Raw genomic sequence first — 144,179 nt, 5'->3', positions numbered from 1 at the left:
GAGAAATCTACATAATTTTTTCAAGACACTTTATCTACACATGCATAGTGTTAGGCAAGCCATGCATCACATCATATAACAATGAAATTGAAGAAAAAAAACAAATAAACATATATTTTCCAATTTGTATTGTATATGTGAAAACCCAAATCATGAAAGTGAAACATTCTTTTTCACAAAAAGCTAACCCCACTTAGCATGCTTGCAGGATGACGAGGAGGATCCAGTAGAGAGGCAAAGACGTACGTGAATCAGCTTTAGAAGAAGAGTGAATGAGAGAGACTGGAAAAGATGAGAGAGAGGATAAAATCTATGGCATGTGGTCAGGCAAGAGGAAAGTAGAAGAGCAGAAACCTCGCCTTCAGTGACCAGAGTAAACTGGTTTAATGCAAAACGAGGAAAAAGAGTTCTGTTTGAGTGAGGGTGCAGAGTCAAAGAAAGGATAAGAGCAGGAAGAAAAATAATTAATTTCATCAATTTGTTAAAAAAAAATCAAATGGTAAAAAATCTCCTAAAAACAAGGCCAGACTCCCCACAAACGGATGAAAATGAAGCAAAAAGCTATGAATTTTCACCCGAAGTTTGCTGGCTTTTTCACACCCACTCTCTCACACTCTCTGTGTGTCACAGCTTTGCTCCCATATCTTCTTGTTCTTCACCATGTTGTTCTTCTCTTTTGTCTCTTAATCCGCATCTTCGTGGACATAACCTCTGATTGGAGGGTTAGGGTAGAGAACTGTAGTGGGTCTCCGTATCCTGGCTGGATATGCTTGTTTAAGTCAGCTTCCCCTGCCAACCACCGACTAAGCCTCTCGCTGGTTCCCAGTCTGTATTGGCCACTGAAGTTGATACAGCTACCCCCAAGAATATTAGTGTCGCATCTGCTACACTTGAAGGACTCACCGCAGAAGTTATTCTGCCCGGGGAACCACTGAGGAGAGAGGGGCCCTCAACAGTAATAATCCAGTACTTAGATGATCCCAACAGTGAGGAGGCCTCTGTGAAGGTAGAATTTAGGTATGCACTAAGTACTTTGCAAGGTGAAACAGCAATATGCGGTATACCAGCGGATCAGAAAAGAAGGGGTTAATTCCAGAAGAATGGTCAGGGCAGCCAGGTCGGTAACGAAGCAGGTAGTCAGACAAGCCGAGGTTCAAAACACGAGGAGGTAGTCAGACAAGCCGGGTCAACCACCACCCATATGACAGTATTGCCCTCCGATGGAGGGAGATCCACGATAAAATCCATAGCTAAATGTGTCTTGTGTCGGAGAGGAACAGGTAAGGGTTGAGGCAAACCAGCGGGCCTCATATGAGATCCCTTGGCGATAGCACAGATAATATAGGAGGCGACAAAATCGGTGCAATCAGCCCTAAGCTCAGGCCGCCAAAATTGTCTACTTATGATCTTGATGATACGTCGAACACTAGGATGAGCTGCGGACTGGGACGAGTGTGACCAAGACAGAACGTGGTTTCTGTCGGAAGTAGGGACAAACAAAGTACCCACGGGCCATTTACTATGAACTGGGGTCTTGGTCTGATATTTGAGGATACGGAAAACCAAGGGAGAGAATAAGCGAGTAGAGACTGCAGCAATAATCTGGGAAGAGGGAATAATGGGTTCAGGGTTAGTAGCAAAGGACATTTTAAGGTGAGCAAAGGCCTGAAGAGCTTCTTCGGACCAATTCTTACAATCAGACCCCTTTTTAGTCATATCAGTAAGGGGAGCCACGATTTTAGAGAAATTATGAATACATTTTCTATAGTAATTCGCAAATCCCAAAAACGTTTGAAGAGGCCGTAATGCGAGAGATTGAAGCCATTCTGAAAAGTTTCATAGGATCCATCTCGAATCCAGAGGCAGAAATGATGAAACCCAAAAAGGAAACACGGGGAACCTCGAACAGGCATTTCTCGAGTTTAGCATATAGACGATTCTGACGGAGGCGCTGCAAAACAATACGGACATGATTACGATGTGACAGGAGATAAGGCGAATGGATCAGGATATCATCTAGGTAGACTATGAAGAACTGAAAGAAGATATCTTGAAAAGGAGATTCCTGAAATTTTGAATAGTCCCTGATTTTCTTTTGAACCAAATGGGCAGGAAACAAAATTCCAAAACGAATGGACCAAAAACGAACTGAAAAATGTGTGTGTACTTTTGGTCATATAATGTACGTGTGGATTGCACACAAAGCCCAAAGAGATGGCGTTATCCTCACGATGGTCCAGCCTTGCTGCCTGTCTCCCACTTATCAGAATGAGTGAGTAGTCCCAGTACATATGGCCTGGGGACGCTTCAGTTGGGGAACTGGTAATGGATAAAAGGAGGTGGCGCTCATGTCTGAACTCTCCCAGCTGATGTTTTATTAGAAAATGATTCAGCTTACCTGAAAAGCACTATTGTAAGGGATGCTATTCTCCTATGGATTCAGAGTATCAAGCTAATTAAGCAACCTTCTCTGTGAGTTCTGCATGGCTTTTGCACCTGCATTTAGCTTGGACAAACAAATTAATCTTGAGCTGGGGCGAATCTTAGTGACATCTCTAAGTGAGGAGTTACAAGCAAAGAAGGAGAGTGTTTGTATTGCAAGGGGGAGCACTGTGTTTGTTTGTGTGGTGTTCAGTGCAAATTTTTGTTTAAAAAAAAAAGCATGTTGTATAATGCATGTTGGATAATGCCAGTGCATGTCTTGCAAAATGTATGCGCTCTTGGTGCAAGTTCCCCATGGGCCATACCGCTGTTGCAAGTGTGAGCAGGTTGCTACTTTGGAATGTACTATACTAGATCTAAAGAGGCAACCCTAAGGGATATAGACAACATGGAGAGGCGCTTACTGCTTACGGAGCAGGCATTGGCTGGAATTAGTGTAGAGGGGGCTGGACATGGGGAAGAGCAGTGGCGTCGCCAGGGGGGGGGCAGAGGGGGCATGGCCCCCCCTACATTATGCTGTGCCCCCCAGTGTGCCCCCCCAATTGAAACGCTATACCATTGACCCGGTGTGCCGGAACACTAAGCTCCAATTGCAGCCGATGCAGCTGACAGTTTCAAAGCGGCTGTAAAACCGCCTCCACTGGCTGCTTAATGGATTGCTGGCATGCCGATCACTGACTGAGGCTCTTCGTCCCGCCTCTTTGAAGGGGACGGGCTCTTACGGAACAGTTGCTTGTCACTGCCTGACAGGGAGAAGAGCATGAGGGAGAAGAGCAGTCTGCTGTGTTACAGTGGAAGAATGAAGGCCAGCAAAAAAAGTATTTTATTTTAAATAAATAGTGGATGTGACGGAAGGAGAGACATTAACAAAGGGGGGCTGCATTAGTAAAATTAAATAATACAAAAAGATGGTGGCTGGGGACATAATTACACATCAGGGTGGTTAGAAGGATGTCACATATATCAATACACAAACGGGGGGGGGGGTTAATACACATGGGTATGAGGGCCATTATATTAACCAGTACAAGGGGTTGGTGCATCAATACACAAGGGAGGGGGGCTGGCTGGGGGCATCAAATAAATCAATACACAAGGGAGGGGGGGCTGGCTGGGGGCATCACATAAATCAATACACAAGGGTGTATTGCAAAAATGCACAAAGGGGGGTGGCTGGGGGGGCACAAATACACAAGGGTCAATATACACAAACAGCAAAGCAATGTGGAAGGTATTTTATATGGTTATCCCATCCTGATGTGGGGGTCCATGTGGCAGCAGAGCCTGTCCTGGGGTATGTATTTGGGTGTCAGTGTGGGAGACCCTGTCCTGATATGAGTTTGGTCATCTGTTTCCTGGCACTTTACTTGCTGTAGAGGGTTAATTGCAAAAATGCACAAAGGGGGGTGGCTGGGGGGGCACAAATACACAAGGGTCAATATACACAAACAGCAAAGCAATGTGGAAGGTATTTTATATGGTTATCCCATCCTGATGTGGGGGTCCATGTGGCAGCAGAGCCTGTCCTGGGGTATGTATTTGGGTGTCAGTGTGGGAGACCCTGTCCTGATATGAGTTTGGTCATCTGTTTCCTGGCACTTTACTTGCTGTAGAGGGTTAAATAGAACTTTGTAATTTTTATTTATCCAGATTTTGTGGTCACTTCAGAAGACAAAACTTTCTAGGCCTAGAAATCAGAGGAAAAGTAAAGGTTTTGTGTTATTTACTCTTATTTCAATCTGAATATATTATTAAATGTTAGATGTTGGTTCAGAGTTTGTGAAACTCAATTCTTGATTTCATTATACAGGACACTATTCCCTTTTGGTTTCACAGGCCTTCACAGACCAAGTGGTACTCAGCTTAGTTATATGCAGCTGTATGCATTGTGTTATCTGTGATGAGGTGTTCATTTGGTGACGCAGCGCTAAGATGGTTGTGATGCATTAATGGCTAAAAGTTTTGTTGAAGTTTCAATTATGTCTAATCTCGTTAATTTATTTGGGCCTTTTAACTTTTTTGATTTCTGGGATTTTAATAATGTGATAAAAAAGAATGATTTATAGTTGTTTGGATGTCAAATAGTGTGTCAAATTCTGTTGATCTGTATCTGCTATGTTTCCATACATTATTTATGTATACCTGCAAATACAGGTTTTTTTTTTATCTCATTCAGTTGCGTGTGCTGTTTCCATTTGTTGTTTATTTGATCTATACCTGAACTACAGGGTGTAAGTAAAAGAGCGGTATGGTTTAGTGAATGAGGGGACAAGGGCACTCTGGGGATGATTACAGGGGAGAGGACCTCTCAATGTCACGGTGCAGTCAGAAGGAGGGAACACTGCACTGACTCTCACTGTCTTCCCCTGATCTGCAGTCAGTGTGGCAAATATATTGGCAGCAGGGTCTAATATTAATATATATTGGCTGCAGGGGCTAATATTAATATATATCGGAAGCTGGGACTAATATTTCTATATATATATATCAGCAGCAGGGGCTAATATTAATATATATTGGCTGCAGGGCCTATTATCAATAAATATTGGCTGCAGGGGCTAATATTTATATATATTGGCTGCAGGGACTAATAATACATATCGGCAGTAGGGGCTAATATTAATATATGTTGGCAGCAGGGTATAATTTCTATGTATAGCGGCAGCAGGGTATAATATAAGTATGTATCCGCAGCAGGGGCTAATATTAATATATATCCGCAGCAGGGGCTAATATTAATATATATCCGCAGCAGGGGTTAATATTAATACCGTATTGACTCGAATATAGGCCGCACTTTTTTCCCCCACTTTAAGACTTTAAAGTGGGGGTGCGGCCTATATTCGGGGTCTAGCGCCCGACGCCCGGGACATGCAGTCCCGGGCGCCGGGCAGGCAGCGGGGTTAGGATACAGATCCCCCGCAGCGGTGCAGGGGACCTGCATCCTACTCCCCGATACGCTCAGACAGCCTCCCCTGCCAGCACTTCCGGCACCGGAAGTTGTATTGCGTAGATGTCCCCCGCCGGCCCCGCAAGAAACCCGGGAGTCTGCTCCGGTAAGTTGGGGAGGGGGGGCAGAGGAGGACAGTGGCAGCGTATGTCGGGGAGGGAGGACAGTGGCAGCGTATGTCGGGGAGGGAGGACAGTGGCAGCGTATGTCGGGGAGGGAGGACAGTGGCAGCGTATGTCGGGGAGGGAGGACAGTGGCAGCATATCTCGGGGAGGGAGGACAGTGGTAGCATATCTCGGGGGGGGACAGAGTGGCAGCATGTTTTTTTCTTTTTCTTTAAAAAAGCACCAAACTTTTAGGGTGCGGCCTATATACGGGGGCGGCCTATATCCGAGCCAATACGGTATATATCGGAAGCAGGGTGTAATATTTCTATATATCTGCAGCAGGGTCTAGTATTTATATATATTGTCAGCAGGGGCTAATATTAAAGAATGAAAAATAACTGTCACTTTAGCTGTTATTTTGAAATCATATTTTAATCACAGTCTTTACTTCAAAGAGATAAATACATATTATGTAGTTAAAAATGCACGTCTAACGTGTGTATGTATATGTATGTGTATAAATATATATATATATATATATATAGTGTATATGTACCGTTTTATAATTGGCCCCCCACTTTGGTCCCTGGCCCCCCCTAAATATGAAAGCTGGAGACGCCACTGGGGAAGAGGTCTTGAGGGCAGAGAGCTGGGTAAGTTATGTAAGGGGGAGCAGGGGCCGGAGAGCTAGGGAGGCTTGTTCTGGCGAAGATGCTGGGGAGACCAGCTCAGAGGAAGGATTTCTGGGACAGGCTGACTCTCCTAGCAGTACTAAGCAAAAAAAACCCAAAAGTCACTTGCTTGGAAGCGTGTGTAAAAAATAATAATATTATAATACTTCCCAGAAGACTGCAGCAACCCAAAGAACACTCTTCCTCAAGGTGTAAATATACCAATATGTAGATGATTGGGGCGCAAATGCATACAGGGAAGAAAAATAGACAATAATAGTGCAACATGGACAACAGTGGATAGTGCTGTATGTGGTGTGGTATTCACTCACAAACAATCTTGATGCATCAGACCCATCAGCGAATGCAGTGTAAAATTCCTTTTAATAACTTCAATAAGAATCTATAAAAAAAGCAGACTACAATGGTGCAGTATCTTTGGAGAGACAGATGTAAGGAATCAAATTGCACTTACAATCTGTATAGGCACATCATAAGTGGATGTGCATAAACGCTCGTGTCTCCAAAGTTCGCAGTATTTCAGCTTGAAGAGTCCGATTTTTGTTCTTTACGCATTTCACCGGCTCAGCTTCCTTAGAAGAAGTGAAGGATTCACTTGTAAGTGGTTCCATCGTGTGCAGTCGTCTTTATGTATGTTCTGTATTTCCGGATCCTTACGGCATCGCATTGAACGTGGGGAGGAGTTTGGGCAATCTTTCCGTTCAACATATAAAGTTTTGTCCGTATGCCGGACGTGGTTGAAAGTAATTAGCAGAGGAAAGTCCTTAATTCCTAAGACACTGACCGGTACATGAACTCAGCACCGGTGGGGAAAGGAACATATGCTAGATACAAGTAAACATGGATCTACAAAATGTATTTATCATTCATTTGTGTACATAACTCATAAAAATATACCCTAAAAACTAAAAATACAATAGATGTGCGTGTATATAAAATAGAAAAATATATAATGTAAAGGTTAAAATTTATATGTGACCTATTTTGTATATGGTTTCCAAAAGTAGTTACCGGCACTCATGGGACTTGTTTTAAATAATTCCACGAAACTCTGTTTTTCTGGTCAACGTTTCAGTCTTTTTATTTATAGATTTTCATCAGGACATGACAGAGGAAAAGTGTGTATAACATTTAATTTATACTATGTACCATTAAAGAAGATAAATAGCAGAACTTACCACACCTGTAGTGCTCGAGATAACCGAACTCGGCGTGTGCAGCAACACTGTGCGCATGTGCGTGACATCACCAATGCGCCCGATACTCAGACGTATAGTCGGAGTGCTGGGTAGTCATGGCAACGTTTGTAAACAATCTTAAGTTAAACTATATACCGTATTTGCTCGATTATAACACGAGGTTTTTTTCAGAGCAAATGCTCTGAAAAATACCCCTCGTCTTCTAATCAGGGTCGTCTTCTAATCAGACCTCTAATCAGACCCTGCTGGGCTACCCAATCCTCCTGTGAACTTCCAGGTCACGTCAGCAGTGACGTGACCTGGAAAGGAAAGCCTGATAGAGCATTTCTATCTGTAACAGCTTTTCCGGGCAAACGACAGCCTGGTCTCCCGTGCAGCGGCAGGGATGTGTCCCTGACGCTGCACGAAGGGGTAGACGTACCGGTACGTCCATAGGGGTTTCTTAGTGGGCGTTTTTTGGACGTCCCGGTATGTCTATAGGGGATTGAAGGGGTTAAAAAAAGTTTTGAATGTATTTCATCCCCACAGGTGTATAATGAAAGATCTAAAAAATGAATTTCTTTTTTGTGGATACATAAGGTAAATTGGAGGTTATGTTTATTTTGATTGACATAAGATATAAATGAGTTTAAACTGTTCATGGACCCCTTCCAAATAATTAAAATATAATCTATGTAGCAACGCAAGAAGACCAGATTTGCGCCAAACGGGTTATTGGACCAGATGGATTCCGCTTCCCAATCTGCCACATTCACGTAACTTGGCGCAAATCTGGTCCCCATGGCAGTGCCACATAGCTGAAGATAAAAATTGTGTTGAAACCAAAAATAATTGTGTGTGAGAATAAATTCTATACAATCTAAAATAAATTGTTGTTAAAGGGGTTCCATTTTTCCTCTCCCGCATAGTGGGGAGCCAGAAGGCTAGACAGGTGCTGGTGGTAGGGGATTCAATTATAAGGAAGGATGATAGGGTAATCTGTCGCCAGGACCCCTAATGCCGAACAGTATGCCGTCTCCCAGGTGCTCAGGTTTGAAAAATCAGAATAAAAAAACAGGATAAAAGTCAGGATAAAAATGAAAATGGAGGTCCAAAAATAAGAATAATCCAAAGCTTTATGAAATAATAAAAGCAAAAGTGGATAAAACACAATGTGTTTCGCAAAAAAAATGGCTTTTTCAAAGTGTAATAGGCATTCTAAAGACCTCCATATAAAAAATGTGGGAAGCTTTTAAATTTGGCACCTAAATGACATCATATTCACATGGTTACACACACTAATTGAAAGAAGGTTAAAAAATAGACAATACACATATATATCAAATCTGTGTACATAGGAAAATATAATTAAAATAATGAATATAAAAAATTAGCATTTTTTGACCTTAAGATAAGAGAACTTTGAACATGTGATCTCAGGGGATTTTAAAAATAGAGATAGTAATCTTCAAAACATTTAGTTATTTGAAAAGGATTTAGGAAGGTTTTATTTCCTATTATTATTTTTTTTATTTTATCACACTTTTTTTCCGTTCATATTTTAATTTATTGGTTAAATATTTACCTACACGGTTATTACTATAATACCACCTTTGTTTCATTTTTTAAGAGTCCCCTATCTACTCTCTCTTGTAGTTTTACATTAATTTCTGATCTGATTTTGGTAAATTCTGCTGTATTTATTATATTAGGATTTTCCTTATTTAACCTTTCCTTTTTTGCTAAGTCAATGTATAGGTCGGCTAAGCTCTGCCCCAATTTCTTTTGGATATTATAGGAGATTTTTATTAAACATCCCCTCATAAAACATTTAAATGCATTCCACAATATCAATTTGACCTATATTTGAATTTATTATTAATCTCAAATTTGACCTATATTTGAATTTATTATTAATCTCAAATTATCTAGTTCCGTTAAAATGAAATCAATTCTGGAGTAAGACGTGTGTGAATGCGAAAAAAAAGGTGAAATCTAATTCATTAGGGTGTAGAACTCTCCAAATATCGTAAAATAAATTATTTTCTATAAAGGAGTTCATTTTCTCTGCTTCTAATTTTATGTATGAGTCCAGGCCCGGACTGGGACAAAAAATAGGCCCGGGCATTTAAGCCTGAGCAGCCCATATTTATTTATTTATTTATTGTTAAAGCCCACCCTTCATGTACCATCTTTGCATTTAATCATTCAGACAAATCATTAACACATTCATTAATGCAGTCTCACAAATCATTCAAGCAATTCATCCTCACGTGAATTCATTAATTGTCATACGCATTCACACTACCCCCTCTCTTCATCTTATCTGCCCCTTCTCAATATGTACCGCCTCTATCTATCCCCTCTCCCCCTTTCTCACTATCTAACCCCCCTCTGCCCCTTCTCACTGCACCCCCCTCCCTCACCCTACTTACCTTGTTGCCGGAGCAAGCAGCAACTGCGACCGGGCCCGCGGCAGGGCAGGATTGACTTAGGGGCTGATGGAGCTGCAGCTCCAGGCCCCCACCTTAAAATAGGCCCAGTCAGGACCGGACTGACTGGTACTATATGGCCGCATTAACGCAGAGCCCCTTAAGCCCGCCGCAACTACCCCCTCCTAACTATCTACCCTCTCCCTCTTTGAAGTTCACTTACCTTTCAGGAGTCCTGCGGTGGGGGTGCAAGTCCTCTGCCTCCCAGCTCTGCCACTGTATGGAACAGTATAGAGTGATGGGAGTTATGATGTACTTTTAGAGCATAATTAGATCATGAAAAAGACATTGGAAATGGTACAGCATAACACCCATCACTCTCACACACTTACCAATGCACACATACTAATCCACACGCATATACCAATCCACACACACACCAATCCACACGCATACCAATCCACACACATACACCAATCCACACATATATACCAATCCACACACATACACCAATCCACACATATATACCAATCCACACATATATACCAATCCACACACATACACCAATCCACACACATACACCAATCCACACACATACACCAATCCACACACATACACCAATCCACACGTATACACCAATCCACACGTATACACCAATCCACACGTATACACCAATCCACACACATACACCAATCCACACACATACACCAATCCACACATATATACCAATCCACACATATATACCAATCCACACACATACACCAATCCACACGTATACACCAATCCACACGTATACACCAATCCACACGTATACACCAATCCACACACATACACCAATCCACACACATACACCAATCCACACATATATACCAATCCACACATATACACCAATCCACACACATACACCAATCCACACACATACACCAATCCACACACATATACCAATCCACACACATATACCAATCCACACATATATACCAATCCACACATACACACCAATCCACACATACACACCAATCCACACATACACACCAATCCACACATATACCGATCCACACATATATACTGATCCACACATATATACTGATCCACACACATACCAACCACTCTCACTTAATGCTATCCTACCTTTCCTTTCTTCTTTCAGCTTCTTTTCCTCTTCTTCAGTTCTTCTGTCTTCTCTGTCTTCTTCCGGGTCAGAGGGCACGGACAGCGGTGGGCGCGGCTTCAGTGTTGTGCGCCGGGATCTGAAAACAAACCCCGGCGCACAGCAGCTGTTGCCGCGCGGATCACAAGGGAGCGGTATCGGAGGTCTTTAACAGACCTCCCGCTCCCTTGAGTGATTTTAAGCCGGGTTGAACCCGGCTTAAAATCACTCAAGGGAACCGGAGGTCTGTTAAAGACCTCCGATACCGCTCCCTTGCGAGCCTGCTCCTCCAGCGGCGGACATTACTGTCCGTCTCTGGAGGGGTGCCGGGTGCCGCAAGTTGGCACCGCCTGATGAGCGGCACCCGGTGCGGACCGCCCCCCGCCGCCGCCCCCTGGAGTGTGGCGCCCTGTGCGGTCGCACACCCCAAAGGTCGGCCCTGCCCTAAGGGGCCGGGAAGCCCCCACCAGGGCCGTCCTTAGGGGTCTGCGGCCGCACAGGGTTTAAATTAAAACATCGGGTTTTTTTTTTTTTCAACTTTATTTAACATCCTCCATGTTAAATAAAGTTAAAAAAAAACCCCGATGTTTTAATTTAAGCCCTGTGCGGGCGCAGACCCGTAAGGCCGGCCTTGGTGGGGACTTCCCGGCCCCTTAGAGTGGCGGACCCGGTCGCAGTTGCGGCGGGCTTAAGGGGCAGGTGCCCCTTATGCCCTGCGTTAATGCGGCCGTAGGTAGGGTAGGGGCCTGGAGCTGCAGCTCCATCAGCCCCTAAGTCAATGCGGCCCTGCCGTGTCCCGGCCCACCGGGCAAATGCCCGGTGTGCCCGATGGCCAGTCCGGGCCTGTATGAGTCTATTGTTGCCGCTGTGGATATTCTTTTATCTTTTTTTGGATCGATAACACAGTTGAAATCTCCACCCGTATATAATATCCCTTTATTTGCAAAGATTAAGTGCATATGCTGTGATCACATGATCGCGACTATAGCACCAAAAATAAATAAATAACTGCTTATTACCAGTTGAATGAAGTAATACAAACTGGAGTATTAGGAAATATCAAAGCAATAACAGAGAATTATTAGAAAAAAAGCAATTGATGTGTAAATAATGTGGTGGACAAGACCATAAAAGCTGTTAAAAATAGAACAAAAACTGCAGACAATAATCAATACAACAATGACACAACAATAGGCAAAAAATCGACCACACATAGCAGCTAAACAAGACCTAAGTAAATACATTACTTTGAAATATACACCACTATTAAATAACAAGATAATATTTTTTTGTTTTAATGAAAGAATCTATCTATAAAAAAATTAAAAGGACAACATTTGCATTTAATCCCTTAGGGGTCCGAGATTTCAGATAAAAGACCCATTCCATTTCTTTTATCCCCAAAATATTAGTGATATTTCCTCCTCTCCAGGGGATAGTACTGTAATGGGTTCACCAAGAGAGGTGTAGTAACTCCCAGAGATCACCCAGATATATCCTCCTGTTGACTCTGAAATCACTTCCAGCACCAGTCAGCATGCACACCTGTGTACCCAATAAGTAGACACAACTACCTTGAATTGAGTATAGCAGGAATGAACAGTTTATTGTTGTAAAACAGACTCGTATATCCACAGAACCGCATTAACATAAATTGACAGATACATATATTCAACCCAACCTTTAATTCCCCTGGCAGCAATCCTATTGATGGGATTAATTAAACAATGGAGTTTCTACCTGTGCTATCTTTGTTTGACAGCCAGGCTGGAGCCATCTCTGAGTACCTTGGGGTCCTGCATGACAGGTCATTCTGTCACAAGTACATTTATCTATCCCACAGAAACTTAAAAATTTTGGGTCTTTGCTATGGATTAAAAAGTGTTTTGACACTGTATGGTTTAAAAAAACCTCTAGATATATTTGGTCCGCTATTCTAGTTTTAAGACATCTAGTGGTCATTCCTACATATTGGAAGCCACAGGGGCACTCCAATAAATAGATTTTAAAAAAATGTATTAAATATTTCATTACAATTTCTTATATAAAAAATAAAAAAATAAATACATACAGATAAGATGTCCAATATATATATAGCGACCCAAAAGAGTTTTATAATAAAGTTAACAATTATACAATGATTAAGAACCTTGTACATTGTATTAAACAGTTCTACCAAGTGAGTAAATGGGTAGATAAACATAATATTTTACCCTCCTTAATATATATATATATATAAGCTGGTTATACAAGGAAATATCTCTTTTTAGGCCGAAAAATAAGTATGTATATATCATTCATACTAACAGTCATACATCCTACAGGGCGGACACATTGAACGGCGGTAGAGGGAAGCCCAAAAATTATCCAACGATTGCGTAAAGAAATGTATACATCGATTTTTAAACAGAGTCGCTAAAACACTAATCCCATTGGGGTATCGTTAGAGTAAAAAATCTATATCATGGTAACGCATATTATATATGAGAAAATAGCTAAAGAATTAAATTCCAACATTGGAGTGTGTAACTTGAATATAATCAAACCATAAGGACCAGATCGCATTATATTTAGGCGGTTTGTATCTCGATATCTTGTTTAATGTTAATGTGTGTTTTGCTGGATATATCCAGCCCTGTGTGTCTAAAAAAAATCAGTCTTCGTTTTGGTTATACCCTACACTGAGTCTCGGCTAGTGATTGGGAAACCGGGAATGAGTGTGTGTCCCAGGCTAAGGGAGCACAAGTCAGCTGAGGTAGTCGGTTGGACTATCCAGCTCCGTGAAAAGTTGATTTAAATGTTTCTGCTTTATTAGTAGTTTTGACAGTGGTTTTGCATGCAATGCAACTTTTACATTTATAAAACCCAGTTTTGTTAAGAAACTTTTGTATAGGAGCATCTCGATTTCTAGTATAATTTTTGGTGAGGAAAGTTTTAAGGTTTGGGGCTCCTCTTGAGACAACATTTGGTTCAGAGCCAGCCTTAAGTGTTCTGGCGCCCTGTGCCGACTACTCTGGCGCCCCCCATCCCCCCAAAAAAGTAAGGAAAAAAATCTTGTAACAAACAACTAGCTTTCATTAAAGATAGTTTATGTGCAAGTGCAAACAAGTACAGTAATATTTAACTGGAAACAATAATATACATTACATACAAGGAAAAAACAGCTAATAAAATATTAAAAAAATTGGACCCCTGAAAGCATTTCCTTGGGCCCTACTCCACGCTCCCTAGCATGCAATCACTCCCTCTGCTGCCACACTGACTGCAGATTAGGAGAAGACTGATAGTCAGTGCAGTATTCCCCCTCTTCTCACCCTGACCACGACTTTGAGAGATCCTCTCCCCTGAAATCATTCCCAGTCCCTTTGTCTCTCGTTCATTAAGCCATAACTCTCCTTTCCTTCCTCCCTGTGAACTATAGATCAAACGCATATAAACAGCACTTGCATTTATAGATCACATACAAACCCTATATTTGCAGGTATGCATAAATGATGTATGCGGGGAAAAAACAACCCAAATTCCACGTGTAGAAGTGAGAAAAAAGTAAAAATATATAATAACAATAAATACTCCCCAAGAAAGCAGCTTCCAATAACACTCTTCCTCAGGATGTATAGCAACACAATATGACAACCATGGAGTGCATATACATGGGGAGAGAAAAAACAACAATAGTGTAGTATTTACACACAAATGAAAAATAAGAAGGGTTGTAAGATCCACTCACAAACGCATTGGATAAAATAGGCTCATCAAGGTTTAGTAGAATATTTGCAGAATTTAATGGCTTCTAAAATCTATAAAAACAAGGAGACCAAAAATGGTGCAATATCATCACAGCACAGGAAAAAGGGAGGTCTGGATACACTTACAGTTGGAAGAGGCACAACTATACATAAATAGTGTGCAAAAACGCAATGTAAACCAAAGTCCCAAATCCGCTGTTGAAGTGATAAGGAAAACTCTCACAGGATAGCTCTCTCTATGCGTTTCGCCAGTAGTACGCTGGCTTCTTCAGGAGAAAAAGTCAAAATATATTGATATGTGCAATCAGTAAACATAAAAGTAAAGTGCTTCGTGTCCGTGCCTTGATTAAATACTCTTATTTCCGGGTTTCGAGCGTCTTGCGTCATCGCGCATCCAATCCGGCTGCTGATCTGCCCAAATGTGATTGGCGTCGTGTACGCGATTACATAGTCGCGTGCATCGTTTTATCCAGCTGCAGGTTCGTCTGTTCTCTACTCGCGTCGGGTGCGTGATTACGTGGTCGCATTTGAGGAATCCACAAGGCAGCGATCCTGTTGTTATTCAGCTAGTTGGGGACAGGGCATGCAAGTGGCAGATGAGGTTCAACATGCAAAGAACATTATGGTAAAATTACTTGACAATAGTGTGCAATGCCAGCAAGCAGCCGTGAGGGCCAATAAGGTTTTTTGGCATGCATAAAACAAGGTATTGATTCACAGGAAGAGGATATCATCTTGCCTCTTTACAGGTCAATGGTAAGACCTCATCTTGAATATGCAGTACAATTCCGGGCACCGGTTCTTAAAAAGGATATTATGGAACTAGAAAAACTGCAAAGGAGGGCTACAAAATTAATAAGGGAATTGGGAGATACTAGTTATGAAGAGAGAAAAGTTAAAATTATATACACTGGAAAAACGGCATCTTAGAGCTGATGTGATAATATTGTAGAAATATATGCAGGGCCAATATAAAGAGCTCTTCGGTGACCTGTTTATTAACAGAAATGTACAAAGAACAAGAGGTCACCCTCTGAGACTGGAAGAGTGGACATTTCATAGACAACAAAGGAAGGTATTCTTTACAGTAAGGACAATAAAGGTATAGAATTCACTGCCAAGGGAGGTGGTGCTATCAAATACATTAGATGCCTTCAAAAGGGGTCTGGATATTTTAGAAAGGCATGACATACAGGGCTATAAATAAAATTAATATTTTAGAGCTTCTTGATCCAAGGAGAAATCTGATTGCCTTTTGGAGTCGAGAAGGAATTTTTTCCCATGATGGCAGAATTCAAAGTAGCTTAATTAGGGATTTTTTGCCTTCTTTTGGACCAAGAGTAGGAAGGTTAGGTAGAAGGGTTGAACTTGATGGACTTAGGTCTTTTTTCAACCTTATGTACTATGTAACTACCTTATGTGCTCGATTATAAGAAGAAAAAGCCTGAATATAAGATGACCCTATAGGAAAAAAGGTTTACTAGTAAATGTTAATTCATGTAAACTATGTAAACTATTTTTTTAATAAAAGCTATGATTGAGAAAAATATTTGAGAACTTCCCATTTACCACCACTCTGTGTTTTGTCTTTCAGCCAATTCTCTATCTACAGACAAAAAATTTCAGTCAATTTGTACAGTAACCTTTTGTGTGGGACAGTATCAAGTGCCTTAGCAAAGTCTAAATACCGTATTTGCTTGATTATAAGACGAGGTTTTTTCAGAGCAAATGCTCTGAAAAATACCCCACGTCTTCTAATCAGACCTCAAATAGAGGTCTGATTATGAGACTAAGATCCAGATCCCCCACACCGCTGCAGGGGACCAGGATATTCCTGTCCCCCCCCATTTAACACCCCCCCCACACACACTTACCGGTGCTTCCTGCTGTATTTCCGGGGCAGCGGGTTGACGTCCGCTGCAGCCGGAAGGAGGTGTGGCTAGCAGCGGGGGTTGTTTGCGTCCGTCGCGCATACCTTCCCCGACTGTCAGAGATCAGAGTTCCCCGCACCGGTGCGGGGAACTCTGATCTCTGACAGCCGGGGAAGGTATGCGCGACGGACGCAGACAAACCCCCGCTGCCAACTCCACCTCCTTCTGGCTGCAGCGGAAGGAGACGTCAACCCGCTGCCCCGGCAATACAGCAGGAAATTGGAAGCACCGGTAAGTGTGTGTGTGCGTGTGTGGGGGTGTTAAATGGGGGCATAGGGCATTTCTGGAATGCCTTATACCCGTATATGCCACTCTGGCACTTAGGGGGTTAAAAGGCATATTATGGGGCAGAGTGGCATATAGGGAGGTATAAGGCATTTCAGGAGGCAGAGTGGCGTTAAGGGGGCATTTAATAGAGCAATGCCTTATACCTCTCTATATGCCACTCTGCCCCATAATATGCCTTTTAACCCCCTAAATGTCAGAGTGGCATAAAGGGGTATAAGGCATTTCTGGAGGCAGAGTGCTCTATACAATGCCTTTTAACTCCCTTAATGCCACTCTGCCTCCTGGAATGCCTTATACCTCCCTATATGCCACTCTGCCCCATAATATGCATTTTAACCCCCTAAATGCCAGAATGAGATATAGGGGTATAAGGCATTTCTGGAGGCAGAGTGGCACATAGGGGGTCAAAAGGCATACCATGGGGCACATTGGCATATAGAGGGTTAAAAGGCATATCATGGGCCACAGTGCCATATTGATGTGGCAAGCCTGGGGGCAGATGTGGCTAACTGGGGGACAGGTTGAAAAATACAAGGAAATAAAAACAAAAAAAATATTTTTCTCAATCATAGCTTTTATTAAAAAAAATAGTTTACATGAATTAACATTTACTGGTAAAACTTTTTTCCTTTAGGGTCGTCTTATATTCAGGCTTTTTCTTTTTTTTCCTAAGTTAATATTCAGATTTTGGGGGGTCGTCTTATAATCAGGGTCGTCTTATAATCGAGCAAATACGGTATATCACACCCACTGCAGCACCCATGGCTATATTTCAACTCGCTTCTTCATAGAATTCAATTAAGTTAGTTTCACAAGATCTGTCTTTCACAAAGCCATGTTGGCTCCTGCTGATGAAATTCCTGTTCAAGATCCTTTAGTAACCCTTCAAACAATTTCCCCACCACAGATGTCAAACTTACAGGTCTGTAATTCCCTTTTTAAATATGGGCACCACCTCGGGTTTACGCCAATCTATGGGCACCACGCCTGAAATAAAAGAATCCCTGATAATCAAAAACAGCGGTCTGGCCAGGGCCCGTGGGTGTATATCCATGGGCTTTAGGTGTTCAGGCGCCCTGTGCGGACTACTTCTCTTGTAAGAAACAACTAGTTTTAATTAGAGATTATTTATGTGCAAGTGCAAACAAGTACAATAATATATAACTGGAAACACTGGTAACAATAATGTATCTTAAATACATTAAATATAGGAAAAAAACTGCTAACTTTGTAACAAAAACATTTTTCCTTTAAATATTGAAAGATTTGACCCTAGACAATTATTTCCTTTGCACCCCCTCCATACACCCTAGCATGCAATCACTCCTGCAGATGAGAGACAGTACAGTCTTCCCTCCTTCTGACTCTATCGTGACTTTGAAAGGTCCTCCCCCCTTAATCATCCCAGAGTCCCTTTGCGTTGCAGGTATAGATCATGTAAACCCAACACTGAAGGTATAGATAAAAAAAAAAAAAAAAATTACAGGTATAGATCACAGGTTGCACACCCCAAAGCCAGCCCTGGTGTCCACGTAGAACTTGACCAGCACTCAGATTACACACATAAATTACAGCCCAGCCACAGCCATCTTTGTCCCCAAATGTCAGGGTTTCGGCCTACCTGCACTGGCTTTCCTCCTCATGGCTCTCTGTTTGTTAGGCCGCGCCCCCTTCCTCTTCCAACTTTATGTCCAAGTTAACCCCTCCTCTTCCTGCAGACTGTGACTATATTAACCAGCTAGTTCAGTTGCTGGTTGCCCTTTCGTGGTTCCAGACCTGTGAGTGCGTGCTTCCTTCCAGTGTTTGATTCTTGTGTATGACCCGGCCTGTCTGACTCCCATTCTGGTGCTGACTCCTGCCTGCTTTTGGACTACGTGCATTTCTGGACTCCTGACCTTGGCTCGTATGACTACCCGTTCTGGCTCCTGACCTTGGCTTGTTCTACGACCACCCGCTTGTCTTATGTTTTGGATCCTTGTTATTATTTTATTTTAATAAACATTTTGACCAGTACCTTTTTGCCTCCGTCCTGATTCACTGGTACCCTGACACCAAACAGCCCAGCTTAAGATATCTTTGTCCCCAAACAGCCCAGCATAAGACATCTTTGTCCCCAAACAGCCCGGCCTGTGTCATCATTCATCCATACACCAATTAATTCATTCTCTCACTCATTCACACAATTTATCCACACATTAATTCATTTTCTCACCCATTCACTCAATTTGTCCATACATTACTTCATTCATTATCTCACTCATTCTCACTCTTTCTTTCAAGATTCTTACTACCCCCTTTCTCATGATCTCTTCCCCTTCTTACTATCTACCCCCTCTACTCCCTTTCTCACAATCTACCCCCTCTCCTCCCCTACTCACTCTCTACCCCTCTACTACCCTGCTCACTATCTACTTCCTCTCCCCCTCTCCTCCCCCTACTCACTATCAACTAGACTTGTGCATTCGTCTTTGGGCGAACATGAAAAACAAGAATCTTCGTGTTCGTCTTTGTCTACTAGTCTCCCTGGTCCCTTCTCCATCTAACCTACCTATAAATCTACTCACCCTCCTCCTTGTTCCAGCATCAGGAGAACACCACAACATGTCTCCTCTTCCCCCCTGATCTCTGACACGAGCAGGAGCTCTGTGCAGACACGCCCCCTCCAATGCCGGCAAAGACTAGCAGGGAGGGGGAGACGCTCACAGGTTACCATGGAGACGCATCTTCTCCCAGGCAGAGAGAGAGAAACGTGTATAAGCATTGCTATGGCAACACGTCTGTCACCATGACGTCATTTTGGCGCCAAATCCAAATATATAAGCCCTGTTCTCCCAGATACCTTTGCTCAGATATCAGTTGGACTTTGTCTCTATACCCAAGCATTTATTTCTTCTGCCTACTCGTGTACTGGATCCCCCGTTGTGTATTTTGACTAGTGTTCCCTACAGGGGTCAGGGGTTAAGTTGGCCGGCAGAGACCACTGGTCTCCCTGCTATAACAGTTAAAGGTTTGTACAAGCGACAAAATACTTGCTTAGGCCCTGACCAGCACAAAATGTTAATAAATTACAGGGTTTGGGGAAATTTGTTATTTTTTTAATTCTCTGCAGCTCTAATATCACACAACAATCTAATATCAATATATTCCTTGTTATTTATCTACTTTTCTCAATATAACCTCTGTAAAGGTGATAAAACTTAACTGCCTGATATAGATGCTGTGCTGCAAATGTATCTACCGCATATCAAGGATGTATGGTAGTGTTGGTGAATTAATCTGTGCTATAACTTGGCATAGCTAAATTATGCTAGTTGTGTGGGTAGGGCAGAGTGCGCAGAACTCTGGGCAGTGGGTGTGGTATATTTCAAGCTGTGCTGCAAAGTGTATAAGTATAAGATGGAACACTACATATGTTATCGTCCAAGGTACACAGGGACAGATTAGGAGGATGTGCCACATTAATTCCTTAAAAAAATATTTTCACCAAAATGAAGAAGCTCTGGCAATCTGCACCCCAGACATAGCTGAAGCAGCTGATCAAGCTACTAGGGCAGCCAGGGAACCCAGTCAATTTCAGTTAGGGAACTGGTTCATTTTTGGCTTTAATAGCTCTTTAAAACTAAATTAACACCAAAATGCCCATTAATGCTATTAATAAAGAAAACGTGCAGTAAATAAGAATAATATTACAGCTAAACATGAGCACAGCAAAAAATGTTAAAACAGTCATTGTCACGAAGGGTATAAAAAATAAATGACTTGCTCACAGCTATCCCTCAACACCTAGGAGAAAGGGATCCAAGGAGAATGGCCCCTGATGCCGACCTCTGTGTTGCTTAATGCCTTGACATTGACGCATTACAGCAACACTGTTTGGGTGAAGAAAGTGACCATAGAACACTTTCTACACCCGTTTAAAGTCATGACGGTTCTGGAACATCAATTGTCAATTGACTGTTTTTGCGTGATTTGCCTAGACTGTCAATTGTCTTCAAGGGGAAAACCTGTCCTACATGAGCAATTTTAGCACAATTGCCTAATTTAAAAATACCCTTGGGTTCTACTTAACAGCCCGTAGAAGAAATATTTGAAAGAGTGAGAGAAGCACTCAGAGTAGATATTCAAGAAGGGAAATTTCCTCAGTGACAATCTAATCTTGGTAAATTCCTTGCCTCGTTCTTCTCTCAACTTTTTTTAATACATGCTGCAAACAAGATACAAGAATTGGGTAGAAATATAATTGGTAATATTTTAGTCATAGTGGAAATGTGCATCCTGTTCTTTTTGCCCTTGTAGAACGTGTTCCCTCTGGAAATTGTTTTATTTGATACCTGGAATGAAAAACTATAAAAAAATATTGGAATTACTTCTGCATTATACTCATGCGTTTAGGTTCTTATAAACTGCAAATTTAACTAATTTAACCAAATGGCCAGAAAATGTAACTACATTGCCCGAAAACAAATGGGCAATCATTTTTGGCCCATTTGCTTGTCTATTCTGACATTATTTTTCTTAAGCATCATTCCAAAAGCTTTTTGACAAAGACATACCAATTGATTCCTTATTGTTTACAAGATTGGAAGTCTATATTTTTACTGTTTTCATGACTATCAATAATCCATAAATGCTTGTACATAACAAACGTTTTATTTCTGTTAGTAGTGGCACAATTCACATGTATGTAGGTAGTGTGTACTCCTACACCTCCCTCCTCGTCCAAACAAAATTGACAGCTACCTTTCGCTGTCCCACCACCAATGCTAACCACCAGCCGTCCACAAGCTCGGTGGGCACGTCCAATAAAACACCAGAGGTTAGGGGAGGATTGAGCCTTCCATTACACCAGCATCCAAACTCCATCACTTACCAAAACCAGACCGGCAAGGAAACACAAACCGCCAGCTGTGACAAAAAGAAAGAAAGTTAGTACACATAAAATAGGGAGGGAGGGTGGGAAGCAGGTAAGTCTGTTGGCCGTGTCTGTAAAAGGACAGTTACCGGGGTCACCCATAGGGCACCTTATATCACCTAGGCCCCTCAATTAACATACCCCAATCAAAACACGGACATGCCCCAATCATGCACTCACCCACACACATACATGCTCCCTGTCCATTTAGCTACGCTGATTCCCAGGGGCCTTGTATGTAGGTAGTGTGTACCGTGCATTGCAAACACGTTACCACTTAACATACCAAGTAACGGCACGGAGACTGAAATTGGATAAAGCAGGCCACAGCACAGTTTTATTACAAAACCATAAAAACACTGTGTTGGCCTAAAACACCATAAACCAATAAACAAGAATATACAATAAAACCGATAAATAATAAATACAAATATACATAACACATTACCATAACATATTCAAACATAACCAACACAGGAATCGAATTAACCCCGTCTTTGCAGGCCTCTCACACTGCACAATCCAGACCACAGGTACTCACCTCCCCCCTCGTCCAAACAAAATTGACAGCTACCTTTCGCTTTTGACACCGGGTATATGCACTGCCTTACAGGTCACATTCAGACCCAAACACCCCAACACCAGCCGACGCAAAAGGCGAACCACCGGAGGGGATGAAGCCGTCAAAGTATTGATAGCCTGAACAACCCCCAGGTTGTCACAATGAAACTGTAACTGCGGGGTACTTATCTTCCGTCTGCCTGAACCGCCGTTCTTCTGAAACCCCTCGACGCCAATAGCCGCTTGCAGGCTTCCTGAACACAGACTGCATGGACTCTGGCTCTGTGTACACACGCGCCACCGTGTGGCCTCTTATAGGCACTACCCTTGTGCGTTCCAAGCCTCCGTTTCATGCAGGGCGGGAAATGCATTAGTATGTCTATTTAAACCTGGCTGTTGCACTAGCTCATTGCCTGTGATAGTGCCTTGTGCATGTTGGCTGTGCTTATTAAATACCTTGTGATTTTGGCTTCTGACCTTGGCTTGTTTTTGATGTCCCTGTCTTTCTCCTGTGCTTGACCCGGCTTGTTTTTGATTATCCTGTCCTCGCCAGGGGCGGGCTGGGCCGGGGGGCAGGGGGGCAATTGCCCCCCAGGCCGCCCTGAATCCGGGCCGGCGGGCTGGCCAGGCGGCCGGCAGACGAACATTCATGGCAGCCGCAAAGTTAAAAACAGGACACAGAACAGGAAGAAGAAGAGGAACAATGAAGGGGAGGAGGAAAATTGACAGTGCCAGAGGAAAGGTAGGAAAATATTAGTAAGTGTGTGAGAGTGATGGGTGTTGTGCTGTAGTTTATGATGAATGTTTGTGAATGAGGGTTTCAGATTGCATGGAAGTGTGGGGGGATAGCATGGGATAGGGAGGCTGTCTAGGCGTGATAGGAGTGTGATTGCTGTTATCAATTTTTTATTTTTTTCGTCCAATAATTCAATAACAGTATTAATAGATATATATATGGTTGCAAACAGCAATCACACGCCTATCATGCTAAGTCAGCCAGTACATGCTAGAACTTGGGCATGATAGGATTGCGATTGCTGTTAATTATATGTGTATATATATATATATATATATATATATATATATATATATATTAATATTGTTGATTTTTTTTTGTCTAATTTTGGTGTGTTACTTTTAATAAAGTATTTTAAACTTTTTTTTTTTTCGGTTTTGGCCAAATGAATGCTGAATTTTCAGTTTCGGTCCAGAATTTTCATTTCGGTGCATCCCTACTATATACTAAGCCAGTCACTGAAGTGTTAGGCCTACACCACATCAATGTTTGGCTTAGTATATAGTGATAGGGGTTGTACTGCAGTATTGTCAGGGTCTGGCTCAAAGTATAGGCACACATTGACGGTGGTACAGCGTAATCCTAATCCTAATCCTAAATATATAATGATAACAGTTATGCTGTACCACCGTCAATGTGTGCCTCAGTATATAATGATAACAATTTTGCTGTACCCCTGTCAATGTTTGCCTAACCATAGAAACTATGCAGTTTTAAAGTGTGTGTGGGGGGGTGCCACATACAGGATCTGCCACAGGTGCCAAATACTCTAGGTACGCCCCTGCATCATGCAGCAGTCAGACCCAATGGCCATTCCTCAGCTCTTCCTCCCACGTCTTAAAAGGGGTGGGATAAAGAGCTGAGGCACGGCTATTGGGCGGCGCGGTGCGTGCACGCCGGCCGCTTTAACTTCATTAGGCGCCAGTGGAGTGACTGCTATCAATGTCGATCGCAGCCGCTTTGGTGGTGCAATGGGCCACTTGACTAGACTTGCCCCCCAGGCCTTAGGCTGCCAGCCCTCCCCTGGTCCTCGCCTACTCCTGACTTCGGCTCCGTGTAACGACTACTCTTTTGCCTGCTGGAACCAGTATACTGCTCTGCTCCTGTACCGGTGGATGGTACCAAGTTCCTGCACTGCTGGTCCTCTAGCCGTGACAGATTATCACAGGCCATACCATGGACCCTGAAGACTTGGTTCGTGTGTCCTCTCATCTAGACCACCAAGATCCACTGCTGGCTTCGCATGCTTCCCACCTGCAGTCGCTGGAACCAAAGATGGACTCTATTACGGAGTTACTCCGATCTTTAACCGCCTCTGGTCCATTGTCCTCCTCTGCGGCCTCGACGACACTCCATGCAGCTTCTATTTCTTCAGAGATCGTCAGCCTACGGGGCGGAAAACCTCCTAAGATGCCTGTTCCTGACAAGTATGCTGGGGATCCTCGTGAATGCAGGGGGTTTTTGAATCAATGCCAGCTCCATTTCAGAACTCGACCTCACGGGGTGAGGCCCTTGCTTGGGCTTCTCCCCTCATGGAACATAATTCACCCCTGTTGGACGATGCGGATGCCTTTCTCGCTGCTTTTCGTGCCGTGTTTGATGCTCCTGGACGTGTTGAATCTGCTGAGGCAAACATTATGGAACTTCAACAGGGCAAACGATCCGTGGCCCAGTATGCGATTGAGTTCCGTACTTTCGCTTATGAGACTGAATGGAACACTAAAGCATTGAAAGCAGTATTCCGCAGGGGGTTAAATGACTCAATCAAAGACACCCTTACCTATCGAGAGCACGGGGCCAGGAGAGACGTCTTGAGAATGAAAGAAGATATCGCCCGTCTCCACGCCCTCATTCCGTACCCATCACGATAGAATCTACTACCCCGTTTCCAGAACCCATGGAGATTGGTCCCCTTCTCCGTCTATCTGATTCTGAGAAACAGCGGAGACGTATGCTGGGACTCTGTTTGTATTGTGGGCAAAAGGGTCATATGGCTTTGAACTGTCCCAGGAAGTCAGGAAAGCACCCAAGCTTAATGGACAACCGAGGCATTCCACTGAACAATGTTAAAGCCTCGACTTCTCCATCTGATACCCGATTTCTCGTACCCATCACGCTGCAGTGGCAAGGTCACCAAGTGGCCACACAAGCTTTTATTGACTCTGGTGCCGCAGGGAACTTCACTGACCAGACCTGGGCTCTGCTCCAGGGTATTCCACTGGTTTCCAAATCTCACAGCAGTACCGTGGCAGCAGTAGATGGGACACCTCTCGGTCCCGGCATCATATCCTATGAGACTCCTAGTCTTCGTCTGGTTGTGGGTCTCCTTCATAATGAACAAATTTGCTTAGACGTTCTCTCCAGTCCGCACCTTACGGTTATTTTGGGATTACCGTGGCTGAGGAGAAATAACCCTACGATTAACTGGAGCGAGGGACAAATTACGGCTTGGGGTTCCAGCTGTTTTCAAACTTGCTGTCTACGCCCAATAAAGGTGAACTCTATTCTTGAAAGCTCCTCACTTGATCCTAAAGGCATAGTTCCTATTCAATATTGGGACTATCTGGACGTGTTCTCAAAACAGAAGGCGGATACTTTACCCCCTCATCGCACTCATGATTGTGCCATCGAACTCTTTCCAGGAACATCTCCCCCTTCAGGTCGCACATATCCACTGTCTGGACCTGAGAACCAGGCCTTATCGATATATATTAAGGACTGTCTGGAAAAGGGGTTCATACGCCCTTCCTCCTCCCCGGCAGGGGCAGGGTTCTTCTTTTTAAAAAGAAAGATGGATCCCTTAGACCTTGCATAGACTATGGGGGGCTGAATAAAGTAACCGTGAAGAATAAATACCCATTGCCCCTCATCACAGAATTTTATGACCTCCTAAAGGACGCTAAGATCTTCACTAAACTAGATCTTCGGGGTGCATACAATTTAATCGGGATCAGAGAGGGACATGAGTGGAAAACCGCTTTTAACACCCGATTCGGTCATTATGAGTATCTGGTGATGCCTTTTGGACTTTGTAATGCTCCCGCGGTATTCCAAAATTTCATCAACGACATTTTTCGGGATATGCTTCTGTCTCATGTCATGATTTATTTAGACGATATCCTGATTTTCTCGGCCACCCTAGAAGACCATAGGAGACATATTCCGCAGGTGTTGCAACGTTTAAGAGACAATTTCCTGTATGCCAAAGCTGAGAAATGTGAGTTTGAACGCAGTCATATCAAGTTTCTAGGATATATAATATCCGACACCGGATTAGAGACGGATCCGGAGAAGGTCACAGCCATCAAGGAGTGGAGGAGGCCCACTGATCTCAAAGGAATTCAACATTTTTTAGGTTTTGCCAATTATTATCGCCGCTTCATTCGTAATTTCTCTCGCATAGTGTCCCCCATTACGGCTTTAACCCGTAAGGGGGCCACTCCCAACAATTGGCCTACCGAGGCTGTTGTGGCTTTTGAAAAACTAAAGAGGGTCTTCCTATCTGCTCCAGTTTTTCACAGACCTGACACTTCCTTGCCCTTTATTCTCGAAGTGGATGCGTCGGAGACAGGTGCCGGTGCTATTCTGTCTCAAAGAGACTGCAAGACCAACAGAATACATCCTTGTTCGTTTTTTTCTAAAAAATTCTCTGATGCAGAGACTAATTATGATGTGGGAAATAGGGAATTGTTGGCCATCAAGATGGCTCTAGAAGAGTGGAGACATCTCCTGGAAGGGACGGAGACACCGATCACTATAATTACTGACCATAAAAGTTTACTTTATTTGGAAAAGGCTAAAAGACTCAACCCTCGCCAAGCACGCTGGGCCTTATTCTTTACTTGCTTTAATTTTATAATTACCTATCGCCCTGGATCAAAGGATATCAAGGCTGATGCTTTATCTAGACAATTTGAGGGTCCTAATACTGTTGTAAAAGATGAGACCATCATTCCGTCCCATCGTATTGTTGCCAACATCTCGACTGCCGTTCTCCAAAGCATCTCTCGCTCTCAATGCTACCGACCCAAAGATCTGGCAGTTCCTCCTGGTCGTCTGTACGTACCCCCTATACATCGTAGCAAAGTCTTGTCATGGGCCCACAATTCCCCTATAGCTGGGCATCGCGGAATCCGTAATGTGCGTTTTCTCCTACAACCACGTTTTTGGTGGCCCTCTATGCTCACTGACATTGAGGAATTCGTACAGTCCTGTGACGTTTGTGCAAGATACAAAGTACCCAGAAAGAGGCCCGGTGGCCTTCTCCAACCATTGCCAACCCCCACTCGGCCTTGGACACAACTAGCTATGGACTTCGTTACTGATTTACCACCTTCCGAAGGAAAGACTACGATCCAAGTAGTTGTTGATCTGTTCTCTAAGCAAGCCCATTTTATCGCGCTAGCCAAGTTACCCACTGCTGCGGAACTAGCAACAATAATTTTAAAAGAGATCTTTCGACTTCATGGGATTCCTCAAAGCATCACCTTTGACAGAGGTTCGCAATTTATCTCCAGATTTTGGAGGGCTGTGTGTTCCCACCTGGGCATTCGTCTACAATTTTCATCTGCCTATCATCCTGAAACTAATGGGCAAGCCGAACGGACTAATCAAGTGTTAAAACAATACCTTCATGTCTACGTCACTAAGGATCAGTCCAATTGGGCATCATTACTTCACGTGGCTGAACTGTCTTACAATTCCTCATACCATGACCTCTCCCTTCTGTGCGGCCATGGGATTTGAACCTAACTTATGGCCACCCAACAGTCTCTAAAACCAAGCTACTTCAAAAACGGGCTGCGGATAAACGTCGTTCCGTAGGACCACCAATGTCACCTGGGGACTCGGTCTGGCTTTCTACACAGCATTTACATCTCAAACAGAACACAAAGACCTTAGATCCCAAGTACGTTGGTCCTTTCAAAGTCCTGGCTAAAATAAATGACGTCTCTTACGCCCTGGAACTTCCATCCAACATGCAAATACACAACGTCTTCCATGTATCGCTATTGAAACCTGTTGTCCGTAATCGATTCTCTCGACGTCACTCGAGACGTCCTCTTCGGGCGGGCAGCGGAAACGCTTCTGGAAGGCTCCACCGACCGTCCAGCCGCGGAACAGCCGCGACGAAGTGCCGCATCCCGCGGCGCTGGGGCCTCTGTCGGCGGCACCTGCAAGGAAGTGGCAGGTCTTGCGAGCCGTGAGGCAGCCTCGCGATCCCTACTTATCGATTGTAACTATAGATCTCTCATGGAGAAAACAAGGATACAGCTCTCTAGATGGAATAATCTTGAAATCACAAGGCTTGGATGTATAAACGTTATAAATAGTTATTTACTACCAGAAATTGTATCCCACTAAGAGTCTACACCTATATCTTAAAACAATTTTAACAAATAAGTCATCAATTTGTTTGGCTTTGAAAGAAAAAGAAGAATAGCCCATAACATATTGATTAAAAAAACCTCAAACATTAAATTTCCCAAACATCAATAACCTCCTTGAAGCAACAATGCTGACTCATTTTTTAAATGGGGTAAAACTATCTAATAACCTACTGAGGAGGCTACAAATTGAGCAATCTGGGATAAGAAAAAGTGATTTATATTTTGGGTTGTTTATCTCTGTTTTAAAAAATAACCAATTTAAATCCTTTAATATATGACACAGTTAAGACAGTAGATAAACTTGAACAGAAAATAAAAAGATAAATAAATCTCTTTTAGTTTCTACCCCTTTGGATGCTATACACCATGCAATCAAAGACATAGTTTTAACCAAGTGGCAAGACTGTGGTATAATCTTTTTAGAAAATGTATTAATCCACGATACTTTTATGACATTTTCTGAGATTAGAGAACGATATCTCTTTCCAATCTCAGAGATATATACCTTTTTAAGGATTAACCCCTTAATGACAAAGACCGTACATGTAACCCAAACAAATTTCAATGGGTTTAGGGACCGCCCATTGTCCTTAAGGGGTTAAGAACTATGTTAACAGAGAAAAATTAGATAACAATCCTGCGATAGAATACTGGCTGAACTTACAAAAAACACAAAAACAAATTTTGAGATCTATTAAACTGTTCCATACTACTGATAAAGAGGAGAAAGATCTACCGTTACTGAGGTGAGAAAGAGTCTTGGGCTACAGATTGGAACACTGGCGGTACATCAATGGAATTTAGTACCAACTAGAATCAGCCGCACAAACTCGGACATTTGTTGGAGATGTTGCTCATTTGTCAGAACATTCGTTCATACATGGTGGGAGTGTTCTCAACTAGATAATCATAATAATAATAAAAAAAAAAAAACTCTGAATACTTCAAATTCACATTTTCAAGTGTGAAACATAGTCTATTTTTTCTTATATGCAAGAGTACTCTCTTGAGTACTCTCGACGAGAAGACAGATTGGCAGAGTGGATGAGAATGTCAGCTAAGTAAACATTGACAAATTGTAGAAGATAGTCGCAAAAGCAGTTGTTCACAAACTCTTGAAAGACAACAGGAGCATTGCAAAGTCCAAAGGGCGTGACTGTATATTTATAGTGTCCAGATCATGTGTTGAATTAAGTCTTCCATTCATTGCCCTCTCAGATACGAATGAGGTTGCATGTCGCTTGCAGGTCTAGTTTAGTGAATATATGTGCTGGGGTGGCAGCACGTCAGGAGGGACAGGAACCAGTGCAGAAACATGAGCTAGGGGCTGGGTTTAGTCAGTTGTGTTGAGCTTAGGTGAACTGATCCATCCGATGGTCCAGACTAAATCTTGGCCTCACGAGGAGACATCTTCTGGCCTATGTTTGTATCCTTGCAGAGTCCGTGTACTGTAACGTACATGGAAGATAGGTGGACCCCAAATCCAAATACAGAGGCAGATAGACAGGTGCTGGAAAGACAGGAAACTTGAGAAGAGCAGCAGCCAATCCTGATTCATTAAGGTCACACAGGAAGATGTAGAAGCCAAATCCAAATCAAAATGCACAAGCTGAGTCAAAATCAAATCCAAAATTGTCACGCCAAATCAGAGAAGCAGGTGTCATGGTCTCGGCTCCCGGCACCAGCGAGCAGACTGCCGCCCACAGATGCCGGGTACCCGATGTCAGAAGCCTTACCTGTTCTTCCGGTGTCTGCAGCAGGAGCAAGGGAGCTTGAATCGGGGTAATGATGGACGGCTGGAGGCTCGGGCATGACATCGAGTAACGCGGGGCTGGCGCCGGATTTAAAAAGCCAGAAATCCTTCTCTCAAGCACCCTCTTATTCCTGTTCTTGGTTGTCATTGAGCCTTTGCCTGCCTGACTACTCTCTGGATTGTGATTCTGTATTTCTGCCTGGATTGCTGTGTACCAGTTCGGCTTGTCTGATTTACCGCTTTGTGTCTCGGCCCTCTGGCTTGTACGACTACGTGTCCCGTGTACCGAATTGGCTATTCTGACCTTCCGTTCATGTTAACCCCTTCAGTTCTGGCCTGCCTGTGGGTTTTGTCCGGAGCTTCCTTCACTCAGTACCTATTTCTACCTGCCCGAAATTGGCCTCCTTGCTGTTGGGATCCTCTAAGTCCTGGTTGTCTGCTACTAAGGGTTCCTCTCTTGGTATCGGTAGACTGGGCAGAAGAACTTCCAAGGTGAGTGCCGTTGTGCCGGTGGTCGTGACAGCAGGGGCCAAGGTCAAAAACAAGCTAGGTCAGAAATTCAATAACAAATAAAAAAATGGAACAACGCACTAACAAAGGGCAAAACCAAAATGAAGTCCTTACATCTGTAGTGGGGTCTTACATCTGTAGTGGGGCTCTTACATCTGTAGTGGGGCTCTTACATCTGTAGTGGGGAAATTAATGGAAACAATGTTAAAGGAAAGGATTGTTGAACATCTGAAGTCACATGGGTTTCAAGATCAAAAACAACATGGGTTTTCCTCAGGAAGATCATGCCAAACGAATCTTATTGATTTTTTTTGATCGGGTGACTAAAGTAATTGATCAAGGTGGTGCAGTAGACATTGCGTATCTGGATTTCAGTAAGGCCTTTGACACTGTGCCACATAGAAGACTTATAAATAAACTGCAATCTCTGAGTTTAGATCCCAATGTTGTTGAATGGATTAAGGAGTGGCTGAGTGACCGACAACAGAGGGTTGTAATCAATGGCGTATATTCAGAACAAGGTCTTGTTAGCAGTGGGATACCTCAGGGATCTGTACTTGGACCCATTCTCTTTAATATTTTTTATTCGTAATATTGCAGATGGTCTTGATGGAAAGGTATGTCTATTTGCTGACGACACAAAAATGTGCAACAGGGTTGATGTTCCTGGAGGAAGAAGCCAAATGGCAAATGATTTAGGTAAACTGGACAAAATGGTCAGAGCTGTGGCAACTGGCATTTAATGTGAATAAATGCAAAGTAATGCACCTGGGGCATAAATACCCAAGGGCAGAGTATAGAATATTTGATACTGTCCTAACCTCAACGTGTGAGGAAAGGGATTTAGGGGTAATTATTTCTGAGGATTTAAAGGTAGGCAGACAATGCAATAGAGCAGCAGGTAATGCTAGCAGAATGCTTGGTTGTATAGCGAGAGGTATTAGCGGTACTTGCAGTATTGTGTACAGTACTGGAGACCGTATCTCCAGAAGGATATAGAAATGTTGGAGAAAGTTCAGAGAAGGGCTACTAAAATGATTTATGGATTACAGGATAAACCTTACCAGAACAGGTGAAAGGATCTTAACCTATATAGCCTGGAAGAAAGACGTGACAGGGGGGATATGATAGAAACATTTAAATACTTAAAGGGAATTAACAAGATAAAGGAAGAGAGTTTATTTAAAAGGAGAAATACTACCACAACAAGATGACACAGTCATAAGCTATAATTTTAATGGTAACATCAGAAAATATTACTTTACGGAAAGGGTAGTGGACACATGGAATAGCCTTCCAGCAGAAATGGTAGATGTTAATACAGTAAAGGCATTTAAGCAAGCATGGGATAGGCATAAGGCCAAGCTAGATAAGGGCGGGTACTAAGGAAAGTACTCAGAGGTTGGGCAGACTGGATGGGCCTACTGGTTCTTATCTGCCATCACTTTCTATGTTTCTATGTATTAATATTGGTTGTATACAAAAAACAAAGATATCCTAGGACATAGAAGGATCACATGACGTCATACATGTGTCTGGCTGACAAGTGAGTAGGCGCATGATCGTGCATTGTAGGGTAGGACATGATGCAGACTACCTCGAAGTTGGCAATACAGAGGAGGTAGAGTGTGAGAGAGCAGCCTGGAGTCAGCTGACAAAGTCCTCACATCCAGTGGCGGAACTACCGGGGTCGCAGGGGTCGCGACTGCGACCGGGCCCTGGAGTTCTGCCAGTCAGGGGGGCCCAAGGGGTGCCGAACGGTTGCTGAAAACGACCGGTCGGCAACTCTTGGCCTCCCCTGACTGACAGAAATCCAGGATGCCTCTGCTCCCTGCTGATGCCGCCGCCGCCGCCACCGCTGCCTGCCTCCGCCGCCGCCTGCCTCAGTGCTGCCCAGAGTGCAGTGTTGGGAGCGTGAGGCGTTTGTCTCGGGTGCCGGCGCTCTGCAGTGAAGCCCCGGCACCCGAGACAAACGCCTCACGCTCCCAACACAGGAGTTGAAAGTAAGTGACCTACAAAGGGAGAGGGTAGATTGTGAGAAGGGGGGGTAGGGAGGGAGAGGATAGATTGTGAGAAGGGGGGTAGGGAGGGAGAGGGTAGATCGTGAGAGGGGGGGTTAGGGAGGGAGAGGGGAGATTGTGAGAAGGGGAGTAGGGAGGGAGAGGGTAGATCATGAGAAGCGGGGTTAGCGAGGGAGAGAGTAGATCATGAGAAGGGGGGTTAGGGAGGGAGAGAGTAGATCATGAGAAGGGGGTAGGGAGGGAGAGGGTAGATAGTGAGAAAGGGATAGATGGGTTGGGGGGTGGGGGGCCCCTTAACAGATTCTCGCACCGGGGCCCTGAGGTTTCTAGTTACGCCCCTGCTCACATCTGAGAAATGGGAACACATGTGTGTTCATAATTGAACTACAATAATAACCTGTGCAGATCGACCAAAACACTTTGGATTACATTTTCGCCCAACAAATGTTGTTTCTCGCCCCTTCATTTCAGACGGAGTTTGGGGGACTTTCTTCATTCAGAAATGAAATTCGTTGTCAATCATCCATACTCACACTCTTTCAATGTCTTCCCATCTTCTTCGTATCAGCTCCATTAACCAAGCCTTCAGGAGCACATCTGAAAAAGGTTGGAAATCCGTGCACACCCTCTCCCCCGAGAGGAATGGAAGGAAGCTGTCCAATGTAATGAATTACCAAAATGGGCCAATTACCGTATTTGTTCAATTATAAGACGACCCCCCAAATCTGAATATTAATTTAGGAAAAAAAGAAAAAGCCTGAAAATAAGACGACCCTATAGGAAAAAAGTTTTACCAGTAAATGTTAATTCATGTAAAAAAATTTTTTTTAATAAAAGCTATGACTGAGAAAATTTCCTTCTATTTTCCAACCTGCCCCCCCAGTTATGCACATCTGCCCCAGAAATGCCTTATACCCCCTATATGCCACTGTGCCCCATGATATGCCTTTTAACCCTGTATGCCACTGTGCCCCATGATATGCCTTTTGACCCCCTATGTGCCACTCTGCCTCCAGAAATGCCTTATACCCCTATATGTCACTCTGGCATTAAGGGGGTTAAAAGGCATATTATGGGGCAGAGTGGAATATAGGGAGGTTTAAGGCATTTCAGGAGGCAGAGTGGCGTATAGAGAGTTAAAAAGGCAGTTCTGGAGACAGAGTGGCATTAAGGGGTTAAAAGGCCTTTCCCTAGAACACTCTGCCTCCACAAAATGCCTTATGCCCCCATTTACCCCCCCCAAACTTACCGGTGCTTCTGACTCTCCTGTCATGCAGCCGGGGCAGTGTGTAGATGTCTACAACTGTCTAGATGTCTAGACAACTTATGCTGCAGCCAGAAGGAGATGTGGCTAGCAGCGGGGGTTGTCTGCGTCCATCGCGCAGACCTTCCCCGACTGTCAGAGAGAATTCCCCGCACCGGTGCGGGGAACTCTGATCTTTGACAGCCGGGGAAGGTCTGCGCGGCGGGGGGGGAGGAGACAGGAAGATCCAGGTCCCCTGCAGCTGCGGGGGATCTGGATCTTAGTTGTCTCATAGTCAGACTTATTTGAAGTCTGATTATAAGACGACCCCGATTATAAGACGAGGGGTATTTTTCAGAGCATTTGCTCTGAAAAAAACCTCGTCTTATAATCGAGCAAATACGGTATATTAAAATAAAAATTCATATTAATCCAAATGCACAAGTCTACTACTAAAATAGAGGAGAGGGTGTCACAAGCTTATGCTAGAATACTGCATTATATATAAAGATTTAGTGTACTCATACTTGTAGTTATAAGCATACTAATGTATATTATATTAAAGTATGCTACAGCCGTATAAGTACATAGTTAACTAAATGTGTGCTTTGTTGCTTTTTACATACTAAAATATACAGTACAATATTATATTTGAGGTCTTGCAGGTGTCTTTTCCATAAACAAGATTCATAATAAACAACATGACATGACAACAACAAGTTGCATGTCAAGACAAAAGCGAGTTAGGGGGGTAGCACTGCAATTACTGAGAGACTGTATCCCATGGGTGATATATATATATATATATATATATATATATATACACGATGCAGTATGCAGCGACACATTTTTTATTGGACTAACGTAATATTTAAAAGACAACCTTTCGAGAGTTATCCTCTTTTTCATGTCTGAAGAAATACTAACCAACATGACAGAGGTTACCACTTGAAACAAGTGATGGTGTTAGAGAAGGGTGGGTTGAGTGGGGTGTCATAAATGATGGGCCAACTATCTGCTAATACTGATATGGACTGCATTATAGTAGCCTACACAAAAGGATAACTCTTGAAAGCTTGTCCTTTAAATATTACCTTAGCCCAAAAAAAAGGTATCATTGCATACTGCAATACTCTCTTTTCTCGACATCCTGTTTACTGGACTAATATGGCTAAACCCATTTACATATATAGATAGACATACACAGTATATTCAATACACAATTACACAAAATACAATTTGGTTTACAAATTGTGTAATACAAAATGTGCTAATTATAGTAGTCTACCGAGACAAAATGTCATCAGCCACTACTATCTATATTTTAAAATTACTTTATGCTACAGGGAATTACTATGAGCTCCTTAGGCTGTTCATTAAATAAATTATTTTTCATATGATCAGCCTTTTGTGGCATCAGCACGCGCAATACAGTAACATCTACAGAACGTCAAATGTCTAAATCTACTCAGGACAGAAATCTCCCTTCATTAAAAAGATAAAGCTTTGTTAAGCCCCTTTCTCAGACACTCTAGGGTTGGCCACTTGCCTCTGATGCAACAGTCACGTAAGAGTCTATATAAGAATAGATGCATATATTTAACATCTCCTCATTCTATTAAGAGCAAGGTCATTCAAATATTCTGTTAAAGGAAGAAGACAGAAGAAAGCACAAAGAAGTTATAAGAAAGCATAACAACATCTTAACCATGGGGAACAGTAAGAGTGGAGCTCTTTCCAAAGAAATACTTGATGACCTAAAAATGAGCACACGTTATTCAGAAGAAGAACTCTGTAAGTGGTATGAGAGTTTTAAAAAGCAATGTCCAGATGGCAAGATTACACGCACAGACTTTGAAAAGATCTATGCCAATTTTTTTCCAAACTCTGACCCCAAGACATATGCCAGACATGTTTTCCGTAGTTTTGATACCAACAATGACGGCACATTGGACTTCCGGGAGTATATCATCGCACTTCATCTTACCTCTTCTGGAAAAACCAATCTCAAACTAGAGTGGGCATTTTCCTTGTTTGATGTTGATAGGAATGGTGAAATCAGCAAAGTTGAAGTTCTTGAAATTATTACAGTAAGTAACCCTTGGCATTTCAAATTCCTATTTCATTTATGTAGCTCATACAGTTTGTACAGACAAACTAAAATGACAGAGGAAATTGTCTGACAGTAATGTTATCAAAAATATTATAGGCAATTAAGGATCACAAACCGGCTATGATAGGTTACTCTATGGGTCTCTGCTAGAAAAGGATGTGGCTGTGGCTATTTTTTTTACCATTTTTCAAAAGAGACTAATCTACACCTCTAAATCTAAATCTAAATGTGTCTCAACCGTCTGTCCACCTTTTTTGTCTGGTAAGACTAATGCGAAGTACAAAGGCTTATGCGAAAACACTAAGTACATTATATCATCAATTAATGACAGCTGCTTACTGTACTAAATTCCATACACTTTTAGGTTCAATGCTTTCTTACAGGCAAAAGTACACATGAAAAAGTAATAATAATAGAATTATTGATGATAAACCAGGTCCAATACTCCCTTTGTATACAAAAAATAATGTATCTGCAAATATATTCATTAGCTTTACCTAGTTAGCTTTACCTAGTTATGAATTGATGCTCCATATTAATCCCTATATTAATCCCTAATATTAATCATTAAAACCCCACTTTATTCTGACTTGTATTTAATTTTTTTTACTCATCTATTAAAGCTGATAAGAGAAAATGCGAAATAGATTCTAATATTTAGTTCAGAAATACCCAATGATGAATGTTTTTTTGCAATTGATAGGACAATAAATACATGTAGCCTATTGCTATTTTAAAATATATTTTTTTCCATTTATCATTTTCATCTCTGAGTCACCCTCCAGATGTACATAGCCTTCAAAAGTAGATCAACCCATTCAACTTGTGGTATTTTAATGCAAACATTTTACCATCAATCTTTGTGTAAGTTTGACAAGAAGTAACATTTTCGGTATTTTTTTTCACACAGATTGCAATTCAGGTATACATGTACTAAGAATATAGAGGATTACTTGCATACATAATGTAACAAATACATATTCAGCAACATCTCCAGAATACAGTGATAACACCCATGCATAGGTTTGTCGGATTGTTTGGGGACAAAAAGACCAAATTTTTAAACGTGTATTTCAGGTTTTTTTTAACATGGACTTTTGTCATCTTGTGCCCATGTCCTATTTGGGACATCTTTAAAGCCGGCCTATTCAATTAACCCCATCAAACCATTTTTTTTTTAAACTGGACACCTCAGGGTATTTCAAATGCTGGTATTTAAACATTTTACATGCACTAATTATATCACCAGCCTTGGTCAGGTATAAATTTACAGCTCCTGGTACACATCACTGCCAAATAAATGTGTTCAGTAATATAACCTGGGAACAGTGATACCAGCCATTCATAGGTTTGTTGGGTTGTTTGGGGGGCTATAAGGCCACATTTGGGAGGTGCTCATTTCTCAATATGGAACTGGTTATCCTGTGCCCATGTCCTATTTGAGACATCTTTAACCCCTTCATGACAAAGGCTGATTCTATTTTTTGTACCCTTCGTGACAATGGCTGTTTTATCGTTTCTGCGGTGTTTGTGTTTAGCTGTAATTTTCTTTTAACCCATTTACTGAACCCACACAAGTTACATATAGTGTATATTTCAGGACAAGAAGGGCTTTCTTCAGACACCATTATTTTTTCATATCATGTAATTTCCTATAATAAAAATAATAAAATATGATGAAAAATTTAAAAAAAAAACAAATTTTCTCACTTTTATTTGAAAAATCTTTTATTCATCATAAAAAACTACTGAAAAAACCTAAATAGAATTCTACTATTTGTCCCGAGTTTAGAAATACCCAATGTTTTGATGTTTTTTTGCTTTCTTCTGCACGTTATGGGGTAATAAGTACAAGTAGCGTTTTGCAAATTCAAAACCATTTTTCTCTGAATCTGGTAATTCTGTCTCCATGTGGTATTTGGGTCATCTTTGAAGCCGGCAAATAAAATTTACCCCACCAAACCATATATTTTTGAAAACTATATTCCCCCTGGGTATTTCAGATGCTGATAGTTTAACCGTTTCCATGCACTAATCCTACCACCAGCCCTTGTCAAAGTTTGTGATAGTAACTGTTTTTGGGCCACATTTGGAACATGAGCAATTCAGTTTTTCAACTTGGAAGTTTTACATCTGGGTAAAGAAAAAATGCTTGTACCCAACTATCAGTAGGGACAGGTTACAAGAAAGCCTGCCCTATCTCTAAGAAGGGATCTAGCACCGTTAAGCGATCCCAGTGCAAATAAAAACGCTTAAAAAATGGTGGAGCAAATAAAATCTAAAAAACAGTAACTGTAACAATTTTTTTTTAAAAAAATACAAAAGTGGAGCAGGAACAAAAACAATAAAAAATTAAAAATGGGACACTGTGTGATACAACTTGAAGCAGTTACCGACAAAGAGTGCAGGTTTTCCAGGGCAATCTGGACAGTGAAATGTGGTGTCCTTTCTTTGCCCCTGCTGTAGCACACTCTGCATCTCTTTTGGGGATTCTACTTCTTTGCTGTAGGGGGGATTTTAAAAATAAAATGGGTAGCCCCAATTCTGCTGGCTCCCATCACCACTTGGGGAGCAGGTGCATCACGGAAGAAGATACCTGAAATTACTTGGAGCTGAAACTGCAAAAAAAGACAGTTTCAGCCCAGTGTGCAACAAAAAAGCGTTATAGGTTGCAATTTGCATGAGATATATTGCAACCTTCTTGTACCAGGCCTTCGTCTTCCTCATAATGAGGTAGGGCTGTAGGAGTTGATCTGACAGATCAACTCCACCCATGTTCTTATTATAGGCCCTGATGCACACTATCTAGTGGCCCCAGCTCTGCCACGGACAGAAACCTCCACAGTTCTCTCATTGTGGATGCGGTGCTCAGCATGCACACTTCTTTTCTGTCCCTGAACTTCAATGCCAAGAGCTCCTCTTGACGTAGAGCTGAGGTCTCCCCCTTTCCTAGCCGGGTTCGTGCCAGATGTTGTGGGAAACCCAAGCGGTCCTTTTTTATAGTACCACAAGCTTCCTTTATATTTCATCAGGGATTCATCCACGCAGATATCCCTTCCAGGTGTATAAACCTCTGGAAACCTGGCAGCGAGATGGGTAATCAGGGGGTGGATTTTATAGAGCCTATCAAACTGGGGGTGCTCCTTAGGGGGGCACAGGCTGTTGTTAAAATGCATGAAATGAAGAATCATTTCATACCTTTGCCTAGCTATAGTCTGGGCATAAATGGGGGTACTATAGATGGGGATGGTGCTCCAATAGGAGCGGATGGAGGGCTTTTTTATAATGCCCATTAACATTGTGAGTGCCCAGAATTTAAGAAATTCTGGCACGTCAATGGGAGTCCATGGCTGTTCTTGCCTCGGTACTGAGGCATCTTAGCAACACTAGCTAAGCGAAGGAAGCGACTCGCAATCGCTTCCAAAACCCGTTTTTCGGCGGCAGGTGCCACCATAATTGAAAGACGTGCAGTCTTTCAAATAAGCTATTTTAGTCGCTCCTAGGAGCGATCGTACGGGGCCCAGAATTTTTTTGTGTGTTGCTCAATGCCTCGATGTGAAGAAATGAAGAAAGTGAAGAAATCGATCACAGATCGATTTTTTCACCCATTTTAACAAATGACGGTCCTGGCACGTCAATTATCGTAAACGACTTGTTTTTTTCGTGACGTGCCCGGACTGGCAATTGTCATCAGGGGTTAAAGCTGACTAATTCAATTTACCCCATCAAGCCATATATTTTTCTCACACAAAACAATTATCTCCACAAACTTTGACAAAGCCAGGTGGTAGAATAAGTGCACGGAGGGTTTACAGATCTTTGTTCTCTTAGAGTAGATCTCTCCACCTAACACTGAGCCTGACCTTAGTGATATTTAGTGGCATGTTATGTCATGCTGTGGTGGTGCATAGCTTAAGGAAGCACTGATAACGCTCTTCCTTATAGCAAAAGGGAAGAGAAGTGGCCTCCAGCACATTTTTTAATCTAACCTAAGAGCAGAAGTGACAAAATTAGAAAAGGATAGGTCAAGTAAGAAGTAAAGTAAAAAAAATAGTAAAGATAACAATAAATAATAAGGTCAAGCAATGTAAAAAGAGAAGAAAAGTATGGGAGAATGAAAAATTTGTGAGGTTAAATAGAGAATTAATACAATTGAAAGCATAAGGGCTAAACAATGCTTTAAGAAAAAAAATCTGCAGATATTAGGAGAGAGTGTTCATAACTGAGCATTATCAAGTTTAACTCCTTCTTTACATGATTTTCCTTTTTAATTTTTTGCACACCCACACAAATTAATTTTATTTTTTCAAGGACAGATAGATGCATTTGTAGATGCACATTCCAACATTTAGTATGAATAATACATTAGCATAATGATTAAACATGATCAAGGAAACATGGAAACACTTTACTACAGTGACATACTAAATCAAGTCTCCATTTATAAATCCAGCACGGTCTCCTTCTTTGTTTGCTCCTGTACCAATAGTATAAGACTCACTCCCTGTAAGAAATTATGGAAGTCTCTACTCCTGACCCTGCTATGTCATTTTTCCTCTCCACATTAGGGAGATTAAAATCCCATATAATGATAACTTCACTTTTCATTGACATCTTGGTCATCATTTTTTAACTAAACAGGAGGGATCTTATTAACTAAATATTAACTAAATAGGAGGAATCCACACTCACATCTTAATATTTAACATAGTAAATCCATTCTTACAGGAACAGGTGGATACAGGTCAATTAAAGCTTGGTTAACTAAATATTGCATACAGGACATGTGCGTAATAACATTAAATATAAATATAAATATGAGATTAACACAACTGCTGATCATTATCTGTAAGAAGATATGCTTATAGGAATTTATTTTTTAATTTAAATCAAAATGCATAAAAATAATTTTGTAAATACATATATACAGTGTCTCACAAAAGTGAGTACACCCCTCACATTTTTGTAAATATTTTATTATATCTTTTCATGTGACAACACTAAAGAAATTACACTCTGCTACAATATAGAGTAGTGAGTGTTCAGCCTGGATAACAGTATAAATTTGCTGTCCCTTCAAAGTAACTCAACACAAAAGTGATTACACCCCTAAGTGGAAATGTCCAAATTGGGCTCAATTAGCCATTTTCCCTCCCCTGTTGTCATGTGACTCGTTAGTGTTACAAGTTCTCAGGTGTGAATGGGGAGCAGGTGTGTTAAATTTGGTGTTATCGCTCTCACACTCTCTCATACTGGTCACTGGAAATTCAACATGGAACCTCATGGCAAAGAACTCTCTGAGGATCTGAAAAAAGAATTGTTGCTTTACAAAAAGATGGCCTAGGCCATAAGAAGATTGTCAAGACCCTGAAACTGAGCTGCAGCACGGTGGACAAGACCATACAGCGGTTTCACAGGACAGGTTCCTCACAGGACAGGTTCCATGGTCGACCAAAGAAGTTGAGTGCACATGCTCAGCGTCATATCCAGAGGTTGTCTTTGGGAAATAGACGTATGAGTGCTGCCAGCATTCCTGCAGAGGTTGAAGGGATGGGGGGGTCAGCCTGTCAGTGCTCAGACCATACGCCGCACACTGCATCAAATTGGTCTGCATGGCTGTCGTCCCAGAAGTAAGCCTCTTCTAAAGATGATGCACAATGCAAAAAAAAAAAAAAATACTCTGAATACTTCAAATTCACATTTTCAAGTTTGAAATATAGTCTATGTTTTCTCATATGCAAGAGTACTCGGTAATAAAACAGATTGGAGTCGATGAGAATGTCAGCTACATGAACATTCACAAATTGTAGAAGATAGTCGAAAAAGCAGTTGTTCACAAACTCTAGAAAGACAACAGGAGCATTGCAAAGTCCAAAGGGCATGACTGTATATTTATAGTGTCCAGATCGTGTGTTGAGTTAAGTCTTCCATTCATTGCCCTCTCAGATACAAATGAGGTTGCATGTCCCTCTCAAGTCTAGTTTAGTGAATATACATGTTGGGATGGCAGCAGGTCAGGAGGGACAGGAACCGGTGCAGAAACATGAACTTGGGGCTGGGTTTAGTCAGTTCTGGTGAGCTTAGGTGAACTGATCCATCCGATGGTCTAGACTAAATTCTGGCCGCATGAGGAGACACCTTCTGGCCTATGTTTGTATCCTTGCAGAGTCCATGTACTGTAATGTACATGGAAGATAGGTGAACCCCAAATCCAAATACAGAGGCATGTAGACAGGAAACTTGAGAAGAGCAGCAGCCAATCCTGATTCTTTAGGGTCACACAGGAAGATGTGGAAGCGAAATCCAAATCATAATGCAGAAGGGAAAGCCATGTCGCAAGCCAAGTAAAAATCAAAAACAAAATTGTCACTCCAAATCAGAGAAGCAGGGGCCAAGGTCAAAAACAAGCTAGGTCAGAAATTCAATAACAAATTTTAAAAAATTAAACAACACACTAACAAAGTCCTGGTATTAATATAGGTTGACCAGCCAGAAAACAAAGAAATCCTATTACACAGAAAGATCACATGACGTCATACATGTGTCTGGCTGACAAGCGAGCAGACGCGTTATCATGTGATCGTGCATTGTAGGGAAGGAACTGATGCAGACTACCTCGAAGTTGGCAATACAGAAGAGTGTGAGTGAGCAGCCTGGAGTCGGCTGACAAAGTCCCCACATCTGAGAAATGGGAACACATGTGTGTTCATAATTGAACTACAAAATCAATGACCTGTGCAGATCGACCAAAAACACTTCAGATTACATTTTTGTCCAACAAATGTTGTTTCTCGCCCCTTTACATTTACATTACATTTATGCGGCAGATTCCGCAGTGCTGTTACAGTCAGAAGAACAATTTAGAAACACATACAATAACAAACTGGTGCAAAGGAGAAGAGGGCCCTGCTCTTGCGAGCTTACAATCTAGTCGATGGTTGAGGGGGAAGTGAGACAATAGGAGAGGACTGCTTGGATGGGGATGAGTTGATCTGGTTCCGATGTGTTGAAGCTGTTGATTATTCAGATAGCTTGATTATGATGATGGTTGGGAGTACTGGGAAGGAATGTTGTACACTTCCCTGAACAGTTGGGTTTTCAGAGTGGTTTTGAAAGTTGTGTACGAGCCAGAAAGTCTGAGGGAATGGGGAAGGGAACTTTTCAGATGGAGTTTGAGGGACTTTTTCCATTCAGAAATGAAATTCATTGTCACTCATCCTTACTCACACTCTCGCAATGTCTTCCTACTTTCTCCATCAACACTTCTGTGTACCTATCTCTTACATCTTCTTTTTACATCCAGTATCAGCTACATTAACCAAGCCTTCAGGAAATCTGTGCACATCCTTTCCTCTGTATATTTGGCAATTTATATTAAAATAAAAATTCATATGAATCCAAATGCACAAGTCTACTACTAAAATAGAGGAGAGGGTATCACAAGCTTATGCTAGTATACTGATTGATGCAATATATATAAAGATTTTGTGTACTCATGCTTTTATTTATAATATTATAAGCATACTAATGTATATTACATTAAAGTAAGCTACAGCCATTTAAGTACAATAGTTAACTAAATTTGTGGTTTGTTGTTTTTTTTACATACTAAAATATCTTAGTCTTAGAAAATGTCTTTTCCATAAACAAGATTCATAATAAACAACATGACATGATCAAGTTGCATGTCAAGACAATAGCGAGTTGGAGGGGGTAGCACTGCAATTACCGAGAGACTGTATCCCATGGGTGATTATATATATATATTTAAAAGACAAGCTTTCGAGAGTTATCCTCTTCTTCAGGTCTGAAGAAATACTAACCAACATGACAGAGGTTACCACTTAAAACAAGTGATGGTGTTAGAGAAGGGGGATTGAGTGGGGTGTCATAAATGATGGGCCAACTATCTGCTAATATAATGGACTGTATTGTAGTAGCCTACACAAATGATAACGCTCGAAAGCTTGTCTTTTAAATATTACCTTAGTCCAATAAAAAAAAGTATCACTGCATATTGCAATACTCTGTTTTTTCGACATTGTGTTTACTGGACTAATATGGCTAAACCATTTACATATATAGATAGACATAAACAGTATATTCAATACAAAATTACACAACATACAATTTTGTTTACAAATTGTGTAATACAAAATGTGCTAATACAGATATGGACTGCATTATAGTAGCCTACCAAGATAAAATGTAATCAGCCACTATATCTATATTTTAAAATGACTTTATGCTACAGGGAATTACTATGAGCTCCTTAGGCTGTTCATTAAATAAATTATTTTTCATATGATCAGTCTTTTGTGGCATCAGCACACGCAATACAGTAACATCTACAGAACGTCAAATGTCTAAATCTACTCAGGACAGAAATCTCCCTTCATTGAAAAGATAAAGCATTGTTAAGCCCCTTTCTAGGGTTGGCCATCTGCCTCTGATGCAACAGTCACGTAAGAATCTATATAAGAATAGATGCAAATATTTAACATCTCCTCATTCTATTAAGAGCAAGGTCATTCAAATATTCTGTTAAAGGAAGAAGACAGAAGAAAGCACAAAGAAGTTATAAGAAAGCATAACAACAACTTAACCATGGGGAACAGCTCTCTCCAAAGAAATACTTGATGACCTAAAAATGAGCACACATTATTCAAAAGAAGAACTATGCAAGTGGAATGGGAGTTTTAAAACGCAGTGTCCAGATGGCAAGATTACACGCACAGACTAGAAAAGATCTATGCCAATTTTTTTCCAAACTCTGACCCCAAGACATATACCAGACATGTTTTCCGTAGTTTTGATACCAACAATGACGGCACATTGGACTTCCGGGAGTATATCATCGCACTTCATCTTACCTCTTCTGGAAAAACCAATCTCAGACTAGAGTGGGCATTTTCCTTGTTTGATGTTGATAGGAATGGTAAAATCAGCAAAGTTGAAGTTCTTGAAATTATTACAGTAACCAACCCTTGGCATTTCAAATTCCTATTTAATTTATGTAGCTCACACAGATTCTACAGACAAACTAAAATGTTTGACAGTAATGTTTTAAAAAATATTACATGAAATTAAGGCTCACAAACATGGTGAGTTAAAAAATATGCTCATTAATTCGACTAATTCCACACATTTTACTTTACTGACCATGATCAGTTACTCTATGGGGTCTCTGCTAGAAAGGGATGGAAAACAATGTGGCTTTTACCATTTTTCAAAAGTGACTAGACTACACCTCTTTTGAAATCTAAATGTGGCTCAACCATCTGTCTGCCTTTTTTGTCTGGTAAGACAAATGCTAAGTACAAAGGCTTATGCAAAAACACTAAGCACATTATATCATCAATTGATGACAGCTGCTTACTGTACTAAATTCCATACACTTTAAGGTTCAATGCTTTCTCACAGGCAAAAGTACACATGAAGGAATAATGATAGAATTATTGATGATAAACCAGGTCCAATACAGAGTTTCCAATACTCCCTTTGTATACCAAAAAAATGTATCTGCAAATATATTCATTAGCTTTACCTAGTTAGTTGTATACTGGATTTTTTTTTCTTTTCTTCCATTTTTTGTACTCTTCATGACCAAGGCTATTTAGCACTTCTGTGGTGTTTGTTTGTGTAATTTACTGCACCCAAACATATTATTTTTCTTTTGGGATACCTGAAAATTGTAAAAAAAAAACAAAACAAAACACTTTATTAACCCCTTAAGGACAATAGGGGTTTTTACTCGTAGTATATTGTGGGACAATGGCTCTTTTAACATTTTTCAGTGTTACTGTTTAGCTGTGATTTTCTTCTCTCTCATTTCATGCTCCCACACATATTATATATTGTTTTTTTCAGGACAAACAGGGCTTTCTTTAGATACCATTTAGATACATGTTATCATATCATCTAATTTACTATAAAAAAATGATAAAATATGGGGATTTTTTGTAAAAAAATTACTTTTTCTCACTTTTTAAACAGAAAACTTTTACTCATCTGCAAAAACTAATGAAAAAACCTACTAAATAGATTCTACTATTTGTCCTGAGTTTAGAAATACCCAATGTTTTTATGTTTTTTTGCTTTTTTCTGCACGTTATGGGGCAATAAGTACAGGTAGAGTTTTGCTATTTCAAAACCTTTTTTTCCAAATCTGGTAATTCTTCCCCCCATGTGCCATTTCGGGTATCTTTGAAGCCGGCCGATGCAATTTACCCCATCAAATCATATATTTTTAAAAACTAGACACCCCAAGGTATTTGAAATGCTGGTATTTTAACCCTTTCAATGCACTAATTTTACCACTACCCTTTGTGAAACTTTATGGTAGTAATTCTTTTTGCATTTTTTTCACACATGTTGTACTTCAGGTATAAATTTATCGCTCCTGGTATATGTCCGTGTCACACAACACCCCAATATGTGTTCAGTAACATCTCCTGAGCGCAGCAATACCCCCCATGCATGGGTTTGTAGGGTTATTTGGGAGGTAAAAGGCCGCCTTTGTGAGGTGTGTATTTTTTTGCCATTTAGACATCTGCCCCATGTCCCATATTTGGGACATCTTTGAAGCTGGCCAATTCAATTTACCCCATCAAATCATATATTTTTTAATACTAGACACCCTATGGGCATTTGTAATGCCAATATTTTAACTCTTTCCATAATGGAATTTTTGTAAAGATAAAAAATTTTAGGACTTGCTTATTAAAAACTTTTTTTTTTATTTTTTTTGGTGACAGTGGGGATTTTTGACATGTTACCATATTTTTGAAATTTTTTTGAAACATTTTTTTTTTTTTTTTTTTTTTTACTAGTCACTCTCATTAGTGAGCTGGGCTCCATTGACCTTGCATGGTTGGATGCAGTACCTGCATTCAACCTGCAGGAGGAGCTCGAGAGTTCTCAAGAGGGTCTGGATAGACCCTCTGTGAACTCAAATCTCTTGTTAATGCCATCCTGTGAATGACGGCAACGTCATTCACAGGATGGCACTTGTGGTTGCTCCTCGGAGCAATCACAAGGCGATCAGGGGTCGGGGGGTAGTGTTGCTGACATGCCTCGATACTGAGGCATGTCAGCAACACAGTTTATGCTTAGGAAGCGATTCCGATCGCTTCCTAAGCAGTTTTAGCCGGGCGCCATTTTTCTTCCGGGGAGGGCTGCCGAGGGCTGCCCTCCCCGGATCCACGGTCAGCCTCACTTGTGAGGCTTCCGTGGATGCTGCAAAGCCGCCGATCGCGGCGAAAACGCCGCGATCGCGGGGATGCAGCTATTTAACGGCAGCCCATACATGTACGGGCATTGTCGTTAACCCGTTGCACGGCAACCCCGTACATGTACGGGGATTGTCGTTAAGGGGTTAAGACTTTTATGTGATATTTTTACTCATCTATTAAAGCTGATAAAAAAGTTAAATAGATTCTAATATTTAATTTAGAAATACCCAATGATGAATGTTTTTTGCAAGTTATAGGGCAATAAGTACAAGTAGCCTATTGCTATTTCAAAATATAATTTTTTAAATTTAGTTTCAAAATCCTGAGAACAGTGATACCAGCCATTCATAGGTTTGTCGGGTTGTTTGGGGGCTATAAGGCCACATTTGGGAGGTGAACATTTCTCAATATGGAACTGGTCATCCTGTGCCCATGTCCTATTTGAGACATCTTTAAAGCTGATCAATTCAATGTACCCCATCAAGCCATATATTTTTGTCAACATGTGTGGTAGTAATTTAATCACACAAAACAAATATCACCCCAACATTTGACAATGCCAGGTGGTAGAAAAGTGCATGGAGGGTTTACAGATCTTTGTTCTCTTACAGTAGATCTCCCCACCTAACACTGAGCCTGACCTTACTGATATTTAGTGGCATGTTATGTCATGCTGTGGTGGTGCATAGTTTAAGGAAGCACTGATAACGCTCTTCCTTATAGCAAAAGGGAAGAGAAGTGGCCTCAACCTGCGGCACATGTGTTACTAGCGGGAGGAGGGTTGTATCATATGGCCAGGGCTATTCAGGTTTTGGTGGCCAGATCTGATCCGGGTACTGGGAGTTCTACGTCTGCATCAACCTCTTCCTCTCCTGTTGCGGTTTCCTCTCCGGCTGCTGACTCTGGGGCTTCCTCCGTTTCTTTAACAGTGAAACTTCCTGCTCCCACTTGCTACCATGGGGAACGGGATTCCTGTCGTGGTTTTCTCAATCAGTGCTCCATTCAATTTGAACTCCCCTCTCATCTGTTTGCTTCAGAAAGAGCCAAAGTGGGATACCTGATTTCCTTGTTATCTGGCAAGGCCTTAGCCTGGGCCTCACCTTTGTGGGAGAAGGATTCACCCATAGTGTATAATTGCGCTGCCTTAATTTCAGCCTTTCGGAAGACCTTTGATGTCCCGGGTAAAGCTGCTTCTGCTTCCTTGTCTCTGCTACATACCAACCAGGGTTCCCCCTCGGTCGTTGATTACGCTATTGAGTTTAAGACCCTAGCAGCTGAGGTTAATTTAGAAATACCCAATGATGAATGTTTTTTGCAAGTTATAGGGCAATAAGTACAAGTAGCCTATAGCTATTTCAAAATATAATTTTTTAAATTTAGTTTCAAAATCCTGAGAACAGTGATACCAGCCATTCATAGGTTTGTCGGGTTGTTTGGGGGGCTATAAGGCCACATTTGGGAGGTGAACATTTCTCAATATGGAACTGGTTATCCTGTGCCCATGTCCTATTTGACACATCTTTAAAGCTGACCAATTCAATGTACCCCATCAAGCCATATATTTTTGTCAACATGTGTGGTAGTAATTTAATCACACAAAACAAATATCACCCCAACATTTGACAATGCCAGGTGGTAGAAAAGTGCATGGAGGGTTTACAGATCTTTGTTCTCTTACAGTAGATCTCCCCACCTAACACTGAGCCTGACCTTACTGATATTTAGTGGCATGTTATGTCATGCTGTGGTGGTGCATAGTTTAAGGAAGCACTGATAACGCTCTTCCTTATAGCAAAAGGGAAGAGAAGTGGCCTCCACCTGCGGCACATGTGTTACTAGCGGGAGGAGGGTTGGATCATATGGCCAGGGCTATTCAGGTTTTGGTGGCCAGATCTGATCCGGGGCTTCCTCTGGGGCTTCCTCCGTTTCTTTAACAGTGAAACTTCCTGCTCCCACTTGCTACCATGGGGAACGGGATTCCTGTCATGGTTTTCTCAATCAGTGCTCCATTCAATTTGAACTCCCCTCTCATCTGTTTGCTTCAGAAAGAGCCAAAGTGGGATACCTGATTTCCTTGTTATCTGGCAAGGCCTTAGCCTGGGCCTCACCTTTGTCGGAGAAGGATTCACCCATAGTGTATAATTGCGCTGCCTTAATTTCGGCCTTTTGGAAGACCTTTGATGTCCCGGGTAAAGCTGCTTCTGCTTCCTTGTCTCTGCTACATACCAACCAGGGTTCCCCCTCGGTCGTTGATTACGCTATTGAGTTTAAGACCCTAGCAGCTGAGGTTAATTGGTGTGATGAAGCCCTTATCGCGGCCTTCTACGACAGTTTATCAGAACGGTTTAAGGATGAATTGTCTACCCGGGATCACCCGGCTGTTGGATGAATTTGTCTCCTTGACACTCAAACTTGATAATCGGATCCGAAAAAGGCTAAAAAACATGAACGCAGTTTCAGTCATCAAGTACGCTCCCTCTCACCTTCTGGACCCTCAACATCCTCGGAACCCCCTGAAGAACCCATGCAGTTAGGAGCTACCTGTCAGGAAACTGGGTCCATACAGGCAACTGTAATGACCCAGCATACCCAAAGATGGAGTTCAGGAGTTCAGTATGCAGTAGCAGAGTCTCAGGACAGGGCCTGGTGCAGGGCGACTGCTCTCACCCGGTTGGTGAACATCTAGGGTTGTGCAGACACATACCAGCGCCCAGATATAGCAGCGGATGTAGTCCTGCAGGCACCCTGGAACAGGCATGAGACATATCACAAGACTCATGTGCGGGATGCTGCAGGCTGGGAGTGTGGAAGCTAAGCAGAGTTTATAGCAGAAACATAAGGGAGACAAGGGATAGGGAGACCAGGCAAGAAACATAACAGACAAGATATACATGATACAGGGCACAAAACAAGGAGTAAACATAACCAGACAAGATATGCATAATACAGGGCACTACATGGAACCAGACAAGGAATACGCAAGATCAGACATGAACAAGACCGGACACCCCTTTATCGGGGATACAAGACAGGATACCCCTCTACCGGGGATACAAGACAGAACAGGACAGAGCATAAGGAAATCCAGGAATGGATCGAAGCAAAAAAGAGTGAGATATGCAGCTCCACAGTCTGGGTAGGACGTGACACTACCAGACTATCCACAGTGGAAAGATCCCGCCACAGGTCTGAAGGACTTTGTTTTTACTGTGGTCAAAAAGGCCATTTTGTTTGTACATGTCCCAGTAAACCGGGAAACGCTCGCACCCGGACCAAGTAAAGGGGCCTTGTCTGGGTGAGCATTGTATGGCTCCTACATTTAGCAACAATTTGCTTGTTCCAACTACGTTGGAATGGAATGGAAGGAAAGTTTTGGTCTCTGGTATGGTGGACTCTGGGGCCGCTAGGTCGTTTATTGATAAATTCTTTGCTCTCCTAAAGAAGATATCCTTCGTACAAGTATATCCTCCTATAGCCGTCGCAGCCATTGACGGACGACCCTTACAACCCTCCTTCATTACGCATCAGACGTCTACATTGCTACTGTCTGTTTGGCTATTTCATCGAGAGAGTGTATCCTTCCATGTCATTTCCTGCCCCTCCTGCCCCATTGTTCTAGGTCTTCCTTGGCTCCGCGTCCATAACCCATCCATTAAGTGGTCCACTGGAGACATCCTAGGTTGGGGTCCTGACTGTTCTCAGCGATGTTTTTCAGCCACCACTCCCATTCGATCCGTGTCCGCCTTGACGGTACCTTGGGCGTATTTGGAGTAGAAGGTTTTACCTCCCCACAGACCTTATGACTGTCCTATCGAACTTTTGCCCGGTACACTTCCACCTCGCGGACGTACTTATCCATTGTCGTTGCCCGAGTCTCAGGCTCTTGAAGAATACATTAAAGATAATTTAGAAAGAGGATTCATCCGCAGATCCACCTCTCCTGCCGGTGCTGGGTTTTTTTGGTTGAAAAGAAGGATGGTGGCTTAAGACCTTGTATTGACTACCGGGGCTTGAATCGTATCGCAGTCAAAAACAAATACCTGTTGCCCCTCATTCCAGAATTGTTCGATCTGTTGAGGGGTTCCACTGTTTTCACGAAACTGGATCTCAGGCGGGGCGTACAATTTGATTCAGATACGTAAAGGCGATGAATGGAAGACGGCTTTTAATACCCGAATGGGTCACTATGAATATACTGTCATGCCCTTTGGACTATGCAATGCTCCTGCGGTGTTCCAGGAGTTTGTTAATGACATATTTTGCGATGTCTCCCTTCAGTTTGTCATCGTGTATTTGGACAATATACTGATTCATTCCTCCGCATCGCCATCATGTCCGTATTGTTCTACAACGCCTGCGCCAGCATCGCCTATACCCCAAACTTGAGAAGTGCCAGTTTGAGGTTCCGCGAGTCTCCTTCCTGGGTTTCATCATTTCTGCCTCTGGCTTTGAAATGGATCCTGCGAAACTTTCGGCAATTTCGGATTGGCCTCAACCTCAGGCATTACATCCTCTTCAGCGGTTTTTAGGCTTTGCAAATTATTACAGGAAATTCATTCGGAATTTTTCTAAAATCGTAGTTCCTCTCACCAACATGACTAAGAAAGGTTCTGACTGCAAGAATTGGTCGAGGGAGGCTATCCAGGACTTCTCCCACCTTAAGAAGGCCTTTGCTTCTGCCCCGATATTAAGACACCCAGATGCCTCTAAGCCTTTTATCATTGAGGTTGATGCCTCAGAAGTCGGAGTTGGAGCGGTTCTCTCTCAGAGGAAGGACTTCCATGACAAACCTCATCCCCGTGCGCCTTTTTCTCAAGGAAATTTTCTCTTGCTGAAATGAATTATGATGTTGATAACCGCAAACTTTTGGGTATTGCTATGGCTCTTCAGGAGTGGAGACATCTTCTGGAAGGGGCAAGAAACTGACCACAAGAATCTGGAATACCTTAGTCATGCTAAAAGACTGAACCCTAGACAAGCCAGGTGGTCGTTGTTCCTCTCCAGATTTCAGTTCGTCATTTCCTACCGGCCTGGATCTAAAAATGTCAAGGCGGATGCGTTATCCAGGCAGTTTGTCTCCGACCGGGACACTAAGTCTGAGCCTGTGCCAATCATTTCTCCATTCCAAATTATTGCCTCGGTCTCCACTCACCTATTTTCTCCCTTGGTTTCCCGTATCCTCTCGGCCCAGTCCAAAGCTCCAGTCCACAGTAAATGGCCCATGGATACCCTGTTTGTGCCAGCGCAGGACAGGGAGGGAATTATGTCCTGGGCTCATTTGTCCCTAGCCACTGGACATCCTAATGCTCAGCGTACCATTCGGTTCCTTCGTAGACAGTTTTGGTGGCCTACCACGCAAACTGTGTTGATTTTGTCGCCGCTAGTACTCTGTGTGCTGCTGCTAAAGGATCTCATGCGAAGCCTTCAGGTTTACTTCAACCCTTGCCCGTGCCCTCCCACCCATGGTCACATTTTATTGTTGATCTCCCCCCTTCGCAGGGCTCTACCATAATATGGGTGGTAGTCAACCGATTTTCCAAAATGGCTCATTTTGTTCCCCTCCCTAAGTTACCCTTGGCTTCTGAGTTGGTCCCGATGTTTGTTAACCATGTTGTTCGTCTGCATGGTATCCCACTTCAGATTGTGTCAGATCGGGGTGTGCAATTTACGGCTCTGTTTTGGAAGACCTTCTGTGCCTCTCTGGGTATTTCCCTAGCTTTTCCTCTGCTTATCACCCCCAAACTAACGGTATCTCGGAAAGAACCAATCAGACTCTTGAGCAATTTTTACGTCTTTTTATTAATGATCACCAGGATAATTGGGCACTACTTCTGTCTTGGGCGGAATTTGCTAGGAATAATACGGTTCACGAGTCCTCCAAAATCAGTCCTTTTTTTCTGTAATTATGGTTTTCACACTTCTTCTTTGCCTTCTTCCTTCGCTGATTCTCAAGTTCCTGCCGTGAATCTGTATATGAGACAGTTACCGTTAGTTTGGGTCGGGGTGCGCCACTCTTTGGTTAATGCTGCCCATAAATCTAAGTGTCACGCTGATCGGTGTCGCCGTTTGGGTCCCTCTTTTATGAATGGTTTAGGGTATGGCTTTCTACCTTTAAGAACCTTAAGCTTAAAATCCCTTCTATGAAACTTGCCCCTCGCTACATTGGCCCGTTTTGGCGCGAGATCAACCCAGTCTCTTATGAATTGGTTCTCCCCTCCTCCCTTAAGATTCCCACGGTTTTCCACGTTTACTCGCTCAAGCCGCTCACCTATAACCGTTTCACCCAGTTGGCTCCCTGTCCTCGTCCTGTTATCGTGGATTCCCAGGTCGAATATGAGTCCATTTTGGACTCCAAGAAAGTTGGGAATACAGTTTCTTGGAAGGGGTACGGTCCTGAAGAGAGGTCTTGGGTTTGTGCTCGGGATTTACATGCTCTTGCATTGCTCCGAGCATTTCATTGGAAGTTCCCGCATAAACCAGGGATGTGTCGGCCTATGGCCGGTCCTCAAGCTTAGGGTAATGTCATACCTCCAGTTCCTGTTGCCGCCCGCGGCACATGTGTTAACAGCAGTTCCCGGAGCTTAAGTTCTTACCTGTCCTCCGATCGTCGGTCGGCCTCTCTGGCATTCTGCGTACTGCTGGGGAATTGATGGATGGCCGGGGGGGAGTGGTTTTTGTTATTGTGTGGGAGGGGCTTGTGAAGTGGCGCCGGATTTAAAAGGCCTGTTGTGCTTCTCACAAGCACCCTGTTGTGGTCCTATTGCTGCTCCTGCTGTCCTTATAGTTCTTGACCCTTGCTTGTCTGACGTCCATTTGCTGCACGATTTGGTACCGTTGCCTGTGACTCCCGTGTTCTGACCCGGCTTTGTTGACCTCAGCTTATAAGACGACCCCCCAAAATCTGAATATTAATTTAGGGAAAAAAGAAAAAGCCTGAATATAAGACGACCCTATAGGAAAAAAGTTTTACCAGTAAATGTTAATTCATGTAAACTATGTGAACAATTGTTTGTTAATAAAAGCTATGATTGAGAAAAATATTTTGTTTTTATTTCCTTTTTTACAACCTGCCCCCCCAGTTATGCACATCTGCCCCCAGGCTTGCCGCTCTGCCCCAGAAATGCCTTCTATACGCCACTTTGCCTCCTGAAATGTCTTATACCTCCCTATATGCCACTGTGCCCCATGATATGCCTTTTAACCCTCTAAACGCCACTGTGCCCCATTATACGCCTTTTGACCCTTTATATGCCACTGTGCCCCATGATATGCCCTTTGACCCCATATGTGCCACTCTGCCTCCAGAATTGCCTTATACCCCTATATGCCACTCTGGCATTTAGGGGGTTAAAAGCCATATTATGGGGCAGAGTAGCATATAGGGAGGTATAAGGCATTTCAGGAGGCAAAGTGGCGTATAGAGGGTTAAAAGGCATTTCTGGAGGCAGAGTGGCATTAAGGGGGTTAAAAGGCATTTCACAGAGCACTCTGCCTCCAGAAATGCCTTATGTCCCCCCGTTTAACACTCCACCCCTCCCTCAACTTTCCGGTGCTTCTGAGTCCCCGGTGCTTAGTCCGGGCAGCGTGTATAGCTCTCTACGCGATTCGCGTAGACAATAAGCGTAAGTTGTCTACGCGAATCGCGTAGAGCTCTACACGCTGCCCGGACTAAGCACCGGTAAATTGGGGGGGGGCATAACACAGGAGGATCCAGGTCCCCTGCATCTGAGTCCCCGGTGCTTAGTCCGGGCAACGTGTAGAGCTCTACGCAATTCGCGTAGAGCTCTACACGCTGCCCAGACTAAGCACCGGGGACTCAGAAGCACCGGTAAGTTGGGGGGGCATAACACAGGAGGATCCAGGTCCCCTGCATCTGAGTCCCCTGTGCTTAGTCCGGGCAGCGTGTAGAGCTCTACGCAATTCGCGTAGAGCTCTGCACGCTGCCCAGACTAAGCACCGGGGACTCAGGTGCACCGGTAAGTTGGTGGGGGGGGGGCATAACACAGGAGGATCCAGGTCCACTGCATCGCTGCGGGGGATCTGGATCTTAGTCTCATAGTCAGACCTATTTGAGGTCTGATTATAAGACGACCCCGATTATAAAACGAGGGGTATTTTTCAGAGCATTTGCTCTGGAAAAAACCTCGTCTTATAATCGAGCAAATACGGTATATATAAATTGAAAACAGTAAATCCATTCTTACAGGAACAGGTGGATACAGGTGAATTGAGGCTTGGTAAGCTAAATATTGTTATCTTCAAGATTTATTTTCAAGAATTATACAAAGAATATCAAAATATATTTTTAAGTCGTCAGCTTGTTTTTTTAAGTTTTTGCTATGATTTCTAGCCATATGAGCGATAATATTAGCTTGATAGATAGTTTTGATATCTAACAGCGAAAGGTATACATATTTATGGATCAAATCATACTTAGATAAACATTTAATTAAAGAGAATTCAAAAACTCTCCATTTGCTCTCCAAAGTGTTCAAGAATAACCCAGTAAAAAAAAACCTAGCTAAAGTAACAGAAGTTATATACACATCCAATAATATAATAGACTTCCCAGCTAAAAATACATGGGATAAAGATTTTGAATGTATGTTCCTAGTTCGTTTTCGCACATCCAGCATTTAGGGGATACAGTCAGGAACATCTTAAATATATCTTTTGGAACCAGGTGCCATCTCTGATTGAGTTTAAACTGTAATTCCAAAAGATTTAAACAATGAACATAAGGTTTTATTTTTGGAGTTATTTTAATCCAGTCTCCAAATTCCATATTCTGGTTTTTACTAATTAGTTTTGATTCTATTGATTATATTACCAATTTTTTTTTTGTGGAAATACTTATTTTTTGGTATATGCTCATATGAGAAATCATATAGGAGTCATGATATCTTTTTATATCGACCGCTCCAATCCCACTCTTCTTTAGTTTCCTACAAATTAGATTTCTAGCTCTCTTATTTCTCCATATAAATTGATCTAGAATCATTTGTAATTCTTTAATGTTTCTATCCGAAAGAACCATTGGAATCAGTCTAAAGCAATATAGCCATATAGGTAGTATATAAGATTCAACTGTATTTATACGCCCCCACCACGTTATAGCTATATGGCCCCAGTCTGCACAATATTTCTTGTTTGTTTTAGTAAAGCTTGATAGTTAACTTCTAAAATTTGTTCTATAAGAAAACAGCAACCGACCCATCAGCTGAACAGGGAAACCTCAGCAACAAGCAAGATCCGCCATTTCCCATGCCTAGATAGCAGAGGACCGACCTGAAAGGAAAGACAGACACGTGAGAGTACCAGGCAAACTGAACACAGGAAACACACCTGGTAACAGGAGAGAGGATGAACCATAAAAATGACCAAAGTTATAGGCACAAACCATAATAAAACATAACCATCAAATCTACAGGAACAGACACATAAAAAACAAAAAACCCCAAGGGAGGGGTACAAAAACTGTGGGGAAATACTCGCCTCCTGTCTTTAATTAAATTTAGATTATTTCTACACCAAGGCTAGTTTAATCGCTGATTTTACAGGAAGACAGGAGGCTTCATGTTTTGCAGTTTTAACGCCCAGCCATAAAAGCAAAAGAAGCAGGAGAGCGAGGAAATAAAAAGTCCTAAACGTGGATTCGCAAGAAGCAGCCCCACCCCAAACCAAATGAGCCCCAAAAGAATCTGGAATGCCAGCCAACTGAAGGATCCATCGAATCCACCTACCCAAAGTCGGGCTTGAAACTGGCTGAAACGGACGAACGTACGAGATGAAGAGGGGCCCGGAAGAAGAAGAATGATACTGATCCGATGAAATAAGGAAAGATGGAACGCTGTGTTCCATCTTTCCTTATTTCATCGGATCAGTATTTATTTCATCGGATCAGGCCACACACAACTGAGGCCTGAGAGGGAAATAGGGGTAGACAATAGAAACAGAAACACCCTCAGGGGAAAAAGAAAACAAATTAACAACAAAAGCACGAACATCTGAGACACGACGGAAGGAAACGAGGCATAAGAGCAGGGCAAGCTTAGCAGACAACTGACGCAGAGGTAGTCGGTCATTGTCTGGCCTTTTCTCCAGAAACACTCACGTGCGAGCCCCTCAAGCTCTTGTACCTCACCGCGGACATGTTGTCCATGCGAAGAACCAGGGAACAGTGCGTTAAGTTCTTTGTGAAACTGCGCACCGCAAAATAACCTAGGCTCTAACCTCTAGGCAGTTGATGTGTAGGCTGCGCTCCTCCTGAGTCCACAGACCCCCTGTGGCTGTCGTTCCACAGGCCGCTCCCCAGCCATACAGGCTGGAGTCCGAATCCAGTACGAAGTCTGGAACCGACCTGAAAATGGCGCAACCGTTCCAGGCCCCCATGTGCACCAACCACCAGCGGAGCTCCAGCCTTGCCTCGTCAGTGAGTGCGATGAGGTGATCGTAGGAGCCTGAGGTGCGAAGGTGATAAGTCTTCAGGTGCTGAAGGGCCCTGTAGTGAAGGGGACTGGGGAATATCGCCTGAATAGATGAAGACAGGAGGCCGATGACTCTCGCAAGGTTCCTCATCACGACAAACCGACAATTGAGTAGCCGTTGAATCTCCTTCTTGATGGACAGGACCTTGGCCGCAGAGAGCTTGAGCACTGCCGCCACGGAATCCACCGTAAACCCCAGAAACTGGATCGACTGAGTCGGAGAGAGGGCTGACTTTGCCTCATTGATCACGAAGCCTAAATCTTGAAGGAGACACGCCGTAAGGGAAGTGTCGCGGCGGAATGATGGCTCGGACATCCCTTGTTCATAGGAACTCCATAACCGGCTTCAGCAGCTTCGTGAAGCATCAGGGAGCGGAACTGAGACCGAATGGGAGACACGAGAACTGCCAGAAACGGCTCCGCCAACGGAACTGCAGGTGTCCCCTGTCACCTGGATATACGGGAATGGTTAAATAGGCGTACCTATGATTGAACCTCGTGAACCAATCGTTCTCCCTTACTAGGTCGCGGAGGAGATGGAAACCCTCCATCTTGAAATGCCTATATACCACGTGGGCATTTAGAGCCCGCAGATTTATGACGGGACGGAATTCTCCCGATTTCTAGCGCACCTGCTGTATCACCCCCTTGTCCCAGAGTGAGGAGAGCTCCACATGGATGAGGGCGGCCGTTGTGCATGCAATCCGAGGGGGACAAGGAGGTAAAGACTGACGAGTAAGCGACACAAAATCCAGACGAAAACCGACCACAGTCTGGAGGACCCAGGGATCCGAAGTAAGGACAGACCAAGCATGGAAAAAATGGGCGAGTCTGCCCACAATAGGGAGTAGAGGAAAAAGAGGAATGACTCTTACCTGAAGAAGTCTTCCCCTTGAAGGACGAGAACCCTTACGGGACTGGTAGGTGGAAGAGGCGTCCGGGAAACAGGGTCTAGAGCCAAAGGAGGCAGATCTGCTGGCGGCACGACCCCTCTGCCGACCAGCCCGGGAGGAAACATGGTCTCCTGACCTGAAGACTCGTTTGAGAGATGCTTGCGCCTTGTCGAGTGAAGTAAACACGGTGACATGGCGGGTGAGGTCCTTGAGGAACTCTGGTTTTCCCTTTTTTACTACAATCTGTTCCTGGATTTTCTTGTGCTCTGTTCTGTGCTTCTATTCTTTGATTCTAGTCCTGCTCTTTGCTTCAGCTCTGTTTCCTTTATACGGTGTGCTCCACCCATTTGTTATGTTTGTCTCAGTCTGCAGTCTAAAGGTATGCCCTTCTGTGTTCTGTGTATAGATTCAATGTCTAGTTTCAGCTTTAGTTATTCAGTAGGCAGGGTTTAGTGCTAGGACCCACCGAATATTGGAGTACTTTGGCGTAGTGGTGGGCTAAGCATACCATGGCCATATGATGTGACGGAATCTCCAATAATAATAATTCTAATAATAATTATCACATAGTCCTAGGCTAGTTCCTGTTTTCATGTTTGTTTGTCTCTTATGTACCTTTGCCCTCTTTTCCCTGAATCATCTGAGGATCTCAGTTCCTCTCTCCTCTCCCCATGTCCCAGTTAATATTTCCTATCATTGCTTAAAGTGATAGGAAAGTGTCTGAGGATCTCGGCTCCTTACTCCATCCCCTGTGTTCTTTGCTTTGTTCCCTGTCCTTTGTTGTGTCCTGTACCCTGTATGTATTGTCTCGCTCTCAATAGGAGGGGGGTTACCCCCAGATATGGCACCCAGGGCTAAATGCAAGTAATGGGTTAGAATAAATGTAAAGGCAATCAGGGGAAACAGAATGCTGCAAAGTTTAATAGGATCCTAGCTAGGGAAACAAAATAAAAAGAAAGAACAAAGGGAAAAAAACAGGCCACAGTAGAAGAACTAGGGCCGAAAAACAACATGGCGTGCCGGGAAAAACAAAGAGGCCGCACGGTGCGTTCCAAAATGGCGACCGCACCGCGTTGTCGATGGGACAAACCTAACCGCGCCACCCGAGGGAGAGATCTCTGCGGCCAAAGGTAAAGAACCCCCGGCCGCAGTGTGCAGACGAGTGAGCGATCTCGATGCAGAAGAGCTCAGCTGACAGAGCAGGACTGATATGCACGGACAGGCACAGCTGCGCAGACTGAACAAAACGAAGTTGTGCGTCTCACGGTAACAGAAAAGAACCGCGGCTCGACTGACAAAGAGAGGGAAGGGGGTAAAGAGTAAGATAGGGGAAAACAGACCCAAGAGGGAAATCTCGAAGGAACACAAAAAATAAGGAACTATAAACTGAAAGGGGTAAAAAGAACAGCAGTACAATAGTAAGCAGTTACAAAAAAATAAAACAAAATACCAGATTAAACCAGAAACATATTAGAAAAACCCCAAATCACAAAGTAAATAAAATAAAAATTGATAATAATAATCCATAATCAATAAAATAAACCATCCGAATAAACAAGCCAAAGGCAAAGTACCGTATTTGCTTGATTATAAGACGAGGTTTTTTCCAGAGCAAATGCTCTGAAAAATACCCCTCATCTTATAATCGAGGTCGTCTTCTAATCAGACCTCAAAAAATGTCTGCTGGGGCCATGCTGCTTACCGGGCTTTGGTCGCAAGCAGCGACTCTGCTACTAGCAGCAGGAGAACAGGAAGCTAGCACAATCCTCACATAACTCTACCTCCCCGCTCCTTCCTCTGGGGGCAGGGCCAGAGAAGTTGCTCGCACAGCCGGGCCCCTGCAGAAGTCTGCGAGCGGGAGATCTGCAGTTCAGGTAAGGGGGTGGGGGAGGGCAGAGTGGCATATAGGGGGTTAAAAGGCATATCATGGGGCACAGTGGCATATAGGAGGGTATAAGACATTTCTGGAGGCAGAGTGGCATATAGAGGGTTAAAAGGCACATCATGGGGCAGAGTGGCAAATAGGGGGGTATAAGGTATTTCTGGGGGCAGAGTGGCAAGCCTGGGGGCAGATGTGCAGATGGGCAGGTTGGCAAATAAAATGAAATAAAAAATATATATTTTTCTTAATCATAGCTTTTATTAAATATGAAAATTAGTTTACATGAATTAATATTTACTAGTAAAACTTTTTTCCTATAGGGTCGTCTTATATTCAGGCTTTTTCTTTTTTTCCTAAATTAATATTCAGATTTGGGGGGTCGTCTTATAATCAGGGTCGTCTTATAATCGAGCAAATACTGTGTGTATATATATATATATATATATATATATATATATATATATATACATATATATATATATATATATATATGTACCCAAATGTTGTTACGCACTTTAATTTACTGTAAATATATTACTTTGTTTCTTATAAGCATATCTTCTTATTGATAATTATTATTGATAATTATTATAAGCTGTGTTAATAACATATTTAAATATATCATGTGATGAACTAATTTCCTTAACTAGCAAATGATCAAGCTCCTCTGGGTGTTCAAGGGGTTTATACATCACATCAATGCTAACAACCACTTTGTTACTGTTACCAAGTTCTAAAGGTTTCCAAACTGTCTCTAGGACCTCCTCCTTATTTTGTATAAAAGTTTTATTATTCAAAAAAGTATGTAAAATTTGGAACCCTTCTGGAAAAAAACATTTAATTCTCACTCCCTGAGGTTAAAGTTGCAGTTGTATTGCAAATCTGTATTATTTTTTGACAAGTGCAACAATATAAATACACTGTTTTTTCTTGCTTAATATGGTTTATTAATGCTTTAATTAAATTGCCTTTCAAGGAAAGGAAACGGGTTACTATCTATTACACTTTGTAACAACAAGGGGACATTGATACTTTTTATTGTTTGTTGTCTATATAAAGCTGTAGGTATGTTGTCGGGAGTTACACACTGATCAGTATTGTTGCTGGTGTATAGCACTTGTCGGTAGGTTTTCACAGTACACTTTTATATATATATATATATATATATATATATATATATATATATATATTGGAAGATATATAGTGATGGGAATTATGCTGTAAAATTATTATTATAATGATAGGAGTCATGCTTTACCATCATCTTTGTCTGGGTGTGTTAGTGTCTGCCTGGTTGTGAATGTGTGCCTGTCTGGTTATACATGTCTGTCTGCCTGAGTATGTTAGTATCTATGTATGTATGTTGGTAATTGTCTGCCTGGGTATTTTAGTGTGTGTCTGAGAATGTATGTTAATGTCTGCCTGGGTATGTATATGTGTCTGGGTATGTTAGTGTGTGAACATGTTTTTGCCCAAATATCTAAGTATCACACGTATGTGTTTATATTTGTGTGTGTCTCCCATGTTAGTGTGTGTGTGTTACTGCATCTGGGTGTGTAAATAAATGTGTGTGGGGGTATGTCAGTGTCTGTATGTGTGTGTTAGCATGTGCATCTGGGTATGTTAGTAAAAGTATATGTATGTTAGTATGTAAACCCCTTAACAGAAAGAAAGGTTGGAATGCAGCACTCAGTAATGAGATGGTGCACGAGCTAGGGTACCACCAAGTCCTTCAATAAATCCAAAATAAAGAAGCAGAGGCTCAGCACTCAAATAATAAGGTGAGTTTATTTCACGCAGGCAACGTTTCGACACACAGGTCTTTCTCAAGCCTTAGAAACATTAGTGCACACACTCAAGTATTTATGCAAAAACAAGTGATTAAGGGGTCGGACACACCCGATCCTACATAACAATTTAAAGTGACAGTGCAAACTGACCAGTCTATATAAAAAGTGACAGTGCAAGGATAGCCAGTCAATGTGTATATATAAATAAATATCATTATATTAAAAGTCTGAATAAATATGAAAGTGAAGTAATATACTACAAATATATATCTATTATATCAAAAAAGTGTATACAAGTTTAAAATCAACACTGTATTACAAATACAGACACTAAATGATCTAGAGATATTACTGTAACAAAATTGTGGTATGATAATATACAATATTAAAGATCGGTCTGTCAACGCAGCTGCACCTGTCAAATATTTCATAATCTCAAAATTTACAAAGAAGCATTAAATAAACCTACAGGACCAGCTGCGTCTCAGAATAACCATCAGCCGAGCTGAAATAAACAGAATCTAAAAGAGATAAAGGATAATGGTTAAGTTAATAAATAAGAATATCATCATATAAAAGTATATATTTCCAAAATAATTTAATTCATAATCATCTTAAATATCTCATATTCGGGCAAGGCTTTCACACAAATTAACAGCCTATGACACTTGGTACTTATAAATAGTCTCCCATCCACATACTCACCAGTCCCAGCCTTGTTTAGCTTCCAAGATCAGTCAAGATCGCATGTATTCAGGATGGTATGGCCGTAGGCTTGCAAAAATGGCATTAAATCCAATTCCCTATTGAGTCCATTTGGAAATAATGTATTCAATTCATAAATCCACCATGCTTCACGTTGTTTTTAGAATATTAACTCGATCACCCCCTCGTTTAGGTCTAGATACCTGTTCAATAACACGAAATTTAAGGTCCGTCAATTTATGTTTCAACTCATCAAAATGTGATGGGACCGGTAAATCCAATTTTCTTAATTTACTGGTGGATTTATGTTTGGAAAATCTACTTTTGATCTTCTGTGTAATTTCTCCCACATATAAAAGTTTACAAGGACACGTAAGTATATAAACTACATAGGATGATTCACATGTATAATGGGATTTAAGATTATACCATTTATCTTTCTGTGGGTGTTTAAATCTGTACCCCCTCAATATATCAGGACAGGCCACACAACCTAAACATGGGAAATTGCCACATTTTTTTAAACCCCAAAACCGCTGTTATCACATTTAACATTTTTAAGTTCAGCATGGACCAATTGATCCCGAATGGTACCACCCCTTCTATATGCCATAAGGGGGGCGATGCAAACTCTTTTATCATTGGGTAACCATCAGATAATATATGCCAATGTTTTCTAAAAATCTTTGTAACATCTCTGCTATGGGTACCAAAGTTGGACACAAAAGCCAGTCTGTTCTGAGGAACCCTATGTGTTTTAGATAACAAATTCACTCTAGATGTTTTCTTAACCGATCTATATGTATCATCCAATAAATTTGGATAACCCCTATCTAGAAACTTTTTTGACATCTCTTTAAATCTGGTTTCTTTTGTCTCCTCATCAGAAACAATCCGTTTTACTCTGATAAATTGACTTTTTGGTAATGATTTTAACAAACTTTCTGGATGGGCCGAGTCATATCTAAGAAGATTGTTTCTATCAGTCGGTTTAACATATATATCGGTTATCAGAGACTCATTTTTTCTTTGGATCATAGTATCTAAAAAGTTAATCTTAGTATTATCACGTCATCTCAGATTTAATGTAATCCGAAAATGAATTAAGATTAACTAAGAATTCCTGTAAGGGTTCAAATGGGCCCTCCCATATGCAAAGTATATCATCGATATATCTATACCATATTCTAACATGTTGATGGTATGCTGGGAGTTGATATATATACTTCTCCTCAAACATGCCCATGAATATACCCGCATAGGTGGAGGCCACATTCGAGCCCATAGCTGTACCACGAATTTGTCCAAAAAATCTATTATCAAAACAAAAATAATTTTCATATAGGACCAAATGTAATAAGTCCATCAAGAATTTTAAGGAGGCTCCATTATATCCCAATTTCTTAGCCGCTGTTTCCATAGCATTTAAACCATACACATGGGGAATGGAAGTATAAAGACTTGCTACATCAAAGGTCACTAATATAGCCTGATCTTTAAGTTTAATATCTACAATTTTATTTAACAAATCAGTGGTATCGATAAGATATGTCGGAATCTGAATGAGAAAAGGGCGAAAGATCCTATCTAAAAATATAGATAATGGACTAAATACAGAGTCCATCCCTGCTAAAATGGGCCTACCATGAGGTCGGGTCAATGATTTATGTACTTTAGGTAAAATATAAAGAACAGGTGTCATAGGAAATTCTTTAATCAGGAAATCCTTTAAAGCTCCATCAATGACATAATTCTGTACTGCATTGTCCACAACATCAAATATTAAATATTACATTTTAATCTTTGGAAGAGGGTCTGCATTAAGTTCACAATAAGTGGCACTATCACTAAGTTGATTTTAAATTTATTTAACATAATCAATCTGATTCATTACCACAAGTGAACCCCCCTTATCAGCTGGCTTAAACACCAATTTATCATTAGATACTAAATTTAAAAGAGCCTGTCTATCCAATTTGAAAAGATTATATCCTTTTCTATTATGATGTTTATGTGACATACCGTATTTGCTCGATTCTAAGACGACCCTGATTATAAGACGACCTCCCAAATCTGAATATTAATTTAGGGGGGGAAAAAAGCCTGAATATAAGACGACCCTATAGGAAAAAGTTTTACCAGTAAATGTCAATTCATGTAAACTATTTTTTTTAATAAAAGCTATGATTGATAAAAATATTTTGGTTTTATTTCCTTCTATTTTCCAACCTGCCCCCTCAGTTATGCACATCTGCCCCAGAAATGCCTTATACCCCCTATATGCCACTGTGCCCCATGATCTGCCTTTTAACCTTCTAAATGCCACTGTGCCCCATGATATGCCTTTTAACCCTATATGCCACTGTGCCCCATGATATGCCTTTTGACCCCCTATGTGCCACTCTGCCTCCAGCAATGCCTTATACCCCTATATGCCACTCTGGCATTAAGGGGGTTAAAAGGCATATTATGGGGCAGAGTGGCATTTAGGGAGGTTTAAGGCATTTCAGGAGGCAGAGTGGCGTATAGAGAGTTAAAAATGCATCCAGAAATGCCTTATGCCGCCCATTTAACACTCCCTCCCCCTCCCTCCTCCAAACTTACCGGTGCTTCTGACTCCCCTGTCATGTAGCCGGGGCAGCGTGTAGAACTTACGCTGCAGCCGGAAGGAGGTGTGGCTAGCAGCAGGGGTTGTCTGCGTCCATCGCGCAGACCTTCCCCGCCTGTCAGAGAGAATTCTCCCACCCTGGTGCGGGGAACTCTGATCTCTGACAGCCGGGGAAGGTCTGCGCGATGGACGCAGACAACCCCCGCTACACCTCCTTCCGGCTGCAGTGTAAGTTGTCTACGCGAATCGCCTAGACATCTACACGCTGCCCCTGCTACACACCGGGGACTCAGAAGCGCCGGTAAGTGGGGCGGGGGGGAGACAGGAGGATCCAGGTCCCCTGCAGCTGCGGGGGATCTGGATCTTAGTCGGCTCATAGTCAGACCTATTTGAGGTCCGATTATAAGATGACCCCGATTATAAGACGAGGGGTATTTTTCAGAGCATTTGCTCTGAAAAAAACCTTGTCTTAAAATCGAGCAAATACGGTAAGTGTATCAAGCTCCATCTCTATTAGTTTAATAAATGCTTCAACTGGAGCATCATTTACCTGAGGCATAAATTTACTTTTATTTTTCAAACCATATTTTTGTAATTTAAATGCCACATTATCATTATCAGTACAATTGGCCCGATATGGAATCTTAGAAAAGAACACCTTAAGTTTAATATTCGGTTAAGAAAACATCTAGAGTGAATTTGTTATCTAAAACACATAGGGTTCCTCAGAACAGACTGGCTTTTGTGTCCAACTTTGGTACCCATAGCAGAGATGTTACAAAGATTTTTAGAAAACATTGGCATATATTATCTGATGGTTACCCAATGATAAAAGAGTTTGCATCGCCCCCCTTATGGCATATATAAGGGGTGGTACCATTCGGGATCAATTGGTCCATGCTGAACGTAAAAATGTTAAATGTGATAACTCACAGCGGTTTTTGGGTTTAAAAAAATGTGGCAATTTCCCATGTTTAGGTTGTGTGGCCTGTCCCGATATATTGAAGGGGGACAGATTTAAGAACCAACAGAAAGATAAATAGTATAATCCCAATATACATGTGAATCATCCTATGTAGTTTATATACTTACGTGTCCTTGTAAACTTTTATATATGGGAGAAACTACACAGAAGATCAAAAGTAGATTTTACAAACATAAATCCACCATCAAATTAAGAAAATTGGATTTACCGGTCCCATCACATTTTGATGAGTTGAAACATACATTGATGGACCTTAAATTTCGTGTTATTGAACAGGTATCTAGACCTAAACGAGGGGGTGATCGAGCTAATATTCTAAAAAAACAACGTGAAGCATGGTGGATTTATGAATTGAATACATTATTTCCAAATGGACTCAATAGGGAATTGGATTTAATGCCGTTGTTGTGAGCCTACGGCCATACCATCCTGAATACACGTGATCTTGACTGATCTTGAAAGCTAAACAAGGCTGGGACTGGTTAGTATGTGGATGGGAGACTACTTGGAAGTACCAAGTGTCATAGGCTGTTAATTTGTGTGAAAGCCTTGCCCGAATATGAGATATTTAAGATGATTGTGAATTAAATTATTTTGGAAATATATACTTTTATATGATGATATTCTTATTTATTAACTTAACCATTATCCTTTATCTCTTTTAGATTCTGTTTATTTCAGCTCGGCTGATGGTTATTCCGAGACGCAGCTGGTCCTGTAGGTTTATTTAATGCTTCTTTGTAAATTTTGAGATTATGAAATATTTGACAGGTGCAGCTGCGTTGACAGACCGATCTTTAATATTGTATATTATCATACCACAATTTTGTTGCAGTAATATCTCTAGATCATATAGTGTCTGTATTTGTAGTACAGTGTTGATTTAAAACTTGTGTACACTTTTTTGATATAATAGATATATATTTGTAGTATATTACTTCACTTTCATATTTATTCAGACTTTTAATATAATGATATTTATTTATATATACACATTGACTGGCTATCCTTGCACTGTCACTTTATATATAGACTGGTCAGATTGCACTGTCACTTTAAATTGTTATGTAGGATCGGGTGTGTCCGACCCCTTAATCACTTGTTTTTGCATAAATACTTGAGTGTGTGCACTAATGTTTCTAAGGCTTGAGAAAGACCTGTGTGTCGAAACGTTGCCTGCGTGAAATATGAGTGCTGAGCTTCTGCTTCTTTATTTTGGATTTAACCCCTTAACGACAAAGCCCGTACATGTACGGGGTTGCAGTGCAACGTGATAACGACAATGCCCGTACATGTACAGGCTGCCGCGATCGGTGGCTTTGCAGCATCCACGGAAGCTCACATAAGTAAAATGGCCGCCTCCGCACCGATCATCAAAGATCGCGGTGGTGGCGGCGCCTGGCTAAAACACATAAACTGTGTTGCTGACATGCCTCGAATTTGAGGCATGTAGCAACACAACCCCCCTACCCTGATAGCCTTGTGATTGCTTGGAAGAGCAACCACAAGTGCCATCATGTAAATGACGTTGCCGTCATTCACACAGTGGCATTAACAATAAAAAAGTTAAAAAAAAACAAACATAAAAACATTGGGTATTTGTAAACTCAGTAGAAATAGTAAAATCTATTTAGCAAGTGATTAAGGGGTTAATCAGGCAAGGCTTTATTGCAGCCACTGCAGCTAATCACTTACAGCTGACCAGTGCTTTGGAGTCAGCCTGAACTCCTGGCCTGGATTCTCTTAACCCCTTCGTGACAAAGGCTGATTTTACTTTTTGTACCCTTCGTGACAATGGCCGGTTTAACATTTCTGCGCTGCTTGTGTTTAGCTGTAATTTTCTTCTTTCCCGTTTACTGAACCCACACACATTAGATATTGTTTTTTTCAGGACAAGAAGGGCTTTCTTTAGATGACATTGTTTTGATTGTATCATATTATTTACTATTAAAAAAAATATAAAATATGGTGAAACATTTTGAACAAAATGACTGTTTCTAACTTTTAGTTGAAAAATCTTTTACTCATCTATAAAAGGTAATAAAAAAAACCTGCTAAATAGATTCTAAAAAAAAACAATGTTTTTATGTTTTTTTTGCTTTTTTCTACACATTATGGGGCAATAAGTACAGGTAGCGTTTTGCTATTTCAAAGCCATTTTTTCCAAATCTGGTAATTCTTCCCCCCATGTGCCATTGACCCCATCAAGTCATATATTTTTGAAAACTAGACATCCCAGGGTATTCCAAATGCTAGTATTTTAACCCTTTCCAAGCACTTATTCTACCATCAGCCTTTGTCAAACTTTATGGTAGTCATTTTTTTGCATTTGTTTTTTCACACACATTTTACTTCAGGTATGAATAAACAGGTTCTGGTATATGTCACAATCATAAAACACCTCAATATGTGTTTAGCAACATCTCCTGAGTACAGCGATACCTCACATGAATGATTTTGCCTGGCTGTTTGGGGGCAAAAGGGCCACATTTGGGGCATGCACATTTTTCAATGTTGAACTTTGGCATTTTGGGATCCACTGCCCATGCCCTATTTGGTACATCTTTGAGCCGGGCCATTTCAGTGTGCCCAATAAACCCATATATTTTTGAAAATTAGACACCCCAGGGTATTTCAAATGCTAGTATTTTAACTCTTTCCATGCACCATATCTACCACCAGTCTTTGTCAAACTTTATAGTACTCATTTTTTTGCATTTGTTTTGTCACACACATTTTACTTCAGGTATGAATTAAAAAGTCCTCGTATATGTCACTATCACAAAACACCCCAATATGTGTTCAGCAACATCTCCTGAGCGCAGTGATACCCCACATGAATGATTTTGCCTGGCTGTTTGGGGGCAAAAGGGCCACATTTGGGGCATGCACATTTTTCAATGTTGAACTTTGGCATTTGGGGATCCACTGCCCATGCCCTATTTGGTACATCTTTGAGCCGGGCCATTTCAGTGTGCCCAACAAAACCATATATTTTTGAAAACTAGACACCACAGGGTATTTTAAATGCTGATATTTTAACTCTTTGCATGCACACATTTTACCACCAGCATTTTTTCAAAGTTTGCAGTAGTATTTTTGTGTGTGTATTTTTCCCACACACACCTACTTTATGTATGAATTTACAGCTCCTGGTATATGCCGCTGTCACACCAATATGTGTTCAGCAACATCTCCTGAGTACAGTGATACCCCACATGCATGGGTTTGTCATTTTTTGGGGGAACTGAAAGGCCACATTTGGTACGTGTGCATTTTTCTAATTGGAAATTAGATGTGTGGCCATCCTTCCCCCCCGTGTTAATTGGGACCTTGTTGAACCTGGCCAATTCAATTTACCCCATCAACCTGCAAGTGGATCCAGAGTTCTCTAGAGGGTCTGGAGACCATCTAGCGAACTTTTTCGTCTTTATTGTTTTTTTTTCCCGGGCCGCTGCCATCTTGCTGATGGCGAAGATCACCGGCAGCTGCGGCTGTGACCGCTCTCCGGAGCGGTCACAGCCCGTCCTGGGGTAAGTGTTTCGTGTCGCTGGATGCCTCCTGATCGAGGCATTCCAGCGACACCATTTAAGTTTAGGAGGCGATCGTTGATCGCCTCCTAAACGCTTTTTAAACGGGATGTTGACGCCCCGGGGAGGGGCCAGAGATGGCCCCTTTGTGCCGATCATGGCGGTGCTGAATGCCTTGAGGTCGAGGCATTACAGCAACGCCGTTTCGGTGCAGAAAGCAAAAATAGATCGCTTTTTGCACCCGTTTAGTTGTGTTAGTGTGAGTTTATCTTTACATGTGCAAATTTCTGGATGTGTGTGCCTGGGTGTGTGTCACGAGTTAATGCCCCTCTCGAGGTCAGGCTCTAGCTCCAACCCTGGCTCAGCAGGGAAGCTGTGTCCACCACCACAGAGCAGGAAGACTGAGGCCTCAAGCTACCACCACAGGACCTCAGCAAGGTAACTGATGGGGAAAAAGGAGAGAGATAGGAAGAAAGATAGTGTGCAACCTGGGTGCTGGGCAAGTACTATCAGGCTCAATATAGAATGATGGGAGTTATGTTGTACCATCATTTAGTGTCTGGCTTACTATTTAATGATAGACGTTATAGTGAAGGAAATTTTTTTTTGATCCCCTGCCGATTTTGTACGTTTGCCCACTGACAAAGATATGATCAGTCCAGAATAACGCATTTCAAATAAGTTAGAAATTGATTTGCATTTTACTTAGTGAAATAAGTATTTGATCCCCTATCAATCAGCAAGATGTCTGGCTCCCTGGTGTCTTATATACAGGTAACGGGCTGAGATTAGAGCAGTCTCTTAAAGGGAGTGTTCCTTATCTCAGTTTGTTACCTGTATAAAAGACACCTGTCCAGAGAAGCAATCAATCAGATTCCAGACTCTCCACCATGGCCAAGACCAAACAGCTGTCCAAGGATGTCAGTGACAAAATTGTAGACCTACACAAAGCTGGAATGGGCTACAACAGTTGGTGCTATTATTCGCAAGTGGAAGCAGGGCCGGCCCAAGGCAAAATGCTGCCTGGGGCGAATTTTAAAATGCCGCCCCGCCTGGGGCGAATTTTAAAATGCCGCCCCCCCCATCTACCCTTCCTCTCCCTCCTTCCCTTCCGGCACTCAGCATTACAAACCGGCACCGAGACCGAACAGGGAGACTCGACGCAGAGGAGAGAGGGGCGCCGAGTAGGTACTGACCACTCGGTGCCCCTTTCTCTCTCTTTCACTTTAAAAAAAAAAGTGCCGCCCCTTCAAAAGTCCCGCCTGGAGCGGTTGCCCCACTCGGCTCCATTGACGGGCCGGCCCTGAATGGAAGAAACACAAAATAACTGTCAATCTCCCTCGGTCTGGGGCTAATTGCCAGGGCATTGAAAATGCATCATGGATGGGTATTCCAGCATGACAATGACCCAAAACACACAGCCAAGGCAAGAAAGGAGTTGCTCAAGAAGAAGCACATTAAAGTCCTGGAGTGGCCTAGCCACTCTCCAGACTTTAATTCTATAGAAAATCTGTAAAGGAAGCTGAAGGTTCGAGTTGCCAAACGTCAGCCTCGAAACCGTAGTAACTTGGAGGGGATCTGCAAAGAGGAGTGTGACAAAATCCCTCCTGAGATGTGTGCAAACCTGGTGGCCTTCTACAAGAAACCTCTGACCACTGTGATTGCCAGCAAGGGTTTGCCACCAAGTACTAATACTTATTTCAGTAAAATGCCACTCTGCCTCCCTGATATGCCTATACCCCCTATATGCCACTCTGCCTTCCAGATATGCCTATTGGCATAGAAGTCTAGAAGTCTTAAGCACTGGTAAGTCGGGGGAGGTTAAGAGTGGCATATGTGGGGGTATAAAGGCTTTCTGGAGGCAGAATGGCATATAGGGGCTAAAAGGAATATCAGGGAGGCTGAGTGGCATATAGGGGTTAAAAGGAATATTAGGGAGGCAGAGTGGCATATTGGGGGTTAAAAGAAATATCTGGGAGGCAGAGTGGCATATAGGGGGTCAAGAGGCATATCTGGGAGGCAGAGTGGCATATAGGGGGTATAAGGCATATCTGGCGGAAAAGTGGCATATCCACTCTGCGTCCCTGATATGCCACTTTTCCGCCAGATATGCCTTATACCTGGCTCGTGCTTAAGACTTCTAGACTTTTCCTCGTGCTTCAGATCCCTTGGTGTCTACTGGTAGCAGCAGCCGCTGCCGGCACTTCCGCCGGGGCTTCTACGAATGAGCTTCCAAAGGTCATGTGAAGCCGGTGCTCCGTCATAGAAGCCCCAGTAGAAGTGCCGGCAGCAGCGGAGATTGTCTGCGCGCATCGCACCTCCACCGCTGCCGGATAGGAGGATCCGGGTACCCTACAACGCTGCGGGGGATCTGGATCTTAGTCTTGTAGTCAGACCTCTATTTGAGTCCTGATTAGAAGACGACCTTGAATATAAGACTTATAATCGAGCAAATCCGTGAATTTATTTTCTCTTTGAAAAAATAGTGGAGTGGCTCATTTTCTGTTCTTGCCTTGGACCCAAAAGGAGATAGCTATGGCTCAGAGCACACAAGTAAGCTCACGAGTATATGTGATATTACTAAAAAAAACTTTAAAAATTAACGTTTCAGTATATCAGTGTCTTTGCTTAATTCAATTTACCTCTGCACAGATTTTAAAATACTAATTACAGAAATGGTAGAACATTATTAATTCTGGCACAGAAGGAGTGGAGGGTCCTGCCATATCAAGTGCTCGGTAATGCATTTTAACTAGCGCAACTCCAATTAAATACAACACAATGGATAATTGTGGAGAGGGAGTAGGCCTTTTCCTGTAAACTAGAGCTTACATAAAAACCAATAGCCTGTTTCCTTAAATATAAGAAAGCATGTGCTTACGATAAACTATATCTCAATCTGTTTCAGACACATTGTAAAAATAAAGCCAAGAATAACTGTAGACTAGGATTCATGACTGAATTGAAGTTAGTGATGAACTCTACTATTGAGTGTTATCAAAGGTCACAATTGAATACAGGTACATTATTCAATTATTTTAATCTGTAATTTAGATTTTTCATAAGCATTCCAGAGGATTTTGTTTCCTTAATAAACTTTTTACCTAAGCATAAAACAATATTTAACTCTGCATGTATTTGGGTCATTCCTGGGATTCGGTAATATTTTTTTTTAACTACATTTGATTATCTAACTGTCCCACATATTTAGGCTGCTCATGAGGTGTAAGAAAGGAAGACTACATGGCAGCAATGAAATTACTATATTTTATATATTTATTGGTTAAAATAAAAATTGATAATTTTTCATCTTAATTTTATGTGATGGGGATGAGTGGTTAAGATTGACACTACCCTCCCTGATTATAATATGCATCAAATATATTAATAAAACCACACTGTAGAAGAAAGCTACTTCCTGTCAATGATGTCACATATCGGTTGCATTTTCATTATTATGGGCAGAGAATCGTGTGACAGGTCCAGACTGAGAGGCATAACTTTATAGCCTGTTTTTTTTATAAAATATCCTTCATTTATTTTTAAAATTATTTTTAATTATTAAGGAAAATTTAAGACGGCCCTATAGGAAAAACATTTTACTAGTAAATATTAATTCATGTAAAGTGTTTTTTCATATTTAATAAAAGCTATGATTAAGAAAAAAAAATTGTTTTGTTTTTACTTCCTTTTATTTGCCAACCTGCCCCCCCCGTTATGCACATCTGCCTCCCTAGTACGCCTTATACCCTCCTATATGCCACTCTGCCTCCAGAAATGTCTTATACCCCCTTTATGCCACTCTGCCTCCAAAAATGCCATTTAACTCCTATATGCCAATCTGGTTTATAGGGGTTAAAAGACATATCATGGGACAGAGTGGCATATAGGGGGTTATAAGGCATTTCTGGAGGCAGAGTGGCAGATTGGGGATTAAAGAGCGCTGCGGGGGATCTGGATCTTAGTCTCATAGTTCAAGACGACCTCGATTATAAGACGAGGGGTATTTTTCAGAGCATTTACTCTGAAAAAAACCTCGTCTTATAATCGAGCAAATACGGTACTTACATTGTTGCCAAAAATTGTGGATGCTTTGCACATTTTATCAATTATTTTCAAAGAATTAATTCAGTGAAGTGCCTCATGGACATGATGAAATGCTTGGTGTAAGATAGAAATAATACATACTTTTATGATAATAATTATTTGAATGCAATAATTATTTTTATTCATTATAACATACATACCAAGGTATGTTAAAAAGCTTTTAACATTTCATTTTAAAAACACAGAGGGACTGAAATATTACTGAATCTCAGGAATGACCCATTTAATGCTTTAAGTCTTTTGAAAATACATTGAAATCAATAAAAATAACTTACTGACTCAATTCACCACACTGAATGCTTAAGGTACATTTCATACAATAAATTGTTTCAACTAGTATATTCATGACAGACCTATAGAAATCAAACACACTATAAACAGCTGAAATAAACACCCAACCCATTACCAAAGAAAAAAAGCACAGTATATGAGTCTCAATTTAAACTTTTTATGCCACAACAGGGACTGCACCATGAATAAAGAAACCATAATGCTACTGTCAGGATTCCACCCTGTCAGCCAGGATTTATTTTACTTCGTGTCATATCAGCGGCAGTCCCTAGAGGCCTCCTGTGTGTACACAGTACCCTGTAGGCTAAGGAGCATACCAGCTGCCTCTGCTTACCTGGGTGTAACCCTTCTCACTCTGGAGCACCCAGACCTAATCAGTGCAACCAGCTGAGCCTCGTTGACTGGACTGAGCCTGCCTGTTTCATCCTGGTCTGCCCTTCAGTCAGGGCCTTTGCATTAAACTAATGGGACTGTGTTGCTCTGTGCCTCGTCCAGTGGGTTTCCTGCCTCGTGCCCTTTCAAGTGGGCTTCCTACTTAGTACCCTTTCAAGTGGGCTTCCTGCCTTGTGCCCTGTCCAGTGGGCTTCCTGACATACGTACGTTTCCTTGCTAAGAGACTGTTTAACCTGTATTTGTTTGTCCTGCCATATTATACAATACATAGCATTACCTGGAATTCTGCCTGTGGTGTATTCCTTTGTGCCTGTCTGTCTTATCTTTCGTTTAATATGCATCGCAGTGTGCAGATAGAACCCCAAGTATCCCCTGCAATGAGGCTCCTACCCAACCTGATTACCCGGGTCCTGACAGCCACTCCTATGGCTTTGGGGAAATTAAACAGATAATATTATTACACAGAATAAAATTTTCTTGTGTTTTCTGTGGGAGAAAAAGATAGATTAAAGGAAGATAATTGGGGATTACTTTAGCCTGGGTGAGTATTTCCATTACTTTCTTTACTGAAACCTCCAGCAGCAAGTGAACAGTTAACGAAATAACAATACAAGAACCAATCTGAAAAACAAACAGGGTCCATAAAAGCCTTCACTGGTCCCTCCTTCTTCCTCTTTCTTGATGTAGAGATCAGGAAGCAAAACAGTAGAAACAGGATAAACTTGGAAAATCGGAGAAACTCAAACAATAGGCTGTCACACAACAAGAGAAGAAAAGACATCATGAAATTGATCTGTGTTTGAAAACAACATGCAGAATATCTGACTAAGGTCATAGTGAACTAAGCATAGTAAAACTATTAAAGCACAATAATACAAAGTAAAAACAAAATACTTTCAACAAACAAAGAAAACCCAAAACCCGAGGGTGTGAAAAAACAGGAGGGAAATGCTCGCCTCCTGTCTTTAATTAAATTTAGATTACCTCTACCTCTACACCAAGGATAGAGTAATCCCCGATTTTATAGCAAGACAGGAGGCTTCATTTTTAACCTGAAACAAAACAGCGGAGGCATGAGCCCTGAGGCGAAAGTAGAAAGTCCTGAAGGTTGATTGCCTGGACCAATCTGCTGCAGCCAGAATGTCCAATAGGGATCCGCCCAGCTCAAAGGCAGCTGAGGCCACTGCGCCCCTTACCGAATGAGCCCTAAATGACCCGTCAACACCAGCAAGATGGAGGATTCACTTGGACCAACGGGCCACTGTAGGGGCCGAAACAGGTTTAAAGGGACGTACATAGGAGATTAAAAGAGGCCCGTTTAGGGGGAACGAAACTGTGCAGTGGAAGCTAGATAGGTGCGACACACCAAGCAACACATAGCTTCGGCCTATCTGGAAAATAAGGGTAAGAAAAGGAAGAGGAATGTGATTTTGTTCTGCAGGATATAGGAACTGAAATACTGTCTGGGGAGAAGATGAAAGAGTCCTGATGTCGGATACACTGCGAAAAGAAATCAGGCGATGGGGATTCCCCTCTGAATCCGCCAGTAGGTCCTGAGAGGGGGGAAGAAGAAGAGAGTTGGCACATGACAACTCCAGAAGAAAGGGAAACCAAGGTTGCCTCCTCCACAGAGGAGTGATTAGGAGAATCATAACCTGCTGACGCCTCAGTGTAAGGAGAGACCTGAGGATCATGGAAAACGGTAGAAATACATAAGCTCCATCCTTTGGCCAATATATAAGGCAGTAAGTAGGGGAACGATATGCCTATGTATAAGTGCATCTCCCACTATTCAAGGGGTACTGAAATCTCTTCATACAGACTTTGTTGTTATCTTCATATAAAAACATCCATAATAGAAAAGGCAGGCAGAGAAGGAGGGTCAAGTAAAAATAGCAGCTTTATTAACGTATTTGCTCGATTATAAGACGACCCTGATTATAAGACGACCCCCCAAAATCTGAATATTAACTTAGGAAAAAAAGAAAAAGCCTGAATATAAGACGACCCCAAAGGAAAAAAGTTTTACCAGTAAATGTTAATTCATGTAAACTATTTTTTTTAATAAAAGCTATGATTGAGAAAAATATTTTTTTTGTTTTTATTTCTTGTATTTTCCAACCTGTCCCCCAGTTACGCACATCTGCCCCCAGGCTTGCCACTCCAATATGGCACTGTGGCCCATGATATGCCTTTTAACCCTCTATATGCCACTGTGCCCCATGGTATGCCTTTTGACCCCCTATGTGACACTCTGTCTCCAGAAATGCCTTATACCTCTATATCCCATTCTGGCATTTAGGGGGTTAAAATGCATATTAAGGGGCAGAGTGGCATATAGGGAGGTATAAGGCATTTCAGGAGGCAGAGTGGCATTAAGGGAGTTCAAAGGCATTGTATAGAGCACTCTGCCTCCAGAAATGCCTTATACCCCTATTTGCCACTCTGGCATTTAGGGGGTTAAAAGGCATATTATGGGGCAGAGTGCCATAACGGGAGGTATAAGGCATTTCAGGAGGCAGAGTGCTCTATTAAATGCCCCCTTGAACACACATTGGGTTGTTGTTTGATATTGACGTATACCTGGAGCTATAAATTTATACCCAAAGTACAACTTGTGTAAAAAAAATACCAAAAAAATACTACCCCAAAGTGTGGCAAAGGCTGGTGGTAGAATCTCATGCATGGGAAGGGTTAAAATACTAGCATTTGAAATACCTTGGGGTGTCTAGTTTTCAAAAATATATGGTATGATGGTGTAAATTGAATTAGCCGGCTTCAAAAATGGTCCTATTAGGACATGGGGGCAGAATGACCAGATGTAAAAGTTCCAAGTTAAAAAATGTGCACTTCCTAAATGTGGCGTTTTACCTCCCAAACAACCCGACAAACCCATGCATTGGGGGTATGACTGTACTCGGCAGATGTTGCTGAACACATATTGGGGTGTTGTTTGAAAGTGCTGTATACCAGGAGCTGTAAATCCATACCTGAAGAGCAATTTTAGCGATAAAAAACACAAAATAAATTACTACCACAAAGTTTGACAAAGAATTAGTGCATGGAAAGAGTTAAAATTCTAGCATTTGAAATACCTTGGGGTGTCTAGTTTTCAAAAATATATGATTTGATGGGGTAAATTGCGTTGGCCGGCTTCAACGATACCCGACATAGCACATGGGGGAAAGAATTACCAGATTTGGAAAAAATGGTTTTGAAATAGCAAAACGCTTCTTGTACTTAATGCTCCATAACGTGCAGAAAAAAGCAAAAAAACATAAAAACATTGGGTATTTCTAAACTCAGGACAAATAGTAGAATATATTTAGTAAGTTTTTTCATTAGCTTTTTTGGATGAGTAAAAGATTTTTGGGGTAAAAGTTAGAAAATGTGTTTTTTTTTTAATTTTTCATCATATTTTATTATTATTTTTTTATGGGAAATTAGATAATATTATCAAAACAATGGTATCTGAAGAAAGCCCTTCTTGTCCTGAAAAAAACAACATATAATTTGTGTGGGTTCACTAAATGAGTGAGGAGAAAATTACATCTAAACACGAACACCGCAAAAGTGTTGAAACAGCCTCGGTCCCAATGGTACAAAAGGTAAAACACAGCCTGGTCCTTAAGGGGTTAATACAATACATATATTCAAGGGGTATGACAAGACGAGAATTGACAGACTAAGACAAACCGATACATTAGGTGGAGAGAGCCCTGCTCGCAAGCTTACAATCGTGAGGGAATGGGGTGACAAACATAAGGCACAGAGAAAGTGTGAGAGGTAATGTGGTAGTTGTATTAATGACAAGTTCTAGAAGCTAAGATGGTATGCTTCTCTGAAGAAGTGAGTTTTGAGATGTTTCTTGAATGTTGGGAGGGAGGGTGAATGCTGAAGGTTTGGTGGAAGTAGATTCCCGAGATATGGGGGAGCCTGATCTTGTAGATGGGAAAAGGGAGAGTTGATAAGTGAGGAGGAGAGCCTTAGCCCATGGGAAGAATGTAAGGATTGAGTAGGAGAGTATTGTAGGTATTTGCTTATGAGGGCAGAAATGTATGGTGGGCCTTATATGTTAGTACCAGGATTTTAAATGTAATTCTAAAGGTTATAGGGAGCCATTGGAGGGTTTCAAAGAGTGGGGAAGCAGAAGAGGAGCGGCGTGCAAGGAAGCCTAGCAGCAGCATTTAGGACCGACTGCAGAGGAGAGAGTCGAGACAGTGGAATGTCAACCAGAAGAGTGTTGCAGTAGTCAAGACGGGAAATGATAAGTGAATGAACCAGAGTTTTTGTGGATTCCTGGGTGAGGAATGGGTGGATGCGAGAGATGTTTTTTAGGTGCAAGCGGCAGGATCTGGCAAGGGACTGAACGTGAGGGATGAAGGAGAGGTTACGAGTCAAGGATGACCCCAAGGCATCAGGCCTGGTTAGTAGGAGAAATAGTAGTGTTGTTAATGGTGATAGAGAATTCAGGTAGTGGAGTGGAGATGGAAGGAGAGAAGATAATGAGTTCAGTTTTAGAAAGATTAAGTTTCAGGTAGCGTTGCGACATCCGTGAAGAAATAGCAGACCAAGCAATTGGTAATACGGGACATGAGAGATGGAGAGAGATCAGGAGAAGACAGGTAGATTTTGGTATCATATCTATATCTATTTATATATATATATATATATATATATATATATATATACATACAGCATTGTGTGTCTTTATTTGCCTGTCTTGACGCAGAATGGGTACAGACAGAGCCCTGACACACTCAATTCAGTCCTACCCAGGGACTTTTATGAAGAAAACAAGGTACTCTAATGTACATACCGGTATACTTTTTTATAATTAAATTAGATTTTTACTATTTTATAATACAATTTTATTTTATTTTTATTGTTTTTGCCAATGTATTTTAGACATTTGAGGTATAAATATTTGTCTTCAAGTAGTGTTATTTCCCTAACCATTTCCTTTCAGAGTCAATACCAATTATTTTAAGTAAGTGACAAAAGAAATAAACGTAATAGGCAAAGTAAAGTATAGCTATCATGTACACAAACAAAAAGTAGCAAAAAAAAGATTCCTGAATTATTGTCAAATGAGACAGCATTTATAGGATAAAAGCCTCAGATTATTTTAATGGACATTGGTTATGAAATTATGTGACTGGTCATAGCAAAAGGTGAAAATGTTACTGAAGTAAATGACACTTTAATAGGCTGCACATGTTTAATAGTCATGGCTTGATGAACACAGACCCCCAATAAAAATATCCCTAAAACAAATTTGTAGTAGGGGTTTATGTATACAATGGGTAGGAGTCTAGAAGATAAACAAAAAATGTGAGGGAAATTAGAAATATGCCTAGTTTATTCCTGGTTACAGTTACATCTGGAGCATTAAGCAAAATGTATTTGCGTTACAATGTAATGATATGTTTCATTCCTATATATATTACTGTATTTGCTCAATTATAAGACGACCCTGATTATAAGATGACACCCCAAAATCTGAATATTAATTTAGGAAAAAAAGAAAAAGCCTGAATATAAGAAGACCCTATAGGAAAAAAGTTTTACTAGTAAATATTAATTCATGTAAACTATTTTTTCATATTTAATGAAAGCTATGATTGAGAAAAATATTTTTTTTGTTTTTATTTGCCAACCTGCCCCCCCCCAGTTATGCACATCTGCCCCCAGTAGATTCTCCTCTCTGGCAGCCGGCGCTCGGTGATAGATGCCCGGTGTAAGTGACGGCAGCAGCTGAGGTTACCAGACAGGAGGATCCAGGTCCCCTGCAGCGCTGTGGGGGATCTGAATCTTAGTCTCATAGTCAGACCTCATTTGAGGTCTGATTAGAAGACAACCTCGATTATAAGCATTTGCTCTGAAAAAAATCATGCCTTATAATCGAGCAAATACGGTATAATGTCATGGGAAACGAGTGTGGTAGTTAGAGCAGAAAATTAATTAAAACATTGTGAATACATAATATGTAGCAAGCAATAAGGGTGTACTTTACTCCAGATCATAATTAACCATGATGTTAATTTCTCTACATTCTCAGAAAAAGGAATCACTTTAGGTTACAGCTAATTATTTGGTTATTTACAGGCCATATTCAAGATGATCCCAGAACAAGAACAGAAGAATCTGCCTGAAGATGAAAACACTCCACAGAAAAGGGCCGACAAGTTATGGGCCTATTTCAAAAAGAGAGACCATGGTAATTAAAGAAATTATGACACTCTTACAGGGTTGTTCTTTAGGGAATGTGTGATGAATAAAGCACAAAGACAAGTGTATGGAAACATTTGTATTAATATTGAATTAAGTCACACAGCCACACGGTTTTCTGTCTCAGGTTAAGCATTTTGTGGAGGGGCCGGTGATGATTCAATGGTTGTGGTGCACATTTGTACTAATTACGAAGTTAATGGCACATGTTGAGGTTCTTAACCCTTTTGTGACAATGGCTGATTTTATTTTTTGTACCCTTTGTGACAATGGCTGTTTTAACATTTCTGTGCTTCTCGTGTTTAGCTGTAATTTGATTCTTTGGTTTACTGAACCAACACAGGTTATATTTTTTTTTCAGGACAAGAAGGGCTTTCTTTAGATGCCATTGTTTTGATTGTATCATATTATTTACTATAAAGTATAAAATATGGTGAAAAACTTTTACTTGAAAAATCTTTTACGCATCTATAAAAGCTAATAAAAAACCCAGCTAAATAGATTCTACTATTCGTCCTGAGTTTAGAAATACCCAATGTTTTTTTTGCTCTTTTATTCTTCCCCCCCATGTGCTATTTCGGGTATCTTTGAAGCTGGCCAATGCAATTTACCTTATCAAAACATATATTTTTGAAAACTAGACACCCCAGGGTATTTCAGATGCTAGTATTTTAACTATTTACATGCACTAATTCTACCACCAGTCTTTGTCAAACTTTGTGGTAGTCAGTTTTTTAGCGTTTTTTTTCCCACACACATTTTACTTCAGGTATGAATTAACAGGTCCCCTATGTGTGTTCAGTAACATCTCCTGAGTACAGTGATACCCCACATTGCCTGGCTGTTTGGGGGCAAAAGGGCCACATTTTGGGCATGCGCATTTTTCAATGTTGAACTTTGACATTTGGTGATCCACTGCCCATGCCCTATTTGGTACATCTTTGAGCCGGGCCATTTCAGTGTGCCCTATAAAACCATATATTTTTAAAAACTAGACACTCCAGGGTATTTCAAATGCTGGTATTTTAACTCTTTGCATGCACACACATTAAACCACCAGCATTTTTTCAAAGTTTGCAGTAGTATTTTTCCCCACACACGTATGTTCAGCAACATCTCCTGAGTACAATGATACCCCACATGCATGGGTTTGTCGGGTTTTTGGGGGGCTAAAAGGCCACATTTGGGACATGTGCATTTTTCTAATTGGAAATTAGATGTGTGTCATCCTTCCCCCTGTGTTAATTGGGCATTGTTGAACCCCATCAAATCATACATTTTTTAAAAGTAGACACCCCATGGGCATTTAACATGCCAGTATTTTAACTCTTTCCATGCGAGAATAGTTTTAAGCTAAAGCACTAATTTTAGGACATGCTAATAAAAATATTTTTTTATATATATATTTTTGCCTTTATTTTATTTTTCTTAAATTTTTTTGGAACTTGAAGGTTCCCCTGATGGTGACATCAGTGCGAAATTATTTTTACATTTTACAATATTTTTTTTTTTTAACTATTTTTCTTTTCTTCTTATTTTTTTAATTTGTTTTACTAATCACATTGTGATTAGAAAGCTGGGCTCCATTGACTTGCATGGTGGAATGCAGTACCTGTATTCAACCTGCAAGGGGAGCCAGAGTTCTCAGGAGGGTCTGGAGAGACTGGGAAACTTTATTCTTTTTACAGGACGTGCGAGTCATCTTGCGAGTGGACAAAAACACTCGCAGCGGCGGTTGTGACCGTTCTCAGGAGCAGTTATAGAGCATCCTGGGGTGGGTATTCAGTGTCGCTGAATGCCTTGCTATCGAGGCATTTCAGCAACACCATTGAAGTTTAGGAGGCGATCCTTGATCCCCTCTTAAACTCTATTAAAACGTTGATGCCCCGGGGAGGCATTACAGCAATACTGTTTGGGTGCAGAAAGCGAACGGAGATCGCTTTCTGCACTTGTTTGAAGTCATGACGGTCCTGGCATGTCAATTGTCATTAACCCTTTGTTTTTAGGTGACGTGCCTGGACCATCAATTGTTATTAAGGTGTTAAAAAAGATTACAGACACTGGGTTAGGGCAGTGACTTCAACGGTTATGTTTTCTGAAAGTGGCAGTTTAAGCAATGAACGGCTGCGAAAGTGGTATAGGATGGAGAAATCTGGGTTCTTAGTCTACAAACTCTACAGAAGTAATGTGCTGAACTCTAGGGCAGGTTTACAAGAAGGCAAACTAGGCAACTGCACTCAGGGCCCCTAGTCACAAGCCCCAATTACTTGTTCTTGTGTAAATTATGCATGTTTCTACACTGCACAGCATGAAAGCGGTAATTCTTGTGTCAGGTGAATAATCTGTCTGCCATATAGGGGGTTAAAAAGCATTTCTGGAGGCAGAGTGGCATAAAGGGGGTTAAAATGAATATCATGGGACACTGCCTCCAGAAAAGCCTTATTATGCACACCATATAAACACACACCCCCTTTTAAGACGTGGGATGAAGTGCTGAGGAACGGCCATTGGGCGGCGCGGTGCGTGCACTCCAGCCCCTTTAATTTCATTAGGAGCCGGCGGACGGAGGAGGCGGCTTTCAATCCCGGTGGGCCAGTCCGGCCCTGGCTCTGGGCACTCCCCCTCCTGCCAATCAACCTGCCGGTCTGCCCCTGGCCCCTGCAAAAAATACAGATACCGGCAGGGTGCTCTAAATACCGGCTGTGCCGGGGAAATACCGGCCAGGTGGTAACCCTACCGATAACAAGGAGAACCCCCAACGAAACAGAATGGCGAAGCCCCACAAATCTTGGTAAGATTGGCTCATTTGTTTGCTTGGCAAAGAAAATGTGGTTAAGGTGCATTGATGAGTCCATGAATCTAACAGATGTTAGTTATTAAGTACCATATTTGCTCGATTATAAGACGACCCCCCAAATCTTAATATTAATTTAGGAAAAAAAGAAAAAGCCTGAATATAAGACAACCCTATAGGACAAAAGTTTTACCAGTAAATGTTCATTCATTTAAACTATTTTTTTTTATAAAAGCTATGATTGAGAAAAATATTTTAGGTTTATTTCCTTCTATTTTCCAACCTGCCCCCCAGTTATGCACATCTGCCCCAGAAATGCTTTATAGGGGATGCCACTGTGCCCCATGATATGCCTTTTAACCCTCTAAATGCCACTGTGCCCCATGATATGCCTTTTAACCCTATATGCCACTGTGCCCCATGATATGCCTTTTAACCCTATATGCCACTCTGGCACTTAGAGGGTTAAAAGGCATATTATGGGGAAGAGTGGCATATAGGGAGGTTTACGGCATTTCAGGAGGCAGAGTGGCGTATAGAGGGTTAAAAAGGCATTTCTGGAGGCAGAGTGGCATTAAGGGGGTTAAAAGGTATTTCACAGAGCACCCTGCCTCCAGAAATGCCTTATGCCCCCCATTTAACACCCCCCCCCGCCCTACTTACCGGTACTTCTGAGACTCCTGTCATGTAGCTGGGGCAGCGTGTAGACTCACGCTGCAGCCGGAAGGAGGCGTGGCTAGCAGCGGGGGTTGTCTGCGTGCATCGCGCAGACATTCCCCGGCTGTCAGAGATCAGAGTTCCCCGCGACGGCGCCGGTGCGGGGAACTCTGATCTTTGACAGCCGGGGAAGGTCTGCGTGATGCACGCAGACAACCCCTGCTGCTAGCCACACTTCCTTCCGGCTGCAGCGGAAGTTGTATACGCGAATCGCGTAGACATCTACACGCTGCCCCAGCTGCACACCGGGGACTCTGAAGTACCAGTAAGTGGGGCGCGGGGGTTGAGACAGGAGGATCCAGATTCCCTGCAGCTGCGGGGAATCTGGATCTTAGTCGTCTCATAGTCAGACTTTGAGGTCTGATTATGAGACGCCCCCGATTATAAGACGAGGGGTATTTTTCAGAGCATTTGCTCTGAAAAAACCTCGTCTTATAATTGAGCAAATACGGTATTATAAAATGTAAACTCCCCCAACAATCAAGACCAGGATGCAAGAGGTTAGATACAGCAAAAGAAAAAAAGGCTATAGTTAACCATGTCAGAGAGATCTATACCATAAAAATCCTACCTCAGATCACTCTAAAACTGAACGTTTTATAATATTTTTCAAAATCTGAACAAAAACACCAGCCTTTAATAGAGACGTACAAAGATGAGGAAAATACAAATGAAAGGGCTCTGTGGATCTCAAGCTATTTCTGCTGAAAGGCTGGTCCACATATCCACAACCCCTCAGTAAAATAAGTCTTCCTTATATTAAGCAAAACCTTATTACATTAAATAAAAGTACGCATCTCAGGGTTCTGTGGACCTCAAGTTACTGGACTGAATATCAGTATGTGCTACTGCTGTTGGAGCAGAACCTGGTTCCCAAAAATCAACTAATGGGTTGAATAGAAAACTAACTTTGTTAAATAGAAAACTAAAGTTTTCAAAATTTGTAGATTTTTGCTTTTATTTTATTTAAGGAAGTTCTACTTAATATCAGAAAGATATACTTTCCTGAGTGGGTGGTAGACAGAGCAGTATGGCAGAAGTGGTAGAGGCAATAATACATTAAGAGAATTTAGGTAAATTAATTCTTATTGCTTTTCAGAACAAGAGGATCAAAGGGAGAGGGATGGGGAGGACAAAATAAAAGATAAGGGCAAAGGAGGAGATTCAATAAATTGAAATTGAAACAATAATTGAAAAGATAACATTGCCACTGAACAATCCATCGACACATTAAGGGAATTTAAACATGCATGGAATAGGCACATGGCTTCTGAATCTAAGACAAGACCAAGGACTGATTATGGTGAAGTCTTTACAAGCAGACTAGAATTCTGATCTGCTGTGAATTTTTTTTCTGTTAATCTAGAAAAAAAGTTCCAGGGACACTTTGCCACACATCTTTCTATAATACATAAGTATTGAAGCTAAACACACACTTTACAAGCGCGGGGAACAAATGTTATTAAACAAATACATCTTATAAAAACTACCCAACAGAGCATAATTAATATGCAAATAACCCAGGCAGACCAGCAACAGCAAAAACGAGCCCCCACAAGCCCATGGAAGCCTACAGGAGTGATCAAAGAGACTCCCTGCAATCGCCGGTCTATAGACCAGCAATTGCGTCGCAGCTGCCAGAGGCAGCTTCAGGGACAGGGGGAGAGGGTTCTTCGGCCTCCACATGAGTGTGGAGACCAGCCCCAACCCTCCCCTGCTGCCTGATCGCTCCATGAGAGCAACAGTGCATCGTTAACTCTTTCAATGCCGCTATGTGTATGACACAATAGCGGCATTGCAGGGGTTAACATTTATCAGCTCCAATGGAGCATCAGCATTGAAAGAGTAAAAAAAAATTATTAAAAAAAATAACAGCACTGACCTGAATGTCCAGGGCGCTTCCAGGTCAAATGCTGTGAGTTTAGTAAGTCCTCTGATGATGATCAGATCACTCCTGGCCAATAGGAGTGATCTGATCATTATGGCAGCCCCTGGATGACCCTTAGAAAGAGAGAGGGGTCATCTAGGGTAATTGCTGAAAAAAAATATTAATTAAAAAAAAATACATAATTATTACCTGATCACTTGTCGGTGACATTTGAAGTCACTGATTATTGATCGGTCTCCCTGGTCAATGTCAGTGGCCTAAACTTGTCACTAACAAGCCTGAAAACTGTCAAAATTATCCTAGTTGAGCACCTTGACTTGTCTACTGTTCATAAACATATACTTTTATGGGGTAATTTAAATTGGGGGCTTCCAAAATGTCCCAAATGGGATATGGGCCCAGTAAACCAATTTCTGAAAATGTGCGCATGTTCCAGTTATGGCCTCATGGCTTCCTCATAAAATGCATGAACCATGCATATGAGGCCTTGTTGGAATCATGGGATGTTGGTGAACAAAATGTGGTGTTTTCTTCCACTGTTGCACATATGCTGTGCAATAAATAAATTGCAACATTGAAATGTATGCGTTAAAAACGCAATAAAATTTTTTTCTGTGAACTTTGCCAGACATCAATGAAGAAATGGCTGCCTGAAAACTGTCAAAATTACCCTATTTGAACACCTTGACTTGTCTGCTGTTCATAAATAGCAGTAAACCCATTTCTGAAAATTCCAAATTTGAAAACTAAAATGCGCATGTTCCAGTTTTGCCCTCCTTCCTAGCTTCCTCAAAAAAATGCATGAACCATGCATGTGAGGCCTTGTTGGAACCGGAGGATATTGGTGAACACAATTTGGTGTTTTTTTCTGCAGTTGCACATATTCTATACAAAATATAATATGAAATCTAAAGCAACATTGCAACATATGCAAAAAAACAAAACAAATATAAAAATACCTCAAAATTTGGCAGCAATTGGCAATAAAATCCCTGTTTGAAAAGTGTCAAAATGACCCTAGATGTACACTTTGACTTATCTACTGTTCATAAACATATAATTTTGGGGGGATAATCAGTATCTGTGACAACTATTGAAAAAAATTACCGTATTTGCTCGATTATAAGACGTGATTTTTTTCAGAGCAAATGCTCTGAAAAATACCCCTCGTCTTCTAATCGGGGTCGTCTTCTAATCAGACCTCAAATAGAGGTCTGATTATGAGACTAAGATCCAGATCCCCCGCACCACTGCAGGGGACCTGGATCCTCCTGTCCCCCCCCCCGCCATTTAACACCCCCCCACACACACACTTACCGGTGCTTCCTGCTGTATTGCCGGGGCAGCGGGTTGACGTCTACGCGATCCGCGTAGACAACGTCCGCTGCAGCCGGAAGGAGGTGTGGCTAGCAGCAGGGGTTGTCTGCGTCCATCGCGCAAATCCTTCCCCGACTGGTATAAGGCATTTCAGGAGGCAGAGTGCTCTATTAAATGCCCCCTTTAACGCCACTCTGCCTCCTGGAATGCCTTATACCTACCTATATGCCACTCTGCCCCATAATATGCATTTTAACCCCCTAAATGCCAGAATGGGATATAGGGGTATAAGGCATTTCTGGAGGCAGAGTGGCACATAGGGGGTCAAAAGGCATACCATGGGGCACAGTGGCATATAGAGGGTTAAAAGGCATATCATGGGCCACAGTGCCATATTGGTGTGGCAAGCCTGGGGGCAGATGTGCGTAACTGGGGGACAGGTTGGAAAATACAAGGAAATAAAACCAAAAAAAATATTTTTCTCAATCATAGCTTTTATTAAAAAAATAGTTTACATGAATTAACATTTACTGGTAAAACTTTTTTCCTTTAGGGTCGTCTTATATTCAGGCTTTTTCTTTTTTTCCTAAGTTAATATTCAGATTTTGGGGGTCGTCTTATAATCAGGGTCGTCTTATAATCGAACAAATACGGTACATTTTGAAAACGTGATGCATGCCTTGCAATATTTGCCCTATACTGGTCAAAATAGATGAAAATCCTGGCCATATTGGGTGATTTCCAAATCAGGACAAGTTAATGAATATATTTTGGATAATTTTTTCCCATTGGTACAATGTGTGTACAATTTGTATGTATACAAAACTGTAAAAAAAATTGTTTTTTTAATGTGGTTTCAAATGAAAGCCCTACTTGTGCTGAAAAAAACAATATATGCTTTGTGTGGGTGCACTAATTGATAAGAGAGAAATTACAGTTGAAGAAAGACATAGCAAAAACACAAAAATGGCTCTGGTCCTTTAGCGACACCTTAGTATCAAAATCCCTGTCCTGAAGGGGTTAATGCTGATGACTGAGGGTTAATTTAATTAATTTAATAAAATTAACTGAAGGTGCAGTTAGAGGTAAAGGGGGCAAACTAAGGGGAATCTAAATCCTGGGGGCAGTGAAGATTATTAATGTATTTATTTATAAAAGTATGGTATCAGTGATATTCTCTGTAAGATACGGATCCCTGTAAGATTCAAATCATTTGAATCTTTGAATCATTCGAATCTTTGAATCTTTGGACGACTCTCTGACTCCATGAGTCACAGGTCCTCTGTGAATTATTGAGTTGTAACCTGATCCCTGAGTCTGTGTCTGAGTGCTCTGCAGATGACTCACTCTAGGATCAGGTTACAACTGCATGATTCACCGACTGAACTGCTACAAATGAATTGTTCAGTCTACTGAACTGATTCATCCGGATCACTAAAAAGAATCGAATCAAATGAACGATTGGTTCATGATCCGGACATCACTACTCCTGTTGCTTTCTTCTCTGCAGCTGCACACTTTGCAGTTGCAACACAAGTAGTTTCCAAATAAAAAGGCCCATCTGAATTCCATCTCAACCAAAAGGGCAGGAAACAATATTCTTTGTTCTAAAAACCAATGAGCCAAACTGAAACAGAAAATTATTTTGGCCTTGTGCACAAGTCTAATAGGTGCCATTAGCTCCTAGTTGGTCCCTGTGTTCTGTCTTCTCTGGTTAAAATATAGTGGTTCCACCAAGCAAGCCCTTGCCCATTGCGTTCAACACTATGTTGGCAGGAGATAACAGCAAGGAATTCGATTTGTGTTTCTATGTTCTGTTACCCTTAAAAATCCAGAGGTGTTGCCCAATAAGGTTTTTTTATTTTGGATCCTGTTGTGTTATGACTGATGGTACTGGTGGTGTGTTTCCCTCTAGAAGGGTAAGCAGCCATGGCCAGGGACCTCTCGGTCTACAGAGTCCAACCTCCAGCATCCAAATAATTACATTTTAAATGTTTTAGCAATCTATATAACATCTAAATAAAAGGTAAAATAGATGACACAACAGTAAATACCGTATTTGCTCGATTATAAGACGACCCCGATTATAAGACGACCCCCCAAAATCAAAATATTAATTTAGGAAAAAAACAAAAAGCCTGAATATAAGACGACCCTATAGGAAAAAAAGTTTTACCAGTAAATATTAATTCATGTAAATATATTTTTTAAATTTCCTTTTATTTGCCAACCTGCCCCCCCCAGTTATACCACTCTGCCCCCAGAAATGCTTTATACCCCCCCTATTTGCCACTCTGCCCCATGATATGCCTTATACCCCTATATGCCACTCTGGCATATAGGGGGTTAAAAGGCATATCATGGGGCTGAGTGGCATATAGGGGGTTAAAATGCATTTCTGGAGGTATATATGCATATCATGGGGCTGAGTGGCATATAGGGGGTTAAAATGCATTTCTGGAGGTCCAGAAATGCATTTTAACCCCCTATATGCCACTCAGCCCCATGATATGCCTTTTAACCCAGCATGTACTGGCTGCCTTGGCTTGATAGGAGTGTGATTGCTGCTAACAGCAATCACACTCCTATCAAGCCAAGGCAGCCAGTACATGCTGGAACCTGGGGATGATAGTAGTGGGATTACAGCCTCCCTATGCCATGCTACAACCCCCACCCCCCTTACACATCCATGCTATCACACACAAACACACATTCACAAACATTTAAATACTCATTCATTCCATTAATCACACATACTTCACACATTAATCACACATACTTACCCAAAAACCCTCCCCCACCCCCTTACCTGAACTGCAGATCTCTCACTCGAAGACTTCTGCAGGGGACCGGCTGTACCAGCAACTTCTCTGGCCCCGCCCCCAGAGGAGGGAGGGGGAGATAGAGTTCTGTGAGGAAGCTACAAGCTTCCTGTCCTCCTGCTTCTAACGGAAGAGACGCTGCTCGCGACCGGTAAGCAGCATGGCCCCAGCCATTTTTTTGGGGTCTGATTAGAAGACGACCCCGATTATAAGACGAGGGGTATTTTTCAGAGCATTTGCTCTGGAAAAAACCTCGTCTTATAATCGAGCAAATACGGTATGTTATATTATCTGTCTTCAAATTATGTGATCATTATCCAGGTCTCTGCTATCACACTGACTTGGGAAAATCCCATTTAACATCAGAGGCCTAAATCAGTGCCCAATGGGGTAAGACTCATGGAGTATTATTTTTGGCTCTGTGTAAAGGAGAACGTCCACATTCCTGATTTACAGGGGAAGCGGGGCGTGTCAAGACCCTGCTCCCGCGACCCGAAGGATTCGGGTCTTGACCCGGAGAACTGGAGGAGCAGCGCTTACCCAGCAATCTCCGGGTCAAACCCGGAGAGTTCCCGGGTATGCTCTGGTGACACTTACATTATTTAAAGCACTAGGTAGACCAACTAGCCAAACAGTTAGTGACCCCCAAAAATATAAAATGGTTAAGTGTCTTTATATTTAGATCTAAACATTAAATGTTATATTTTTACCATTGAGGACCCCACTTGTCTGTAATTTGTAATAGTGTGACTCTGACAATATATATTTTTAACCTTACTTTTTTTCTTGCTATCTAGATAAAATCGCTGAAGGCGAATTCATTCAAGGAGTTATGATGAATGATGAAATTATGAAGCTTATCCAGTATGACCCAAAGAAGTAAACACTAAAGAAAGAAGAGAATAAGAAGATCCTGAAGAATGCCAAATAGCTTAGCTTAGCTTTTTGTATGTGGTGTTCATATGTTTTTCTTTCTTTGTAATTGTGCTATTTCTACAATTAAAAATAAGAAATTCCAAAATAGACATACTAAAGATGGCACCAAGTTATAGAATCAAGCAGCTGAAACACAGTCAATAATGTGTTTTTCCTAATGTAAACAATGGACTGCTTAATTAAATCAAAACCTATATTTCTAGGGTAATCATGTCTACAAATATTACTTTAATATTTAATATTTTTGTTTGTTGGTACTTTAAATTATTTAAAATATATATATGCTGATGAGGACACTGTTCAAGTAATTATGTCTTATAATAAACATGTGGATTTCTCATGTATAGAAACATAGAATTGCAACACATTCATTCAGTCAAGTCGCCTTCGATGCTTTCATCTTTAGATGCGGAGAAAGCGTTTGATAGAACACATTGGGGCTATCTGAGGGAAGTTTTGACTAGGATGACCCTGCCTACACCGTTTATCACTGCTGTGTTCGCATTGTAACGCAACCCTACAGCAAAGGTTTCGGCCTCGGGATATGAATCTGATACTTTTGCTTTGACTAATGCAACAAGGCAGGGTTTCCCTTTGTCGCATTTACTCTTTATCTTAGCAATTGAGTCCGTTAGGTAATCTCAGGCTATAGAATGTATTAAGATAGGAAAAACTACACATAAAATAGGTTTGTTTGCAGACAATGTTATTCTTTCTTTGTCTGATCCTGCCTCTACACTTCCTTCGATATTTGAGTTGTTACAAAAGTTTGTAAATAGTATCATACTATAAGGTTAACACTTCTAAAATGCAAGCCCTATCGTTTTATGTGCCAGGACCTGTGTTGGCAGCTTTAAAGAATCAGTTCTCATTTGATTGGAGAGAGACATATCTTTTCTTTTTGGGTATCTACCTTACCAAAGACCTGTCAAAAATGCACTATAATAATTTAGCTAGGGCATGGACAAATATGAAAGCAGATTTTTAATTGTCTTTAGTGGGTCGAATAACTGCGATAAAGATGAATATCCTCCCGAAATTTCTATACTTTTATTCTATACTATTCCCCTAACTATACCTATGTCCTTTTTTTAAAATGGTCCATTCTAATCTATTGGGTTTCATTTGGCGTAATAAATTATGCAGGATTAAATTGGCCACTCTATAAAACCTTAGAAATTGTGGTGGACTAGGTATTCCAGATTTTATGTGGTATTACTATGCTACTAACGCTGCCTCAATTCTAAATGGCTAGTAATGGAAAATGAAAGAGTATCTCCACATTCTTTATGTGAACTAACTTGGCTTCCTAAAGGTAAAATACCTATTGTTAGCAAAATGTTCCCAACAACTAAATTAGCTTTAAAGGCTTGGGATATTTTATTTTCAAAGGCCCATTCCGGGAAATATCGGTCTAGAGCAATGCCCCTGTCCATATTAGAAAACCATTCTTTACAAACTTTCCCTAAAAATTGGCAAATTTACCAAATTACCCATTTGGACAATTTTTTTCTGGTAATTCTTTACTAACTTTTAAATCATTGAAAGAGAAATTTGGCCTACCAGAGGGTATGGAATCTGAGCAGACCTTGATTGTGACTAAATTGCAGGACTGCTTTCAGGTTCCTGTGTTGGGCCAAAAAATTGGAGAATTGCAATTATCATCCTTGGATATCATCCTTGCATTCATAGTCCTTATCAAAGAAATACAATTTCTCTCTGTTATCAGTCACTAATGGGCAATTTTGTCGAGAAATTAGATTTTGTGCTTGCATGGGAGAGGGAACTTAATTTACAATTTGATTTGGAAACATGGTTTTCAATAGTGTCAGCTTTGAAGGGCATCACACAATGCTCCTATCATCTGGAAATAATTTACTGCTGGTACCTTACTCCTGCTAGGCTCCACAAGATGAACTATTCTATAAGCGATAGATGCTGGAGAGGATGTGGGGGTGAGGGTACCATGTCCCATGTATGGTGGACTTGTGCGACAATTCAGAAGTTTTGGAGGGATGTTTATAAACTTGTGAGCGATATAGCACCTTTTATAGGCCCCTTTTCCCCAGAACCTTTGTTACTCAAAATGCTACCGACCACAATAACTAGGATTGATAGGATACTAATAGGGCATGTTTTAATTGCAGCCGCATCAGTTCTGCCCAGATATTGGAAGTCCTTTGTTGTTCCTGCTGTTAAGGAAATTGTTTCCCTAATAGTGGAGAATAAAGGGTATGAACTGGCAATGCGACGTCCCTCAACTCGTGTAAACAAACTCAGGTACTTCTGGGATACATGGGAAGCTAATATTTTGAAACAAACTCCGTAACTTATTTTTTTATATTTTTCTTTCTCCTGCACTCATTAAAAACAACCATGGTATTTAAATATGTATGTTTGTGTATATGCCTATACTGTACTAACATTTGACTTTATGATACTGTCATTCATACTTATGTTTGATGGATGGAGACCCATTCCCTTTCCCTCCCCTGTTTAATCTTGTTTATCCTCTTATTTTATTGTTGTTAAACTTTAATAAAATATATTTGAAAGAAACATAGAATTGGACAGTACATAAGAACCATTCGACCCATTTAGACTTCTTATTTTTCCTGATAAAAAGCACACCTGCACATGATATTTCACAGACATCTTAAGTGACGCCAAAATCATAGGAATTTATTGTGATGATTACACACATTATTAATGTATACTTTATAACAATTAAAAAACAGACCAAAACTGTAAACTAAAAGAATACAAAGAAAAATACTCTACTTTATAAATATCCTCTGCTGGAGCCTGGCACCACCCATTTGATCCAGGAATGATGTATAAAACATCTCCACTCAGACCAGGGCACTCATACGTAGGAAGAGAATCATTAATTTCTAACGATAATTTGTTTTCCCTTAGTCCTAACGGCAGCACAAGAGGGGTATTACTGCCCCTGTGAACAATTAGGACAGGTGGAAAATTAATGATTTACACAATTAAATAAGCAATTAACCCCCTTATCCCCACCTATAAAGGGAACTCCCCCCCTAACCACAGTGTGCTATAACAAGAATAATAAAAAAAAAATATAAGAGGGAGGGATATTAGTGTGCTGCTGTTAGGACTAAGGGAAAACAAATTATCGTTAGAAATTAAACGATTCCCTTACGTCCTAACCGGCTGCACAAGAGGGGAAGTAGCTAGAAGATCACCTATGAGGGAGGGTCTTCCGGCTGAACGACGTTCAGAACAGACCGCCCAAAAGCAGTGTATTCCGAACGTCTTAAATTTAGCCTATAATGGCTTATAAAAGCGGAGTCAGAACTCCAGAAGGATGCAGCACAAATATGTTGAAGAGGGATGAGGCCCCTTTCAGCAGCTGAGGTAGCTACCGCTCTGGTAGAGTGAGCGCGGACAAAGGCGGGAGGAGGCAAGCCTTGAGCTGAGAAGGATTCTCTGATGGCTTCCTTCATCCACCTGCTCAGGGATGGTTTAGAAGCTTTAGATCCTTTGTTCCAAAAAAAAAACTGTAGAAAGAGATTCATCTTTCCTGAAGACACCGGATCTTTGCAGATAGATCTGCAGACATCTGGGGATGTCAAGAGTATGTAGAAGAGATTCTTCTTCTGTTGAAGGATCCGGGTGAAAAACAGGTAGAGAAATGACCTGATTAATGTTCTGAAACGAAGGAAACTTCGGTAAAAAAGCTGGCAGGAACCTTAGGAGAACCCTATCAGGCAGGAATAGGGTGTAAGGCTCAAAGGCACACAGAGCTTGCAACTCACCAATTCTCTTGGCAGAGGTGATCGCCACTAGAAAGGCAGCCTTCCAGGAAAGGTACTTCATGTCCACGCTTTCCAATGGCTCGAAGGGGGGGGGGAGCATAACCCCCTGAGCACAACAGTAAGGTCCCATTGAGGGACTGGTCTCAGGATCTTAGGTTTTAACCTTTCAGCTCCTTTAAGGAACCTCCTGATAAGGGGTTCTTGGGACAGAGGTTTCCTAAAAAAAAAAAAAAAAAAAAAACGATATGGCTGAGGTGTGCACTCTGAGTGTAGAGGGAGCCAGGCCATCTTGGAGGAACTGTAATATGGAATCTGAGAAACCCACTTAGTTCTTCGCACACCATAATGAAAAAGAGCGTCTAATCCGTTGTAAGCTCTAGCAGTAGACTCCGCTCTCGAATGAGACAAAGTCCTCAAGACCCCAGAAGAAAGTCCACTATCCTTCAATAGGGAGCTGTCAACCTCCAGGCTGTCAGATTGAGAATTCTCAGATCTAGGCGAGAACCTGTTCCCAGAAACACAGGGTTCTCTGATATTGGAGGCTTCCAGTACAGACCCTGACTCATCTCCATGAGCTGGGTGAACCATGACCTCTTTGGCCAGAATGGAATTATCGCAATAATCGAGGTCTGGTCCTGTCTGATCTTCATCAATACCCTTGGTATCATGGAAATTGGAGGGAAGATGTAAGCCAGTCCGAACCTCCAAGGGATGGACAGAGCATCTATCGCCCAAGGATTGTCCTCCCTGTATAGGGAGCAGAAGATCTTCATCTTGGCGTTGAACCTTGTAGCCATTAAGTCGATTTCTGGCATTCCCCACCAAAGAGTAATTTGATGAAATACTTCCTGGTTTAGTGACCATTCGCCTGGAACACTGAGACCCCAACTCAGACGGTCCTCTACCACATTGAGAGATCCCCGAATGTGGACTGCAGAGAGGTGGGAGAGGTCCTGCTCTGCCCATGATAGGATCATTCCCACTTCCTTGTTGTCTGAATGAACTCTCACCGCTTTGCCGCAGATTTGAGGAGCAAAGTGAAGGAGTGCCAATCTGATTGCTCTGAGAAGTTTGAAGACATAAGGCTCTCTGGACGGACCAAGTACCTTGTACTGGAATGTCCTCTAGATGGGCTGCATCCGTGGTCAACAGAATCCAGGCTGGCTGAATCAAGGACCTTCCATCTTTCAGATGCTCCCACCAACTGAGGGAGTGACAGACTTGAGGAGACAGGGTGCACCTTTTGTTCAACCCTAATGGGTTGCGATTCCAAATGCCCAAAACTTCTGATTGGAGAGGGCTGTGACGGAAGCCTCCATCACTGGGACCACTGGAGAGGCCTGACTGCCGGCCTCCTCCCTATTGACTATGGGCCCTGGGTTTGTAGAGACTTCTGTGGCTACCCCCAGCAGTATCATCTCATCACTAGCTGAGGGGATTATCTCCAGCAGACAGCCAGGGTCTGCCACCAGGGAGTGACCACCATTGTTTTAGTCTAATGTATAAATCAGTCTCCCCCACCTATTGTATCGTTAATCCCGTTACTGCCCCTGTTGTCTCTGGGAGGCAGATTAAGGGGGTGGTTTGTGTCCCAATATCTTGTTTTATGTTAATGTGTGTTTTGCTGGATATATCCAGCCCTGTGTGTGAGAAATAAATCAGTCTTCGTTTGGTTTTACCCTACACTGAGTCTCGGCTAATGACTGGGGAACCGGGGAAAGTGTGTTGTCCCAGGCTAAGGGAGCACAAGACAGCGGAGGTAGTCGGTCGGACTAGCCAGCTCCGTGACAAGGGCGTAGGTGCCAAAGGGCCCAAGGGACTGCATGCGCAGTCGCTGACATGTGCCCTAACATCTTCATAAGCATTCTGATGGACACCGACTGAGAGGTCCTTAGAGAACTGGCGGCTCTGACAACCCGATTGTGTCTGTCGAGAGACAGAGAGAGAGTCATCCGGGTCGAGTCAATTATGAACCCCAGAAACTTCCTGGAAGTGGATGGAACCAACTCGGACTTTTGGAAGTTTACTATCCACCCTAACTGGTGGAGAAAAGCCAGAGCCTGCTGAAGATGAGAATACAGAATTTCTGTAGAAGCGGCTTTTAGAAGCCAATCGTCTAAATATGGGACGATTTCTAGGCCTTCTAGACTCAAGATTGCTACCATGGCAACTACAACCTTGGTAAAGGTATGAGGAGCAGAGGAGATTCCGAAGGGAAGGGCAGCAAACTGAAGGTGTTTCACTTCGCCACAAAGGGATACAGCCACACGCAGATACTTCCTGTGAGCTTGGCAAACAGGAACATGAAGGTAAGCGTCCTTCAAGTCTATAGAGACCATCACGTCTCCCGGCAGTAAGATATTTATTACAGAGTGGATGGACTCCATGCGGAATTTCTTTCTCGCTATGAACTTGTTCAAATAGCGAAGATCTATGATCATCCGCCAGCAGTGGCGACTCTAGAAACAATATATAGGGGGGCACACATGATACCACAGTCAAACTGGGGGGGCATTCATAATTTCCACCATTAAATCATACCACTGAGAAAATATATATATATATATATATATATATATATATTGCCAAAAGTAATGTGCTATGGAATGATACTTTTGTTATTAGACTGACATAATACTCGGTCATTCAACATGGGAAGCCTGAAGCCACAATTTAGTACGACTAATACTTGAAATAAATATTATACCATAAATAACACAATACCTTAACTTTTCCACTAAATGATTTCAGGGCCTTGAATGTTTTGTCCCCTGAAGTCACTACAACTTCAGGAGGGCATTTTATCTCTGGATAAGTATAAATTAAATAATTCCAACTGCCAGGAAACAGATAACCAAACACACACACCAACACAAGCTCTGTCACACCGACACCCAGACACACACACCAGGACAGGCTCTGTCACACCGACACCCAGACACACACACACCAGGACAGGCTCTGCCACACTGACACGCAAACACACACACCAGGACAGGCTCTGCCAAACCAATACCCAAACACACACCAGGACAGGCTCTGCCACACCGACACCCAAACACACACACAGGACAGGCTATGCCATAAGGACACCCAAACACACACAAACCAGGACAGGCTGTGCGGCACCAACACCTATACGCACACACACCCCAGGACAGGCTCTGGTACACTGATAACCAAAAACACACAAACAGCAGGACACAATCTACGTCACTGACATCTACATCAGGATGGATTTTTCACACTGCATTGTTGTTTATACCCCCTTAGTGTTTTTGACCCTTGTGTATTGATGCCCCAGCCAGCACCCTTTTAATTAATTAATGTGGTGCCCCCACACCTTTGTATAATCGCCTCCAGCCACCACTATTTGTATTAATGCCCCCAGCAAGCCCCTCCTTTTATTATTGATTTATGTGATGGCCCATCACATATACGCATTAAACATGCATTTTTATCTACATAATGAGTACTTATCTCTTTGAAGTAAAGACTATGATTGAAACATGATTTCAAAATTACAGCTGAACTGGCAGTTTCGTTAATATTAGTTCCTGCTGCTGATATATATATATATATATATATATATATAAATATTGGATCCTGCTGCTGACCTCAAATAGATCTGATTATGAGACTAAGATCCAGATCTCCCGCACCGCTGCAGGGGACCTGGATCCTCCTGTCGCTCCCCCCCCCCATACACACACTTACCGGTGCTTCCTGCTGTATTGCCGGGGCAGCGATCCGCGTAGACAACTGTGCCCCATTATATGCCTTTTGACCCCCTATGTGCCACTCTGCCTCCAGACATGCCTTATAACCCTATATGCCACTCTGGCATTTAGGGGGGTTAAAAGGCATGTTATGGGGCAGAGTGGCATATAGGGAAGTATTAGGAATTTCAGGAGGCAGAGTGGCATATAGAGGGTTAAAAGGCATTTCTGGAGGCAGAGTGGCATTAAGGGGGTTAAAAGGCATTTCATAGAGCACTCTGCCTACAGAAATGGCTTATGCCCCCCATTTAACACCCCCCCAAAAAAAACTTACCGGTGCTTCTGACTTCCGGTGTGTTGTCCGGGCAGCGTGTAGACTTCCGCTGCAGCCGGAAGGAGGTGCGGCTAGCAGGGGGGGGGGGTTGTCTGCGTCCATCGTGCAGACCTTCCCCCGCTGTCAGAGAGAATTCCCCGGTGAGTGCCATCTTTGCCCTTCCACAATTACACATCTATGATACACACATACTCATTAACTCATGCTCTCCCTCATTCAGACTATTCATCCACATATTAACTCATGCTCTCCCTCATTCAGACAATTCATCCACATATTAACTCATGCTCTCCCTCATTCAGACAATTCATTCACACATCAATACATACTCTCACGCATTCACACAATGCATCCACACATTAATTCATACTCACTCATTAACATGTACCCCCTCTCCCTCCCTTATCACTTTCTACCCCTTCTGCCTCCCTTATCACATTCTACCCCTTCTGCCTCCCTTATCACATTCTACCCCTTCTGCCTCCCTTATCACTTTCTATCCCTTCTCCCTCCCTTATCACATTCTACCCCTTCTCCCTCCCTTATCACATTCTACCCCTTCTCCCTTCCTTATCACTTTCTACCCCTTCTCCCTCCCTTATCACTTTCTAACCCCTCTCCCTCCTCTTTCCCTACTCACCCCCTTTGTATTTCACTCACCCTTAAAGTCCTGCGGCGGGAGAACGAGGCTTCTGTCTTCACTCCTGAGTGCCGGATATGATGTCATATACCGGCGCTCAGTATGAAACGCCGGCACTGCGGCGGAGGTAGAGGCCTCGTGGAGGAGAGTGAGGGGGGCCGAGCGGTTGCTAGGCGCCCCTCTCTCTCCTCCGCGTCCAAACACAACAAAAAAAAAGCGTTTCAGGCTGCCCAGGACTTAAAGTCCCATTGCGGGACTGTCCTCGGCAATCCGCTGGATAGTTCCAAATTCGGCGGGGGGGCAAGGAATAACCTAGGGGGGGCAAGGAATAACCTAGGGGGGCAATTGCCCCCCCCCCTTGCCCCCCTGTTGCGACGCCACTGTCCGCCAGTCTCCTGTGATCTTGGGCACTAGGAAGACTGACGAAAAGCCGCCGGATCCACGCTCTTCTGGAGGAACTTCCTCCAACGCCTTCTTCTGTATATAGGCGTGGATAGATGCCTCTAGCGCGAGAGAATCCTTGTCAGAACAAAATTCAGAGGAGGTAGGGAAACAAAACTTATTTTGTAGCCTGACCGGACTACATCTAACACCCAGAGGTCTGGTATGGACCTCCCGCAAGCCTCCATAAAAAAAGATAGACAACCTCCCACCAGGGGGTCTAGCACTGGAGGAGGGGTTACCTCCGGACTCTCTGGCGCCAGACGTCCTTTCTCTTCTCATAGGACCCGCGGGAGCGACCTGCTCCTCTCTTCTGAGTCCCCTGACGCCATTGGGATCTAGAAGGTCCCTGGGACCTGGATCCTCTGGACTGTCTGCCCCTCCCTCTAGAAGCCTGCTGGAGGAGGGATTTGCCTTTCTTGTTAGAAAGGCCCTCCATGATCCTGTCCAGCTCACTGCCAAACAGCGTGCCAGGTTCATAAGGCAACCCACAAAGCGAAAATTTGGAGGCGTTGTCTGCTTTCCAGGGTTTTAACCATAGGGGTCTCCTTGCAGCAGCAGATAGCGCCAAAGATTTGGAGGCTAGCTTCAGATGTTGAGGCGCAGCATCCGAAAGGAATTCCACAGCCAGTTTAGCCGTTTTAAACTGCTTCAAGATATTGTCTCTTGGAACACCTGCATCAATATCCGACTGGATTTGAGACATTCTGGTGCGCAGAAAATGAGTAACCTCACTAAAGGCTATAGCCACAGAAGCTGAGGCAGAAGCAGCCACATAATTGTGGCGCAAGGAACACTCTGCGCGCCTATCCATGGCATCGTGTAAAGAAGATCCTCTTGGACATCTTGGCGATGGCCATATCGACTTTAGGGGGAGGACCCCATGGGCGCTGCTGGTCTACATTAAGCGGAAACATAGATTTGAACCGCTAGGTGATAACCAGACCTTTTTCCGGGAATTTCCATTCAGTCTCCATTAACTTAATGAGAGACTCATCCACTTTGAAGGCCCTTTGCCCTCTAGAGGTGGTTTCTGGAGCTTCCTTAGGGTCAACATCCTGGTCCCCTGACTGGATGGACTTTAGTAAGTGTTGGGTTTTCACAATGGGAAACCAGAACGGAGAAGCAGGTTCTTCTTCTTCAGAAGAGTCAAGCTCATCTACAGAGAGATAAGCGTCTTCAGACATAGGGGGCAACCTAGGAGGGTACTAGGCCCTAGGTCTCTTTATCTGGAGTGTATCCTCAAATCTCTTGATAGAGGATCCAACAAAATCTTTAACCCAATCATATCACGTATATTGGGTTCTGCTTCAGGGGGATCTCTGCAACTCGAGCAGCAACTATAAGGGTAAGCATCATCAAGAGGTGTATCACACCCATGGCAGGTAAAATGCCTGCGCTTGGCAGTGGACTTGCGCCCCTCAGGAGCAGGAGCCTCTGGAGTATGGGATGACATCTGCAAAAGAGATGACCAAAATAATATAAAGAGTTTTATTAAACATAAAAATCTTCTTAGTTATACCTACCCTGAGATTGAAAATGCAAGGGAAGGATAACACACAAAGCCAAAGATAGACAGGAGACTCTGGGAAGGTTAACTAATAGCTGTACCAAGAGACAGCCTAAAGGACACTAACAGGCAGGGCCGGCCCTATAATGGGGCAGACTGGAGCAATTGCCCCAAAGGGGCAAAGGGGCACCGAGTGGTTTTCGCTTACCCGCTCGGCGCCCCTCTCTCTCTCTCCTCTGCGGCAAGTCTCCCTGTTCGGTCCCGGTGCCGGCTTGTAATGCAGAGCGCCGGAAGTGACGTCAATTTCCGGCGCTCAGCATTACAAGCCGGCACCGTGGCAGAGCAGGGAGACTCGCCGCAGGACTGTTTAAAGGTAAGTACCGGGGGGGGGGAATCGTAGATTATGGCGTCGGCGAAGTTTAAAATGCCCCCCCCACCGGCGTCGGCAAGGGGGGGTGCGGCGTTTTAAACTTCGCCCCAGGCGGCGTTAAGTCTTCGGCCGGCCCTGCTAACAGGTTAATATAGACTGGCAGAGAGCCAAAACGGGAAGCCACGCCCCCCAGAAGTGACATCAGATGCCACAATCCAAGTAAGAACAAGCTTTCTATGGGATTATTACTGCTGCTGAAGGAAAATAAATGGATTCCTCCCCCTCAACAGCTAAAACGAGTACAGGGAGGCATAGAGAAACTCCAGAACATCACAGCCTAGATCAGCAGACATGAAGATAAGCAGCTGGGAGGAGACATCCAAACCAGTCAGGTATAGATCCAGCACAAACACACAGATAATGCTGGGTGAAATGAGGCCGTCCTGCAGCACAGCAGGGCAGCAGATAAACATAGGATACACAATCCAACAGGAGGTCACCTGAAAAAAAGTAAAATAAAGGTTAGCAAGTTAACACAAGGTCTCACACAGCGTGGTCTCTGTCCCACCTGTCCCAATATGTCCAAAGGACAGGAAAAAAGCACACTGTGGTTAGGGGTGGAGTTCCCTTTATAGGTGGGGTAAAGGGGGTTAATTGCTTATTTAATTGTGTAAATCATTAATTTTCCACCTGTCCTAATTGTTCACAGGGGCAGTAATACCCCTCTTGTGCTGCCAGTTAGGATGTAAGGAAAAGGGTATATAGTACCGAGCTGTACAATATCGAAACAAATATATCATTATTGAATGCACTCACATACAAAATAGGCACTGATAACCAGCTCAAATGCAAAAACAAATTTAGAAGTATTAGTTACCGGTACACAGCCTCTTGTAGAGTCGGCACATGCAATAGAAACTTCCCCTCAACAAGTAAAACAACGGTTCGGGATATTGCCGTAATGGTCAGAGAGATAAAATACCATATTTGCTCGATTATAAGACGACCCTTATTATAAAAATATGATTATTAATTTATAAAAAATTATTGAACCTATATATAACATAAGATAAGAGGATTGCCCTAAAGAAAAAAGTTTTACTAGTAAATATTAATTCACATGTAAACCACTTTCATATTAAACAAAAGCTATGATTGAGAAAATGCATTTCTTGTTTTTATTTCCTTTTAATTGCCAACCTGCCCCCAGTTATGCACATTTGCCCCCCAGACAAGCCTTACACCCCCCTATATTCCACTCTGCCCCCAGATATGCATTATACCCCCTATATGCTACACTCTCTGCCTCCCTGATATGCCACTCTGCCCACAGATAAACCTTCCGCCAGGACTACTATGACTGAGCACCGGAAGGTCATGTCTTGCTGGTGCTCCGTCATAGAAGCCCTAGCGGAAGCGGAGGTTGTCTGTGAGTATTGTGCAGATGTTCACTGGCTGCCAGAGAGGAGGATTCATGCTGCAGGGGATCTGGATCTTTGTCTTATAGTCAGACCTATATTTGAGAATACACAAAACAAAGAAATAAAGTGCTGCGCAAAATTTACAAACAACAATACAATTTGTGTGGAAATTAAATAATACCGTATTTGCTCGATTATAAGACGAGAATGCTCTGAAAAATACCCCTCGTCTTCTAATCGGGGTCGTCTTCTAATCAGACCTCAAATAGAGGTCTGATTAGGAGACTAAGATCCAGATCCCCCGCACCGCTGCAGGGGACCTGGATCCTCCTGTCTCACCCGACCCCCCCCATCATACACACACTTACCGGTGCTTCCTGCTGTGTTGCCGGGGCAGCGGGTTGACGTCTACGCGATCCGCGTAGACAACGTCCGCTGCAGCCGGAAGGAGATGTGGCTAGCAGCGGGGGTTGTCTGCGTCCGTCGCATAGACCTTCCCAGACTGTCAGAGATCAGAGTTCCCCGCACCGGTGCGGGGAACTCTGATCTCTGACAGCCGGGGAAAGTATACGCGACGGACGCATACAAACCCCCGCTGCTAGCCACACCTCCTTCCGGCTGCAGCAGAAGGTGACGTCAACCCACTGCCCCGGCTGGAAGCACCGGTAAGAGAGGGGGGAGAGCGGGGGAAGGGGGGTGAGAGAGAGAGAGAGAGAGAGTGTGTGTGTGTGTTAGTTAGTTAGTTAAATGGGGGTATAGGGTGTGTGTGTGTGTGTGTGTTAAATGGGGGCATAGGGCATTTCTGGAGTGGCGTTAAGGGGGCATTTAATAGAGCACTCTGCCTCCTGAAATGCCTTATACCTCCCTATATGCCACTCTGCCCCATAATATGCCTTTTAACCCCCTAAATGGCAGAGTGGCATATAGGGGTATAAGGCATTTCTGGAGGCAGAGTGCTCTATACAATGCCTTTTAACTCCCTTAATGCCACTCTGCCTCCTGAAATGCCTTATACCTCCCTATATGCCACTCTGCCCCATAATATGCATTTTAACCCCCTAAATGCCAGAATGGGATATAGGGGTATAAGGCATTTCTGGAGGCAGAGTGGCACATAGGGGGTCAAAAGACATACCATGGGGCACAGTGGCATATAGAGGGTTAAAAGGCATATCATGGGCCACAGTGCCATATTGGAGTGGCAAGCCTGGGGGCAGATGTGCGTAACTGGGGGACAGGTTGGAAAATACAAGAAATAAAAACAAAAAAAATCTTTTTCTCAATCATAGCTTTTATTTAAAAAAATAGTTTACATGAATTAACATTTACTGGTAAAACTTTTTTCCTTTGGGGTCGTCTTATATTCAGGCTTTTTCTTTTTTTCCTAAGTTAATATTCAGATTTTGGGGGGTCGTCTTATAATCAGGGTCGTCTTATAATCGAGCAAATACGGTACTTAAAAGAGCTAAACTTCAATGGTATAGCTGAAATGGCTCCATAGCGAGGTATTCAGCAACACCGAACACCCACCCCTGGAGAGTGTTCGGAGAGTGGCCATAACCGCCACTGCAAGATTGTGCCATTCGCGAGATGGCGGTGCGTCCTTTAAAAAATTAAGTTGCCAAAAAGTCTCTCCAGACCCTCCTGAGAACTCTGGCTCCCCTTGCAGGTTGAATACAGGTACGGCATTCAACCATGGAAGTCAATGGAGCCCAGCTTTCTAATCACAATGTGAATAGTAAAATAAATGTAAAAAATTATAAGAAAAAAAAAAATGCACATGCCCCAAATGTGGCCTGACAACAACCTGACAAACCCATGCATGGGGGGTATCACTGTACTCAGGAGGTGTTGCTGAACACATATTGGGGTGTGTGACAGTGACATATACCAGGAGCTGTAAATTCATGTGTGTGGGAAAAATACACACACAAAAATAGTACTGCAAACTTTGACAAATTCTGGTGGTAAAATTAGTGCATGTAAAGAGTTAAAATAACAGCATTTGAAATATCCTGCGAGGGGCTAATATATGGTTTTATAGGGCACATTGAATTGGCCAGGCTCAAAGATGTACCAGTGCAGCAAGTTTAATTTTTTATTGGGGGTTGGGTTCGGTGCACATTGAATTGAGATTGTATAAAGTTCTGTGTGTTTGTAATAAAGAGAGTTCTTGTTCTTCTTTTACTACGAATGGTGGTCTGGCTGATCCGTGGATAGCTGAGTGCTATCCGTATGAGGGACTGACTGGTGATTCCTCAGCCCTCAAACAGGGGTACCCACCCTTGGGTACAGTGACCATGTAACATTGGCGGCAGCGGTGGGATTGTTTCGGATGCTTTCTCAATAAAGCCTTTCTTCAATTGTTGAACTGCTCCAAATTATTTGAATATAAATGTACGTGCACGGAGAGAGAAATAAGACACGCTGGGTCAGGTCCAAAATCACTCTGCTTTATTATGTTTATTATGTTTATATAGTGCCCGGAAAGAGGGGCGTCAGGTTATGTAAATTGTGTTAATTGGTTAATTCTGAAACTATGCGGAAATAGGCAGAAAGTTGTACAAGTTTATACGTGGTGGGGGCTGAAAGCAAGCAACCGTTTTATGCAAACCATCTCTTTGTTTGGCAGCCAGGTGCATAGAAGATTATGTTAGCATTATCTAGGTCAACTGTATAATTGTTAAAACTGATATATCAAACTGAAAGCACTGCTACTTGTGTCTCCCGCATCCCTGCGTGAGGTGTGACCCTTTATATTGGTCAAAGCCAGCATATATTTATCTGAGCAATAAGCGTTCTTTGCTAATATATTCTGATTCCATAACAGGATGAATCCCACGACTTGGGTGAAATCCAAACCAGACCGGACCGAGACCGCAGATACATGGAGCGGGTCTATGAGAATTGAAGACAAGAGACACCAAGAGATCTCCTGGAGGTTTGTAGCAAAGGAAAGGCTACCCTGATTGCGGAAGGCATAGAGATGGACCAGCACCAGGATACCCCAGAGGAGAGCCTCGGACTGAGCGCTCTACAAAAGAACATTCTTTGGCACTTATCCCTGTACCCAGGAGGGGCTACACCGAAGCAATCGACGGCGGTGATCAAAATATGTCACCAGAAACTGAGCCAGAGTCGGTATTGTATCCTCCAGACTAGGGGAACAGACCGCCAAAAAATCGTACCATGCTGTCCAACCCTTCCGAGACCCAGAGGAGAGGAACCAAGGTCCTCGCTGAAATGACGAAGCAGAGGAGGAAGCCAAAAGCTTCGACCCAAGTCCCCACCAACAACCCTGGCTACTCTACCCTGGCGGGAGAGATGACGGTCCCTGCCGCCCAGTTCAAAGTCCCTGGCAGAGTAAGTGGCACAATCCCCCTCACCAAACCCCTAGCTATGCCCGTAGAAGCCAGTGCCCCAAACTGTCCCCTGATTTACTGAGTGTCCTGGGAGAAGCATGGGTCACTGTCCCAGAGGTTCCATCTGAAGTTCCCGGTGACCTGATAGAGGCACCGGTCCCCGACATCGCGAGGACGCCAGAGGGGCTGCCGAGTTCCCTGGGTCCTCTCATTAACCTGTCGCCAGCCCTGGGTCCTATCCCTGTGTTCTCCAAAGTGCCCCCTGACTCCCTGAGTATCCTGGAAGAAGCCCAGATCCCTGTTCATATGTATCACCCTTGTCTTCCCGTTATTCCCGCAGAGCTGCCTGGCCCTGCGTGCACCTCTGAATTTCCCCGTGTCCTGGTAGCGGCAATTATCCCAGAGAGGGAGATTAAGGGTCTGCATAGCCCTCCCCGTGCATCAGTATTGACACTGGTCCCTATCCCCAAAGTGTTTCCTGAGTCCCTGGATGAAATCCAGGTTCCTGTCCCTGAGTACCCCCCTTTTGTGCCCGAGATCCCAGCAGGTGCACCCAGTAACCTCGTAAGGGTACTGGCCCCCAGCCCTGACAATGCCCCAGACCTGTCCGCAGAGACCCTGGTCCCTATGCCTCTTTCTACGGTGCTTGGTGGCCCAGGAGTGGCACTCTGTGAGTCTAATTCACAGAGGACTACTGGCTATCTTTTTGGGCAACCAGGGCCCTGGCCCACCTTCTATTGATGCTTCTGACAAAGGGGGCCATGAACTAAGGCAGCCTGCAGCAGACCCATGTGGATCTGCCTGGTCTGCCGGACCGTTGGTCAAGGGGAAGATCTGTGACAGGGCCAGGCTAGCTGGCTCATATGTTCGTGTAAAGTTTAGCCGAGTCATGGAGCACTTTTCTGTCCGGTTCCGTATACTGTGACCCTGTAATATTTTATATTGTGTTTTATTGTGTAACCGGCCCAGATACTGAATGTGGCTGCAGCTCCAGCCTTCAAAGAGACAATCCTGTAATCTGGCTAGGGCTCTTAATCAGCCAGCACAACCCTGTCTGCCCAGACAGCATCCATATGAGGGACTGACTGGTGATTCCTCAGCCCTCAAACAGGGGTACCCAGCCTTGGGTACGGTGACCCTGTAACAGCTGGTCTATCCCTAACAACGACACTTTTACCTATTTTGTAATACACCCTAAATCCCTCTAGACTGTAAACTCGTTTGAGTAGGGCCCTTCTCACCTGTTGTCTGTTAGTCATTTTTTTATGTTACATACTACTTGTTATGTCTTGTCTACCCATTGTACAGCGCTACGGAATTTGATGGCACTATATAAAACAATAAATAATAATAATAATACCTAAAATGTATATGGAAAAAAAAAACACATAAAGATAACTACCACGTTTGAATTAGTGCATGGAAAAGGTTAAAATACCAGCATCTGAAATACCCTGGGGTGTCTAGTCTTCAAAAATATATAGTTTGATGGGGTAAATTGCATTAGCCAGCTTCAAGCATACCCAAAATAGCACATGGAGCAGAATTACCAGATTTGGAAAAAACGGTTTTGAAATACCAAAACGCCACTTGTACTTATTAACCCACTTAACACGTATACTTGTACTGTACAGAAAAAAGCAAAAAAAAAACATTGGGTATTTCTAAATTCAGGACAAATAGTAGAATCTATTTAGCAAGTTTTTTCATTAGTTTTTATGGATGAGTAAAAGATTTTTCAAGTAAAAGTCAGAAAAAGTAATTTTCTTTTAAACTTTTCACCATATTTTATACTTTTTTTTGTGGTAAATGATATGATACAATCAAAATAATGACATCTAAAGAAAACGCTTCTTGTCCTAAAAAACAATATACCGTATTGGCCCGGATATAGGCCGCACCCCCCCCCCACTTTAAGTCTTTAAAGTGGGGGTGCAGCCTATATTCGGGGTCTAGCGCCCGACGCCCGGGACATGCAGTTCCGGGCGCCAGGCAGGCAGCAGGGTTAGGATACAGATCCCCCGCAGCGGTGCAGGGGACCCGTATCCTACTCTCTGATACGCTCTGACAGCCTCCCCTGCCAGCACTTCCCACAGGGGGAGTGCCGGCACGGGAGATTGTCTAAGCGCATCATGCAGACATTCACCGGCTGTGGCGATGCACGGGTAAACAACCTCCGCTGCTGGCAAGTCTGCACGATGTGCTTTAACAATCTCCCTTGCCGGGAATTCCCACGAGGGGAGTCCCGGCAAGGGAGATTGTTAAAGCACATCATGCAGACGTGCCGGCAGCGGAGGTTGTTTGCGCGCATCGCCGCAGCCGGTGAATGCCCGCACAATGCATTTTACCTCTGCCCCAAGACTTACCAGAGCAGACTCCCAGGTGTCTTGCGGGGCCGGCCGGGGACATCTACGCAATACGTGTGCCGGCAGAAGTTGTATACACGTATTGCGTAGATGTCCCCCGCCGGCCCCGCAAGACACCCGGGAGTCTGCTCTGGTAAATGGGGGGGGGCAGAGTGGCAGCATATCTCGGGGGGGGCGGACAGAGTGGCAGCATATCTCGGGGGGCCAGTGGCAGCATATCTTGGGGGGGAGGACAGTGGCCGCATATCTCGGGGGGGACAGAGTGGCAGCATATCTCGGGGGGGAGAGTGGCACCATATCTCGGGGGTGGGGGGGACAGAGTGGCAGCATATCTATTACAAAACTTTTTCTTTAAAAAAGTACCAAACTTTTAGGGTGCGGCCTATATTCGGGTGCGGCCTATATCTGAGCCAATATGGTATAACTTGTGTGGGTTCAGTAAAACGGAAAGAAGAAAATTACAGCTAAATGCTGGCTCCATAGAAATGTTAAAACAGCCATTGTCACGAAGGGTACAAAAAAAATCAGCCATTGTCACAAAGGGGTTACACATAAGCGCATTTAATGTTACAGCAGACAAAGCAATTTGGCTTATGCAGTCCATTAAGGTAGCTTGCCTTGCATCAGGATCTTAAGAAAAGCATTTTTCTATTGACATCTTGTTGCATTATTTTTGCATACTTGTATGGACCATGTTACTTTATGGTTTAGGCATTAATTCATATTAACATGAACCATAACCCACCAAATAAAGATAATGATATAAATTTGAGTATCTGTAACACCTTTCAAAATGAATACATTGTGCCACCCAGACAAACTAAACAACTTGCTTCACCAGATTACATGTATTTTATTCCTGCAATTCCCTAACTTGCTTATACAGTGTGAGAAAGGCACCCTTCCTGAGGCACAGTGTCAAACTAACTGTGGTGCAATATGTGCTGTGTTTAAAAATATTGAACCAGTAGGCTCTAATATAAAACAGGGAGAAGTGTTAAAATAGTCTCCACATGTTGTACCTCTTATTCAGCTAAAAAAAAGGGTCAACCTGACATCAGGTTCTTAGCGTTCTAGTCTACTTGATATTCCACTATCTATCTAACATAAGATTTGTATTCTAACTAGAGCAGGATATTTCTTTTCCTATAATGCATTTAGATAGTTATGAATGAGCATCTCCTTTTCTTGTTTGATCTACTATTCATTCAATAGTAGGCAGAAATGACTGACTGGAAGGATCCCTTCTTCGCATTAGCTGCTGAACTATGACTTTTAGTAAGTAACTTTCCAGTAGCTACACAGCGCTCAAGGAAAGAGATACATTGTTACTATGCTAGATTACTGAAACACATTATTATGCGTGATAGGAGCAGGATGGCAGGATTCCATGTCTTTATTAAAAAAAATAACAACGGTTATATTCAATATACAGTGAACCCTTTTCTGTTCAGTTGTTTTTCATATAAACGTTTAGGGTTACCCCCTTAGTAAAGAGATTATTTTTTCCCAATACACCTTATACGGAAACTAGCGCCAGGAATGATACATGATATTTTCCAAAAAATAACTAAAATTAAAAAAAAACAGATTAAAGCCACCTCCTCCTCTGGGGAGAACGGGGGACCTGACCCAGCAATACCGCAGGACGCACACGCCTGAGATCCTCCAGCTCTTCTCTCCAGCCTAATGGAAGATTGATGTCCAAGCTGAAAAAATTCGCCTGAGATGAGGTATCCTCCCTATGGGCTGATCTCACCTCCCTTGAGCAAAGAGTATCCACGGATCACCAAACAGCTACGCAGGCCCTACAGATCACCACACAACAGGCCCACTACCTTGGGGATGACCAGCACCATATCGAGGACCTTGGCAGTAGAGGTAGATGACATAACGTCAGAAAAAATAAAAGGAAACAATAAATAACTGTGCACTCCATGTGGTGGCTAATCCACATGTGTGAGTGAATAATAAAAAATGCATACACAACAAATCTTTGAAGTGCTGGAAGAAACTCAAATGGATCCAAATACATAAAAAAAACAGAACATAAACACTAAATCCCTGGATCAACGTTCTGTCCCTATTAATCTAATATCCATAACTTGTAATATTATTGCTTTCAAGAAACACGTCCAGGCTCCTTTTAAACTCTTTTATTGAGTTTACCATTTCCACTTCCTCTGGCAGAGAGTTCCATAGTCTCACCACTCTTACTGTAAAGAACCCCCGTCTGTGCTGGTGTAGAAACCTTCTTTCCTCCAGCCGTAGAGGATGTCCCCTTGTTATAGATACATAAATAGATTATAGATTATAGATACATAAATAGGCCCTGGGAGTGATCTCTGTACTGTCCCCTTATATATTTATACATAGTTATTAAGTCCCCCCTAAGCCGTCTTTTTTCCAAACTAAATAACCCTAATTCTGATAATCTTTCTGGGTACTGTAGTCCTTCCATTCCCCTTATTACTCTGGTTGCCCGTCTTTGAACCCTCTCCAGCTCCACTATATCTTTCTTGTACACTGATGCCCAGTACTGTACACAGTATTCCATGTGTGGTCTGACTAGTGACTTGTACAATGGTAGAATTATTTCCTTGTTGTGGGCATCTATGCCCCTTTTGATGCACCCCATGATTTTATTTGCCTTAGCAGCAGCTTCCTGACATTGGTCGCTACAGGTAAATTTACTGTTAACCAAGACTCCTGAGTCCTTTTCCATGTCATGTCGTCCCCATTGTTTTCCCATTTAATACATATTCCCAGCCTGGATTTTTCGTCCCCATGTGCATAACCTTACATTTATCTGTGTTGAACCTCATCTGCCACATCTCAGCCCAAGCCTCCAACCTATGCAGATCCATTTGTATTTGTGCACTGTCCTCTATTGTGTTAACCACGTTACAGAGCTTAGTATCGTCTGCAAATATTGATACTTTACTATACAATCCCTCTACAAGGTCATTAATAAATATATTAAAAAGAATAGGACCCAAAACTGACCCCTGTGGAACCCCACTAGTAACAGTCACCCAGTCAGAGTATGTACCATTAATAACCACCCTCTGTTTCCTATCACTGAGCCAGTTACTTACCCACATACACACATTCTCCCCCAGGCCAAGCATTCTCATTTTATGTACCAGCCTTTTATGTGGCACCGTATCAAATGCTTTGGAAAAATCAAGATATATGACATCCAGAGATTTACCCATTTATCCAGTCTTGAGCTCATCTCCTCATAAAAGCTGATCAGGTTAGTTTGACAGGACCGATCCCTTGTAAACCCATGCTGATATGGAGTCATACATTTATTTTCATTGAGATACTCCAAAATAGCATCTCTTGGGAAACCCTCAAACAGTTTACATACAACAGAAGTTAAACTAACAGGCCTATAATTCCCCGGGTCACTTTTTGTCCCCTTTTTGAATATAAATGCAAAGACAGCCCCTTACATATAAGGCATAGAGTAGCCCTTTAGGAAGGATCTGTGTTCTTCTTGGATATGGACTCCCTCAAGGCAGTATACGTAGAAGACAGAAAGACGGAAGGTAAGTAGAAAAATATTTATTCGATAATAAGTAAAGTTTTTTATCTTGGAGATTCCACTTTTTCACTGCAACCGTATGACTAATCCATATAGCAGCGTCCTGCTAAAGGCATATAAAAGTCCCCAGTGGCTCTGTGTACTTCCTCCTTTCGGCGCTGATGCCGCGTCCGATGACGTCAACACGTACCATGCAGATGCGTTCCGCTGTAACAGCTTCCTCAAGTGCGTATCAGGTAGGTTACATCTTCTACATAGCGGGGTCCCTGAGTTGGAGAGAAAGGAAGATCTCCTGTAGCTCCTTCAATGACCTCTTAGGCTGACGCAGTAGTACACATGGAGATGGGGGCACTGAGCTCTCTGGCTGAGAAACACTCCTCCCAGCCCATCGAGAGTCATTATTTGCCACTTGACAGATTTTTGCATAAAGGAAAGCTTGTTAAGTAGGGACGTGGCATCTAGATGAGCACCCTATTTCTTTCCACCAAGACCTCTTCTCCGCTTGACCTCAGAGCTCCAGAGATTGCAAATACCCTATCACTGCGGCCATCCATTTTCATGGGTAATGCGGCACAACAATGTGTCCAGCATGTTGAGGTACCACCATGAGATCCCAGGGCTTATGCTCCAGAGGCTCCTCAAGACCATCATGCAGTGAAGCCCATTAAAGTGCCCAGGATTCCATCTCCTCACAGTGGGCCCTGCGGCCTTGGTTGATTGGGCCAACTATTGTATCTGGGGGCAATAGAGTCGGTCGAGATGACAATATGTTTGAAAGGTCCCTACCTGTCCCACAACCATACGCTACAGATTTTGCCCCCTGGAGCTGATGTTGGCTAGCCTGGGAGTTGAGTGGAGGCTCTAGGCTTCCATGGGCCCTGGATTTGCCCTCACAGGTCACCCATTGTGGATAACGGTCTGTGGTTTTGCCCATGGCAGCCTCAAAGCAAACAGTGAAGATTTGAAGGGATCATGGTGGAAGCGTTAGGAATAGTTGTAAGAAATGATGACCCTCTTACAGGGTTATTCTTTTAGGGAATGTGTGACGAATAAAGCACAAAAACAAGTGTATAGAAAAAAAAGTATATTGATATTGAATTAGGTCACCGTTACAGGTTGTAAAACATCTAACATACAGAAAACATTTGATAATAATACAAAACAAAAGGGATACTCAAGCACATTCTTGGGAAACCTCTCTCAGCTCACAGGCTTCTCCCAGACGTCATCACGTGCAGCTTCATTCTAAGTATCCCACCTCTTTTGGAGCCTTTGTTCCAAACCCTTTGTAGTGCATTACTATGCAAAATGACCTTACATTAAAACCAGATATCTCACCTTACAGAAACCCAAATCTTCCCAAAAACATTATGCAAACCTATACAGTCCCTTTCTCTACATCTGCCAAGTAACAGACAACACCCACTTGCAAATACATCCTTAATTTCCACTTTAGCCCAGTAACAATGGTACTTATTTACCTCCCCACAAGGAGGAGATAAAACAGAACACAGTATAATGATTTTATTTATATATATTTTTTACGTCAAGTTGTATCAGGCTCAGTCTGAGCTGAACAGTCAAGGGAGATACACCAGGCACAGGGTCAGTGGAAAAACCAGGAACCAGACTCACAATGCTGAGACTAAGGCAGTGCAGCCTTCGTTGCAGGTGATTATTATAACAGAATTCTGCAATGGGCAGCAGGGGAAACCAGTCATCTTGTCTATAGGAGACGTAAGATTGAAGATACTGTTCCAGGATCTGATTAACCCTCTCAGTTTGCCCGTTGGCTTGCGGGTGGTATGCGGTTGTCAAGAGCCGTTTGATCTGCAGTCCTTTGCAAAAAGCATTCCAGAACCGGGAGGTGAATTGCACACCCCTGTCGGAGAGTATGGAGAGTGGCAGTCCATGTAACTGAAAGACTGAACTAATGAAGACTTCTGCTGTTGCGGCTGCTGTGGGAAGACCGGTGGTCGGTATGAAATGGGCCATTTTGGTGAGCCGGTCGACCACCACCATGATGGTGTTATGTTGGTGGGAGTGAGGCAGGTCGACTATGAAGTCCACCGTGACGGCTTTCCATGACTGGTTGGGTATCGGTAGGGGGTGCAAAAGGCCGGTGGTTACTGCCTTTGATGCAGGCAGATGGGAGATGACTGTACGTACACGTTAATGTCCTTTTTCATGCTAGGCCACCAAAAGGATCGTGTCGCCAGGTCCATTGTTTGTCTTACACCTCTATGGCCGGCAAGCGGATAGCTGTGAATGGCATGAAGCACCTCTTTCCGAACAGCAGGTGGGACCAAGAGACACGTGTCTTTGTACAAGAACCACTGTGCAGGTCACAGCGATGGTGTACACGGTTATAGGTGTTGGCTCTGGCTGTGTTTCTTGATCTTGGACATTAGAGATGTGTGTAGGGCAAGGAAATGGATGGACTGTAACACGGTGTCGGGGAGCAGTGACTCTGTTATTGGGTTTCGTGCATCTGGGAGAGGGCGTCTGCTTTGCCGTTCTTGCTGGGCGGCAGGTAATGTACAACTGGAACCGGGTGAAGAACAACGCCCACCGTGCTTGTCTGGGACACAGGCGGCGTGCCGTTCTGAGGTACTCCAGGTTCCTGAGGTCCGTGAACACTGTGAAGGGATGCAGAGACCACTCCAACAAATGGCTCCACTCCTGTAACGCAGATAAAATGGCCAGCAGTTCCCGATCCCCTACGCTGTAGTTATCCTCAGCCGGGCTGAGACTCCTAGAATAGAACGAGAAAGGATGCAGAAGAGCTTTCTCCCCTTGATGCTGGGACAACACAGCCCCAACCGCCGTCTCTGAGGCATCTACCTCAAGGAAGAAGGCTTTTGTGGGATCCGGTAAAATGAGGATGGGAGCATGTGTGAATCGGTACTTGAGGTCCATTTGAAGGGCATGTCCTTCTCCGTCAGGCAAGTGATGGGTTGTATCAGGTGCGAGAAACCTTTTATGAAGCATTGCACTGCATTTACGGAGGTGGGTTCAGGCCACTGGAGGATAGCAGAGACCTTCTTTTGGTCCATCTTTATATGACCTGGTGAAATTACGCATTTCTCCATCTTGGTGTACAAGTGATGCTGTTGGAGGCGGCTCAGAACAAAAAGACTTATGTTTACGGTGTTCTGCAAGCAAAGAGGAATAGACCAGGATATCGTCCAAGTACACCACCACAAATGTATCCAGCATGTCACGAAATATGTCATTAAGGAAGTGTTGAAAGGTAGCTGGGGCGTTGCACAACCTGAAGGGCATCACCCGACACTCGAAGTGGCCGTACCGGGTACGAAAGGCCGTTTTCCATTCGTCCCCTTTTCGGATGCGTACCAAATTATAGACTCCCAAAAATTAAATCTTGGTGAAGATGCAGGCATTGCGATGCCAGTCCATGAGTTCTGGTATCAGGGGAAGAGGGTACCTGTTCTTGACAGTTATCGTATTGAGTTCCCTATAGTCGACGCATGGTCTGAGGCTACCGACCTTTTTTCCCACAAAGAAAATCCCTGCACCAGCTATAGAGGTGGACGGCCTGATGAACCCTTTTCATAGACTGTTATCGATGTATTCCTTCAGGACAGACAGTTCCGGTTCGGGCAGCGGATATATGCGGCCGTATGGTATGGCTGCGCCTGGAAAGACGTCGATGGGGCAGTCGTAGGGTCTGTGGGGAGGCAGTTGTTCGGCTTCCTTTTTGTTAAAGACATCACGGAAGGCAGTATAAGGAGCGGGAATCACAGCCACAGGGCTAGGACCGACGAGCGAAAACAGGTGTGTCTGCAGAGGAGTGACGAAAATGTGACCTTGCCTGTGGACCATCTGTGGATCGTGTTGACGAAGCCAGGGTAGTCCCAGGATCAGAGGAAAAAAAGGAGACTGGACCAGGTTGAGGCATATGGTCTCTTGGTGTTTAGTGCCTATGGTCAGGGTCACTGGTATGGTCTCCTTCACGACCGGGCTGGACTGCATGGGACTACCGTCGACAAGATCAAGATGCACAGTGAGAGGCTGGGTCTTCTGTCGTGTGGGTATCTGCAAAGAGGCAGCTAGGGTGATATCCATGAAGAAGTCACCGGCGCCGGAGTCCACAATGGCCATGTGGGAGGAGGGCTTATTGTTCCACTGCGGAGAGACAGGGAGAGAGAGACGAGAAGCAGGGCCACCCAGCAGAAGAGGAGTAGGAGCAACTGATGGCTTACCTCGAGAGGCAATATAGACACAGGTTGGCCGTCGTCGTCGGTTCTTTTCTGCCTCTGATAAACGCCCCTGTGTTAACCCGATTTGCATGGGTTCCTCTGGAGTGGGTGTCGGTAGACAGCTTGGGATTCGGACTGAGGGTCCTGTGCGTAGTGCGAGCAGTGAAGCAGCATGAGCGTTCACTCCTTCATTCTTGAAGCCTCTGGTCTATTTGGGTAACCAACTCGTCCTTCAATGCCTCAGAAAGACCTCTGTGACACTGGAGAGGCCTGAGAGCCAGCCTCCTCCCTATCGACTATGGGCCCGGGCCTTGTAGAGACTTCTGTGTGTGGATACAGGGGTTCAGTCTGCTGATGTACCCCATGTTTTAGCACTCAGAGTCTCAGAACTGTAACGTCTGCTGGACATCCTGTGGTAGGAAGAAGGCTGATTGTCTTAGCATTGTTAATTGTATAGGTGTGAAGTGTTTCCCCTGTTATTGTGTGAGTTAGCCCTTGTTTTAAGACCCCCTGTAGGTATGAATATGTGTCACTGCTGCATACCTAATTATCAATTACATAACAGGTAGCTCCTGTTATCCCTGTGTCCTGGCCGTTGTCTGTCTCAAGCCAATTATATGTCTATCGTCATTCCACGTCTACGTCCCCAGTTAATGTAATTAATTATGTCTCGTGTCATCCTGTCCTTCCCCCGGATATTGTGTTGCAGGATTTGATCTAATTACTTCCTTCCTGCCATGGTAATTAGATCATGTGATATTTGTCTTGCCCCTTTTCTACTTGAGTATATATAGTTCTGTATTTGGCATTAATAAATGAGTCCTGCTTTCACCTCAACATGAGTGTTGCCTGATGTTTGGGGTGGGCTGTAGCCACGCTGTGTAGCTAAGCTTCGGATAGCCACAGTGCCAATGCGGCTTCGGTGCAGCGACGTCCCTCCTTCTATCTACAACGCTGGTTCTGCCTGGTGCTGAAGGGCTTACTTGTTGGTGTCCCGTCAGGAGGAAGCAACGTTTGGCGGGAGTACCCAGTCGGGGTACAGGTCGGTCCCGTCACACATTCCATTCGGTTTCCACGGCCAGCAGTGTACTCCTTGTCGGAGGTGTACGTCCTTGTCCCAAGGATCGGATGGAGGTTTCGGCTGTTGATACTTTATGAGGATCATCATAGATGGCATCTATAGCCTGCCAGAGTCCTAACCATGTTGCAAGGGAAGGATGGTCGGTCTGGAGCAAGTGATGTGCCCATGTCATTGGGCCCTCTGTTAGCAGAGAGATTGCAGTACGGACCCAGACGAAGTCAGAGACGTACGTTCTTGGTCTCAGGATGAACAACAAATCACAAGCGGTTATGAAGGCACGGTACTTGCTACAATCTCTGTCAAAGCGGTCCGGTAGTTTTACGTGGGGTTCAGGTGCGGCTGAACCCCACGCAAAAGTGTCCTATGAGGTAGTGTCAAAAGCAAAGAAAAACTGAAAAAATAAAAATATATCCACGGCTTAAGAAATCAAAGAAGGGACCTTGTCTTAGTCTATTAATGCAGGACAAGCCCCACTAGTTCCTTAATAAAAATAATTGTAAGCTCAACGTGGAATGTAGGGTTAATCCTGTTAGTAGTTTAAAACAGCACAGCTAGGAGTAGTAGTGCTGATGGGAACTGTGCAACATTGTGCTGAAAGTATTGACCTTTCAAGCATACACCTAGTTGTAACAATCTAGCTACTAACGCTGCTCGGTATTAGCTAAGGTAAAAAAAGAAAGAAAAAAAAATAGTTAGGGGGGCGTGGTCTGGCAGCCTAACCACATGGGCGTGTCTCACTAGAGCTCCGTTGAAATACCAGCCAAACACAGCTTATTTACAATCTTTTTTTTATTTTTTTTGTTTACTTTTATCCCTGAGCTTTTGGGCGTTTAGTGCGATGGCCTCCAAACATCCGAAAGGTCCACGCACAAGCTACAGCAATATTTCCCGAAGAGGGCTAGGTCGCCTTTTTCGGCTCAAGATGGCGACGATCCCCCGCTCCCAGCTTCTCAGCCGGAGATGGAAGAGGAGGATGAGACAGTGGATGCTCCGGTTACTACTCACCTTCTCCAGAGTATGCTCGACAGTATGAGAGTGGCGATGACCTCCGAAATTAAAGACATGTTGTCTGACATCAAGTCAGACCTGCAGCAACTGGGCTCTTGCACTGATCACATGGAGGGGAAGTTTGAAGATTTCGCCTCTGCTTTCAATGACCTAGTAGATCGCCATAACACCCTGGAGGACCAGGTTCAGTCAATGCGAGATAAGGTCACTGACCTAGAAGACCGTTCCCACAGGAATAATCTCCGCATTTGGGGGATCTCGGAGAAGGTGACTATGGCAGCCCTACCGGAATGTCTCCACTTTTTTCTGCTCTCTGCTTCCTGATATCCCCCCATCGGATTTTCTCCTCGGCCGCATTCATCGCATTCCTAAGCCGAAGTCTCTGCCATCGCACATTCCGCTTACACTACTTTCACTCTAAAGATGCCCTTCTGAGATGTGCTCGAGCCTTTCCTACCTTACCTGAGCCTTATGCCGACCTTCACCTTTATGCTGATCTCTCCGCTGCTACCCTTGCTAAGAGATGTTCCTTTGTCCCGATCACTACTGCCTTACGAGCCAACAACATACCTTACCGATGGGGTTTTCCAGTCAAGCTCCTTGTGACCAGGAACGGGGTACACTCTACCATCTTGTCGCCCGCAGATGGCCTCCAACTACTACAACTTTGGGGCATTGTGGTTGATTGTTTATCCGTCGCTGATGTGCCCACGGAGCCTGCTCCAGCCTGCGGACTTCTGACAGAATGGGAATTGGTCACACCTGGCAAACGCAAGGATCGTTGACGCTTTACACGGGGTTCTTCTTCATCTCAGCCCACCCTGCCTTCTCAGACCACCTGAATTTGCTGCCTCCCGTTAGCCTTGACTATAGTCGTACATGCCGGGCTCATCCGTTTTGTACCTTCTGGTTTGTATGGGGGGTTTGTTTTCTCCCTGCAGCCGTTTCATATGCTGGGCTCCCGGGTTATGTTCCCTTTATGGGAGTCTTATGCTTGTTTACGTTTTTATGAGTTTTTTCTGCAATTACACATATGTTTATTTTTTGTTTTACTTGGCACTGACCTCGGTTTGGTTGCCCCTCCATACACCTGCATTTTACTAACAACAGGCATTACCTAGATGCCTTATCTGGCCGTATACGTACATATTTCCACATATTTGCCAGGGGCTGATCCCCTATACCTATATAACTACGGAGTATGTTTTTTCAAGGGGCTGTTTATATCGAGATTCGCACGCATACACACATATTCCTGCCCCCCTTCACTGTGCCTGCTCTCCACTATTATTTCCATACTTGTGGATTCTGTTTCTTCTACATACATATCTACACGCACTTTGCCATATCCCCGCCCCCCCTCTTTTTTTTTCTCTCCATTGGTCTTCCCGCTACTTCCTCACATTTTGGAGTTTGTTGCTCGGCTTCACACATTTATACACATTTGACATACTCTCTCATTCAGCCTACGTATATTTACACAATTACTCCTCCACCGCATTGGACCACGCCTACTACCTTTCTCCTTGTGGAGTGCTGCCGTATATGCCTCCTCCTGGGTTTATGTCGTTTAGCTAACATATTTTCTTCAACATACATTTTACTGCTTCATGACACACGCACACTTTTCCATATAGGCCTGCCCTCGTCCTGTTGGCCCCACATTAATATCTCCATGCATAAGGCGCCTACCTTCCTGGTGGGCTCCGGTCGCTGGTTGCCACTCACTTCTGGACCTCTGTTGTTCATTCATACTTCCACTTCTACACATATGGTTTGTAATTTAGTTTTGGGCGTCCGTTTATGTGTTTATGCTCATCTCCACTATAGTAGCTTTATCCTGCATATCTACATGTGGAATGTATTTCCTGTATGAGCTCTCGTCGCCCATCTACACATACACACACCTATTTTTTTTTATTCCCATATGGTCCCCATTGGCTGGTTTTTCTTCGCCCTCTCTACTTCTTTTCCTACAAACCCTTTTGTGCTGGTTTCAAGTAGGAATATATTGTGGCTTAGTTTCGATTGTCACGATTCTGGCCCAAAACTCGATTGTATAGTTTTTCTCTTCTTTCCTCTTTCTTGTCTCTGGTTTTGTGTGTTTTCCTTTTTGTGTGTTTTTCACCAAAGTGAATAACGGACACAGGAGCGTAGCGAAGTACAAAATCCAGGAACGAAAATAATAAATGGAAAATAAAAAATTCAGGGGTCAGGCAGAAGAGTAGTCGGGGTCACGAGCTGAGGTCAGGGCAGGCAGCAAACAGCAAGGTCAAAAACTAGCCGGAGTCAGAACCAATAAATAACTAAGCAATACAGGAACGCTAGTGAAGGCTATTAGGCACTATCACAGGCAAAGGTGAAGTGCCTACTGAGGGTTTAAATATCCCTCTCAATCACAGGATCCTCCTACCCACCTAATTAGGGGGAGAAGGAAAAAAGATAAATGTCGCTTTAAGAAGCGACATGAATATTTATGAGTTAGCCGTTCGCGCATGCGCGAACGGCACTCCTGACGTCGAGGCGCGCGCCCCGTCAGGATCCAGTGATCTCTGCGGGGACGCGCGTCTATCCGCCGAACGGACCTGGCGGCGGCTCCCGCCAACGGAACGAGCAGGGGGCTGGACGCGCGGGCTGCGTCTCAGCTCCCCTACCCGCGGGACAACGGAGGAGGTAACAGTACCCCCCCTACTATGAGAGACATCCTGGCGATCAGGGGCAGGTTTCTGTGGAAATTTTTTATGGAACGCACGAATCTTAACAGGAGCATGGACATTGGAGGCAGGAATCCAGGAACTCTCCTCAGGACCATATCCCTTCCATCTGATAAAATATTGAAGCCTCCCTCGTGTCCTTCTAGAATCTAAAATAGCCTGCACTTCATATTCTTCCTCCCCTGGAATAACGACAGGATCAGGAGTGCGAACCGTGGGGGAGTATTGGTTAGAAATTACAGGTTTCAGTAAGGAAATATGAAATGCATTGTTGATGCGTAATGTTCTCGGTAAGACCAGAGAATACGTAACTTCATTAATTCTTGTCTTGATTTTATAGGGACCGATATATTTAGGACCTAAAGTTCTGGCAGCTTGTTGAAGTTTCAGATATTTTGTGGAGAGCCACACATAATCACCAGGGTTAAGCACGGGTCCTTGTGAGCGATATTTATCTGCCGTTTTCTTTTGCAGCTTTTTAGTGCGCTTCAGATGTTCAGCAAGAGCTGCCCAATGGTCCTGTAAAACACGAAATTGTGCTTCAGCTGCCGGAACCCCTGTGGTACTAGTATCCTGAGGCCAAAATGAAGGTTCATTTCCATGAACTGCTTTAAACGGAGACATTTTTAAGGATTCGTGATATGAACTATTGTAGGACCATTCAGCAAGATGTAGCAGCATTGACCAATCAGACTGATCCTCGGAAACATACATTCGAAGTTACTGCTTGAGAACCTGGTTGGTTCTTTCAGCCTGCCCGTTAGATTGAGGATGATGAGAAGAAGAAAAATGCAATTCTATCCCCATGAGTTTGCACATTGCTCTCCAGAATCTGGAGATAAATTGCGACCCTCTGTCGGAAACTATTACTTGTGGAACTCCGTGAAGACGTATAATCTCCTTCATGAATGTGTCAGCCAAGATACTAGCTGACGGGAGTTTGGAGAGAGCAATGAAATGAGCCTGTTTGCTAAAAAGATCAACAACCACTAAGATGGTAGTGTGACCCCTGGAGGAAGGTAGATCTGTGACAAAATCCATGGCTATATGTTGCCATGGACGCTCAGGAACCGGTAGCGGACATAATAATCCAGCAGGTCTGGTGCGTGGTGTTTTATTGTGACCACAAACGTTACAAGCTTGTACATAGTCCAATATGTCCCGCGACATAGTAGGCCACGAGAAATGTCTCTGTAGAAGAAATTTGACGTTACGAGTTCCCCGATGACCAGCTACAGGTGAGGCATGACCCCAGGAGAGAACAGCATTACGAAACCGGGGTTGAACATAGAGTCTACCAGGAGGGGTTATATGTCCTTTAGGCCGAGGCGTTTGCGACTTAGAAATATGCCACAAAAGTGTACTATGGATGGTGGCAATTATCTTAGTAGACGGTATGATAGGTTCAACAGGAGTCTCTCGATCAGGTGCCTCATGCTTCCTTGACAGTGCGTCAGCTTTCGTGTTCTTGGAACCCGGACGAAACGAAATTGAAAAATTGAAGCGAGTGAAGAACAGAGCCCACCGAGCTTGTCGAGGATTGAGTCTTTTAGCTTTCTCGATATATACCAGATTCTTATGATCAGTCAGAATCATAACAGGAATCGCCGTCCCCTCAAGCAGATGTCGCCATTCCTCTAAGGCCAATTTAATAGCCAATAGTTCACGGTTTCCGATATCATAATTTTGTTCGGTGGTAGAGAAAGTCTTAGAAAAATACGAACACGGGTGAAGGCGATTGGAAATTTGATTCCGCTGGGACAGTATGGCTCCCGCTCCAGTTTCTGATGCATCAACCTCCAAAATAAAGGGCAAATCAGGATCAGGCCGTTGTAAAATAGGTGCTGAAGTAAAAGCCAGCTTCAGTTTCTCAAAAGCTCCTTTAGCTTCCGGGGTCCAAACTTTAGGATTAGCCCCCTTCCGAGTGAGAGCAATTATAGGAGTGATGATCTGAGAAAAATTTCGAATGAAACGACGATAGTAATTGGCAAATCCTACGAATCGCTGTATACCCTTAATATCAGAGGGTTCCTTCCAGTCTTTGATGGCTGCCAATTTGTCAGGATCCATTTCCAGTTGCCCAGCAGATAAAATATAGCCCAAAAACTTCACCTTGTCACATTCAAATTCACATTTCTCGGCCTTAGCAAATAATGAGTGTTCTCGTAATCTTTGTAATACTTGGTTAACATGTTGCCGATGCTCCACCAGATTCTTAGAGTAAATCAAAATATCATCGAGATACACCATAACGTGGGACAGCAACATGTCACGGAAAATGTCATTTACAAAGCTCTGGAATACCGCTGGGGCATTACATAGCCCAAAAGGCATCACAAGGTATTCGTAATGTCCGTATCTGGTATTGAAAGCCGTCATCCACTCATCACCCTCTTGAATCCGAACCAGGTTGTACGCCCCACGCAGATCAAGTTTAGTAAAAATGGTGGCATCCCTCAGTTGATCATACAGTTCTGTTATGAGCGGCAGAGGATACCTGTTCTTAATGGTTATTTTATTTAACCCACGATAGTCGATGCAGGGGCGTAATGAACCGTCTTTTTTAGAAATAAAGAAGAAGCCTGCTCCCGCCGGGGATGCTGAAGGTCTGATGAACCCCTTTTTTAGACTTTCATCAATATATTGAGCCAAAGCCTGATTCTCCGGTTGAGATAAGGGATATGTGTGTCCCTTGGGTGGGTTGGTGCCAGGTAACAACTTTATTGTACAATCATATGCGCGGTGGGGAGGCAAAGTCTCTGCTTTTCGTTTAGAAAACACATCTAAATAATCCCAGTACTGAGAAGGTACCAATTGACGAGGATCTGTAGCAGGAACTTCTAGAATTAAATTCAACTTAGTGGGAGTCTTGCAGCAGTTCTCTAAACATCTTTTACTCCAAGCCAGAATCTGTCCTTCTCTCCAGTCTATGCTGGGATTATGTTGTTGAAGCCAAGACATTCCCAATATAATCGGTATATGTGGGCTGGACAAAACATCAAATTGTATTTCTTCAGAGTGGAGAATACCGACTACGGCACCAATAACCTCCGTTTGGAGTGACACGATCCCAGTACCTAATGGAGAACCGTCAAGAGCAGCGATAGAAGTCTTCAGAGATTTTGGCTATAACGGAACATTATTCTCCAGAGCCCAGGTTCTGTCTATAAAGTTCTCAGCGGCCCCTGAATCGATGAAAGCTTGAGTGGCCACTTGGTGGCCTGGCCACTGTAGCATGATGGGAACAAAAAGTCTCTGAGTCTGAGGAGGTGTAGCCACAGTAGCACTTAGTGAAGCACCTCCTAACTTCACTAAGTTCTGGCGTTTCCCGACTTCCTGGGGCATGTATAAATCAAATGTCCTTTTTTGCCACAATACAAACACAACCCCAAAGTTCTGCGGCGCTGTTTCTCCTCAGCTGTAAGATGAAGTACAGGGCCTATTTCCATAGGTTCATCAGCAGTAGCAGCAGCAGCAGCAGCAGCAGCAGCAGGTTTTGTAGGGGTCTGAAAAATTGGACGAACAGGAGGTCTAAACTGACGTGGCCTTCTGTCGCGTTCTCTGTCTCGCTCGAAACTTCTTTCTTGACCTCTGGCTTCTAGACGCAGACATAATGCAATCAGATTTTCCAAATCATGAGGTATGTCACGATAGGTAAGAGCATCTTTTAAGGACTCATTAAGACCCCTACGAAAGGCGGATTTCACAGCGCTGATATTCCAGTCGGTCTCATATGCTAACGTGCGAAATTCTACAGCATACTGGGCCACCGTTCTACTTCCCTGTTGAATCTCCAGCAAATTGGATTCAGCCGCCTCTCGTCTCCCGGGAGCATCAAACACTGCCCTGAACGAAGCAATAAAAGCGTCAGCATCTTCCAGAATGGGTGAATTCTGTTCCAACAGAGGTGATGCCCATGCTAATGCTTCTCCTTTTAAAAGGTTGATAATAAAAGTCACTCTGGTGCAAAGGTGTGAGGATGAGCTCGGAATTGTAGAGTGCACTGATTCAAAAAACCCCTACATTCTTGGGGGTCTCCGGAAAATGTATCTGGCAAAGGCATCTTGGGTGCTTTGACCGGCGTACCGAATCCAGGTGCTGGTGAAGATGAATCAGATGCTGTACCTTGGCCGACGGGAGGAGACAGATTGGTGGCCATGGATCTGAGGAGGTCAGCGACATCATCCAGTTTCCGTTCCAAAGACTGTAGTTGCGATGCATGAGCCGCCAGGACTTGATCCTGTCTGTCTTGACGATTGGACATCCTTGCCAAGTCTGCGGGATCCATGTTAGGCCTGTGATAACTGTCACGTCTGCAATACAGCAGAGGATCCTCGCTGCAGAAATTGGGAAGGCGCCTCCTGGCGGAGATGGAGGGCCCAGCAACGAAACACCAAAGTGAATAACGGACACAGGAGCGTAGCGAAGTACAAAATCCAGGAACGAAAATAATAAATGGAAAATAATAAATTCAGGGGTCAGGCAGAAGAGTAGTCGGGGTCACGAGCTGAGGTCAGGGCAGGCAGCAAACAGCAAGGTCAAAAACTAGCCGGAGTCAGAACCAATAAATAACTAAGCAATACAGGAACGCTAGTGAAGGCTATTAGGCACTATCACAGGCAAAGGTGAAGTGCCTACTGAGGGTTTAAATATCCCTCTCAATCACAGGATCCTCCTACCCACCTAATTAGGGGGAGGAGTAAAAAAGATCCAGTGATCTCTGCGGGGACGCGCGTCTATCCGCCGAACGGACCTGGCGGCGGCTCCCGCCAACGGAACGAGCAGGGGGCTGGACGCGCGGGCTGCGTCTCAGCTCCCCTACCCGCGGGACAACGGAGGAGGTAACAATATGCTTCTTCAAGAAGCAAGATCTCACAATGCCTCTGTTGTTATGGTCCAGGAGACCCATCTCCTCAAGACGAAACAACCTCGTCTGACTTCTAAATACTACCCACTGGACTTCCATGCTTCTTCCACTAGTAAGAAACTTGGAGCGGCCATTCTGTTTCACAGAGACATCCAGTTTCAACTCCTCTCGAAAATCTGCGACCCTCAAGGTCGCTACCTCATCCTCCACGGCACTCTAAATGGTTCTGTCTGTATGTTCCTCAATGTGTATTCTCCTAACAGTAATCAGCTCTCCTTCCTAGATCATGTTTTAGCCAAACTGCGGAAGATCGCTGAAGGACGAATTTTTGTTGGTGGGGTAATTTACTTCCGATCCAATCTCTCGACTCCTCTGCTAAAATGCCCTCCAAATATTTGAAGTCTTTGACCATTCAGGGTACTCGCTTCCAGGATTTATTGCACCAACACATGCTGTTTGATACTTGGAGGATTACTCATACACTTGACAGGGATTACTCGTTTTATTCGGCGGCACATGCTAGTTACTCCAGGATTGACCTAATCCTTGTGGATAAATTTACCTTGCAAACGATTACAAAGGCAGACATCGGGTCTATATCATGGTCCGACCATGCCCCAATCTGGACAACGTTTGATCTCTATCCTCAGCGCTCCGCCTCATCTAGATGGAGATTGAATGAGAGCTTACTGCAGCATACAGATGTTCTCACGAAGGTGTCCGACTCTCTTTCGGAATATTTTCGGCTCAATGATATCTCGGACGTTGCCCCTTCAACCCTATGGCTGGCCCACAAGGCATTGTTCGTGCCTGCTTTATTAAGCTGGCGTCTCAACGGAAACAAGCTTATATGCGGTCCTATTCCGATCTGACGTCTCACGGCTTTGGAACTGGCTAATAAGGCCTCGTGGTCTGCAGACACCTACCTCCAACTTACTGCTTTTAGGTCAGAACTACTCCAACTTCAGCTACAGCGTACGGAATACATGCTCCGCAGACTTCAGCAAACGTATTACGCTAAGGGGAACAAAGCAGACTCTTTACTTGCCAGGAAGTTAACTGAGCGCTCAGCTCAGCTTATGACACACTACCTTCAAGCTCCGGATGGGAGACGGCTATATAACCCTAAAGAAATAGGGGACAGCTTTGCAGACTATTATGACTCTCTCTACAACTTACACTCCCAAGCGCATACTGCCCAGCCGTCTCAAACCTCCATTTCTGCCTTTTTTTTTGAAAGAAGAAATACTACCACAAGAGAACAAAGTCTGAAGATATGGCGCAAAGGTTAAAAAGTAATAACAGGAAATGTTACTTTACTGAAAGGGTAGTGGATGCATGGAATAGCCTTCAAGCAGAAGTGGTAAACATTAATGCAGTGAAGGCATTAAGCAAGCACAGGATAGGCATATGGCTAAGCTAAACATAAGATAAGGCCAGGGACTAAGGAACATATTCAGAGGTTGGGCAGACTAGATGGGCCGAATAGTTCTTAGCTGCAGTGGCATCGGCAGGGGGGGGCAGATGGGGCCATGCCCCCCCCTACATCATGCTGTGTGCCCCCCAATTGAAAGGCCGTCTTTTTTTTTTGCAGCCGTGACGCGGAGGAGAGAGGTGCCGAGCGGTTGCTCTGGAATAAGTTTTCAGCAACTGTTTGGCGCCTCTCACTCTCCTCTGCGAGGCCTCCGTCTTGGTCGCAGTGCCGTATTTCCGGCGCTCAGCAGTAAAGTAGCTCCCACCGCAGCAGAGCAGCAAGATAGATGCCTCGCGCTCCCACCGCAGAACTTCTACAAGGTAAGTGAACTTCAAAGGGGGGAGAGGGTATATACTGAGAAGGGGGAGAGAGGGTAGATAGTGAGGAGGGGGTAGGTAGGGAGAAGGGAGTGAGAAGGAGGGCAAAGGGGGTAGACAGTGGGAAAGGAGGGTAGCAAGTATATTGAAATAAAGAGTCAGAATGAGAGAGAATGAATGGATTAATGTGAGGATGCATTGTGTGAATGAGTGAGAGAATAAATCCGGCCTATATTCGCGGTCTAGCGCCCGACACCTGGGACATGCAGTTCCGGGTGCCGGGCAGGCAGCAGGGTTAGGATACAGATCCCCCGCAGCGGTGCAGGGGACCTGCATCCTACTCTCTGATACGCTGTGATAGCCTCCCCTGCCAGCACTTCCCACGGGGGGAGTGCCGGCAGGGGAGGTTGTCTAAGCGCATCGTGCAGAGAGGACAAGCGTGAACGACCTCCGCTGTCGGCACGTCTGCTCGATGTGCTTTAACAATCTCCCTTGCCGGGAATTGCCACGAAGGGAGTCCCGGCAAGGGAGATTGTTAAAGCACATTGTGCAGATGTGCCGGCAGCGGAGGTCGTTTACGCGCATCGCCGCAGCCGGTGAACGTCTGCACGATGCGCTTAGACAATCTCCCGTGCCGGTGGAAGTGCTGGCACCGTAACTTGTCTACGCGTATTGCGTAGGTGTCTGCTGCCGGCCCCGCAAGACACACACGGGAGTCTGCTTTGGTAAGTCGTGGGGGGGGCACAGTGGCAGCATATCTCGGGGGAGGGCAGAGCAGCAGCATAGCTCGGGGGAGGGCAGAGTGGCAGCAGATCTATTCTACGTTTTTTTTAACTAAAAAAAATTTTCATTGTGTGTGTGTGTTGCCCCCCCCTTTGGTCCCTGTCCCCCCATGTGCCCCGCTAAATATGATAGCTGGAGATGCCACTGCTTAGCTGCCATCACTTTCACTGTCCAAATAAAAGGTTCTAACTGCCATAATGATGAAAGCTCAAACACATTTTATGTATGTATGTTATAGGTTCATGCATGTTAAAGGATTTTGGCAGTTAACGTCTAGAAAAATGGAATTTGATGCCTGCTTGATTTTCTAAAGTTAAGACTCGGGAGTCCTTGCAGTTGTAGATTTAGGACAGCTTCATGCCGATCACATTTGTATTTAAATCTGACATCTCTGCTGGGAAGCAAGTCCACTTAGTAAACTAAATCTCCTTTCCATTACATCTTAGCATCCGACTTTGAAATGAACTTACTGTTCACTACTTTTTATTTCGTTGTATTTTTATCCTGCAGAGTTTTTAACCCCTTCACGACCTTTGCCGGTTCAGGACCGTCATGACATGCAGGTCACTAAATGACCTTTGACAGTCCTGAACCATCAAAAAGTTAAATAAGCTTAGAAAGTGATCAACGATCACTTTCTTAGCTTAACCCCTTCGTGACAAAGGCTGATTCTATTTTTTGTACCCTTCGTGACAATGGCTGTTTTATCGTTTCTGCGGTGTTTGTGTTTAGCTGTAATTTTCTCTTAACCCATTTACTAAACCCACACAAGTTATATATTGTTTTTTTAGGACAAGAAGGGCTTTCTTCAGACACCATAATTTTTTATATATGATGTAATTTCCTATAATAAAAATAATAAAATATGACGAAAAATTGAAAAAAAAACACATTTTCTCACTTTTATTTGAAAAATCTTTTATTCATCATAAAAAACTACTGAAAAAACCTGCTAAATAGATTCTACTATTTGTCCCGAGTTTAGAAATACCCAATGTTTTTATGTTTTTTTGCTTTCTTCTACACGTTATGGGGCAATAAGTACAAGTAGCGTTTTGCTAATTCAAAACCATTTTTCTCTGAATCTGGTAATTCTGTCTCCATGTGGTATTTGGGGCATCTTTGAAGCCAGCAAATTAAATTTACCCCACCAAACCATATATTTTTGAAAACTAGACACCCCAGGGTATTTTAGATGCTGATAGTTTAACCCTTTCCATGCACTAATCCTACCACCAACCCTTGTCAAAGTTTGTGATAGTAATTGTTTTTGCTGTTTTTTTCACATACTTTGTACTTCAGTTGTGAAATTACAGCTCCTGGTATGCTGTTGCTGTCACACAACACCCCGATATGTGTTCAGCAACATCTCCTGAGTACATTGATACCCCACATGCATGGGTTTGTCAGATTGTTTGGGGCCAAAAGGGCCACATTTGGAACATGCCTCCTCAGCCGTATACCGCTGCATGGTAACAATTGCAGCAAAAATAGTGGGGAAGGAAAGGGTTAATGGCTCTAATAAAAAAAATTAAAAAAAAAAAATGTAAAAAAAAAAAAAAAAAAGTAAAAAAAAATGTAAAAAAAAAAAAAGAACCCCTATGCCACTATGCAAGATCACTGTTTATGCAGTGATCAATGGCAATGAAGGGGTTAATATTTAATGGGTGGCTCTTATAAGAGCCTTTGGATCAATATATATATATATATATATTTTATTGAAAATACCTGAAATAGCAGAAAACACACTGATCTGTCTCTCTCCCTCACTAGAAGCAAGTGAAGGAGGGAGGCAGATCCAATACTGATCAAAGGCAATGTTTAGAAAACATTGCCTTTGATTTAGGAAATCATGATCACTCTTATGAGTGATCTGACCACTAGGGGTGTTATTCACTGGATGTCCATGACATCCAGCAACACCCCCCCGATGATGATAGCAGGCTCCGCCCCCGGCTTGATGGGCGCCGCCATCTTGAAACACCGCGTGTGTTTCGAAGACGCCGGCACCGGGAAGGTAAGTTGAGCATTTAGGAAGCGATCGCGAGTCGCTTCCTTTGCTAAACAGGTGTTGCAAAGATGCCTCGATACTGAGGCATCTTAGCAACACCAGCTAAGCAAAGGAAGCGACTCGCGATCGCTTCCTAAACCCGTTTTTCGGCGGCGGGCGCCGCCATGTTTGAAAGACGTGCAGTCTTTCAAACATGTTTTTTTATTTGCTCCTAGGAGCGATCGGGGGGGGGGGCGGGAATGTTTTTTTTGGTGTTGCTCAATGCCTCGATGTCGAGGCATTAGAGCAACACCGTTTGAGTGAAAAAATCGATCACGGATCGATTTTTTTCACCCGTTTAAAGACGTGCCGGTCCTGGCACGTCAATTGTCATAATCGTCACGATTTTCGGTGACGTGCCCGGACCGGCAATTGTCATCAAGGGGTTAAACGGAGTTACTGTAATGCCTCGATGTCGAGGCATTCAGCAAGGCCGGGATCAGCATCGGGGGCCATGTCTGGCCCCTCCCCGGGGCGTCAACAGCCGCCATACATTGATCAACGATCGCCTCCTAAACTTAAATGGTGTCGCTGGAATGCCTCGATCAGGAGGCATCCAGCAACACCAAACACTTACCTCTGGGTGGGCTGTGACCGCTCCGGAGAGCGGTCACAGCCGCAGCTGCCGGTGTTCTTCGCCATCAGCAAGATGGCGGCCGCCCTGTAAAAGAAACAAACAAGTTTTAAAAGTTCGCTAGATGGTCTAGAGAACTCTGGCTCCACTTGCAGGTTGAATACAGGTACTGCATTCAACCATGCAAGTCAATGGAGCCCAGCTTTCTAATCACAATGTGATTAGTAAAATATTCAAAAAAAAATGGAAAAAAAAAAAGTGCTAACATTTAAAAATAATTATGCAGTGATGTCACTAGATGAACCATCCAGTACCAGCAAAATGTGTAAAAAAAATATAAAAAAATTAAAAAAGTATTAAAAAAATAAAATAAAAAAATAGTTTATTATTTTGAGCAAGTGCTAAAATTTCTCAAATCTCAACAAAGAGTTAAAATAAAAGCACTTCAAATACCCAAGGGGTGTCTAATATACAAAAAAAAATGGCTGATGGGGTAAATTGGAGTGGCTGAGCTCAAAGATAGGGCATAGGTACAGACTTTCCAAAATGGACAAAAAAAGCGCACTTCCCAAATGTGGCATTTTAAATCTCAAACAACCCGACAAACCCATGCATGTCGGGTATCACTGCACTCAGGAGATGTTTCTGAACACACATTGGGGTGTTGTTTGACAGCGGCATATACCAGGACCTGTATATCTATAACTAAAGTACAATTTGTGTGAAAAAAAAATAAAAAAAAAATACTATTACAAAGTTTGACAAAGTGTAGTTGTATAATTGGTGCATGGAAAGGGTTAAAGTAACAACATTTGGAATACCCTGGGGTGTCTAGTTTTCAAAAATATATGGTTTAAATGGGTTAAATTGAGTTAACCGGCTTCAAAGATGTTCCAAAGAGGAGATGGAGGCAGAATGACCAAATGACCACCTGAATTTCGCATGCCCCAAAAGTAGCCTTTTACCAGCCAAACAATCTGACAAACCCATGCATGTGGGGCATCGCTGTACTCAGGAAATGTTCCTGAACACATATTGGGGGGTTGTTTGACAGTGACATATACCAGGACCTGTATATCTATAACTAAAGTACAATTTGTGTGGGAAAAAAAAAAAATACTATTACAAAGTTTGGCAAAGTGTAGTTGTATAATTGGTGCATGGAAAGGGTTAAAATAACAGCATTTTCAAAAATATATGGTTTGAGGGGGTTAAATTGAGTTAACCGGCTTCAAAGATGTTCCAAAGAGGAGATGGAGGCAGACTGACCAGATTTGTTAATAAAGATTTGGAAATCATAAAACGCTGCTTGTACTTATTGCCCTATAACTTACAAAAAACAGCAAAAAAACATAAAAACATTGTGTATTTCTAAACTCAGGACAAGTAGTAGAATCTATTTAGCTAGTTTTTTTACTTGCCTTTTTAGGTGAGTAAAAGATTTTTCAAATAAAAGTCATAAAATGTGTTTTTTTTCAATTTTTCACCATGTTTTTTTTATTTTTCTTATAGTAAATAAGATGATACGATCAAAATAATGGTATCTGACGAAAGCCCATCTTGTCCTGAAAAAAACAATATATAACTTATGTGGGTACACTAAATGGGTGAGGAGAAAATTACAGCTGAACACAAGCACCACAAAAGTGTCAAAACAGCCTCGGTCCCACAGGGTACAAAACGAAAAATGAGCCCGGTCCTTAAGGGGTTAATGTAGTGATTAAAAAAAAGTTAAGTCTCCCATCTATCTCTTACATTTAATTTACTTTATTTCATCTATCACTTTTTATGTTGCATCCCCAGCTTCCGGCGGTTTCATAAAAATCAAACCGCACCGTGGAGTTACGATATCACGATATATACACTCCTGCCACGGACGTAAATACAATTATTGGAGGACAATATCCAAATTTTCCTTAACAGATTTAGCGTAACATGAAATGGCGTTTCACTTTATAAAATGGCGTAAAGCGTTACACCCAATTATGTCATATCCTGGGCAGGCGGTCAGAGGAAAAAAAAAAAGGAAATAACTGTTATTGCCGCCCCTTTTCTTGCCTTTCCTTCCTCTGGCGGCGCGGAGAAAGGTAACGTGTTGTGTTTGTGGCCGTTGAAAGCGGTTTAAGATACACTTGACGGCGTCTTGGTTATCGAACACGAAAGAGGCGTATGAAGTAAACATGCCTGTGTGAAAGCCATTTATATGTTTCTTGCCCTTTTAAGAGCTGATATATGCCCCATGTGACGGATGAGTTAGGCCGCATATTAAAACCGACTAGGTTTGCTGGGCGCATAAGGATCTGTGCTTTTCATTTGTAAATCTAATACTGTCCAGATGAAGTAGAAAGGATTTATGGTTTGATTTTAATCCCGTTCCATTGATGCGATCGCCGTTTTGCACCGCGTCGGTTAGCTGTTATCTGGACGCTTTGTTTCTCAGCACTGTAATAGTGAGGCCTGATGTCGTTGGTGCGACCAACGAATGACAAAATTGGTTATTGAGGTGTTAACTGGGCCATGGGTAAGCACGTCGCCCAAAGTAAAATGTACGCGGCGTTTGACAAAACACTGTTTCGAGGTGTGTTGTCTACTCCAGAACCAATATTTAATTCATATTCTAAGGTTATAAATCCGGAAACAATCTAAGGTTTAGGTAGTTTGATATGTTGCGTATTAGTTTGTAACACATCACCTATTAGCTGTTGAACATAAATGTAGTTTATGCGGTGTGCTTTTAAAACCTTTTGGGGTTTTAAATGTTTTTCATTGATCGGCATAAGGCAGAGGCGTGTAATGACGCGTGGGACCTAGTCGTGGCATACCTAAACCTGCACTTAATTTTCAGGGCTAGTCTGTTTTCTGGAGGGTGCAATGTCTAAGATGTAATTAATGCCAGTTGATGGGGCACAAATAAAATGCATGTGCTAAAACCTGCAACGTCTTCCCTTCTGGAACTGGTCGATAGCATTTTCTTTCAAATCTGAAAGTGAGAACATTCATTTTTAGGAATATAACCAACAACCAACAATTTTACAGGTTTATTTTGTAGAATAAAATCTGATTTTTGTGGAGTTTGCTACCAATGGAAATTATGCTGGTTACTACAGGTTGTTCCCCAAATACCATGTGGTTGGATGCCTGGTTTACACTAAACTAGTCGCTTATTGTATATGTGTCTCTTGTTAAAGTGTAAGCCAAATATAGGATTGTAGTTTATGCGTAACTAAAGTAAAACTGAAAATCGGTCTGGCTCCTGGCAGTGAAAGGATTGTTTTGTTACATGGAACTGCACATTTGACTGAAAGAATCGGGTCACTCATGTACAAGAATTGTCCCACTTGAAATCACAAAACTGAATCCACTTATGTCTGTATATCACTGGCTTTTTTTTTTTTTTTACCAAATGCATTCTCTGTAAAATCTGCCTTCATTTCCCACTTGTTCATTGGCTTATTGCATTTGAATCTAGATTTCTTTTACCTTATTCTGCACTCTTCATTTCTCCCCTCTGTTCCATGCACTAGTTGTGCATGAGATGTCATGAACATAGATGCCATCTTGGGTCCTTGTTAATTAAGCCTACACGTGGGCATGTATTAGAACAGTGTACACATGATACACAACACTAGATGTTTGCAGGCAAAAGTAGCCTTTAGTTTGTTGACCTGTATGAGGTAGTGGTACAGGTTTTGCACCTCTTGTAGAGACATGGGGTAATCCTATTTGGTGTTGCTCTGTTTAAGGAGCTCGCTACTACCAGCTTCATATATTCAAGTTGTGTGTAGGAGAGCAGAGGAAGGAGTGGAAGTTTAATTTAGATTTATTTTTTTTTGGACAGTGGCATCTGTACACTTAACTGGGATGAGAACCCATTGGCTGTTTATGGCTTTGCTGTAAACTGTATGTGTTGTTGAAGCTATTGCAATTAACTGATGAACACTGGCTTGGGTTTAAGTATATGTGATATAAAATTGTATTTAAGAAAGCAATAGTTTTCATTTTTTGCATTTCAGTGCCCAAGATGTCTGCTCATCTGCAGTGGATGGTCATTCGCAACTGCTCTAGTTTCCTAGTTAAGAGGAACAAGCAGGTGTTTAGTACTGTAAGTATATAAAACTAATCAATTCTTAGAGACCAATGTAGAGGCCTCAGGTGATCATTCACCCTTTAATAAGACACACATTTACCTGTACATGCAATGCGTTTGCGACAAAGCCTTTATATATATATACACGTGTCAAATTCCTGCATCGCCACGATCACTGTGTTTTTGCAACATCCATAGAAGCCTCACAAGTAAATGGTATTGCTGCCACTCACAAGGTGGTGCCAACTGTTGCATTGAGTTCAGAGGGTCTTTCCAGGCCATCCAGAGAATTCTCGAGCTCCCCTGCAGATTAGATACAGGTACTGCACTCAACCATGCAATTCAATGTAAATTGAATTGGCCAGCTGGTGGTAGAATTAGTGCCTGGAAAGGGTTAAAATACCAGCATTTGAAATACCCTGGGGTGTCTAGGTTTAAAAAATATATGGTTCGATGGGGTAAATTCCATCGGCTGGCTTCAGATGCCCCAAATACCACATGAGACAGAATGACCAGTTATGAAAAAAAGGTTTGGAAATAGCAAAACACTACTTCTGTTTGCCCAATAACTTGCAGAAAGAAATAAAAAAAAATAAAATAACATTGGTTATTTCTGAACTCAGGACATATAGAATCTATTTAGCAGTTTTTTCATGCAGGTGAGTAAGACTTAATAAAAGCGAGTCCTTAAAAAAAAAAAAAAATTAAAAAAAAAATTGTACTATGAGTAAGAAAGTCTTGTCATTAAGGGGTCAAATATGGCAGCGCGTTGCCACTGGAATCAGTTCATAAACGCTCCTTCCAGCTAAAGAGATGTGCATAGGTAGAAAAATAACTTCAAAGTTTTCGTTGAGTTTTTGCTGCGTTCATTTTTGGGCACTGAAGTTAGTTTTGGACAGAATTAGAAGGGCTTTTTTGATGCACATTGATATTCACTGGTCATTCCCAGAAGGCGAAGGTCTCTGACACCTTCTAGAATCGAATTTCATTATACAAACTTTAAAAAAAAAAAAAGTGCAGCAGTAGTAGAGGCCTGGGCAGGAAGACATCAATGAAGAATAGATATGATGGAAAGATTAAAAAGAAAAAATCCACAAATTGCAGGTTTGGTTAGTAGAATAAATGGGCAATTGTCTTAATCAACTAGAGTTAGACTGTATGCAGGAACAGGCAAAAAAATGTCTGCTGCAGCCCATGTAATACCGTATTTGCTCGATTATAAGACGAAAAATACCCCTCGTCTTATAATCGGACCTCAACTAGGTCTGACTATGAGACTAAGATCCAGATCCCTCGCCGCAATGTTGGGGACCTGAATCCTCCTGTGTCGTCCCCCCCCCATTTTACATATTGTAAGTTTGGAAGAGGGAGGGGGAGAGAGTGTTAAATGGGGGGCATAAGTCATTTCTGGAGGCAGAGTGCTCTGTGAAATGCCTTTTAACCCCCTTAATGCCACTGCCTCCTGAAATGCCTTATACCTCCCTATATGCCACTCTGCCCCATAATATGCCTTTTAACCCCCTATAAAAGGCACATCATGGGCCACAGTGGCACATAGGGGGTCATAAGGCATATCATGGGGCACAGTGGCTTTTAGAGGGTTGAAAGGCATATCATGGGGCACAGTGGCATATAGGGGTTATATGGCATTTCTGGGGCACAGTGGCAAGCCAGGGGGCAGGTGTGCATAACTGGGGGGGGGCAGGTTGAAAAAAGGAAATAAAAACAATATTTTTCTCAATCATAGCTTTCATTAAAAAAAATTGTTCACATAAGTTACCAGTAAATGTTCATTCATGTAAACTTTTTCCTATAGTCGTCTTATATTCAGGCTTTTTCCTTTTTTTCATAAATTAGTCAGATTTTGGGGGATCGTCTTATAATCGAGCAAATACGGTACACTACAGTACTCACTACGGCTTCTCCAATTCACCCCACGACAGTAAGCTGTCTGCGCTAAAATAACATATTCATTAACTTGCAGTATGGCAGGTGAACAATTAGCATTAATCTCGGCATCTCCTAACCGAACTCACTGTCTCACACGCCAACTCTCATCACTCTTAAGTGCTATTGACGAGTTATAACGGCATCAGCACACTTGTATATCTAAGGCTTGTTTCTTCCCCTTGTTAATGCTGGCAAAATTTCCCCAATTCACACCTAATGTAGAATGTGGGGGGGGGGGACACAAAAATACAACTGCAAACATTGAAGGCTTGTGGTAAAATGTGTACATGGAAATAGTTAAAATACCAGCAATTCAAATACCCTGAGGTGTCTAGATATATGAAAAAATATATGGTTTTATTGGGCACATTGAATTGGCCAGGCTCAAAGATGGTCCAAATAGGGATATGTGGGCAAAATTTTCCGATTTGAAAAATACACACTTCCCAAATGTGGCCCTTCAGTCCCCAAACAACCCGACAACCCATGCATGGGTGGTATCACTGTACTCAGGAGATGCTGAACCCATATTGGGATGGTGTTTGACACCAAGAGCTGTAAATTCAAAGGTGAAGTAAAATGGGGGGGGGGCAGCAAAAAAAACTACTACAAACATTGGCAAAGGCTGGTGGTAGAACCTTGTGCATGGAAAGAGTTAACATACTAGCATTTGAAGTAACTTGGGGTGTCTAGTTTTCAGAAATATATGGTTTGATGGGGTAAAGCTCATTGGCCTGCTTGAAAGATGCTCCAAATGGCACTTTGTACTTATTGCCCTATAATGTCCAGGGGAAAAAAAAAGAGAAAACAGCATGGGTATTTCTAAACTCAGGACAAATCAAAAATATATTTAGCTGTCTTTTTTTCATTAGCTTTGAATGAGTAAATTTTTTTTTTATTTTTTTTTTTTAAGAAAGTCAGAAGGCCTTGTCTCAATTTTTTTGCATTTTATATATTTTTTTATAGTGAATTAAATGATGTTTTTATTTTCAGAAAACACATTGAGACCGTGGATGGAAGAGGGAGGGACAAATTAGCTTAAGTTGTAGGGTTAAGTACAGTAGTGGGCTGGTTAAATTATCTTTATTTTTAGTAGGTGTTAATTAAATCAATTCTTCAAAAATCAAAACTTGGATACTATGGGAAAGGGCAGCCTGATCAGCAATCTAACATATATATATGTGTATGTATCTAATATTGAACTATTCACTGTCTGACACTAGGAAATGTGCTATCAATGTTCTTTTTTCCTCAGTGGCTCCTGAAGAAAGATGAATGGGGCAAGGGCAGTGTCTACTAAAGTTGCATTGGTCATCCTGCATTTGTGGTGGTTGTTATGCCCTGTGCTTTAAGGCAGCTGGCAACAATGCTGCTGCCAATCACAGTGGGCATTGGTCACAATCGGTGAAAGTTGCAGAGGATGTAATATCCTCTGCTTTAAGTGCTGGAATGTAATACATCCTATGTCCTTAAGGGATTGAGGTAACATGCTGTTTTTCAACAGCTAACATGGTACAGTTCGTTTAGCTTTCAAAATGTAGGTGGCATAAAAACTCAACTAATATCCTTTCTTATTTGTGCCACTAGGAACCTAACAACTTAAAGGCAAGAAACTCCTTCAGGTACAATGGGCTTGTTCATAAAAAAACAGTTGGTGTTGAACCTGCTGCTGATGGAAAGGGAGTCATTGTTATACTAAAAAAACGTACAGGTAAGCTGTGTAGTGCTTAAGATGTTAAATTGCATCATGTGCTTTTGGGAAGGCATATAGTTTGGTACTGTGTATCTGTCGCAAACTAATAATTAACCCAATGACCAAGCCCTCTTTATATTTTACATGTGTGTAATACAAATATAGAAGTGAGTGTGTAGAACTTTGTTTTTGTTGTTTCTAAAATAGAGATTAAGATTTTAAGAGTAAAGTTAAGTTTGAAAGGTAATGTCTGATTGTATCTTCTGGTGCTGTTTAACAGCGATTGTTAGCCCAGACAGTTGCATACAGGGTGGGAGGGGTGGTCGGTCAGATTTGCAAGTGCAAGAAATTATTGGTGTTAAAGATAATGATCCTGCTATATATGCCAGTTACAGTGAAAACAGAAGAATATATAAACCTATAGTTGAGTCGATGTGGAGGCTTAATTCTCAGCAGCATTGCCTGCTGACTCATAAAAGCTATGGTTTTTCATGGCCAAAAGTAAAACATTTTCCCATCTGTGTGTTGCAAACCCTTAAGGTTCTGCAAATATCAATGTAAATAACAGTATAAAAGTAGCCGTGCCCTGTTTTGTAACATAAGGTGTTTAAAAAGTGCATACTGTTTTTTTTTGTTTTTTTTTACAAAACATTAGTTTTTTTATACTATTATTTACATTGACAAACCTGGACCTGTAGTAGAAGGGGGGGGGTGTCTATTCCATAATTTAAATTCATATCCGTCTCTAACAAATGCATCATGTGTTATAACCATATTTTAGGTCAACGTAAACCTGCCACATCTTATGAAAAAATCACAGTCAACAAGAACTCCCGTGCTACTCTAAGCAGCTTGCGTCATATAATCCGCAAGAACAATTACAGAAAGGACCTCCGCATGGTAAGTGTGGAAGTTCTAATCAATGTTCACTCATTTTTAGTAGTTGGTGTGCCCAGAAATCTTATGTTGTCCAATTTCTTTCCTGTTACAAAGGTGTGTGCACACTTTATTTGCAGGTGTAGATTGAATAACCCATGGAAACAAAGTATTACAGCTATATAGCAAATGAGTAACACACAAACCCAGCCTTGCAGGTATAGATTAACTGATCAGAAAGGAGCAGTGAAAAGAGGTCTGTATGAAGAGACCATATGCTCCCTTTATTTTGTCGGTTAAAGACAGATCCATATTCCCAACTAGCCCTGCTCCTCCACCAGGGGCCCGGTGCACACTTTTTTTGTAGGGGGGTTTCTCTGTATGCGCACAGCTGTAAAAGTAAACTTTGGTACATTGCGCAGTCCTGTGCTTTGTATGATGAGGTGCCATTCTTTATGGTATACTACGGTTTTATCCCTAATATATACCGTATTTTCTTGATTATAAGACAAGGTTTTTTCCCCAGAGCAAATGCTCTGGAAAAATACCCCTCGTCTTATAATCAGACCTCAAATAGGTCTGACTATGAGACTAAGATCCAGATCCCCTCCAGCGATGCAGGGGACCTGGATCTTCCTGTGCTATGCCTGCCCCCCCCCCCCCAACTTACCGGTGCTTCTGAGTCCCCGGTGCTTAGTCCAGGCAGCGTGTAGAGCTCTACGCGATTCGCGTAGAGCAGAAGTTGTCTACGTGAATCGCGTAGAGCTTTACAAGCTGCCCGGACTAAGCACCGGGGGACTCAGAAGCACCGGTAAGTTTGGAGGAGGGGGAGGGAGTGTTAAATGGGGGGGCATAAGGCATTTCTGGAGGCACTGTGAAATGCCTTTTAACCCCCCTTAATGCCTCCAGAAATGCCTTTTAACCCTCTATACGCCACTCTGCCTCCTGAAATGCCCTATACCTCCCTAAATGCCACTGTGCCCCATAATATGCCTTTAAACCCCCTAAATGCCAGAGTGGCATATAGGGGTATAAGGCATTTCTGGAGGCAGAGTGGCATATAGGGGGTCAAAAGGCATATCATGGAGCACAGTGGCATTTAGAGGGTTAAAAAGGCATATCAGGGGGCACAGTGGCATATAGGGTATAAGGCATTTCTGGGGCAGATGTGCATAACTGGGGGGGCAGGTTGAAAAAAAAAGGAAATAAACAAAATATTTTTCTCAATTGTATCTTTTATTAACAAACAATTGTTCATAGTTTACGTGAATTAACATTTACTGGTAAAACTTTTTTCCTATAGGGTCGTCTTATATTCAGGCTTTTTCTTTTTTCATAAATTAATATTCAGATTTTGGGGGGTCGTCTTTAATCGAGCAAATACGGTAGATATCAGACCTTTGTTATATCTGTTTTGCATGTTTAAAGGAGGGTTTAAAGTTTGCAGACTCATTTGGCCATCAATTGAGATAATGAGGGTTGTCAAAGTTTTATAGTCTAAAAAAAAAAAAAAAGCATTGCTCAATTGTCATAACATTTAGTTTGTGGAGATGTTTTCTCATCCATGTTTTCATTTGTTTACCTAATACATATCTGGAATGCTTTCTTTCGTTTACCCAGTATAACCATTATTAAAATGTTTAAATTTCTATTGGGAGTAAATGTAGTGATGCAACTATTTTAAAATAATTTTAGGTGTGGCCCTGTAGCTGAGAATTTGATAAACATTTAAAGATCCAACAATCAAACTGTTTAACATTTATGTTAAGCTGTGAATATCAGTAAAATGCATACTACAAAATGTTAACACATGGCAGATAGCATAGTAAACCAAATGGTTTACTATGCTATCTGCCATGTGTTAACATTTTGTAGTATGCATTTTTTGTTCAACATAACATTATACTTAAAAAAAAAAAAAAAAAAAAAAAAAAAATGAAATTTAAAATGTGCTAATGTTTTTCCTTCTAGGCTGCCCTGAGACGTGCTAGCGCTATCATAAGAAGCCAAAAACCAGTCGTCCTGAAAAAGAAACGTACAAGAGTTGCCAAGACTGCATAAACTGACCAAAAAGTTTATAATAAAGATGATTCTTCTCTTGAATGTTTTTGTTCTTCAACCCCTAGAAAGTGTATACACCATAGATATATATATATAGTCATCATAGTTGGCTTAGGTTGCCAGCTACTTATCTGCTATTTAGCAACACTCCAGATCCTGTATTGAGCGATTGTAAAAAGCAATGGCAGATTACTTACACCTAGTGTAGTGGGCCCATTGGCTACAAATTCAACAGGCTGCCTCCCCTGGCGGGAGTCCTGTGCGTTTACAATTTCACATGAAACGTCCTATGTTTAAACAAGACGGTCTGTGTTGGGGGGTAAGGTTTCTTATTAACCCTTTGATGGGTCAGCGCCGTCGGCAAAAACCGTCTGAACCGTCGTTAACCCATTCAATCCCAAGGGTTTTTGGTACCTTGATGCCTGGAGTGCAAAAATGGCAAAATTGCTGTCAGTTCAGCGATGATTCTCCATTCCTGTGAATAGTGTACCCATGTAAACTATATATTATTTATTCAAGGAGGGATGATAGAGCTTTCTTTTGATACCATAGTTGGATGATTAGCTGAAATTTTGTAAAAACTAGCGAAAATTAGAAAAAAAAAACGTATTTAAATTTTCCCTCTGAATCCTCAGAAAACTAGGTAAAGTGATGGAAAATCCCCTCCAAGTTTGTCAATTCAGGTGTCCTGATTTCAGAAATACCGAATTTATATAGATACTTTCCCAGCACCAGGGAGCATACTATAAGGTGTACATTTTTTGTATAATTTTTATACCTATGGCTTAACGGGTTTGGGGGGTGACGCAACCCGGAAAGGAATGCGCGATCAGGCATTTGAAACTACCCGATCTGGCAGTTTGAAATGTAACAGCTTTCCGGCTTTCATGCCGTAAGCTCGGACAGCAGAAAGCCGGCGATGCTGGCTTCTGCTGTCAGTGGGGAGTCCAGGCTGTCAAAGGACAGCCTGATTTCCTGTGCAGCGGCAGGGATGTGTCCCTGACACTGGACGTAGGGGTTCCTTAATAGGCTGTTTTTGGATGTCCCAGGGATTGAAGGGGTTACATTAAAAAAAAAAAAGCTTAGAAAGTGATC

General features: G+C 42.7%; 2 protein-coding genes and 1 long non-coding RNA gene across 4 annotated transcripts; 2 read left to right on the top strand and 1 right to left on the bottom strand.

Annotated features, from left to right (window-relative positions):
- The first annotated feature begins 31,849 nt into the window (after positions 1–31,849).
- On the top strand, positions 31,850–143,126 carry RPL28 (ribosomal protein L28). Of its 2 annotated transcripts, none has more exons than XM_053451483.1 (5): positions 31,850–31,855; positions 136,434–136,519; positions 140,042–140,165; positions 140,929–141,047; positions 142,995–143,126. In XM_053451483.1, exons 2-5 carry the CDS (start codon positions 136,439–136,441, stop codon positions 143,082–143,084), a joined length of 414 nt encoding a protein of 137 aa, XP_053307458.1. In that variant the 5' UTR covers positions 31,850–31,855; positions 136,434–136,438; the 3' UTR covers positions 143,085–143,126. The 2 variants fall into 2 exon arrangements, with proteins under 2 accessions (XP_053307458.1, XP_053307457.1); XM_053451482.1 differs by lacking the exon at positions 31,850–31,855 and adding an exon at positions 134,446–134,504 and having other exon boundaries at positions 136,431–136,519.
- On the top strand, positions 35,615–92,182 carry LOC128469660 (visinin-like). Its single transcript, XM_053451480.1, has 3 exons — positions 35,615–36,192; positions 81,229–81,340; positions 91,687–92,182. The coding sequence occupies exons 1-3, from the start codon at positions 35,812–35,814 to the stop codon at positions 91,770–91,772; spliced, it is 579 nt and encodes a 192-aa protein (XP_053307455.1). The 5' UTR covers positions 35,615–35,811; the 3' UTR covers positions 91,773–92,182.
- On the bottom strand, positions 130,827–131,370 carry LOC128469675 (uncharacterized). Its single transcript, XR_008345988.1, has 2 exons — positions 131,161–131,370; positions 130,827–131,066 (listed from the first exon to the last, which is right to left on the bottom strand). It is a non-coding gene; the product is annotated as an uncharacterized LOC128469675 (long non-coding RNA).
- Positions 143,127–144,179: the final 1,053 nt, after the last annotated feature.

Source organism: Spea bombifrons, chromosome 12 (assembly GCF_027358695.1).
Source record: "Spea bombifrons isolate aSpeBom1 chromosome 12, aSpeBom1.2.pri, whole genome shotgun sequence".
Taxonomy (NCBI): domain Eukaryota; kingdom Metazoa; phylum Chordata; class Amphibia; order Anura; family Pelobatidae; genus Spea; species Spea bombifrons.
The sequence above is the reverse complement of the archived record's forward strand: the minus strand, read 5'-3'. Positions and strand labels throughout refer to the sequence as shown.

Bases quoted from the DNA above. Each gene is read 5' to 3' on its own strand.
- RPL28 (XM_053451483.1), top strand. From the start codon at position 136,439: ATGTCTGCTCATCTGCAGTGGATGGTCATTCGCAACTGCTCTAGTTTC. The intron at 136,520-140,041 runs GTAAGTATATAA...TTGTGCCACTAG, and splicing joins ACAAGCAGGTGTTTAGTACT to GAACCTAACAACTTAAAGGC. The intron at 140,166-140,928 runs GTAAGCTGTGTA...ACCATATTTTAG, and splicing joins TATACTAAAAAAACGTACAG to GTCAACGTAAACCTGCCACA.
- LOC128469660 (XM_053451480.1), top strand. From the start codon at position 35,812: ATGGGGAACAGTAAGAGTGGAGCTCTTTCCAAAGAAATACTTGATGAC. The intron at 36,193-81,228 runs GTAAGTAACCCT...GGTTATTTACAG, and splicing joins AAGTTCTTGAAATTATTACA to GCCATATTCAAGATGATCCC. The intron at 81,341-91,686 runs GTAATTAAAGAA...CTTGCTATCTAG, and splicing joins TTTCAAAAAGAGAGACCATG to ATAAAATCGCTGAAGGCGAA.